The sequence below is a fragment of the Sinohyriopsis cumingii genome, unplaced genomic scaffold, assembly GCF_028554795.1.
Source record: "Sinohyriopsis cumingii isolate HCF-2022 unplaced genomic scaffold, ASM2855479v2 utg003239l, whole genome shotgun sequence".
In the NCBI taxonomy this organism is placed as follows: domain Eukaryota; kingdom Metazoa; phylum Mollusca; class Bivalvia; order Unionida; family Unionidae; genus Sinohyriopsis; species Sinohyriopsis cumingii.
This window is the reverse complement of record NW_028316431.1, coordinates 145,383-289,387: the sequence shown is the minus strand read 5'-3', so window position 1 is coordinate 289,387 and position 144,005 is coordinate 145,383. Positions and strand designations below refer to the sequence as shown.

Genomic DNA, 144,005 nt, shown 5'->3' with positions numbered 1-144,005 from the left:
ATTTTGTTATGTTGGCATGCTAAAGACACAATACAAAAACAGTCAGAACGCTGATTTTGTTATACTGGCCTGCTAAAGACACAATACAAAAAACAGTCAGAACGCTGATTAGGTGAACGACAATGAAGAGTGTTCAACGGCATCCCGACATAAACTTATTTCGTATGATGCACATATATTTCAATGACAAGCGCACCTTAGAGGAGAGACAGGGCAGTAAACTTAAGGTGAAAGAAATATATTTTGGAGGGTTTTGGATAAAGTTTCGTTTGCCTCATATGATTCATTATGACGCTTCGATGGTTACGTCTGCAACACGCTGGCTGGTTCCATTTGATGTCCAGGTAAAGTACAGATTGAGGAAAAATAGGTTTTTTAATGATTTTCATTTTTATTTGAAACCCCTAAATATTGTTTCTTTCTTCCTTTATTATACATTAAATAAAGCGTTATAAAGCGTAGCTTGATTAGTGTGCGATATGCTAGCTTGACCATTTGATCTGAAAATTTAAGTATTGCTTCGATTGTGCGCCAAAGTGCAGGGCCTGGCATTCTTGTGACATCTTTGACCATTTCTGGAACACATTTCTTTAATCCAAACAACTTGCACACAAACAGTGTCGATAGTTTTATGGAAATTAAAGGTGCTAATCTGACAATCGGCTTGGTCATATTATAGGAAGAGAAAAGAGGATGTTTCTGGTAACCTTTTGTTCTGTTTCGACAAACGTGTTTCTGGTGAATATGGCCAGTATTATGGAATAATCAGAAGGTATAAAAATAAATTGCACACGATGATTAAGCTATCAGGTTTCCATGGTAAATACTTAGTGTGAAATAGCTGCACCTGGTTACCTGATTTAGTTTAATTGCGTATAACTGTTGATACCAAATGACATACAAGCAACAGTAGATCGCAATAAACCCCACGTCGACATAATATGTCGCTGAATGCTTCGTAGCGCTTAATTACTTAGCGAGTTTTAATGTCAGACAATATCGATTTCGAAAATTTCCTTAGTTGATCATGTCTATGTAAATCCTTAATATTTTATATCATGAAGTACCATAAAACAGTGTGAATAAAATGTATTGTGGCACCAAAATTGCGTGTTCAAATGCTCCTAACAATTTACAAATCAGATGATGCTGATATATTATGACAGCATAAAAGCTACATGGAAATGAAGATTGACTGGAATTTACATATGTTCAATTACCAGACTGAAGACATTCTTCAGCATTTTAGACGATCAGCTAAACTGTATGACATATATGCTCAACAACGTTTGTGATAATGTCTGATGCTAACTGGAGAAGATTCTAGATCTCTACACAGTTGATGTAAAACATAATATCGCGTTTAAAGATACTGTCATGTTGCTGAAATTGTAGTATATGTTTACACATTGTTTTGTAAAATAAATTGTGATTGATTTAGCGATACCCCAGGCTTTTGTATCTGCTTTATTATTTAACTATTTATTGACATATATCCAAGATCAAGTCTTTTCTGTTAGGTTTGCCGGGAAGATTACTCATATATAACTGCTTATTGTTCTGTTGGATGTAAATATTAAACTGAAGGTTCATGTCTTTAGGTTAGATCATGTACCATCCCTTTTGGGGTTTGAGCAAATGGCTATGTGGGTAGGGCGCTGGAACATCACAGCGAGGCGACATATACTCATAAAACGGTTTCGATGCCTGTCTCCAACGACTCTTAACTCCAAAACAGTGGTATTGAACAGAAGTATCTGTTTACGGTTGTTATTGTTAAGTCGCATTTATTTACCTCTGATCATACGACATGTAATATTCACACGGCCTGACACGATATTCCTCCTGTGCGCCATTATCACAGTAATTCATCGGTATCCATGTATGCTATATAGCTAGTTAAAAACGATGTCGAAACTGGGTATCGTTAATGTAATCATAATTGTTCTGTAGTAATAGAATAGACGTACATATCTGCATGATTAATCAATCGTCATTCGTTTCTTTGATATTTCGAAGCAGATTTATCTCGTCTGTGCTCATGTTGTAGCTGATTCATGCTTATCGCTTTTAGACTTGTTTTCTGTATTACTACAAGGCTTTTACACCACTATAGTCTGTAGTATTGTTAAAAAGATGATTGGGTAATAAATGGTTCAGTGCGATTGTTGTGGATAGCACCCGAAGTGGGAACAGAGATTTACGTCGTTTTTATACGTCTAATATTAAACCCATGCAGGTGATGGCCGTACGGTAAAACAGAGAGACTATGATAGCAACGATTCAGTGTCATTTGTTACGTGTTTAGGCTCGAATAAACACAGAAAGAGTAAAAACAACAAGCTTTTCAAAATTTTATAAATAATTTATTTTCCTGGAAAATTCTGTAAAAATGAAAAAAAGTAGAAGAACTTACGGTTTCAAGAATCAAATCCAAAAATAATCTGAGAAAATCCACGAATTAAATTGCAAAAGTCCTAGTAATAAATGTTCTAATAATTTCAAGTTCGAATCCTGGTGGAAAATCCAAGATGGATGACGTATGCTGTAGTCAGTATTGTGCTTATCTACATTTCCTTGTAGAAATACAAACAATGGCACTCCGGTGTTGGAAATCCAAATTAAATTTGTAATCAATGTATTTCCAAAATTTCTGTGTGAGCACTCCTCAAAATAAAGAATTAATCCTTTTGAAATCCAAATGATCTGAAGATAATTAACTCAAAATCTGGCAACAACAAAGAAAATAACTTGATGCCAAGTGTAAAAGCCCAAAAACTGAGAAATCTCTCCCAAAACAAAGGTTGTATTGTATCATAAGACGCAGATTTGAAATTCCCCCAAGTTGCGAAATCAGGAGGGGGTCACGTGATCATGTTTATATCACGTACACAGAGCATGGCCTTGATTAGACCAATAATTTTCTCTAAGAAATAAAAAAATAAAAAAGCTGTTTACATCTGAAATGTAATCCCGTTTATCTGAGCTTGGTTGGTTAATTATTTACCACAGTTTCTTTATTTTTTGCCTTCTTTCTCTATTTTGACCAAAGGCTTCAATATATTGGCGCACTGAGACATTTTTCGTGTCGTTACATTTACTCGCACATTATGCACACAAACTCTAAACAGCATTAACTGCAAATGTAACTCAATTAATTTGTTTCTTACATAATGTATTATCAATATTTTCACGCATTTAACATGATAATTAATCCTTGACCCCAACTGATCTTACAACAAAGAGATATTAAGGTGAACGAGAGTACAAAATCTGGCCTATACGATTAAAAGAGTTTTGATTCAGTATTATAATCATTTGCTGTTGCAACCATAAATTCAACATTAGAGCGCAGGGAATATATGTTTAAAGGTTGAAACAAATCTCGTAAACAGAAATAATAAATGTATATGCATATGTGTTTTCTTTCGGTATTCGTTGAGAGAAACGTGTCGATTTATACATACCTGCGAAAGTACCTTCACAGGAACGAGTCCACGTTTATTAACAGCTGTTAATAAAATACATAGCTATTTTCCTCTGAAAAGCATTGGATAGTAAAATCTTGGGAATAACTCACAGGTAGGAATCCCAGTCTTAAATTATATAGCATAAAGAAGCCCATTCAACACATATGATACAAACAACAAACAAGTTACCTTTATACGTTACAAGATGAAAATTTAAGAGTCACTCACAGCATTGTGAATTAAATCCCAATTAACCCTAAGTGTTCTATCACAAAATTATAGAATGTTCCGAATAAATTCCTATAACCGTGAAAGTCCTGATGTTCCAATAGTCTTGAATATCGTTATGTACCACAGTGATACAATCCAGAATATCTTTGAAGGATTTTTCAATAATAATATCAAAGTAGTGTTTTAGTCCAAAAGTCTATCAGCACTTTGGAATGCAATGACTAATTTAAATATTTCATTCCTCTCAAATTAAATCTGAAGACAACTGCAAACTCTAATTATACAGATTCCCAAGGAGTTATATAAAACAAGAATCAATAACTGTTTACCAAATCCCCTTCATATACAAATAACCGCTTGACCTAAAACCAAAGAGATTGTTCTGAAGAAATCAATCATTTTGATGGAAAATTACACTGAATAGTAAGCAAATTCTCTTCAAGAACATTCTAAGTGCAAACATATTGTTAGGCACTGAACTCAGATTTTAGTAAATATATTCTATACTAATTGATCCATGACGAAAGTCAGGTAGGCAAAAACTCCATTTTCACAACACTCAATCGTAGACAAAACTTAAGCACACAATATAGATTGTTATGTATATTAAACTTAATTGATTGTTTGTTAATTTTAATGTTTTTTAATTTCATTACTTGTTATTGTAATGTAACAATGTATGCTGGATTTGACCTTTTCCAAAACTGAGTTCATTTCTGCTTGACCTGACTGACGTTTTCATTTTAATTTTGTGTAAACGACTAATGCATAGCTAAATTATTCTCTCTGTGTATGGACTTAATATCAGGATCATTATTAATAGGAAAAGTAAATGTATTTATTTGGGTCAAAGTTTGGGAATTTCCTGAGTGTAATCCAGGTTATGGCTTTGATTTCGAAAACATCAGGATCATTCTAGGAGGTTATTTTCCATTAGGTAATAGTTTCATTTAGAAAATGCTAATTGTGACCTAATGTCATGTAGAGAACTATATAATATCTTATTGTGAGGACTTGGTCATCGTGCTTTAACATCTAGCACTTTCAAGTTGTATATCATCTGTTGCGACAAGTAGTTTTGGTCTGGAATCTTCTTTGTTCACATTATTGAATTCAAGTGATTATTTCCTCTGGAAATACTCTTACCTGTTTGGGCTCTTTCAAACAGGAACAAGAAAAGAGTGAAGACAACAAGCTTTGTAAAATTTAACAAATAATTTATTTCCCTAGAAATTACGGAATCAAATCCAAAACTAATCCAATAATTAAAAAATAGAAGTCCTAGTAATAAAAAGTCCTAATGAAACAGAGTTCGAATCCCGATGAAATCGAAAATGGAAGGCGATAACGTATGCTGCGGTCAGCGTCGTACTGATGTGTAAACAGTTCTTTGTTAAATCACATAAATAATATTCCAATTTGAATTCTGTATAAATTTCTAAAACTGTCTTTGTCCAAGAGTTAATTTAAAGCACAAGTATTTCCAGGGAAAATAATCTCTTGTAATCCAAATAATTTGAAGAAAAATAAAATAGTCCAAAATCTGGTCACAACATAAAGCACTTTAACTTCTCAAATGTTAAGGTACTAATGACTATTCTTTCTCAAAATATCAATAATAAATCTAGCTACAATGCAAAACAGATGCCCGAATGTAGGTCAACTCTCTGGAAAAACCAGAATTTGAAACAATTGCTACCTGTTACTTGTTACGTACTTCTAGTATGGCCTTGATATCACCTTATGAATCATACTCTGAGAAAGAATTGAAAAATTAAAAAAAGTTTGCTACAAACTATCACTGGTTCTGAATCAAGGTCAGGAACTAGGTCAGCGTTAGATATAATATTTATATTATTAGTTGTTTATAACTAAATTAAATTTCTGGACAATGTCAAATCCAGTAAATAAAATTACATTACAATACCATGTAATGGAACTTTTAAAAAAATTAAAACTAACAAACAAACAATTAAATTAAATCATATATAAATTAAATCAAAAATACATAACAATGCAAAAGTGTTTTGACAAAATTCTTGGATAGAGACATTCACTGGAATTTTTGCTGAATTTAAACCTGGAATAATATTACTGTGATTCAACAAAAGACTGTTGACACATCAATAACACATCACCGCCTTCATTTGTTTGGAATTTTTCAGGATTTCTGCTGAATTTTATTCAAGACTTTAAATTATTAGGACTACTATCTCTAATTCTTGGATTATTTTGGGATTTAATTCGCAATACCATAAGTTCTTTTTTCTCATTTTCATTTTGTATTCTAGGGAAATAAATTATGTGTTAACTTTGACAAAGCTTGCTGTCTTTGACTCTTTTCTGGTTTTTATTTTAAGATCATAGACTGGTAACAATACATACGGATCACCCATTTACTTGTTAGCTCAACTCTCTGAGGAAGAGGAAATCCTATTGGATTATACCTGTTATCTGAGCCAAACAAGTTCAGATACAGTTGCTCTGTATTTCGACGATTTTTATCTAGTTGGAGACGAATTTACAAGACCTGTCCCAGGGGATGGGAATACAACTTCTAACTCTGTGCATATCTATGTATTTGTTGTAAACCTTTAGTCATGAGTCTCAGTTAATTTGTACACTGTCTTCATACTTTGATATTTAGTCATGAGTCTCATTTAATTAGTACACTGTCTTCATACTTTGATATTTAGTCATGAGTCTCAGTTAATTAGTACACTGTCTTCATATTTTGATATTTAGTCATGAGTCTCAGTTAATTTGTACACTGTCTTCATACTTTGATATTTAGTCATGAGTCTCAGCTAATTAGTACACTATCTTCATACTTTGATATTTGGAATAAAGAAATTTGTTCAGCGGATGTATCTTGTCAATTAAAAACCCATCTTCACACACATAGTTTTGGGGGGTGTATGGGGGTGTTTTTAGTTGGGTTGTCTTTGTGTCTTTAGCCAATGACCAGATAGTGTTGTTTCCAGCCTGTATAACTACTGTTATATCGATAATTACTTCATGAATTATATCCTGACGAGTGCTACACCCGCATCATACAAATAGGTCGCGCTGACCCATACTTCACACGTCAGTTACATAGGTTCAATTTCAAATAATGTTTATAACAGAATGCTATGCTTTACCGTCTGATCTTCAAATTTTGCGTTTAGCACGTGACTTCACGGATTTTACACATCTTTTTACATACCGGGACTTTTGAAACGTGGTGATTTGATGCATCCTAATCTCAAACGTAGCCTCTGGGTAAAGTTTATGCTGTGGTCAGTGTCGTACTGATGTGTAAACAGTTCTTTGTTAAATCACATAAAATAATATTCCAATTTGAATTCTGTATATATTTCTGAAACTGTCTTTGTCCAAGAATTAATTTAGAGCACAAGTATTTCCAGGGAAATAAAATTTCTTGTAATCCAAATAATTTGAAGAAAAATAAAATAATTAGCCCAAAATCTGGTCACAACATAAAGCACTTTGACTTCTCAAATGTTAAGGCACTGATGAGTATTCTTTCTCAAAACATCAATAATAAATCTAGCTGTTATGCAAAACAGATGCCCGGACGTGGGCCAATCCTCTGGAAAAACCAGAGTTTAAAACAATTGCTACATGTTATTTGTATGATCAGTCTAAATGACTATGCGAATCACTAATAGAACGACACCCTTGCAACAAACGAAGTTTACGATGTCCTGTGCTTTACCCTCTGATCTTCGATTCACGGGTTGTATATATCTTCTACATATAATGTTATACCGGGACCTTTGAAACGTGATGATTTGATGCATCCTAATCTCAAAAGTAGTTAAGTGGGATACCCTAGGGACAATGGGACTTAGCATTAAAAAGACCCCTGGGACACTCTAGGGACAATGGAAATTTAACATGGAGAAAAATCGTGGGTCACTCTAGGGACAATGGGAATTTAACATAGAGTTTGGGTCTGTCTAGGGACAAGGGAAATTAACATGGGAATAGAGTTTGGGTTTGTCTAGGGACAAGGGGAATTGAATATGGGATTTTTTTTTTTTTTTGTTTTTTTTTTTTTTTAAAAAGTTTTTTTTAAATTTAAATTTAAATTTAAATTTAGAAAAGGGGTAGGCAATGGATAGGTTATCTCTTTTCGAGAAATATGGCTGGCCCTGAAAAGGGCCTTTGGGTTTATGTTAATATTAATATTAACATAGATGGCATCTGTCACATCTTCTTCTTCTTCTTCTTCTTAAACTCCTTCTAACTACCGGTCCATACACAAGTACCCTCTTGAGACATCCTTGTCTTTCTATGTAAACTCTCCTCATCCATTGACTAGTATCTGTCCTATCAACAACAGTCCACTTGGACCTGACATACATGAGCATGTCCGTCCTAAACATCATGGAAGACACAAGGGTGGATGACTCAACTGTGGTCCACATCTTGAAGCGACGAGAATAGGTGAATCAATGCAGTGAACTGTGCTTATTTATAGGTACAGGAAGGATTGAAACGGATTGAATTCATTCACCAATCCGAACACGCGTTACAAAATTCAGTCAGCTCGCATCCAATCCGAAGAGAGCAGTCTGTGACGTCACGTGGTCTATATAGATTCGTTAGCGCTTGTGTGCAGTCAATCTATGCGACAGTGATTCAACATGAAGGAAACTCAGAAAACGATCCATTGGGGTGCACCAGCAGGGGAGACTGCCGAAGGGAACCCGGACTTACTTTCAGAAGAGGTACACTGGGATTTTGTGGATTTTCTTACCTCGCAAGAATTTGTTCCAGAACCTTCGTTACCTTCTTCATTACCGCAAGTGGAGAATTTTAGACAGAGACAGAAAGAAGAATTGGAGAAATTTATGCAACGACAAAAGGAAGCGGAACAAGCTTTTCTACTACAGCAACAGCAACAGCAACAAGAAGAGGTAAGAAAAAAACAACAGCAACAACAGCAAGAAGAAGTAGCAGCAAAGAAACAAGAGGGTGAAAATCAAACGGCTACGGTACTGTTGGACATTTTAGCGGAGTTAAGAAGTCTGAAACAAATGTATCAGACTTCTTTATCACGACCGAAGAGAATACGACCTTCCCGAGCTAAACACGCCAACCCTGTGACTAAGCCTGTCGTACCACCCTTAGTGATTTCAACCCAATCATCAGAAGTAGACCTTGGCCGTGGCAAAGGCTTAAGGCAGTTAAAGTTGATTGGTTAAACTCACCCCTACACCAAAATAAAAAGGCCCTTTTCAGGGCCACCCACATTTCTCGAAAAGAAATACAATTTCAATTTGCCAATAACTCAAAAATAAACCCCACCCATTTTACCCTTATAGTACGTGTCTGTGTATGAGTGCGTGAGTGTAGCTTCTTATTTTAAAATCAAAACTCAAAGACACTTACCTTATATCATTCATGTATTCTTTTATCCATTTTTTTTACAATCCAATTCACAATTCACCACAGAACACTTTAATTAAAAGTTCATTGACTTCTTCTTTCTCCTTGTTTGGTCTCTCTGTTTTTTGAATTTCTTCACCGTTTTTACCTCATTTTCTTCCCTTCTTCTTTTCTTCTCCTGTTTCTTTGTCTTCACCTGTCTTCTTTCTTCCTCTTCTTCCTCTGAAGAATCCCTCTCTTCTTCCGAAGAATCCCTCTCTTCTTCTGAAGAATCCTTCTTTTCTTCTAACTCCTCTTGTTTCTTTTTTGGGCAATCTGGAGACCAATGTCCTTTATCTTTACAATAATAACAGGTATCTTGACTTTTGTCTCTTTAAGTCCCTGTTTTTGTTCTTTTTTCACGGTCTGGACACTCTGAAGACCAATGCCCTTTCTTCTGACAGATATAGCAAGTATCTTGACTTTTATCTCGAAAGGAAGGAGAGTAGTCCGTCGGCTGGTCTGAAGAGAATTTTCTAATGACCCCTCGCAAAGCTCTGACGAAACGTTCCATCTGGGTAGTCTCTTCCATCGTTGTGCTCGGCTTGAGAGTGAAATGAATAGTGAAAGGACAAGACACACACCCTTTTTATATACGCTGGTTTGCCAAGACTATAAATTAGTCTGTGGTGTTTAAACTTGAGTCATTTGACGTTTTGCACTCAAGATGAAACGATCCCATTCATTCGAGAAGAAAGAAGAAGAAGAAAGTAAGTGGCAGAAACGTGATCTATCGCCTCGTACCAGGGCTGAAATCTTGGCACAAATTCATGCCAGTGATTTTGAAGAGGACATGAGTGAACCAGAATCCGAACCCTCTAAACCAAGTTCACCACCCTTAGTCAACCCTGAAAAGTACTATTCCATTCGAGAGACGGAAAAGCGCTCCTCTAGAAAATTTAGAACCACGGCTTACACCTACACGGTGAAGTTTAAAGATTTCAAGTCCGACGTACCCTTGGAGAAAGCAGAAGGGTTTATCACCGAGATGTGGGATTCTTTGCTCACCTCACTCAAGCGACAATGTCAACCCAAAGAAGACGATCGCTTGACACTATCCATAGATCACGACGGTTTGAAATCCCCTGTTTGGATCGAGTTTAGCAGACCCGCAGAACTAACCCCTTCCAAAATCATGGACAAGATTCAACACGTACAACAATCTAATGACCAGTTTGACATCACCGATGGTAAAGCCACACTGAAAATGGCTCACGTCTCTCTTCCTCAAGGGACAGGACGCAAAAAGATGTTATTGGTGGACGACCTTCGCAACACCAAAACAAGTCTCGTCCGAATTAACAACCCTCAAGACCAGATGTGCTTAGCCCGTGCCATCGTGGTGGGACGAACCTATGCCAACAAGAACGACACGGTAGAATGGAAAAGAACCTGGGAGAACATTCGAAAATCCAACCGAACCAAACAACGAAACGAAGCAGAACTCCTGTTGCAACAAGCTGGCCTGTCCAAAGACACACCCTGTGGCATTCCTGAGATGCAAAAATTGCAAGATGCCCTAGCTCCACGTTACACCTTGAAAGTGCACCCTCAAGAAATGCGCGGGTCTCTGTTGTTTCGAGGCCAAGACTTTAAGGACGGAAAATACATTCATGTCTATCATCACGATGACCATTTCCATACCATTACCAGTATCACTGGATTCCTGGGATACGGTTATTATTGTGAGAAATGTGATTATGGTTATAACAATCGAGAGCAACACAAGCATTGTGGATTTAAATGCCCAGGATGTTTGGCCTCTCCACCCTGTCTGAGCGAAGAACCAGTGCCTTGTTCAACTTGTCTGCGTACGTTTGTCAGCCCTGCCTGTTACCAGCATTATCTGAAGACGCAAGGTTCACAGCAGAAATGTGCTTGTCAACTCTTGAGATTGTGCCCAACCTGTGGACAAGGCATACTTACCAACAATGCCAAGGCACACGTATGTCGAGGAAAGAAAAAATGTCACATTTGTCACCACATCGTGGACTTGGAACACGAATGCTACGTGCAAAAATACCAACCCCCACCAGAGAAAGAGGACGGTCACAAGAAGAAAGGCAATTTCATCTTTTTCGATTTCGAATGCATGCAAGAGACTGGCATTCACATCCCTAATTTCTGCGTGGCTCATCGAGCGTGCGAGAAGTGCATTCAAGAACCTATCTTCAGTCATTGCCCTCACTACAGCAAGATTCCTGGAGGGCGTGAAAAAATCTTTCGGGGACCAAACACGTTAGCCGATTTTGCCCAATGGGTCTTAGACCCCATCGACAAGACGTGGAGCCAAGAGGACATCGAACGTTACGGAGATTGTCATCGTCATGCCACGGTGATGGCTCACAATTTCTCAGGATACGATGGACAGTTTTTTTTGAGGTACTATACGGAACATGGCACCGAACGTCCTAAAGTGATTTTGAACGGAGCCAAAATCATGTTCATGCAAGTGGGACAAGTACACTTTAAAGATTCGATGAGTTACTTGGCCATGCCTTTGAGCCGAATGCCTAAAACGTTTGGAATGACAGAAATGGCTAAAGGGTACTTTCCACACTTTTTCAATACGGAAGCCAATCAACATGCTATTCTACCCCATTTGCCTGAGGCTCACTATTACGACCCCGACAACATGCGTACCGAACAACGAGAAGCTTTCTACGCTTGGTACCAAGCTCACGCCTCGGACCCCTTCGACTTTCAGGAAGAAATGTTAAAGTATTGTCGTTCCGACGTGGACATTTTACGGCGTTGCTGTGGAAAATTTCGAGAACTGTTCATGGAACACGGAGGGGTCGATCCTTTGAAAGAAGCTTGCACCATTGCCAAAGCGTGTTCCTTAGTGTACAGCCAACGATTCATGCCTGAAAACACCGTGGCTGTCATCAGTCCTCAAACGACCCACTATGTCAAGCGTCAATACTCGGTCAAAGCCCTACGTTGGTTACATTACTTGTGCGACAAGGAAGACAAATGGATTCAGCATGCCCGCAACGGAGGAGGCGAAAAGACCATCGGAACGTATTCGGTCGATGGCTGGGACTTAGAAAACCCCAAGATCGTGTACGAGTTTAACGGTTGCTTATTTCACGGATGTCCCGTCTGTTACCCTGACCGTGGCACTAAAAATCAGTTTTTGCAACGAACCATGGAAGACTTGTACCAGGACACTTGTCAGCGACGCCTAAAGTTAGAACAGCAAGGATACCAAGTGGTGGAAATGTGGGAACACGAGTACGATCACCGTTTGAAAACCGATCCCGAGTTTAAACGCCTCGTGGAAAGTTACCAGTTCATGGACCCGCTGAACCCGAGGGATAGTTTGTACGGAGGAAGGACCAATGCCACCTGTTTGCTGTACCAAGCCGACGAAGAGAAAGGAGAAGAAATCAAATACTTGGACGTGTGTTCGCTGTATCCCTACGTGTGCAAATATTGTCGCTTTCCTGTAGGGCACCCGCAATTGTTCACGGAACACATCGACCTGAAAAACATTCGACAATACGAAGGCTTGATCAAGTGTAAAGTTTTGCCTCCCACGAACCTATACCATCCCGTCTTACCTCACCATTGTCAAGGCAAACTGATGTTTCCATTGTGCCGTACTTGTGTCGAAACGTGCAACCAGGACCAACCTTGCCATCACAGCCAGGAAGAACGTGCCTTGACGGGGACCTGGGTGAGCGTGGAATTGCTCAAAGCTCTGGACATGGGATACCAACTGTTAGAAGTGTACGAAATTTGCCACTTTCCCAAGACACAACAGTACCACAAGGGTGACCCTACTCAGAAAGGCATTTTCGCCGATTACGTGGATGCCTTTTTGAAACTGAAACAAGAAGCCAGCGGCTATCCTTCCTGGTGTCACACTCCCGAAGACCAAATACAATTCAAAAAGAAATACTATGCACAAGAAGGCATCTCTTTAGACCACATCGAAAAAAACGAAGGCAGGCGATCGTTTGCCAAAGTGATGTTAAATTGCTTGTGGGGTAAAATGGCACAACGACCGTGTTTACCCAAGACGGAATATTTGACAGAACCTTCCCGCTACTTCCAGATGATTCACGACAAAAACCAAATACATGAAACACGTGGACGTCGTTCGAGAGGATTTGATCTTGGTCAATTACGAAGAAGATCTGGACTTTGTACAAGACGACCCTTTTGGAAATGTCATCATTGCGGCTTACGTGACAGCTCATGCTCGCTTAAAATTGTACGAAGCTTTAGAACTGTTAGAAGAACGCGTCCTGTACTTTGACACGGACAGTTGCATTTACATCCATCACCCGATTCAACAGCACCCTGACATCGAAGGAGACCGTTTAGGAGCCTGGACAGACGAGCATCCCGACGACAAGATTCTAAGTTTCGTCAGTGGTGGTCCCAAAAATTACGGCTACGAATACCGGGACAAACAAGGAGAAGGGCACACGACGTGCAAAGTGAAAGGACTGACTCTGAATCATCGTACCAGTCGAGTGGTCAACTTTGGGGTATTGAAAGAAGCCTTGCAATCGAGAGAGGATGGAAACTTTAAAGTGACCACCTATCAACCGAACAAGATTGTACGTTTACCCACTCACCACATCGTCAGTCGACCCTTGGAAAAAGTCTATCAAATTGTATACCAGAAGCGAGTGCGACTTCCCAATCACTTCACCTTACCGTACGGTCACGTCGGTATTGGTCTGTATATGAAAAGGAACCCTAGGCAAGATCGATAGTTCATTGTTCATTGAAGTAACTTACCATGTCGTTGACGAAGAAGAAACCAGATTGGTTAGGAGTCAAATGTTGGACATCACCGAGACCAGGGTTTTGAGGCTTGGACACAAGAGGTGGCCCAGTATGCACGAGAGTTATTCAAGGAAAAAAGTTACTTTTCAACCTGTGTTAGTGACGGTGCCAGAAGAACCCGTCACCCAGGACAGGACTATCGTGGACAGGCCTGAAAGACCCTTTCGGGAGGACACTTGTGTGACCTTACCCCTACTATAGAACTGGTTAGAACTTTACCCAAAACATGTTGTACAGACACTTGTGTTTATTCCACGTTCATGGTTATCATGTGCCTTTTATTCTTGTACTTAAGCCTTTGGCTTTTATGCATTTTTGTCTTTCGTATTCATGTTTGAAACATTCAATAAACGTGTTCTGAAAAAGTATATAAACTCTTGTCTTGTTTGTTTTTTCGTGTCACAAGTGACATTTCTCACACCATGGCTGCCTCTGCTGTCTCTGCTCCCTCTTCCTCTACTGTCAAAGTCATCGACGAACACTTAGATCGTGCCAGTTGGGAGGCTTTGTATCTTCGCCATCCCTTTAACATGCTCATTGCTGGACCTAGCGGTTCAGGCAAAACCGAATTTGTCAAACGTTTGATCGAACATAAACATCATTTGATCGATCGACCCCCTCAACGAATCGTGTGGTGTTACAAAGAGTGGCAATCGGCGTACAGCCTCTTGCGAGAAAGTCAAGGCGATTCCATCGTGTTTGTGGAAGGCATTCCTAAAGAAGACGACGGCATCGTCTCTGACTCCCGTCTAACCCATTTGGTCATTTTCGACGACATGTTAGGAGAAGACGAAGAAGAAATTAAACTGTGGTTCACGCGCAAAGGGCATCACCGTAATGCCAGTGTCGTTTACATCACCCAAAATTTGTTTCAACAAAGTAAAGCCCATCGCACCATTACTCTCAATGCGCATTACGTGGTCTTGTTTAAAAGCCCTCGAGATAAATCGCAAGTGCAAGTCTTAGCCAAACAGTTAGGAACGCCTTGGCTGACTCAGGCGTACGACGATGCCACTCAAACTCCACACGCCTATTTACTCGTCGATTTGAAACCTACGACTCCCGAGGATTTGCGATTTCGTACCCACTTGTTTCACCACTGGTGCCAAGACGGAGGGCCTGTCCTGTACACGTCTCCGTCCTCGACTTCATTTCACTACCCATAAAAAAATCTATAAAAACCTCAGACCCTTTTTTCGTCTGTCTCACTCTCAGTGCGAACATGACGTCCCTTCAGTCGCATCTTCCCGTCAAATTGATTCGTGCCTTGTATGGCATCAGTCGAGAAAAAGATCCACAAACACGAGCTCGTGTCTTAGAAGCTAGTCTCAAAGAAGTCTTACGATGGTTCACGGTGACAGCACGTCAATTACTCCAAGGAATCATTCAGATTCCTCATCAAACCAAACGCTTTTTCGATCGAAACAAAGTCGCTTTGGTCCAACTGGCCGATCCCCGCATCGACACTCAAACCAAAAAACAAATCATTTTGAAACCTGGAGGGAGCGGTACTCTAGGAGGGGTCATCATTCGCTCACTCTTAAGATGGAATCCTAATGCCCCCAAAGTTATCCCCAAGACAAAAGTCCAACGAAGCCCCAAGAAGAAAAAGACCAGGTCCCCAAGGAGAACTTCTCCAGTGGCAGGACCCTCCTCTGACCAGACACCACCCCGGAAAAAGAAAAGAAGCCCCCAGAAAAAGAAAAGTCCACAGAAAACTAGTGGCAAGAGAGGCACTTCGGCCAGGACGCAACCTTACACTCGCAAACCACGACCTGCCACGGCGGTGACTGCGTCTCCGGCAGCTTCACGTTTGTCCACTTCTCCGTTAATGACACCCAGAACTGAAGAGTACTTGGAGACGTTGATCACACCAAGAACTTCTCCGTTGATGACCCCCAAAAGAACTTCCCCAGTGGCAGGACCTTCCAATTTAGTGGCAGTGGCTGCTGCTCACAAAGTACCTTCTCCCAAAATCAAAGTTCAAGAAAGATCGGGCATGTTACAAAGTTTGCTGGATTTGTCCAAGCAAGAACTGGCTCGATTTAGTCCGTTACGTACCCCTGCACGACGTGTCATGCCTGTCCTCAAACTAATACGACGTAAAGACAATCAGTGGCGACGCGTTCCAGTATAAAAAAGGCCTGTGACCAAGTCGGGTATCAGTGTTTTTTTTGGTGCTCCTGAAGACTCAAAGATGTCACCCTCCAGAAAACCCCAAGGAAAGAAAAGGAAAGGACTGCCACCACGTTTAGCCAAACATGGGGACATGTTATCTGTCCTGTCCAAAGCTTCTCCACCCCTACGAAAAAAACTCATTCAAACAGCCTCCAAAGAGGTCATCGATACCGTGTGCGAATGTTGTTTGAACGTTTTGAAAGGCACGATCCCTTTGTCCAAACACCAGAAACAATGCTTAGGCAAACATCGTCACGTTCTTCGCCAAATGGTTCAAAAGAAAATTCCCATTCGTCAAAAAAAGAAGATGTTAGTGCAACGTGGAGGTATTTTACCTCTCTTGTTAGGCCCCATACTGAAAGGAGTCTTGGGAACCATGTTGGGAGGACTGGTGGGAGCAAGATAAAAAGGCCTCGGAAGTTCCAAGATCTCAGAATCGACCCCTGACAACCCCATGGAAGGACTAAAACTAGCTTTAGTACCTTACAAACGATGGATGGAATACCATCGGTGGCAAGAACAACACACCCCGCATTTACCTCCCAATCCCCATTTGAGCGAGATGTCCCAGTTACAACACGAATTGCAGTCCTTGATGGATCGCCAAGATTTGTCCGAAACAGAAAAATCGCAAAAGTACGGTCAACTCTTGCAACGACTGCAACTCTTTCACCAGAAAGCTTTAGACGAAACAGCTCTACCCACTCTGAAAGATTTTAAGACCTTGATGAAAAGTCCAGCACCATCACCAGTACCAGTAACAGTACCACCAGTACCCGTGACCAAGACAGAAAAAGGAGAAGAAGAGGAAGGGTTTCAAACTCCACCAGAAAAAGTACGCAAGTTAACAACACCACCTACCTCCAGAATTGGATGGATTAAAAAGATGATGGCCACCCCTTCTTCCTCACAAGAGAAAAAGAAAGTGAAGACAGAAGTGAAGACAGAAGTGAAACAAGAACCGATATCCCCCGCTCAGACATCCTTCTCCTCTTCGACACCTATTGCTGGCCGCACACGCAAAGCATTGCAATCCAAGAAAATACCCCAAGAGAAAAAGAGTAGCCTCCTCCAAGAGTGGGTGTCTTATTAACACACCAACCAACACATCAAAAATGGAAAAGTCTTAGCCAGCATTTACTACGATCCCTCGCATCCTGCAGGTTACGCAGGAGTTCAAAAATTGTATCGTGCTGCCAAAACGCGACTGAAAAGTCTCCGTTTACCTCAAGTGCAACGATGGTTACAAGAACAAGCTACCTACACTTTACACAAACCCATTCGACGCAAGTTTGCCAGAAGTCGCACCCGAGTGGAAGGCATCGATCATCAATGGCAAGCCGATTTAGCCGATGTCTCTCATTTGGCCAGCTACAATCGTGGCTACAAATATTTGTTTTGTGTCATCGACGTCTTTTCCAAATTTGCCTGGGTCGTGCCCTTGACTTCCAAATCGAGCAGCGAGTTAGTACGAGCCCTGCAACGGGTGTTGAAACAAAGCGGTCGTCACCCTCTTCGATGGCAAACGGACAAAGGCACCGAATTTCTGAACCAAGCTTTCCAAAAAGAATTAAAGAAACGTGACATTCATTTTTTTACCACCGAGAATCCCGAAACCAAAGCCAGCATCGTGGAACGTTTTCAACGCACTTTGAAAGAACGCATGTGGAAATATTTTACGCATCACCACACTCTGAAGTACATCGACATCTTACCGCACCTGGTGCAAGCGTACAACCAATCTTACCATCGAAGCATCGGACGTGCCCCGCAAGACGTGACTCCCGACAACGAAGTGTTGGTGTTTGAGCGTCTGTTTGGTACGTCCCCGACGAGGGCTGTCCCCGAGAAAAGTGGAATGTTGGCCGTAGGAGATTGGGTGCGCATTGGCAAAACCAAACGCACTTTCGACAAAGGTTACTTACCTAACTGGACGACCGAATTGTTTCGCGTCACTGGACGAGTGCATGGCCGTCATCCTGCCGTCTATAAATTGGAAGACATGAACGGAGAAGTGCTCAAAGGAACGTTTTATTTGCCCGAGTTACAACGTGTCACCAAAAAAGAAGACGACGTGTACGACATCGAAAGCATTCTCGAACGCAGAACCCGTAAAGTGGGCAAACGACGTGTCAAAGAAGTCAAAGTACGTTGGAAAGGATATCCACCCAGTTTCGATTCTTGGATCGACGCTTCGCAAGTCATCGACTATAAAAAGAAGTGACCATCATGCCCTTTCACACAGCAGACGCAGCTACGTCGACCACTCCTCCTTCACCTAGTTCTTCTGTGCAAGATTTACAAAAACAACCCTTGTGGGTGTGGTGTGGAGAACGTGTGCCTAAAACGCAAATCATCTTTTTCTGCCAAATCTTCGTGGTGTATTATGTCATCGGGGCAGCCATCGCCAATTTGAGTTTGCAACAAGGAGACAAACAATTGTGGACCATTTTATTGAGCAGTTGCATCGGTTACCTGCTTCCCAATCCCTCCCTGAAATTCACCTCGAACGGGAACCCCGGGAACCTTGTGTCCAGTGCCAGTGCCAGTCACCACTTCAACCACAACCAGAACCCCATTTTAGACGGAGACACGCCTCTGACGTCCAGTAATATCCCCTCGGACAGCCACAGAACTCTGGAATTGTGAGTCACCAAAACCAATTTTACTTAACCTTACCCAGTGACAGTTCCATGGAGGTATTTCCCAAGAACACGTTGTGCTGTTACACGGCCAAATTACCTCAAGCCATCCAGTTAGATCACGAAGCCCATTGGGAAGTGGCTTTAGTAGAAATGATTCACCCGACCCAAGTCCTCAATGTCCTTCCCAATCAAAATTTTTTTGATGTGGAAGTTCATGACGAGCAAATGCAACAGTGGATGGATAGCAATGTCAAATATGACAAGAAAACCCGTACACAAAATCAAAAGTACACCACCTATCACTTGTTCATTCCCCCAGGCTATTATTTTAGTGGTCAACATTTGGTCAGCACCATAACCTCCAGGTTTAATGTCGTGTTTCTGAAAGCTTTGGAGCATGTCAACAAAAGTGTCACCATGGAGTACCACAAAACAGCTCGTCGCTTCTTGATGAAATTTGAACGGAGTAAAATCATGTCCATTTTATTTTGTCCTGAATTGTTTGACATGTTGGGCGGAGACATGGACATGAGAAAGACCATGATCAAGAAAAACGAATTACCCATCGTTTACGACAACGAGTCTTTTAGCAAGTTATTTCGTGCCCCGGTAGAACTGAACCAAGGACTGAATTTGATGTTTGTGTACTCCGATGTGGTGGAGTATAACGTGGTGGGACACACCTCCGTACCGTTACTGCGTGTCATTCCTTTCAAAGTAGATTCTGCCACGGGCGCTGACGAGGAAGGTGGAAACACTTACCACGTACACCGCGAATTTGTACATCCTCACTATTTGCCTGTCAGTAAGTCGTATTTGGACACGGTCAACATTGCTATAAAAGGAGATCTGGGACAAAATATTCCATTCACCAAAGGAAAAGTCACGGTGAAACTCCATTTTCGAAAACGGTTCTCTCACGACTCGTAAGTAAGTCATGTATCCAGTGTACCGAGGGGTTGCTCGACAACGAGGACACGGCTTAGGAGACATGTTAAAATCGGCCTTTCGTTCGGTGGCCCCGGTGTTGAAACCGATGGTGACACGCGGATTGCACGCCTTGAAAGATGCGGCACTGACGCAAGGCAAAGAATTTCTCCAAAATGTCATCATCGACAAACAAAACCCTAGAGAAGCCTTCATGAGGGCAGGCAAAAATGTCTTGCTGCAAACGGGCAAAGACATTTTAGGCCAACGAGAAACACCTATAAATGCCCTGCACGCTACCGAGTCAGGCATTCAGCAAGGACAAGGCAGAAAGAGACGACGAAGAAAACACCCTTTCACCAGACTTCAAGCGAGAAAGGCCAAGAAAAGAAGAACCGTTCGAGACTTAGACGTTTTCGATTATTGAGAAAAGAGACAAAAAAATGATGCACCGAGAATCTTGCGCTTGTTCCAAGACGGAACTGGACCTGTTTGCCATGCCCCCCACGATGATGACGATGCAAGAATCCCAGTGGGTGGAATTTCACCCCGTCTCCTCACTGACCGATTCCGCTCCCATCGAGTTTGAAATCAAAGGACAGCCCGAAGATTACATCGATCTGAATAGCAGTTACTTGTACCTGAAAGTCAAAATTCTAGATAAGACTGGAGGTGCTATAGACGATGAAGCAGTAGCTCCCGTCAACAATTTCATGCATTCCTTGTTCAGTGGAGTGGACTTGTACTTGAATAACAAACTGGTCAGTAGCAGCATGGATACTTACCCTTATCGTGCCTACCTGGAAAATCTCTTGACGTACGGAATAGATGCCAAGAACACTCATCTCAATGCCTGTGTGGTATGGGAAGCTGACGAACCTACCAAGTTTGAAATATTGGAAACTGATGAAAAGAAAGACAACAATGATGGATTTGTAGAACGAAGAAAGAGAATCGCGGGAGCCGACAAAAGTTTAGAACTGATGGATCGTTTGCATTTGGACATGTGGTTGCAAGAAAAGTATTTGCTGAACGGGGTGGATGTCCGTCTGAGACTGAATCGTAGCAGTGCCGCTTTCCATTTGATGGCTGATAGTGACGGTTACAAAACCAAAATCCTAGAAGCCAGACTCTACGTACGCCGTGTGGAAGTGTTACCTAAAGTGGGAAACGACATCAGTCAGACGTTGAGCAGAACGACCGCCAAGTATCCCATACGACGCGTGGAAGTGAAAACCTTCACCATTCCCAAGGGACAGCGATCCATGATCGAAGATCATCTGTTCCAAGGACAGTTACCCAAACGTTTGATCGTTGGTATCGTCGAGAATACAGCCTTCAACGGAGCTGCCGAAAAAAATCCTTTCTACTTTCAACACTTTGGCGTGTCCAAAATCGAAGTCAGTCGCGATGGCAAGACCTTGTGTACCCGACCTTTCGAACCTGACTTTACCAAGAAGAATTACTTGAGATCGTACTTGTCCCTGTACGAAGCCACCGGACAGTTAGGAACCAATACCAGTCACGGTATTACGTACGAGGATTATGCAGGAGGCTACGCTTTGTGGGCTTTCGATTTCACTCCAGACCAAGGCAGCGACGAGGGACATTTCCACCCAATAAAATCCGGCCAGATTCGTGTGGAAATTCAGTTTAAAGACCGAGACCCTGATGAAACGGTGAACGTCATCCTGTATGCAGAATTCGATAATACCATAGAAATCAACAGTTTGAGAGAAGTCATCCTAGATTACTAGAAACCATGGAAGACTGTTTTCCCTCTTTACCTAGTGGAGAAACTTTTAGTGTTGCATTGTTGTTAAAAAATGTTAGAGTTGTTGTTGTTTAGTGTTAAGTGATTTTTGAATAAAAAATGTTGTGTTTTGAAAAAATTGTTTGATGCTATATTGTTGGATTATTGTTAAAAATGTTAGAGTTGTTGTTTAGTGTTAGGTGATTTTTGAATAAAAAATGTTGTGTTTTGAAAAAAATGCCTTTGTCTTTTGTTTAGCTATAAGAATGTTGGATTGATGCTCTTTCATTTCTTACTATCCCTCTCATGACACTCACTAAACGTTGCGACTCAAAAACCGTGTGGGGGATGTTTTCCTTCACGTCCGCGCTTTGACTTTAAGAACCGGGTTGTTTCCAGTCTAACCATCCATTGTCGACTCATCCTCCTAAGAAGATGTGCTCCAAACTAGCTAAACTCAACGAAGCCTACGTGAATTTGCATAGGGTCAGACACATTCTGATACCGAAGCCAGAAGAAATAGAGAATGTGAGAATGTTAAAAATCACTGAAGACCTGATAGAAGAGCTCTTCAGAGAAGAAATGAACAGGGAAAAAGAAGAATGGACAGAGAAGTACAGACTTCAGAGACAGCAGCAACAGCAGCAACAACAACAACAACAACAGCAGCAACCTGAAGCTGACAGAGGCTTTGTCGATTGTCGTATCGACACCAAAGAGTTCTTCTTTTCTTTCCGAAGAAGCAGACCTATCGCCAGAAAGTCTATCCTCAGAGGACATCGCATTCTTAGAAACTAAAAAAAGAATGCCATAGCAAACAAAAACAGCCCTTTTCAGGGCTACCCCAATACTCTAGAAAAGAAATAACGATCGATTTGCCAATGTGTGTAGGTAGAGTAGTGTGAAAATAAACACTAACTCTTTTTTAAAAAATGTGAGGGTATGTGTTTGTGTGTTAGTAAGTGCTTAAGTAAGTTGGTATGAATAGTAGATTAAAATCATGTTTTTTTGGTGTTTGAGGTGTATATTTGGAGTTAGATTGGATTGCTTTGCGTATGTGGATAGTCTAATGAAGTGATTTATAAAAAATTTTAAAATAGTGATGGGTAGCATAAAAAAGTGAGTGAGTGTTTCTTTTAGGTCCGCGCGTTGTTGTTTTTGGTCATGATGTAGGTAACATCAATTTTATGTTTTTTAGGGGATGTTTTCCTTCACGTCCGCGCATTCACTATAAATTGAAACTCGCTGGGCAGTCTAGCTACCCTTGTTGATTGATCAACACCAAAAATGAACACGAGACTGTCTAAACTGTTGGAACTTCATGTGCATCTGGAATATGCCAGGCGCCTGTTGAATGAACTGGCCGCGGAAGCCATTGTGGAGGAGGGAAGGATAAGAGAGGAGGAGGAAAGAAGAAAAAAAGAAGAGGAGGAGAGAAGATATAAAGAAGAAGAAGAAGAGGAAAGAAGATACAAAGAGGTGGAGAGAAGAAACAAAGAAGAGGAGGAGGAGAAGGAAAAGAAGAGAAGAAGAATAAATTTCAGAATCCCAGAGAGCGAAAATTGGGATTCTGAAGCGACATATCCTGCCTCTGCTCTCTCCCCCAAAAAAGTAAAAAGTAACTGGGGGATAAGATGTGTATGTGGCGCCAGGCCTGGAAGGTGCCACCATTAACCAGGTGTCCATGAAGTTCCAAAGAAACAGCCCTTTTCAGGGCTACCCAATACTCTAGAAAAGAAATAACCATCAATTTGCCAATGTGTAGGTAGAGTAGTGTGAATATAAACACTAACTCTTTTCTAAGATAGTGTGAGGGTATGTGTTTGTGTGTTGGTGCTTGTAAGAGCTAAGGTATGTTAGTGTGAATAGTAGATTATGGGTTTCTTTATTGTTTCTTAGCGTATGTGGAGAGTATAGTTTGGGTTTTGTAACCGCTCACGTACGATTGTGTGGATAGTAGATTATGGATTTTGTTTATTGTTTCTTAGCGTATGTGGAGAGAATAGTTTGGGTTTTGTAACCGCTCACGTACGATTGTGTGGATAGTAGATTATGGATTTGTTTATTGTTTCTTAGCGTATGTGTTTGTGTGTTTGTGTTTGTGTGTTTGTGTTTGTACCCGCTCACGTACGATTGTGTGGATAGTAGATTATGGATTTGTTTATCGTTTCTTAGCGTATGTGTTTGTGTGTTTGTGTTTGTGTGTTTGTGTTTGTGTGTTTGTGTTTGTGTGTTTGTGTTTGTACCCGCTCACGTACGATTGTGTGGATAGTAGATTATGGATTTGTTTATTGTTTCTTAGCGTATGTGTTTGTGTATTTGTGTTTGTGTGTTTGTGTTTGTGTGTTTGTGTTTGTACCCGCTCATTGAGTCATCCACCCTTGTGTCTTCCATGATGTTTAGGACGGACATGCTCATGTATGTCAGGTCCAAGTGGACTGTTGTTGATAGGACAGATACTAGTCAATGGATGAGGAGAGTTTACATAGAAAGACAAGGATGTCTCAAGAGGGTACTTGTGTATGGACCGGTAGTTAGAAGGAGTTTAAGAAGAAGAAGAAGAAGATGTGACAGATGCCATCTATGTTAATATTAATATTAACATAAACCCAAAGGCCCTTTTCAGGGCCAGCCATATTTCTCGAAAAGAGATAGCCTTTCCATTGCCTACCCCTTTTCTAAATTTAAATTTAAATTTAAATTTAAAAAAAAAACTTTTTTTTAAAAAAAAAAAAAAAAAAAAAATCCCAAATTCAATTCCCCTTGTCCCTAGACAAACCCAAACTCTATTCCCATGTTAATTTCCCTTGTCCCTAGACAGACCCAAACTCTATGTTAAATTCCCATTGTCCCTAGAGTGACCCACGATTTTTCTCCATGTTAAATTTCCATTGTCCCTAGAGTGTCCCAGGGGTCTTTTTAATGCTAAGTCCCATTGTCCCTAGGGTATCCCACTTAACTACTCTCAAACGTTGCCTCTGGTAAAAGTTTATGCTTTAATTGTTTATGTATCATTTATTAAACTAGATGAAAGCATACATTTTTCTTAGCAACGCACTCATATAAAAAAGTCTTCATGACATACATTTCACATCTGACAGCCTTGAATAAAAGTTTTGCGGTTTTTTGTTTGTTTGTTTGTTTGGGTTTTTTTGTTTCGATTTTTGTTTCTTTTTGGAGGGTATGCTATGCAGATTTACTTGCATAAATTTCGGTTTCATTTTAATGCTCATTCCACTGACACTATTTAAGCTATTATCATCAAAATTGACTACGAGATTCATACTACACTCGTACCAAAAAAAGCACTCATCGACACCTATATTTCTTCGTTTAGCGGTTTTGTTATTCTTCTGACTTAAGTTCATGTACACTTTTAATTTAGACTTTTTGAAATTTATCTGAAGGTTATTTATTGGTGCTACGTTTGTTCAAATCATTAAACTTGACAATCCACCTCTGTTGGTGGGTATTACTGCCAAAGAAGGTCATTGTGACCTCTATTTGCACTGGATATGTATTTATGTGCAGCTCATGACCAAATAAATTATTCCATTCTATATACATACTAACCCTGCCAGAAGGCATTCTGGCCAATGCGGATGGAAGTTTAAATAAATTCAGTGGTGAACTTTCCTTATTAGTGACTTTCTATTACACTGGACAACAAATTTTTACAAAAGTCATGTTACTGAAATAAAATTAGTCAATTCTTATCAATTTTTATGTGCTGAACACGAATATGACAGTCAAATTGCAAAATTGGCTCTAGTTTTTTTGTAATCTGCAAGAAATTAATGTTTACATAACGAAATGCATTCCAATAGTAAAAGGTCAACTGTAATAGCCTACCTATAAAAAATCAAGTCATTGACTACATCTTAGATTTCTTCGCCTGTCTCTTGTACAGCTGTTCGGGAGCATCTCTGAGGAGTGTCCAGCAGTAGTCAGCCAGCATTGTAGTGGACCATTTTCCCTGGTATCTTTGTTCCATTGTTGCGATATCTTGATGAAAACGTTCGCCGTGTTCATCACTAACAATACCACAGTTGCTAGGAAAGAAATCCAAATGGGAATGAAGGAAGTGAATCTTTAGAGACATATTGCAGCCAAGTTTCTTATACTTCATCAACATGTCTTCTACTAGTTCCTTATAGTTTTCTGCCCTAACATTTCCGAGGAAGTTTGTAGAAACTAGGCGAAAAGCATTCCATGCTTGTTTCGCGTCACCTTCCAGCAAGTTGTTGAACCGGTCATCTTTGAAAAGCTCTCGAATCTGAGGACCCACAAAAACTCCCTCTTTAATCTTTGCTTCGCTGAGTCGAGGGAATTTTTCATGCAGGTATCGGAATGCTGGCAAAGTCCGGTCAATGGCTTTCACGAAGTTCTTCATCAAACCTAGTTTGATGTGAAGGGGTGGTAGCAAGATTTTCTGAGCCTCAACCAGAGCTGGGTGTTGGATATTCTTCTCTCCAATGGCTACATTCTGCCTGTGAGTCCATTCCTTCCTCATGTAGTGCATTTCCCTTGCTTGGCTATCCCACTCGCATAAGAAACACATGTATTTTGTATATCCTTGCTGCAGTCCCATTAAAAGGGCAACTACCTTCAAATCACCACAGAGGTGCCAGCTGTACTTGTTATACTCAATGGAATTCAGTAGCTGCCTTAAGTTATCGTATGTCTCTTTCATGTGGACAGCATACGCTACTGGAATAGATGGAAGAATGTTTCCATTGTGCAAAAGCACAGCCTTGAGACTCAGTTTCGAAGAGTCCACAAATAGTCTCCATTCTTGTGGGTCATGAGTGATTTTTAAAGCATTCATGAGGCCCTCAATATCGGAACAGAATATCAGATTACTTTCCTTTCTGAAGAAAGGCTCCAATTGCTGGTGGCGCTTTCGATATGCAGTAATTGTGACATCTTCTTCTAGAAGATTCCATTGTTGGAGTCTTGATCCTAGCAATTCTGCCTTGTTCTTTGATAAGTCCAAATCACGAATCAGGTCATTTAGTTCTTCCTGTGTTATTCTGTGTGGGGTTGATGATGCACCACAGTGAAAATCTGGATCACTGCATGCTGATGGACCAGGAGAAGAACAGGTCGACTCACCTTTGTCTTCGTCAGATGAATCAAGAGAATATTCTGCTGGAGGTTCTGGAATAGGAAGTCCCTCACCATGTGGAACTGGTCTCAATGCAGACGGAATGTTTGGGTAGACTATTCTCGACTTCTTTCGCTTCGTTATTCCGCCGGAAAGAGGAGGAACCAAGCAGAAGTAACAGTCATTTAGGTGGTTGCTTGGCTCTCTCCACACCATTGGGACTGCAAACGGCATTGATGACCTTTTGCAATTCAACCACTGTGAAAGCTGTGTTGTACATGTAGCACAGCATATATGCGGAGCCCAAGGCTTGTCTTGGTCACCAACCTTGCATCCGAAGTAAAGATGATATGCCTTCTTCACTTGAGAATTGATACTTTTCTTCTGGTTGGCAAATGTCACTTCCCCACAAATATAGCAAAAATTGTCCGTGGTATTAACACACTTTCGAGGCATTACTGTTCTTTATTGTACGTAAATGGATAAAATAATAAGTTTTATGTAACAGTAGCTTGAACTGTCTCGCACAACGTCTAAAATATTTTAAATGCTGAACCTATCTGATTGGGCTTTATATAGTACACTGCTTACGTCAGCTTCAGCAGCCGCCTGGCATTAGTATAATAGGCCTACACATGTATAGTACACTGCTGACGTCAACTTACTTCAGCAGCCGCATGGCATTAGTATTGCATTGCATCAGAAAATGATGCAATCAACTGTGGATGATGTGAGCATGATGGTATTATGCAATGTTACATCATTATTCCGGATGTTGCTGCAGTCCTACTGGAGAAATTTACACAGTGAAACATAGAAAATGAGGTATATGAATATCTTCAAAACGAGAGCCAATACAAATTTTTCACGGTTATATTCGTGTTCGGCACACCAAAATACTACAGATTAGGGCCTTTTCAAGTCAGTAATGATTTCACTGTTGACCAGTGTTATCTATCTAGATAGCGTACCCTCAGCATGTCAGTTTTGTTATACATGCTATAGCGCTTATAAATTAAATGAATGGACCGCAAAATGCAAGATTGTCTTTTTTAGACTTCAGCTGTAGTGGCAAATCAAGGTAATTGTTGTTGCATGAACAGTGTTTTCGACTAGCTGTTACTCTAGGACCAGACAAAGCCCATGACTTTTAGCAAGTACAGTCTGGGTTCAGAAGAATAAAAATAGCTTCTGGACAAGATTTTGAAGAACGTTGATCTTAGAAACATAATAACACAAAAACAACATTATGTCATGGCTTAATATACTTATTATGGTTTTACTACATTTATATCATAAAAAGGGTTGCTTTACGTATGTTATGACCCGTAATATCATGTATGTGTGTGTGTGTGTGTGTGTGTGTGTGTGTGTGTGTGCGTGCGTGCCTGCGTGCGTGCATGTATGTATGTATGCAACAATCGAGTTCTGATCAACTGATTTTCCAAAAGCTTTAAAAAAATATATTTTCAAAGTCAATCAAGTTTTCTTGATAATAACAGTTTTACAAAAATACCATTTCATGATTGTTAAAATAACGCAACAAAAGCTAAACGTGATTCTCCTTGACTTAAGGTTGTATCAGTGTATATTCTAATGTATGAATGCTGAAGCAAATACGAAACAAGTCTCTTGGAGACATAGATTGATCTTGGTTAACTAAGCAGACCAAAACGGTACAAACACCGACTGACCGACCTATAACTAACATGATATTATGACATGAACGATAACCACAAGCTGTAAATTTGTATGCACCGTATAAAGAAGCATACCAGCAGGAAGCAAACACTTGGAGATACCAACCTATGACCTAAGTGTAGATACATACATAAACACGCATGGGCTTCAAAACTCATTCATATATGCATAGGTAGATAGATCGATGCCTGAGGAAATACACGCACACATCGATACACTGTCTGGTAAATGGAATAAGTCTTAATAGCACGATACAAAGAAATGATGTACCTCCAAGCAATGGAATAAGTGTTAATAGCACGATACAAAGAAATGATGTACCTCCAAGCAGTCCTTTTTGAAAGCATGGTTCAAATTATTCATACTTTTATTCTATGTTGAAGATTGTGTATTGAGTGGTACGAATACCATAAAAAATCGAAATATAAAACTACTACACCAGTTAAATTTTAGATTATTTTGAAAATCATAATTGATGAAACGAGCCATATTTTTGAGTATCACAAATAAGTCTCAAAGTTTAAATATAATGGATCAGTCATCTTTGTGAATATTGTTCAGTTATAAATAGTTGGAATAGTCATTTTGTCGAAACAACCAGCTTTCGACTTGCATGATGTCATCCTAGTACACAGAAACAGGGTTGAACATACATATTGACATAATTTACTCATAGTAGTATGACTGTACAAATAGCAATATGACTGTACTCCTATTAATATGATTGTACATAGTGTTAAGGACTGTACGCAGCGTAATATGAGTGTACACATGGTAATATGACTTTATACATTGTGATACGACTGTAAACATGGTGACATGACTGTACACTTGGTAACATGAGTGTACACATGGTAATATGACTGTACACAGAGTAATATGACTTATACACTGGACATGACTGTATACATGGTAATATGACTGAACACATGGTGATATGACTGTACACATCGTAACATGACTGTACACATGGTAACATGACTGTGCACATGGTAATCTGTATGTACCCATAGTAATATGACTGTACACATAGTAATATGACTTTATACATTGTGATATGACTGTACACATTATGATATGACTGTACACATGGTGATATGACTGTACACATGGCAATATGGTTGTACACATGGTAAAAAGGCTGTACACATGGCAATATGACTGTACACATTGTAATATGACTGTACACATGGTAATATGACTGTACACATGGTGATATGACTATACGCATGGTGATATGACTGTGCACATGGCAATATGACTGTACACATAGTAATATGACTGTACACATAGCAATATGACTTTATACATTGTGATATGACTATACACATGGTGATATGACTGTACACATGATAATATGATTGTACACATAGTAATATGACTGTCCACATAGTAATATGACTGTACGCACAAAATAGTAACGTAAAATACCTGCAAAATAGCTGTTCAATGTCATAATCATACCTCTTTACTAATTAAGGTTGAAATTCATGTTAAAATAATTTCAGTAATATCGAAATATCTCCTTTATTACTTGATATGTCCTCAGTAAAAAAGGTGACGTAAAAATATAAACTCCTTGAAATACGTCTTATAACCGAACACAATTTAAACAGAATCGAAGCAAAAAGATATTCAGTTCGTAAATCTTTCAATGTGTACATATTTTTCATTGGTAACAAGCAATATTTGTATGAATTTTCTTAATGATATTGTGTTACATTTGAAGAAGATTTAAATTCAACATTTTGTTATGCAAAAGTAAAGCTAACATTAGCAAAACTACTTCAAATAGGACCCTCTAACGAAAGACAGCTTGCACTGTATATACAAGTTATAAAAGAACTATGCTGCAAATTTGTTAAACAGACACTCATACAAAATAGAAATAATTAGCACGAAATTTGGACAAGAAATAGGCGAAAACGCACATTGATAATTGTTCGCTGCATTTTATAATTTTATACAGTGGTATTGGATGTTCTCATAGAAATGGGGATGAACATGTTATCGTTTTCTAAATCTCAATGTTACTCGGACAAATGTATGTCAACATACAAGTCTCATACTTTGTGTGAGTCCTTTTCTTACTTCTTCCACAAATTGTTTAGTATCGTCCATTGTTTTTGCCTCAAATTGAGCAATGACCATATGACGTGGAAAAAATGGTTGAATGTAAAGTAATTTTTTATTCAAGCTGCTACATAATGACGTTCTTTTAATTATTTTTAAATCTCCAGGATTTTTTGATTATTTCCTTTGAGGAAGGAAGGTATCACGGTGAACTTTTCCAGGAAGATAGAAACCTTTTTAATTACAAGGGTCTAATAGAAATAAATACGTTTGCATTAGTATAGCAGAGAAACTTTCGTGTACCATATCAATTAATTTCGTTGAGATAGCAATCCGCCGGAAGTAACTACAGTTCATCTAAAATATAAATAGGTTGTCAATAAAGGAATGAGTTAATAATGTTTCCATTTTAGCGCCATTCATCTTGTGTTTGGGTATAGCGTTAAAGTAGCAAAGCCGTATGATGATGGGAAACGTAGTCTCTTAAATACTTTACCAATATTTATAGATTATTGCATTTGTATGGGAAAATTTGAACGACTTTTTCGGCTGGAAATACTGCACGACCTTGTGAGTGCAGTATATCCATCCGTCAAAACGAGTTCATATTTTCCGATACAAATTCAGTACCTTTTTTATTATATGCTCAATTTCTAATTCTACCTACGGCTTAATTATATAAAAAATACATTAACAAGAAACAAAGTAACTGACTGTATGATTTATTCCAAACTTAATTCACAAGCGCAGATTCATCTTTACACAACAACAACATTATTAACGCGCACATAACTCCTCCCAGATAAATTTTAACTTAGTCGCGCGCTACTCATAACTTTCGAAAGAAACCGCGATTTGGTCTACTTAAAGTTGAAATTTGGAGTCATATTGTGAATAATGCGCACTGCAATAACTTTTCCATTTGATCTGGAATGAATAGATATTTGGTATTTTTGTTGATTCTACGAAATTTCGTGATTATGGACTGAATTTATCTGTGACAATTCTACATGAAATACATCAGATTGAAGCAGCAAGAGAGAAACGTAATGACATCTGCAAGTGCGTTTCTGTTATGTCATGATTGTTTGAAATCATAATGTGGGGAAAATATGAAGTCTTGCAATTATCAAAAAGGAGCTATGGAATTTAATGTTTATTTCATTTTGAGTGCAGTAATTGCACATGGAATATAGTCGAACTTACAGTACAATTTCGAAATGTGTAATCAAGCTTGAGAACCCATGACATGACTCATGTAAATCGGATTTGCAGAACTAAGAAAGTATATTTTGAGGAAATTCAGGATGTAAAACTGAAAGTATATGTTTGCCATTCTTATTACCAGCTAAAGGAGACAGTTTATGCCTCGCCACTTGCATGTTATTTGTAGGTATCCATCAATTTTATGAAATCTGGCGTCTGTCACCCCACGAAACCGAACCATTGCATCAAAAACGTTAACGCGGAATGTAGCAAAGCAGCTGGTATGTGGCAGTCCACGAAACATCTGCTTTAGTTCATTCAGAAACAAATTTAATCAACCAAAACGTAAACCGCCTACTACGTGAGTGTACATGATTTGTTTGCAAATCAAAAGTGTTGACGTCTGCGTCCATTGTTTGTTTACAGTAGAGAGTAGTTCCTTTATGAGTGCAATATGAAGTTGCACGCGAGTTCAATATCGTAAAATACTGAACGATTCTGACAACGAAAAGTTAACGGAGAAAAGAAATGAGCATTTAATAATATGTCGTTTCAGCTAACAAAACCTTACATAGTGCTGTAATCGTTTTCAAGAAACTATATCAGAGATAGATCGTATATAAACGTCTCGGACTAGGTTGAGAACGACAGTTTTTCTCTAGACCTAAAAAGTAAAAGAAATACATTATGTAGTTATGTATTCTAAAACTTTCATCTTAATAACACATCGAACTGGTCATTTGACTTATTAACCATAAATACTAGTTTAAATGTGTTGTTCAATAGCAACCGCCTACGCCACTAGGCAAACTTGACTGAATTATCGTAAAGACAGGTACGGTTAATGTTTATGGCGTGTTGTTGTTGTTGTTGATGTTGGGTTTAATGCCATTTTTCAGCACACGATAGGCATTCCAGTATTAATGCATAGATCCTAAATGACTAGTGAAGCTCCGCCCCCTTAGAGACTGTTACTGCGAACCCCAAGCTTCCCATTAAAATGGCTGAAATCATCACAGAATACAGGCACCATGTCAGATTCTCTCTCGCGTATTCCCGATAATATTTCACTTAAATACCTTCCTGATCAAGAGAAGCTTTCCAGTAAAGTGTTGCAGAAGGGTTTGAACTACTTTACGCAAGGATATATACACGAAATCAAAGTTTTGGAGTTTGAAAATAAGATTTCGCGTAGAAGCGAGATGCTGGCCATCTATGAAGAAGAACCAGCCTCCGCACCGTCTGCACATCGAAATTACGGAGGAAAAGTGTGAAGATGCATACTGTTCATGTAAAGCTGGGTAAGATTTAATGTTTTGTATTTCTTATGAGCTATGTTTAATGTTTGAACTGTTTAATACCCTGAAATAATGGCAACTGTTATAGTATAAGTCGTGCAGGTCATGTAGGCGTTCGGTACCGACTATTTAATGTGTTATTTTTTACAATTTGATTGCACATACATTAAAATGGCGAGCATTCACTTTATCTGGATCCTCATACATCCATTTTTTTTTAGAATGTCATTATATACACACTGTTCGAGAAGAACATTCGGCAAAAACAAATGTTAAATTACGTAAATGGATATATTTGGATGAGGTCAACCTAAAGGTGTTAGCGTGCTGTAATCTCACAACGAAAGCTGCAGCTGTTGATAATAAAAATCGTAGTATCATGTTAGCTGTTGATTTCACCAAAGGTCCTTTTCTCTTCACCCAGTTTATTACCTGGCCACCTTTGTAAATTTCCACAGTGATCAATAATTTTAGTCAAAAGTTATCCATACACGACGTCACGTAATTTGGGCGGAATATTTTGTACCCCGGCCCCGTGATAAAAACTCAGCCCCCTCGTTAGATGTCACAATGCTTTGACACTCCCAACCAATAAAAATTGTCAAAATCAATATTGGTTTGAAATCCCTTTGCATTTGAAAAACATCACGACACTGCATTCTAAATTATTTATCTGGTAGATGGCGCTGGTGTTGGTTTTGTGACATCACCAATAGCATTCTTTTAACTAATTAATGTGTATGATATCTGATAAATATATATGTATTGTTGCAGGGTCAGTGGGCATTGCTCCCATGTAGTAGGGCTAATTAAGTCCCTACAGGGTTTCAAACTACATAACTTCACCACTGTTCCTGACCAGTTGAGCAGCACAAGCTTACCTCAGCAATGGCATGTGCCAAGGGGATCGAAAATAAAACCAGTGCCACTTAACCATGTTGTGGTTGCTAGAATAACAGAGAGTAGGAAAAGAAAGCCAGTGGTTTGCCAGACAGATATAAACAAAAAGTATGAATTTAAAATACAAATAATTTACCAACAGAAATACTTGTTTAAAATCTGGTTGTAGATGGAACATAGAGTTAACTATTTATTACTTCCAGATTAAAATAAACATGACAAACAATATAGCTTTAATAATTTGTTTTTATTCATCATGCTGATACAACATACTTGAATTGATATGTAATAGAAAAATATTCATGTAAATCTACAATATAAGGTCATCAAATTGAATAAGTAATAAGGTGTGCATTTAAAATATGTGCAAAAATTATAGATGAAGTAAACAAAAAAACAACATTGTTTAACACGATTATTTCATTACATTTCTTTTTACATTTAGAGTACCGAAATTGGATGAAAAGGACATGTCTCATCTCTCTAGTCTGAAGGGAACACAGTGCAGAATTGCACCAAACATTCCTAAATTATCAACACCTCTAGGAGACGTGCAGATCGGGTCAATATTATCGTATCAGGTACTATCCAATCATAGTATATTCAGTGTTCATCCTTAACAAAAACATCTTGAAAAAGTGTTAGAAGACAACACACTGTCCATATTTTGTTGGCCTTTTGAAACAAAGATGTAGGAATACAATGTGATAAAAGTTTGTATGTTTTAACTTTACATATGAGACGTTCTATATGTACCCTTTGTTTGGCAATTTTGTTAGTCAAAAGTGTCTCGGAAGCTGTAATTTGCCTACTTGCCGATGCGAATGGTGGAATGTTTATTTTCAAACCAAGTTCACTTATTTCTTTTGCAATGTTAAAACCTTTGTCTACCATTATGGCATCTCCTTCTTTAATATAACCAATTGATTTTAGTGTTTTAAGCATATCATAAAAACCAGATTGTTCTGTGATAGATTTATCTGAAATTGATCCTGTAAATAATTCTGAAACAAACATTACACAACCATAAGGATCACAACCTATCAACCCCTTTAGAGTTGTTGCAGATTTATAATCACTATATAACTGGCTCTGTAGGCAAAGTGCACTTGGAATTTGAGTTTTAATTTCAGTTCCATCTATAATAATAATGGTAGTGGGAAAATCTTTCCTATATTCAGATAGCATGTTTTTTATTATAGTATCTCTATGTGGCCAAACTGAAAGCTGGCCAAGTTTTAAATACATAAGATCGAGCCATGTGTTAAACACAACACTAGCTGACTGTGCAGAGAGTCCAAACCATGTGGCCAAATCTTTTAAACCAAAACCATGCCTAAGCCTACATATTGTTAAAAACAGTCCATCTTCCTGGATAAGGCTTTTTGTATCCCTTCGTCCTGGTCCATATTTGACTGGACACTCTATAGGGGCTAGAAAGGCCAATAGAGCTAAAAACCTTATGTATGTGATTCCTGTATAGTATTTAAACAAATTTTTCAATGTGTTTTCTTTATACTTCACAATTGCTACACTCAATGTTTGTTTCTTGGCAATTATTTTCTTCAGATGTTGAATTTCTTTATCTTTTGATGACACTTCAGGTTGAAGCTCTTGTATCTTTTTTGAACTATTTGACAATTTGAGCCTTAGATCCTGATTCTCAGCTGCAACTGCTAACATATTCATTGCTGATATCCCTGAAAAAAATAAGAAAAGTATTTATTTTCTTCATTTCAGACAAAGTACCTGAGGGAAACTACACAAATAACTCAGGACTGTGGTAATACATCTGTGACAAGGGCTTCTCCAGTCTGTTTACCAAATGAGTTCAAACCACTCAATGAGAACACAAAGTGCATAAATCCATGTGACACTGAGGTACAGACAAGAAATCAGGCCTTGTCGGATCACTGGTTTCATGAGAGAAAAGACAGACTTACATCATCTAATTTTGGAAAAGTAATATCAAGGAAATCTAAACCCAGTGAAAAGTTTATTAACAGTTTTTTTTTTCAAAAAATGACGTGAAAGCCAAAGCTCTTGAATACGGTAAAAGACATGAGAAAACTGCTAAAGAAAAGTATCTTGAATTGTATCCGTCTAGGCATTTCCATGAGTGTGGCTTTGTTGTTAATAATGACTTTTCATTTTTGGGTGCCTCGCCTGATGGGAAACTGTGTGACAATGGAGTATGTGGAATTGTGGAAATTAAATGCCCCTTCTCTGCTAGAAAAATGACCATTGAAAAGGCATGCAGTGATATACTAGATTTCTATTTACAGAAGGATGAACATGTATCATTAAAGAAGACACACAGTTACTATGCACAGATTCAAGGCCAGCTTATGGTTATAGGTTGTGAATTTTGTGAATTCATTGTTTACACACAGGAGGATATGTATGTGGAAAGAATTAAACCAGACATTCCATTTATGACTTCAATGTTACAAAAGTTATCTGAATTTTACAGAGATTATGCAATTCCACATCTGCAATCCTCAGAATAAAATGCTTACATGGGTTTTCAGTCTGTGTAGACACCCCTGACTCACAATTCATATATGGACTGTTCAATCTGTAAGAAATAAATAGTTATGCACAATGATGTTAGTCAACAAGTAGTTTTCATATATATATATATATATATATATATATATATATATATATATATATATATATATATGTACCAGGGGTAAGTATGTATTTTTTAATTGATTGTGAAGTATAAGCAATATAATTGAAACACTTTTCAAAGAGTATCAGTTCATTAACTTGCTAGCTTTGCATATTTACTTTACGATTAATGTCTGAATTTATTCTGAAATTAAACTTGTTAAATTTCATATGTAAAAGATTAATAAAGCTAGACATATTCTGTGAGTTACTTGGCACTTACGTGGTCATGTTTTCTTCCAAATGCAGGCATTTGCATTTATGTTGACTGGTTTCATTTTGTTGTGAAGAAGCTCTCTTCACTGGAAGTTTTCTTGCTGGCATAGTACGTGAACCATCAGCTTGAATGGGGTCTGGGTAATTCTCATTTGGTCCATTTCCTCCAACAAAGTGCTGAAAAATATGTATATTTACAAAACAATGCATTATACAACAATCAAAAAAGCAAATCAGATTTGACATTTTATATTAATATCAGCAAAGAAACATTTTATATCTTTATTTTAATTTAGATGTATGGACAATGTAGTCTGAAATAAAGAATTTTTATTCTTATTTATAACCTAGTCATAACATAAATATATGCTCCATTATACATGCTCTGACAATAACCCATGGTATTAATCTGTTGTTAATTCCTTCAATACAAGATAAAAATATCAAGAGGGCTGGTTTGGGATAAATGTATACTTATAATTAAAGCACTAGTATTACAGGGTGACATGGATGCCCGAGTGGTCAAAGACTATCACCTTTACTGGTTACTGCCATCTCACATACGTCCACATTGGTTCCGATTTTGGGCTTGGCCAATGTGGGTATGTAAAAAAGCTTTTTAGTAGCTTCCCGTGAGTATCCGGTTCTTCCCGGGGTTTTCTTCCACGTGATAAACCTGCCCGCCATGAATAGCATATGACGTACTGAAAAAATGTAGTTAACCCATGATAACAACAATTACATAAACCAGCTTTACGAAATGTGTATTAGATATTTTTTCTATTTAACATTACTTTCTAGAATACTACATATACTTATTTACTATAGTGAAATCTAAACTGAATTACCTTTGAGCAAACGGCCTTGTGTTGGTTTACTCTGGAGATATTAAGCTGTTCGTGCGGTCGACCACACGCTTTGATCCATCGTTTCACCTTTTCCAAATCACGTTTCGGAGTTGGAAAACGAATAAAACGGCCTCCTTCCAACCTTTCCGGATATCTCTCATCTGCATTGCATGTTCCCCATGCACATCGAAGCACCATTTTGCCAATATATCCCAAAAATCACGAAAGTCTGTAAAGCAGCTGTATTCTCACCACACGTTTGTTTGTGGGTAAAACATGGCGGATGTTACCGTAGCACCGGACGCTCTTATCCGATTGGTCAATATATGTGGATTTGATTGACAGGTCGGATCTATGCATGGTGGAGGAAGAACCCGGGAAAACCCCGGGAAGAACCACCGACCCACGAGAAGCTACTGACAAGCTTTCTCACATACCCACATTGGCCGAATCCTAGACTCGAACCCACGCAGACAGAGGTGAAATGGTAGTGATCCGTAACGGACAGCGCTTTAGACCACTCGGCCACTCGGGGCCCCTGTTTATGGCGTGTCGTAATATTAGTAATGTCTCATAATGTTGATTTTCTTTCTGGACATTAGTTGCCGTTTGGAGCCTCCTATTGCATGTTCTTTCAACACTAATTTCGCCATACCTTTCACTTCCGTTGGTCATGTATTCATTATTTTGAAACACACTCTTGGAATAACCGATAAAAGTCGTTTATAGCTTTCGCATGAAACAGCAGAATCATGGCTGTTTTAATCGAGTGTGTGTGTGTGTGTGTGTGTGTGTGTGTGTGTGTGTGTGTGAAATGAATTTGTCTATGTACCGAATAATACATTGAACAATTAGTTAATGTAACAGAAGATCAGATTCACATCAGGCAGTTTTATCCCTAGATCTTGATGTGATTCCTTTTTACCTCTGTTCAAGACCGCTCCTGTGGCCTAGTGGTTAGAGCATCCGCCTCGGATGCATGAGTTCGTGGGTTCGATCCCCGGCCGAGTCATACCAAAGACTTATAAATTTGGTACTAACATCTGCCTCGCTTGGCGCTCAGCATTAATATCATACAGGTTAGAGAATATCCACTCGTGTGTAGCAGACACACTCGCATGACGACCTAGTAATTAATTCTCATGTATCTACACAGTCATTCCGGATTCCTATGAAAGGAATCAAGGTATATATAATTAATTGTAGAGGATTATTAATATACACCAGACAGAACGGAAAGTGCTATCCCTGAATTCTATAGAAGGATGATTGCAAATAGTAGGCAGAATTAATATTTTAATACAAATAATACTAGCATACAGGTTAGAGAACTTTTAATTCCTACTCTACGGAGATTCGAACCCTTGTCTCTTAATTACTAGGTCATGTTGATTCTACTGAAAGTCGTAGTAGTGCTTTAAGTCACACCGCCCTACGTGTTCCTGAAATGACGTGATATGGCCTAAGAACGATAATTTATTAACGATTCAAGGAGCAGATACAAAAAGGACTTGACGTGAACCAGGTGTGGTTGTTGGTTCCGCTTTCTTTCTGCTACTTAGTTTAAGATAATATAAGAAACAGCTTTAGAAGTGAACAAGGAAAGAAGCTATTATAAAAATCACGAGTGTAAGATAGTCCATTATTCATCAAAATGTGATAATTGCACACACATTTCTCCGCAATATGTACGTGCATATATCGAACGATTTTTTGGACACCACTTGCTAGTATATACCACGATTCTTGAGTTACAGCCGGCTGAAGCCCCCTTTAGACGAGCTGTACAGCATGTATCCTTTAGACGATCTGTAAAGTATGTACCCTTTAGACTGTCTGTAAAGCATGTACCCTTTAGACGATCTGTAAAAGTATGTACCTTTTAGACAATCTGTACTGCATGTATCCTTTAGACGATCTGTAAAAGTATGTATCCTTTTGTCGATCTGTACAGCATGTCCTGTGTAAATTTCGAAATAACCGGACTGCATCATAAAATAATCGGGTGTACCATCAGTATCAAACTACCAATCAAATGTTTTCATTGCTCGTCAGAAGTATTTGGTCGTTTGACCAATGTACATATGGCGGAATGTTAAGCGATTGTCACTTAATCGCTATCATGGTTCAACAAAAACGCACTACATTACAAAACGAGGGACTAACTGACAGTTTTCTGGGCAAAATGTGTTACAATATAATGTTGGCTGGACGTGTTGTTTCCGGCCTTGTAAATGATATAGTTTACTTGTTTGTGGTATTAATGTCTTTTTGCAGTTGCAATTTTGATCGGATTTGTAAGTAAAATATATAGCAGAATGAAAATCCTTTAATTGGCATTGTCGTTACTTTAACAAGGTATAATGTATCAATTCATGCAATCATTTGAATCATTACAAGTGTTGTTGTTGTTGTTGTAGGGTTTAACGCCATTTTTCAGCACACGATAGGCTATACATGGCGGCCAGTATTAGTGGTGGAGGAAGAACCCGGGAAAACCCCGGAAAGAACCACCGACCCACGAGAAGCTACCGGCAAGCTTTCTCACATACCCACATTAGCCGAATCCGAGACTCGAACCCACGCAGACAGAGGTGAGATGGCAATGATCCGTAACGGACAGCGCTTTAGACCACTCGGCCACTCGGGGCCCCGAATCGTTACAAGTGAGTTCTTTGTTTATTTCATGGGTCAAATAGGTTTCATGACGTTTCGAACATCCACAATTTGTCTTCGCTTTTCATTTAAAGGATCCTATCGTTTCGCTACGGACTTTAATCAGCCTTCTGAATATTATAATTTTCTATGTGGTCATTAATGCTAGAGATAAATTCTGGTTTAAAAGATTAAGGGTGATTTCTTTAAATTGTTATTATATCCAACCATACAAACCACTAATGAAAAATAACCGTCATCGGTCAAAATATTGCTATCTCTTAAAACAAGCATCTCAGATATGGTGCCCGACTTTCATAGAAATGCACCAATGTTTGCCAGTAACACCAGCATCCAAAGCCAAATTTTTTCCCCGTATAATGGCATCTCTTATAAGCATTCATGTCCATTATATTTGCTACAATTAAACCCTTTAAATAGATGCTATAATCCAGTGCTGTCTAACCTATTTGACACCATGGGCCTCTGAAATTTTTTCTTGAAGCCGAGGGCTGCAGCAGAAAACTTAAAAGCAGCGACTATAAACATTATTCACAACTGTTTATCATTATTAGGATTTATTGTAATAATGTATGTATGCTTTGTAATAGTTCAGCGCACAAACGTATAGCAATGAAAGTTTAATTTTATTTATTTGCGGCTGATATTCAGTAACTGCTGCCCCCATTAGATGTTCGTCAATCAAAGGGTTTCGTTTCTTTTACTTGATATAGGTCATTGCAAAAATTACAGCTTCACAGACCTAGGTACTTCCAAACATTGTCAATATTTTTTACATCATTACGATATGTGTGGAAATTCATCAGAAGAAACATATGTAATTCAGAACTCAGTTGGCGGCGTATCCTTGTGTTTGTCACGAAGAGCCATATTATGTTGCATTTCAATTATTTCAAGCTGCAATGCACCTTCATCTCCTCCCAGTAACTGCATCTGTGTGGCTACGATAGAAATATCACATGTGAATGGATTTTCAACAAAAAGTAGCAGAGGAGTCAAACTGCGAATGTCTTTGAAACGAGCAGATAATTACGATTTTAACTTTCTATTTACTTGAACTTGTCATAATTTTATTTTTGGAAGTATCATCAAGATTTCTCTACATATAAATCAGTTATGTTAGGTAAGATTCATCGATTGCATTTTGGACACTAATTTATAGATGCAATTCTCGCGCTCTTGAAAGACAGCTGCAGAGTAAGAAAAGAATTATGACTTTTCGTGATGACATTAAATTAAAGATGGTGTATTTTTTCAGTATATATATTTTTCTGACTTTATTTATCCAGTCATTAAATCATCAATTTACCACCTGCATTGGAAAAGTGTTGTGGTGAGTTATTTAATTACCTTGACGAATGCACAGTTCGCTCTCCCCGATAAGGCAGACAAGTCTAATGATTTTATTGGAAACTTGGGTCCGACAATAGTTAAACCGATTCAGAGTAAGCTATCATAATACATAATTTTATCTGTCTAAATTGTAATTAGATGTATAAATAGTTTCTCTGTGTATCAATCTCCCCGTGAATGACACCGGTAGCAAATTACAATTTTTGGTTCGCAATGAAAAATAATGTTTATAATAAATTGAAAATGGATTTTACAAAAGCAGGCAACCTTTCTGATTAAATGGTCAATTTCTTCAAACGAGATATGAAATTACAAAATGACGCAGTTGGCAAAGGCTTATTTAAATAATTACATCTCATAATCTATGTACATGTATTCGGATGTCATATCTGGAATCTCATTTGCGGTGGGGTTTGAAGATGAAATTGAAACTTTCTCATCAAACACTTATACTTTATCACACGTTGAAAAGCTTAGAGTTTTTTTCAAGACTTACATTCAACTTTTCTGTCAGATAATATGCAGGGCCGGCGCTACCGTATAGGCAAACTAGGCAGCCGCCTAGGGCACTGATTTCAAGGGAGCGCATTTTTTAAAAAAATGTATTGTTTATAAATTTTGAAATTGGTTGGGGAGGGGGGCCAGAATCTAACCTTGCCTAGGGCGCCAGATAGTCTGGCTGGGTCTGGCGCCGGCCCTGATGATATGCATGCTATAGAAAGACTACTATAAGGTGTCCCACAAACAACAATTATCTGATTCATATCTCTCTTTCACACACGCACCCACACATATATACACACGCGAACAATCACACGTATATATACACAAGTATAAAGTGGTTATGTTTACTTGCCTTTGGATGTACATTACGTTAATACAATAGAGAATGTCAGTTAAAAATAAATTCCAAATTACAAAATTGTGTTTCAGGTATTAGCTTTTTAAAATTATTTTTGGGGAGTTGAACCAGTCTAATTATCTCAACAATATATACCCGTGTAGGTTCGATCTCTAGTGTCATCTTCAACAACTGACCTCCTTGTATGTTGTTTGGACTCTGGTGACCCATCCAAGCACAATCACATTTAACTATAGTCTTGTGCGCATCTAATATAATTGGAGACTGAGTTTGTCTTTTTCTTTGTGGGGTGTTCTTGATTGAATATAATGATTGTGCGGTTACCACCGCCTCGGGTAAGACATTTAAAGAATCAATAATTATAATCGAAAATCAGTTTTCCTTCTCCTAACCCCTGATTTCTGGGCGACCTGCTTTTAGAACTACTTCAAAACACTTATCTGTGCCATTTATAACTTGCAAAACCTGGATAATATGCTTCCTTCTCTATAAATTGTTTTTTTTTAACCCAGTATTAGTAATCTTACAATGTAGGTCTAGTTCAATAAGAAGCTTTGTTGTTCCTCTCTGAAGTTTGAACTTCATCAATATCATTCTTGCAGAATATTCAGTATCCACGGCTTTATGAAACAATGGTAGCAAGATATCTTTATGAAACAATAGCAGTACTACATCTTTATGAAACAATGGCAATACGTATATTTGCTCATGTATATAAAAGATCGTTTAATAGATCCACACAAAATAATTGTTTTCTTTGCACAAATTGCTATGTAGCTTTTTGGCCAATTTTACACAGAGATACCCTTTTACCATTAATCTCATTAACCTTTTGTTCGTTGTAGATTTTGTTAGATCTCCTTGCAGCTGGATTCCATATCCATAACCTCGTATTTTAATGCAAAATTTCAACTACCATTTAGTAAACCATTGGTATATTCTGTTCCTTTAATTTCAGTAAGTTTTAGCAATCCGACTCAACACAATTGCTCTCATTTTTATTTTTGCTCTATCTCTCATGCCCCTCTCTTATATTTTTCTACTGTTCTCCCATTGTTTATCTTTTTGCCCTTTATTCTGACTATATTGACCATCCCGTTCAATCCAACTAATTTTATTTATGAAATTCTGATCAACAACTCTCACCACTTAAAACCTAGTAATTGTCACTAAAACAAATCGAATCTGGATATATTTGCTGACTCCAATAACTCTTAATAATATAAGACTAAGAGCATACGTAATAGATCACTTTTCACCAGTTCTGGAAATTATTATTTGTTATCAATACTAAAGTCATCTTTGGTTGCAATTTAACCTAAGATTCTTTGCTGTTTCTATATCAGGTTCGTCTCTCACTAGATGCACCAAAATTATAATCTTTTACTTAATCAAAGAAATTATTTTTAGGATAGTTTTACGCTTTAAATTGGACCCATTAATATCTCCGTACTGCCATAGTATTTTGCCGATGATCTTGACTCTCTCTGAGGTGATGATAGAGTTGTTAATGATGGTAGTAGCTGTTGTTGCTATGTGATGTTTCTGATGTTGAATAGGGATCTATTATATGATCCTCAGAAATGCTTGTCCAAACACCTCTCTTCATTCAGATATTATATTTAAGGGACAGTCAATCACCCGGGCCAACACGTAACGCGGACAAGTGTGATTTACAGCATTTGTAATTACATGCATCTATTGAGCCCCAATACCATCGAACGTTTGTATCCAAAGATGCATCTTTGTCCGTTATATATTGGTAATCGCCACATAGGGCCAGCTGCATTTCTTCTGCATTGTGTTTTCTTTTAAACGCTCATTTGACACTAGTCGAGGGTACGTAACTCGGGCTATTCTTTTGATCTGACAACAGTTACCCTCGTAATGGGGTTTACAATTCACAATTTCCTAAGGACCAGCCATTTATATTTCCTGGTATTGTGAGACGGGGCGCGTGGGATTTTTTGAGGGGTGGGTGGGGAAGAGGCGGAAATCAGACTCTCAAACAGCTCAAGTAAACTAATCTTCCGCTTATACTAAGGTGAGAAAATTATTACATCTGTTATTATAGTTGCAAAATAAAATTAACGATTTCGAAGTAAAAATTAAAGAAAAATATTCTGATCCGAAAGAAAATCCCACCACCAACACAGGAAAAATGGTTGGTCCCTTAGTACGTTATTAGTTCAAGTGTGTAAATTTGTATATTAGTTTAAGCAGTTTCCGAGCGCTCTTGACTAGTCAACCATCATAAATTGTACCTGGTATGAAGTAAATAAATAGGTGTTCCTCGGTGAGATTAGACAGGTCGACATAGGTAAATCGGAATAAGTAAACGGCGCAGAGTTAGTTTTAAGCACCTTAAGAACAAGGTCTTTCTCCGACAGATATAGGAATGCCGTCCGCCGCTGTCAACACAATGGTAAGCACATTTTATCTTCGTATCTTGACATGCCAAATTCTATACTCGTATAGGGTTTCAGTAATGATTCATCTCCGTTTCCTCTTCGCCCTATGTACATAATATTTTATTATGCAAGTCACGTATTACCACAATAGGTAAACTTGTAGCTTGTACAGAGATGGTTTTGTGAGTGGAAATACTCAGCAAAATGTAGAGAGAAGAACAACAAGCTGGCAAAATCAATCTGACCCCTATGTTTTATACACAGGATTCGCCTTGGGTTCAAAACCGTAATTTATTCGTGTACAGCTACTTTTTGAAACATCCCATGTATAAAATAGCATACAAGTGTGTTGTTAATTAGACAAATGTCAAGGTCAACCCGAATTGTTAATACATACATCCCATTCTACAGTGTAGTAATAAAACATGGCATACGAACAATTGAAGTGACATTTACCTCGATACAATCAAGTTGTACGGTTTCCATTTTATTATTTCGTAAGAAATGTAGGTACCTTTTGTTTAAAAAATTATCTATTATAGTCTGTGATCTCCAACTGCTTGTTTCCTCAGAAAGTTTGCTTAAAGTGAGATTGAAATGCCTTTTAAACAATATATGCTGGGTTTTTCTGTCTGTTGTTTTCTTGATTTTTTATTGGGCTGGGTTCTATATTTTTGTTTATTGGGGTTTTTTAACTTAAAGAATACTGTAACTGTAAGTAATCTTTATTTTTAGCATTATTAAATAAATGTCAAAATACACATGATGTCCAGGTATGTCAGAAACGTTTCGTAAATGCAAATACTATTATGTAAAGTAAAAATCACGTTTATATCACGCGGCTTTAAAACAAAACTTCATCTATTTTTAGCACCTCTGACCCCGAAGTCCAAGGTGTCATATTACCGTGTATCAAACCTGTGAACTTTTTACCTTTCCGATTTTCATTGGAAAGGTATCTACCTCGCATACCCTTGTTTCGTGACTAAATGTTAAACTATTGCTCTGCTCGACGCTTGACGGAAATATGTCGGGAATCACCGGCATTAATATAAGGTACTATGGTGCTGTGCACGCCTCGAATAGAGAAGCTGGAGCCTAGAGTCACAAAGAAATGCATTGCTATTAATATCGAATTACATACAAATTGTGTCCCTAACTTGCTAGCGTGTACTAGAGGATATTTTCATGCAAACTCATTAGCAGATTTGAGCCAATAATTCACTCAGCAAATAAATATATCTGCATGGCCGACCAGCTGGCACCTGATCCCAGAAAATTCGAGCAAATTTTGTTTTTATGGGAAAGACAAATCCAGCTGAATCATGACTAATATAGAAACCAACAGAAAACCAACCTTTTGATATTTTTAAAGTGCTCTATAATATTGTCAATGAACTTAAAGTATTTTATTTGAAATATCAAACATCCATTAACAAAAACTATGTCTTTCAGTATGACAGAAAATGACGTCAGTAAAGGAATAATTTAAATCTGTCTCTTCCTTCTTACGATGCCGAGATCTTAGTGACCTGCGATAATTTATAATCAGATTCATGCAATCGGATACATTCTTAGAATTGAATACTCTTATAATTGGATACATCCTCAAAATGTAATACTATTAGGATTGGATTCATTCTTAGGATTAAATATTTTTTAATCGGATACATTCTAAAATTTGAATTCTGAGGTACCTCTTCAGATAGTCCCACATGTAAGACCTTGACGCTGATATTTATGTAATCCTACATGTAAGACCTTGACGCTGATATTTATGTGGTCCCACATGTAAGACCTTGTCGCTGATATTTATGTAGTCCCACATGTAAGACCTTGACGCTGATATTTATGTAGTCCCACATGTAAGACCTTGACGCTGATATTTATGTAGTCCTACATGTAAGACCTTGACGCTGATATTTATGTAGTCCTACATGTAAGACCTTGACGCTGATATTTATGTAGTCCTACATGTAAGACCTTGAAGCTGATATTTATGTAGTCCTACATGCAAGACCTTGAAGCTGATATTTATGTAGTCCCACATGTAAGACCTTGACGCTGATATTTATGTAGTCCTATATGTAAGACCTTGACGCTGATATTTATGTTGTGGGCGTCGAGGTCTTACAGCCTAACTAACGGCGCTGTGTAGCATGTTTTGATGTCGACTAACATCGTTACGAAAGTTAAATTTTCAGGAATATTTCACACAACTGACTACTAAAATAACGACGCTTTTCTACAAAGTAAAGTCATGTTCCTGAAACTTTGATTACTCATTCCGATGTCAACGACATTGGAACACGCTACATAAAGCCGTTATTTGGATAGTAAGACATAGCACTAAAACAAAAACAACATGTGCTATATCTTACATTGTAGGACTACTCTTCAGAGATCTGCACTTTTGCATTGAGTTGAAAATCTCTCAAGAACGTATGTCCAAGCGATTGGATGGCGCAGAAATGTTCCATCCCTATTACCAGTTCACGAAAACGACGGCAAAAGGCGTGAGGTCAAAGAAAGCCTCGTCTCAACAGTCTGGAAGAGCATACTGTTCTGTTGACAGCCTAATCGCGTTGGTATAAAGGGTTTTGAGCTGCCAATGCTGCCCCACGGTAACCCGTTTGCCGAATGGAGGATTCCTTATACTGACTTTTATAAACCGGCATGTTCGTCAGACGTAACAAAATATGTGGAATGAAAAATCCTCAAACAAATTTAAGAACGCTAAACCCACTATTAAATAGTGGCATTCCTAGTATAGAACAAATCTCAGTGATGAAGTGGTATTGTGCTGATCTTGTATTGGACACAAACAAACCGCAGAGATGAGGTGGTATTGTGCTGATCTCGTATTGGACACAAATCGCAGAGATGATGTGGTATTGTGCTATCTCGTATTGGACACAAATCGCAGAGATGAGGTGGTATTGTGCTGATCTCGTATTGGACACAAACAAATCGCAGAGATGAGGTGGTATTGTGCTAATCTCGTATTGGACACAAACACATCTGACTCATGCATAGCTCTTGCAGGGTGAACCTTGACCAGAGTGCATTCCCTGCCAGAGATCTCTGATTGTGGAACACATTCTTGTGGAGTGTGTCGACTCCACCGTTTGAAACACACCATTTGATCTGAACTGCAAGGAGAAACTGTTTGAAAATGTACCGCGCGAGAAAATCTTCAAATTAACTGATTGAAGGACTGCGATTTATATAACAAATTTTACTATTTTGTTCAAGGATTTTATGTGTTACTTCATCTTTAATTTTCTTTAATTTTTAAAACTCGTTTACGTTTTTATATTTTATCTTCTTGTACTTCATGTTTACGCTATTTGGAAGGGTTTATCTTCCTAAATGATTGCGTAATCTATTTTATATACATTTTTTCAAATTTGCCTTTTGTTGGCACTATATGGTCACTATGGTACTGAGGTACCGTTAACAACACTACATACATACATACATACATACATACATACATACATACATACATACATACTTGCATACATACATACATATATACATACGTACGTACATACATACATACTTACATAAATACATACGTACGTACATACATACATATATACATACGTACGTACATACATGCATATACATACATACGTACGTACATACATACATACGTACATACATACATACATACATACATACATGCATGCATGCATACATACATACATACATACGTACATACATACATACACACACATGCATACGTACATACATACATACGTACATACATACATACATACGTCAGTCAGTCAGTCATACATACGTACATACATATATACATCCATACATACATACTTGCATACTTGCATACATACATACATACGTACGTACGTACATACATACATACATACTTACATAAATACATACATTCGTACGTACATACATACATATATACATACGTACGTACCCACATACATACATACATACATACATACATACATACATACATACATAGTACATGAATCAATGGACATGAAACAAATCCAATGGTGTAGGATGACCTCGTTTTTATGTATATATGAATTTCCAGATTGACGAGAAATTTCTTAGCATTTTGTCACAAATTATTTTCCGGATGTGGAATGCTAGATTAGTGATCAACATCAAATACTATTGTTTGTGTATTTTATTTCCTGGATGCTTGCTAAAGAGTTTTATAGCAAATGCCGACATATTATTTTATATGCGACATTTGAATAGGACTACGGTTTATACCGACTTTTTACCAAGATCTAAGAAGCATCTCCCTTACAACAATGAATTTGTCAGTACGTACAAGACACTTATAACTACTGAAAATAAACAAAACCAGGATTAATCCTTTAGAAAAGTATCAATGAGGACACGGGGGAATGGGGAAATATTACACGAAACATAAACTCAAACAAAATAAGACATTTTTCTGTTCTTTCACGCTTTTAACTGGATACAAATGCGAAGGTATGTGCTACGAATGAACCAACAGAAAATTATGTTGAATGTTCGCCTGTACATAATCTAAAAACATGGCATAACCAGTTCAGCAAGAAATGGTGGTCATTACAACCACTGTTTACTTGGGCGGGGGGGGGGGGTAGCATAAGTGACAATATGAATGCGCATATGAAAATGCATGACTATCTGTGCAACAGTGTCTAGGAAACTGAGTTACAAACGATAAAGGGTGTCTGGTGGTGGTGTTGCTATGTTGTTTTGTTCAGTGCAAGATAGCTATAAATAGCGGCCAGTAAAACTGGTGGAGGAAGAACTCGGAAAAACACCTTGAAGAACTACCTACCCACGGAAAGCAATTGGCAAGCTTTCTAACATATTCACATTGACCGAGCCCAAGACTCGAACCCACACGGATATAGGTGTGATGACAATGATCGGCAAAGGCGAGCACATTAGACCACTCGGCCACCCAGGGCCCTAAAGGGTGTCCGGCGCAATTTACTAAAACATTTATGTATTGTTGTATATCTAAATACAGAGTCGTTGGGAGGGGAGAGAGAGAGAGAGAGAGAGACGTACATTTTCATTCTGTGCTTCTTCAAGTTTCACCCCTAACGTGAACTGCTAACATTGATAATGGAAAATTTACACAAATCATGTAAATGGGCCGACCCCATAAAGTCGCAGGTGTATTTGAGCAGACACTATAAAATTCATGTCTGATTGAAAAATGATGTCCATAAAGCAGACAAGATATCTTTGAAGCAAATTATTGTTAGTTTCCTTTTAGAGCATGGATGGGGATGACGGCTATTTTTTACCTTTTTGCGATCCCCCTGTTCTCCCTACCATGCATGCACAGGAAACAAAGGGTACATGATACCATCGATAAAACAGAGTTTTGTCGTGTACACTGTATTTTGTCTTCGCAGAGAGACGGGTAAAGTATTCAGCTACCACAATGTAAATTTGCCTTGCATCTGACGTAGACAGAGAGATTATTGTGAGCAAAAATTTAAATACAAGAAGACGTAATGAGACAACGTCAAAAAGAAAGGTAAATAAGGAAATAGAAGAGAAAAACGCGCTGAATAGAAACCTCACGCACACACAAAGATGGTGAGCAAATAATAATCATGCAAAGATATTTGTTTCCATCATTTGGCCTAAAATAAATACATTATAAGACGGTGAGTAATAGATCCATTTCAAAGTTTTAAGACTGTGATAAGTGGAGATAGCCTGAATGATCGGAACAGTTTAACTATTTGTTGCGTATATTTTGAACGATGAAAGAAAAGGTAATTCGAAGTTTCAGACTCAAAGCCAGAAGAGTGTGGCTGGTCTTTTGATTCCGAATCAAGTACATCACTTTTGAAATTACTACAGTTGTACATGAGCTTACTTACTAATGTTCAGGTTTCTATCAATTGCTCCAAAAGTTTGCTTAACCAGTATCGTCTCATTTCTTACATTATCCCAAAGATGGACATTGGCGGAAAGCAGATGGAAGTGTATTGCTACATTTAATTGTGAATTTATTGAAAACTGAAGCAAAATGTTCGAGCCTTTACGGTTTAAGAGTTATCAAATCATTATTTTAAATAGAGTCATTTGATATGTCCCCTGCCACAAGTTAAAAGAATTTCTTGTAGATATATAGTTGCCACGTTATTTACAGTTTTATTATTTACATCACTGAACATCACGGTTGGCGTTTACCATGTCAAATTTGATCGGCTTTACCTAGGCCCGCATCTTACACGCTGTCATTGCTCTCGTGAAACGTGTGCTGTATCGTCCAGCAAACATGGATCACAGTGACCTCCTTTCACGCCAGGGTAACTATATCTTTGTTTCGTTTAGGGTCCTATCCCCAACATTACTGCCTATATCGACATGAACCTTGGTATGTATATGCACTAATTCAAAAGAGTACTAACAACTGTAGCAAAACGTTTGATCATCGTGACATACTTTCCCATGCCCCATTTATCATATTGATTGGGGTGGGGATTTCTGTGCTGTTTTCTTTTAATGTCAATTAACCGCTGACGTAAATGTATGTATTGTTGTGAAACATTATTTATGTCGATATGATTTTCTTAGTTAACCCATAATTACTTACTGGATAATGGCGTAAAGCAAATGAAATATGTAAGGAATTTACTTGGTGGTTTAATTACTTTTTTCAGTATGTCAGATAACAAATACACGTGTTTTACTATTTTGAGCTAGATTGTGTCAGTCTATATGAAACTGATTTACATATATTTCATTCTCGCACCAATATTCAGGAGTTGGAATGTTACGACAACCCATCGTTTAGCGATCGTGACAGGAAAGAAGTTGGACTAGACGACATTAGCAAGCCGGTGGATCAGCCCATCGGTGAGATAACATTTGGGAATCGAAAAAAAGACATTTCCTCGGCCCCTGAGATGGCACTCGAAGACAAAATTAAGCTCGGATGTCTGATCGGCTTGCCAACCATATTCTTTATATTAGCTATCATTCTCACAGCTACATACAACTGACAGTAAGTCACTTACCCTCCTCCACAAACATATATCCCTCCCTCTCTCTCTCTCTCTCCTTGAGAAACTCGCTCACCATTTGTATCCTTTCTTTCTTTCTTTTTTAAAAGTAGTTTCTAACTCATAATATACCTGGTCACAGCGATGACGTGTTAATCGAAGACCCTTCATTGCAAAACTGCATAGGATTATCCTCGAGGCAATTTCACCTCTCAACTTCAACAACCCCCCCCCCCCCACTCTCTCTCTCTCTCTCATGGTTTTGAAAAATACAATCAATTTCTTAATCCTCAGAATATAGTCATCAAGGACTCGGGTTGATGCTTTAAATCAATGCAGTTTAGATAAATAAACAAACTGGAATAATAGCAGCAATTCTTTAACGCTGTAGAAACTGATAAACGCGTTGCAGGGTTGGAAAATTACCACCGATAATACTCTTTTCCTTCCTTCTTCTTTTCTTCCTCCCTTTCTGTCATCATCATCATCATTTCGTTTTTTGTTTTCTTCTTTTGTGAGTCACACTTTATATCCAAGTTATTATATATGTTTACATATTGCGCACAGCATACTGAATACATGGACAATGACCAGCTTCATGTTGAAATAATTTCGCATTATTTTCAGATAGGCGTCACGTCCGCGATGGCTGTATATGTGAAGATGCATCTCAGCTCAGACGTGTCCCCCACTGAAGAATGCTGATCAAACGCCAAGAATTTGAAAATGAAATGGCAATGTGTACATAAGTAAAATATTAATGAACATTGCCATTTCATTAGGATATGTCTCTTTCCACATTACACCCATCACATTGCATACGGTATCGCCAGCAATAATAACTCTGTGCAATTTGTAGTGTTCTAAAGTTGCTTGTTTTCATAAATCTTTTTTTCTAGGGTGGGCGAGTAAAACTTCAACGGAGGTGACTTATTTTTTTGTGGGGGGAGGGGGGCAAACATATAGTGGTCAGCTATTTTTAAAGTAAAACTATTTCCCAGGTTTTCTTCATCGGTTATACTATTTAAAAATGACCTCGTATGTATTAGATATTATTTTTTTTAAAAACGTTTAACTCCCTTTATTTTCTTGTTTGATTGATGAGTATTTTGGGTTATATACTATACGGCTTGGCCTTGCTTCAGATGTGAACCTCTTAAAAGAATGCTAGCTCCGCCAGGTCATTTTCACTTCCTGGACTTTAGAGGTAAATTGTAAAAACAAAAAGAGCCAATAATTTTCTTTTACATTTTATATATTTGGTAATTCATTCACTGCACTTTCAGAAGCTGGTACTAGCTAGTCTGGCAATTTTAATTTTCCTTATTTTAATAACTGCTGAAGATAAGCACATAAAAGCAGTCATTTTGGTCAGCTGTGTGCTTAGATCATGTACGATTTTCATAAGTACAATATCCAGTTAAAATTTAACCACAGTACATGAAAGTAATATATATGTTTGCCAAAATTATTTCCAATGTGCATGATGCAAATGCAAACAACTTCACCTTACACATTTCACTCTCTCAGAAGATCATAATATATGTAGAGTGCCCCCATTTATGTCCAAGTTTTTTTCTGGTATGTAATGGAAAAGTCCAAAGATGTTATAATTGACTCATCACACTCATTTCCATCTGCTATTTCTGTGAGATGAGAATATGCCTTCAATGTATGTCTGCACAGTAAATTACATACATATCTTTTGTTCGTCGGATATTCTGCTGTAGAAAAAGACACCCCACTCAATTCTGCACACTGGTTATTTCTAGGATTGGATTCCTTGTAGGACTGACCGAAAAATTTTGAATTATAATTACAGTTTGACGCATTTGCGACTTCTCGGTGAATACTTCTTTTTTAAAAAACCGAAGCGGTCCGAACGTCATCATACATTTGTGGTATGAGGCACTAACATCGAAGCCATGGCTGGACAGCGTGAAACGACGTATTTCCAAAACTTAAAAAACGTGACAATGAAAGCACTCCAGTAAGCATGGAAAATTTTGTTTTGCAAAAGCAAATAATAACACATCCGACGCAGAATTTGACTTAATTCACTTTACAATCAAGACATATATTAGACTGACCAGAGCAATTCATCATAACAAAGTAATGGGGCCACATGTTGGAAACTCTTGCTAGACTCTTAACATGCGTAGCTGGGTGACATAGGAATAATACACAAACTTGTACTGTATTTTGCCACTTGCATCTGAGTGGTAAAAAAGTCCAATATTTTCGCAGACATAGCCTCGACATGGTCAATGCAATTTGGTTCTCTGTATGGATAATACAAATTCAAGTATCCCCATACAAAGCAAACATTCCTATTTTTGTTTGATTATGTACATTTCACTTGTTACTCAGACGTGTATATTGTCCTGGTTTTCTATAAACTTCTATGCTTCAGATTTGTTTTGTTTGTGTTTTATCATCCTCTGACAAAGAGCTCTAAGGATTGAAGCTGTTTTGTAACTGCCACTTCCAACTATTGTCCCGCCAGCAATATAAGCATAATTTTACATTTTGTTGCTGTTGGCATGAATGTTAACCTATTGCAGGTAGCTCAGTTTTGTCAGGATAATTGATGGGTGCACTCATCGTGGAGGGTTCTCTTCACCATGAGCAAAACTAGGTTTTTAAACCAAGAGAAAATGTTAATTTTTTTAAAAAATTTCAGTTCAGTTTTTCTGACTGTTATCGGTAATGAAACTTTATGGATCTATCCAATATTGAAGGATACTAGGATACCATCTGCCAGAAGTAGGTCATGATGTCTAGGCCACTGTTAAGTACCTTTTATACTCAAGCAATGTCGTTAAGGTTTTTGCATTTAGCTTCGTTTCTCTGACACCGTTGAATGTAATCATGAAACTTCATCCTGGAGGTTACTAACCACCACAAGCAAAAGCAACTGTAATTTGCTGTTCAAGCTACAGTGATTATGTTCAAATTTTGCATTTAACTTAAGTTTCTCTAATACTGCTGTATGTATGGTATATGAAACATAACATCTTGGAGGGTACTAGTCACTATGGGCAAAGTTGGTTATAGTGACCTACTTTTCATGTTCTAATGACTACATTTTTTTAATTTAGCTCTATTACTTGGACTGTATTGTGTGTACAGCCAATGAATTGATGTATATTTATCTTAGGAATATTTTAATCATCTCTTTCTCTCGTCAGTGATGTAGTTTTTCTTACTCCAGTGACTATGCAAAGACTTTGGATTACAATGACCAAAATTACTATTTTCTTTTTTAAAAAAATCAGCAACTGGATAAAGTAGCCTGATTATGGTATGATGGCCTGCAAATACTTCAAAAACTTATATTTATATGGTTTAGTGACCCACATGTAAAAGGAAACAATTATGAAGTTCTGCAATAAAAGTTTACCAGAAAATTACCTATCCTAGTTTCTGACCTTACCAGACCCTATGCCCTAGGTAAGTATCAACAGATTCCCTGTAATTGTTAATACAATCGACAAGGAATAGGTTTACAAATGAAGAATGCAGAACCAAAAGTTGTTAAAAATGTATTTATGAGTAAATATGAATCCAACATAGAAGTGCATTTTAGAGTAGCCAACAATAACCAGACTGATATGCAGTTGATGTAAATGCAACAACAGCTTTCAAAACCAGATTCTACACAACTGAGCCAGTCTGGCCTGGACTAACTGTTTCTTTGTCTCATTCAATTAGACCTCTTGTGTAGCTCCACGATAGTGCCACTATATGATGGACTGTGTCAATACTAATAACTGTAATGCCACCATATGATGGACTGGGTCAATACTAATAACTGTCATGCCACTATATGATGGACTGGGTCAATACTAATAACTGTCATGCCACTATATGATGGACTGGGTCAATACTAATAACTGTCATGCCACTATATGATGGACTGGGTCAATACTAATAACTGTCATGCCACCATATGATGGACTGGGTCAATACTAATAACTGTCATGCCACCATATGATGGACTGGGTCAATACTAATAACTGTCATGCCACTATATGATGGACTGGGTCAATACTAATAACTGTCATGCCACCATATGATGGACTGGGTCAATACTAATAACTGTCATGCCACCATATGATGGACTGGGTCAATACTAATAACTGTCATGCCACCATATGATGGACTGGGTCAATACTAATAACTATCATGCCACCATATGATGGACTGGGTCAATACTAATAACTGTCATGCCACCATATGATGGACTGGGTCAATACTAATAACTGTCATGCCACCATATGATGGACTGGGTCAATACTAATAACTGTCCTGCCATCATATGATGGACTGGGTCAATACTAATAACTGTCGTGCCACCATATGATGGACTGGGTCAATACTAACAACTGTCATGCCACCATATGATGGACTGGGTCAATACTAATAACTGTAATGCTGAAAACAAAGCTTACCAAACATCTGGTAAAGCACTCCTAACCACATATATGGGTAACTGCATATTTTTGTTTATGACATGGACAGAGCAAATAAAATATGTGTAGGTAATTCAAGTTACTGCTTCTTCATAAAAATCTTGCATATTATCAGACTGTGACACTAACTCTAAGTATGTAAGAGATGCCCAATTTGGAATCAATACATTCTACCACCTTTAATTACATTATAAACATGTTCACAATTATTGCTTATGCACAATAGTGCTTACTTTATGGTATGGATGGTGTATTTTCTGAACAGAATAAAAGAGGAAAAGAATCAGGAGACACATATTAGCAATAATTAATGATACAGACTGTTACCAGACTCACAACTGGCTGATATCTCTGTAAGTCGGGTAAGAATCTTGTGATGTTTTACCCCAACCCCTTGTATTATACATGTATTTATAAGTCTGTAAGTGGAGCCAGGTAAGCTTTGTTTTTCCAAGTGCCTAAGTTGGCTAATCCTCTTACGTAACCCAGTCTTTGTTTGAGCTCTTGAGTGGAAATCTGGCGGGAATCTTTGTACATGGGAACACGTGACGTAGACAACTTCAAAGAGCCGGAAGCCGACAATGGTAGGCTGGACAGTACATGGGGACACACAGACTGACATTTTTATGATTGACAGTTCGATCAAATGACCAGAGTCCGTCGCCATCCAATCGGGATGCGTTGTAGGTGGGACTTGATTCGAGAAGCTGGAATAAGACTTGTACAAGCCTGAAATTCGTCAGTTGGTGTTTAAGAGTCGCAGTGACACACACTCCGTTAGCCATTCGTAAAAATTGGCGGAATTTAGGAAATTCATGAAATAGCTTCGATCAGGAAGCTTTCGGGGGACGAAAGAATCTCAGAGAATTTCGGGGGACGAAAGAATTTCAGAGAATTTCGGGGGACGAGAGAAGTTCAGAGAATTTCGGGTGACGGTGAGAGATACCGAGTGAATTTCGGGTGACCTCAAGGGATACCGTCAAGGGTTCCGGATACTAGAAGAGGAACCGGAAGTCAAGATAACGGCAAGGAACAAGGATAATAGAAGAGGAAGCGGAAGTGGAGATCACGAAAGGAGAGAAAGACAAGGGAACGAAGAGATTTAGATGAGTAGCACTCAAGAAGGGAAAAATCTCCTCACACTGTGAACTCAAATGATGATCAAAGGGATCATTGGGTGAAAGAGAGACATTGATTACTTTAAATTCTTTTAAATTTCATTTATTAAATTGTTATTGTTTAAATTTCATCTTTGTATTTCTTTTAATTTAACTGTAGGCATTGCTGACTGGGGGCTCGTAGCCATAAATATATTTAGTCAATAAATAATATAGTGTCCAGAATTAACCTTCTGAATAAGGACCAGGGGAACTTCTCATAATTCGTTAAAGTCTATAAGAAGAACCCCACCCCTAGACAACCACTACACCCCCACAGTGGGCGCTTCGTCCGGGATATGAATTAGACATATATATTATTTTGGGACTTAAAGTTATTGGTAGAAGTATTAGTGAACAGTGTGAGATATTTTCCATTCTTTGTATTTGAAATTTTGTGATTTTCTCATCTTGTATTTTTATTGTCATATGTGCAGGCTTTGTAGATCTTCCATTCATAGCAGTACGTGTGAAGCAGATATCGAACAAATATCTTACCTGAACGAAACTAGTTGTTGTCGACAGGTAAGTATTTAAACTGGTATTACAAATATCTGTATATTGTTTGAATTTTGAGACAAGGTATCACTTTACATTAGTATAATGGCTACCGAACGACAAATGATAAAGGAATACCGCGCCATGGGGTCGGAAGATCTTGGATACGAGGGAGATCGCCTGGCAACCTTTGTAGAAGAAAGGATCAAGGAATGGAAGGCCGAAAAAGCAGCGGAAAGAGAAGCCCAGAGAGAACTAGCCAAGATAGCAGCGGACCAAGAGTTAGCCAAGATAGCCGCGGACCGAGAAGCCCAGAGAGAACTAGCCAAGATAGCAGCGGACCGAGAAGCCCAGAGAGAACTAGCCAAGATAGCAGCGGACCAAGAGTTAGCCAAGATAGCAGCGGACCGAGACGCCCAGAAAGAGCTGGAGCTAGCCAGACTCGCTCACACTCTGGAGATGGAAAAGGTCAGAGTTGAAGCTAGGACCAACGGACGGGACGACGCCAGTACAAGCTCTGGAACAACCGGCCGACCTTTCATCGACCACCGGATAGTCCAGATCAACATGTCACGCTTCAATGATAGGGAGGAGGCTATTGACGATTTTCTCGTCCAGTTTGAGAAACTCGCACGCGCTCATCAGGTCCCTGAACAGCACTGGGCCATTAATGTCTCAGCCTTTTTGCAAGGTGCAGCTCGGGAAGTCTACCACGGCTTAACTGCAGAAGAGGCTGATGACTACACTGCCCTCAAGAAGGCGCTTCTCTGCCATTATCGGCTGACCGCCGAGACTTACCGGAAACTTTTCCGGGACTCGGTGAAAAAGGTAACAGAGACCCACTCTCAATTCCACAACCGTGTTCGAGGTTTATTTGAGAAGTGGATGAAAATGGCCGAAGTCGAACGCACGTACGAAGGGCTACGCGAGGTAATACTCAAGGAACATGTCCTGGGTACTTACCGTCGCGAGTTGACAGTTTTCTTAGCAGAAAGAGAACACCGGACGCTCGAAGAGATCGCTAACATGGCGGAGCGATACGAGCAGGCGCACTCGAAGAGTGGAGGTTCCGGGGTTGCTGACCGACCCCGACCCTCTGAGTCGCGTCGTATGGGGGAGGTTGAGCCGGCTGTCCGTAACCGTCAGGGCGACGGGAAGGTCGGAGGGGCACCTACAGGTAGGGCTGCCGCCTATCGACCTGGACAGGCCTCACCCACGAAACCAGGACTTGCAAGTCGGCGAGGGCCGCCGACATGTTTTAATTGCAAGCGCCTGGGGCATTTTGCCAGGGACTGTCCCAAGGGCAGGCAGACCCAGGTGAATGTCGTAGCTAAGAAGGAATGTGTGCCGGAAGCGAGTCGCAACCCAGCCAACCTTGCGGCCGCAACTGTCAATGGTGAAGGCGCCACCATCTTGTATGACACTGGGTGCAGCGTCCCCGCGCTTGTCGACAAGAAATATGTCAAGCCGGAGGACTATACAGGGGAGGTAATAGAAGTTCAGTACGCGAACTGCGCGCGTGACTCATTACCAGTAGCTGTCATTGACCTCGATTCACCATACGTGAAGGGGAAAATTGAAGCTGCTTGCTTGGAGGGGCTATCACATGACGTCATATTGGGTTGCCGTTATGTGTTACCCCAGCCGAACCCCGAAACCTGCACACCTATGCCAGTGAGTGCTGTTGAAACCAGGGCCATGAGTCGACAGCCGAAACAAAAGCCAATCCAAGTTACATCGACACCGGTTAGTAATGTTATTCCAGCGGAGTTAAGGAAGCTGCAACAGGAGGACGCAACTCTGGCGCAGTTGCACAAACACGCAGAAGCGGGAACAGAAAGGGAAACTCCGAACGGCGCGGTGAAGTTTGTCTACAAGAAGGGAATCTTGTATCGCCACGCCAGGAAACACAACGAACACTTCAAGCAAGTCGTCGTGCCAAAGGAAAAGCGTTGCGAAGTACTGAAACTTGCACACGAGAGTCTCATGGGTGGACACATGGGAATTGCTAAGACGCGTGACCGTCTTGTAAAAGAGTTTTACTGGCCAGGGGTCCAGGGAGACGTAAAACGGTTCTGTCTCTCCTGTGACAAATGCCAGAGAATGGCACCGAAAACGGATCAGCGACCCATCCCTTTGGGGAGTACGCCCCTTATCGATGAACCATTTAGACGTGTTCCCATGGATTTAATCGGACCGATAAAACCCGCGTCTGCGCACGGAAATCGATATATTTTAACGGTTGTCGATTATGCTACACGCTATCCGGAGGCCGTTGCGTTGCGTAACATTGACACGGAAACCGTCGCGGAAGCTCTGTTTGCGATCTGGTCAAGAGTCGGAGTGCCCGACGAGATCTTGACCGATCAAGGAACACAATTTATGAGTCGTGTGATGGCGGAGGTGAATCGTCTCATGTCGATTAAACACCTCACGACTACACCGTATCACCCCCAATGTAACGGATTGGTCGAACGGTTTAATGGGACCTTGAAAAACACGCTCAAGAAATTGTGCGAAGGCCGCCCCAAGGATTGGGACCGGTATATTCCGGCCATGCTTTTTGCATGCCGGGAAGTACCGCAAGCGAGTTTGGGGTTCTCTCCCTTTGAACTCTTGTACGGGAGAACCGTACGCGGCCCAATCGCCGTACTGAGACAGCTGTGGACAGACGACCACGCTGTAGAGGAAGTACGCACTACCTACCAGTACGTCGCGGACTTGCGCAACAAACTGGAAGAGGTTTGTTCTCTCGCGCAAGAAAATCTCAAACGAGCTAAGGCGCAACAGGCGAAAAATTACAATAAGCGCGCAAAACCACGTCAGTTTGAGGTAGGGGACAAAGTGTTGTTGTTGTTGCCCCAGGAACACAACAAGTTGCAAGTTTCCTGGAGGGGTCCATACGTCGTCACCAAGAAGGTCGGAGGTCAAACCTACCGGATACAGCTACCGACGAAAGAGAAATTGTACCATGCCAATTTGCTCAAGAGGTACCGGGAAAGGGAGACCGCCAGCGATTTTGTTGTCGCAGCGATAGTCACCGAGGATATCGAAGGCGATACGGAAGGTGCTAACACTGTCCCGAGCTGTCCATTAACGAGGGCCGAGACTCCGTCGGACGTGGAGTGTGACCCCATGTTAACTGAAGGGCAGCGGAACGAGATAGAGACCTTGCTGGCCGGATATTCCGACGTGCTAACAGAAAAACCCGGGAGGACGACGCTTGTCGAGTTCGGGTTAAAGATGGTGGACGACCGACCAGTTCAGCGTAAACCCTACCCCTTGCCCCACGCGAAACGACAAGTTGTAAGGGAAGAAATCGAGCAGATGATTGCTCTGGGAGTAATCGAACCTGCCGACTCTCCGTACAGCTCACCAGTAGTCTTAGTGCAGAAGAAGGACGGCACCCATCGGTTCTGCGTCGACTACCGGAAGCTGAATCAGGTGACAGAATTTCAAGTTGAAATGCTACCTGACCCCGAACATATCTTCGCTTCGGTCTCGAAAGCGAAATATTTTTCCAAACTGGATTTGTCCAAGGGGTATTGGCAAATTCCGGTAAGGAAAGAAGACCGACCGAAGCTTGCTTTTGCTACTCCCGACGGGACATACCAATGGTTGGTGATGCCGTTCGGGGTACAAAACGCGCCCAGCGTCTTTACCAGAATGATGCGGAAGTTGTTGGAGCCCTTGCGCGATAGGGGTGTCCACAACTTCATGGATGACCTCTTGTTAGCTACAGAGACATGGGGTGAACACCTCGCTCTGTTAGCTGACGTTTTGGAGCGGCTACGTCAGGAGGGCTTGACAGCCCGCCCTTCCAAATGTCACCTTGGTTTCAGGACATTAGACTATTTAGGACATACCCTGAGCCAAGGCACGCTGTCTCCAGAGAAGTCGAAGGTGGAGCAGTTGAGAAACGCCGCACGCCCCACCACGAAAACGGAAGTGAGGTCATTCCTGGGACTGGCCGGATATTACCGGAGGTATGTCGCTAATTTCAGCGCGATTGCGGGCCCGTTGTCTGACCTAACCAAGAAACGGACCCCGAGTAAGTTCGTTTGGACAGATGCGTGTGAGCACGCATTCCAAACGCTAAAGGATAGACTTACATCCGACGCAGTTGTTCGTCTACCGGACTTGGATAAAGAATTCGTTCTGCGCACCGATGCATGCGACACGGGACTGGGAGCAGTACTGCTCCAGGAGCATGACAAGACGCTTTTTCCTGTCGCATACGGCAGCCGGAAGTTGTCTGCTGCCGAGAAGAATTACTCAGTATCGGAGAGGGAATGTCTCGGAATCGTGTTCGGCATATCACGGTTCGAGCGATACCTATATGGACGTAAGTTCATATTGGAGACCGACCACCAACCACTCGCCTATCTGGCGCAGGCAAAGTTGTCCAATGGTCGATTGATGCGATGGTCGCTGTTTTTACAGCAGTACCAGATGCAGATCAGATACGTGAAAGGATCTGAAAACGTAGGCGCAGATTTCATGAGTAGAAGCGCCGAAATGATATAGATCATTTGTTATATTTTCGTGTTCATACTCAGTTTAGCATTTAGTTCATTTTGCTGATTTTGTTCTTTATATCGTGTAACACTTTTGCTTTTTTAGTTTGAGTGAATAAAATCCTGATTTTATTCTCAAGCGTGGGGGGATGTGATGTTTTACCCCAACCCCTTGTATTATACATGTATTTATAAGTCTGTAAGTGGAGCCAGGTAAGCTTTGTTTTTCCAAGTGCCTAAGTTGGCTAATCCTCTTACGTAACCCAGTCTTTGTTTGAGCTCTTGAGTGGAAATCTGGCGGGAATCTTTGTACATGGGAACACGTGACGTAGACAACTTCAAAGAGCCGGAAGCCGACAATGGTAGGCTGGACAGTACATGGGGACACACAGACTGACATTTTTATGATTGACAGTTCGATCAAATGACCAGAGTCCGTCGCCATCCAATCGGGATGCGTTGTAGGTGGGACTTGATTCGAGAAGCTGGAATAAGACTTGTACAAGCCTGAAATTCGTCAGTTGGTGTTTAAGAGTCGCAGTGACACACACTCCGTAAAGCCATTCGTAAAAATTGGCGGAATTTAGGAAATTCATGAAATAGCTTCGATCAGGAAGCTTTCGGGGGACGAAAGAATCTCAGAGAATTTCGGGGGACGAAAGAATTTCAGAGAATTTCGGGGGACGAGAGAAGTTCAGAGAATTTCGGGTGACGGTGAGAGATACCGAGTGAATTTCGGGTGACCTCAAGGGATACCGTCAAGGGTTCCGGATACTAGAAGAGGAACCGGAAGTCAAGATAACGGCAAGGAACAAGGATAATAGAAGAGGAAGCGGAAGTGGAGATCACGAAAGGAGAGAAAGACAAGGGAACGAAGAGATTTAGATGAGTAGCACTCAAGAAGGGAAAAATCTCCTCACACTGTGAACTCAAATGATGATCAAAGGGATCATTGGGTGAAAGAGAGACATTGATTACTTTAAATTCTTTTAAATTTCATTTATTAAATTGTTATTGTTTAAATTTCATCTTTGTATTTCTTTTAATTTAACTGTAGGCATTGCTGACTGGGGGCTCGTAGCCATAAATATATTTAGTCAATAAATAATATAGTGTCCAGAATTAACCTTCTGAATAAGGACCAGGGGAACTTCTCATAATTCGTTAAAGTCTATAAGAAGAACCCCACCCCTAGACAACCACTACACCCCCACAAATCTGGCTAAATGAGATTAACTGGTTGTGAAACTAAACTAAAAACTGATCCACCATGCTGTGGAAGGAGGCATTTCTTTAGTGTACTACTTGTTAGGGTTCATCATAGCACTGTTCATTACACCAAAGATTTTGGAGCAATGACCTCAAAGAAGCACAGCAAACTAAACACTAATCAACTCTAACTACAGGTAGTACATAAATGATTATGGTAATTGATAATGGGTAAGAATAATTAAAACAATCAAAGCATTCCTGCAAAATGTGTCACCGTGCCAAGTAAGTAAAAATGTGGAGTAAGCACATTACCAAATGAATTGTGTTAGTTGTTGTTGTAGGGTTTAATGCCATTTTTCAGCACATAACAGGCTGTACATGGTGGCCAGTATTAATGGTGGAGGAAGAACCCGGGAAAACCCCGGAAAGAACCACCGACCCACGTGAAGCTACTGGCAAGCTTTCTCACATACCCACATTGGCTTAATCCGACACTCGAACCCACGCAGACAGAGGTGAGACGGCAGTGATCTGTAATGGAGAACGCTTTAGACCACTCGGCCACTCGGGGCCCCTTTAATTGTGTTAGTGTTCTAGTTATAATTATTTATCCAGAGTATATATCCAAAGAGGTTTAGGAAAAGTAAGCAAATGGAAAAGCTTTAACCAAAACCTTAATGCAAATTTCTATGAATGTGATCTTGACTGCAAGACCATAAGCACACATACGCATATTGTTGGATGGTTTTATTTGACATGTATGAAGAGAATCCATTGAGGGGTTTTGGAAATAATATGCAAATGAGAAACTTTAACCAAAACTTTGAGTGATCATCTCACTTCTCACAAGCCTGGGCTTGACAATAAACTGCCACAAAACAAAAACTTTTTTAAGTTTTTAAAAACTTCACTCAAACTGACTCGAGTCCAAGACATTTTAAAGTTATACTGAAATGGCCCTTATAAACATGCACAAAATGTGATCACACCATAAAACTGACCTTGTAACCCCAAAAATCAACAGACCTCTTTCTTACCCAAGTCTAAGATGTCAAGAAACTTGGCAAAAGTACATTGTCAAGTGTAAGCCAACCATAAGGTTTACTGCAGGTCTGTAATGTAGATCTAAAATTGCTTCTTCCTTAAAAGCCATCCACAATGATTGGCCTACCAGGTCTGTGATGTCACTGTGTGGAAACCATTTTCTTTCTTTCAGTCACTGTGAACTTGGCCTTAGATCTCCAACCCCAAATTCAGGAAGTTACTTCATTAACCTAGTATAAGCCACCACAAAATTTTATAATGGTAGATGGTACAATACTAAAGGTATTTTGAAGGAACGAATAGGGTGATGAAAAACATAATAGGCATACAGACAGATAGACAGATGGACAGATGTCATAAGGTACACTCTGCTTTTTGGCATGCATGTTAAAAAAAGAAAAGAAAAGAAAATGAAAAGAAAAGATAAATGGTTTAATATAAATCAGTATTTAAGCCATTGATTCCTTCAGCAAAAATATATTATTTTCTCAATCTCAATCTAATGATATTAAAAAAAGTCATAATGAAATGCAGAGATATCTGAAATTATCATTATACACATCATATAATTCTAGTATTCATGAATATAATGACAGATTGCACATTGAAAAGAAATAAACGATTACCTGCAGAGTGTTCCTAAGTAGATTAAAAATAATTTAATTCAGGGATAAAATATTTTATAACCAAGAGATTTAATACCAAACTGAATGTACATCTCGTGGGTCAATTTTGATGCATCAAAATAATTAACTTTAAAAATATATAAAATGATAAATATACAAAAGAAAACAAAAATAAAAATGAAAGAAAGTAAGGCCTGTTGAAAAACACTGATATACAGTCTGAAGTAGAGTTTCCATTACCAGTCAATTGGAAATAAGCTTTTATGTGTGGTGGCATTTGTGAATGATCAAAAGAAAATCTCAAGCATAAGATCAAGCTCACAAGTTTTTCAGTTTCCAGATATTTTTCTGATAGTTGACTAATTTTCACTTTGCTATTTATCAACATTATAAATCATACCAATTCTGAAATAGCAGACTTCTATTTCTCATAGAACAAGTCCCTTGATTGTTCACTATAAACAGGTTTAACTTTGACTGATTGTTATCAAAGGATATCTTAAAATTTTAGATATTTGTATAAAGTTAATGGAATGTAAAGTCAATAAAACTATATTAAACTGGACCCTCTCTAAACAGATGTGCCATTTATTTTGGTCTAATAATACCATTGTATATACAGAACACCTATATAAATCAGGCAAAATGTTATTTTCCGCACTGTTTCAATACCGACACAACCTGAACAGTTTCCCGTTTTACCATTGTCATGAGGTAAGAAGATTTATTAATTACATTTCCTTCAGTGAGTTATACACAAATTTTTGGTTAGTGTGAACGATAATATTGTCATATTAACCTTTAGCAATTCTGTCATTTCTAGATATTAATTAGCAAGACAAAATATAAGTGAGTTACCTTTGTGCAATAAAAGTATAAATTTAACAGACAGCGATGTGTAAACATACTGCAATCGCTATCGAGTGTCACTGTATTATTTCAGCATGAGGGTATTTTCAAACCACAACTAATAAAAATCACTATCAACCAAAAAATACAGACAGAATATCAATCTCAGTGTTTATTAAAAATAACATGTATCATTTGTATAACCAAGAAAGTCATCCAAACCAGGATGCTTTCCATCAAATTTGGTCAAATTCTATTTATCAGTTTCTGAGAAAAGGTTGCTTAAAGTTTTGTTTTTACTCTTAGTATGGCTTCCATGTCTGAAGGTGGATCAGCACCATCCAAACAAATTTTAATGACTTTCATGCCAGACTGCTTTCTATCAAATTTGGTCAAATTCTAAAAAGTTATTTTTGAGAAGATGTCATTAACGATTTCATTTTTTTGTTTGTTATGCAAACAAATCTGAGGTTCACTCCAGAATGCTTTCTTTCAAATTTTGTCATATTCTGTTGTGCAGTTTTTTGGGCATATTGTAAATAGCAATTCAGAATGGACAATGCATGACCAACTAAAGATGACAGATAATGGACCATACCACTTACATTTACAGCCAGGATAACTAAAAATAAATGAATTACAAATACAAAAAATAGTAAGCTCTGAGGACTATGCAGTTAAAATGAACATGAAAGCAAAGAAATGCAATATCTCATTTTACTAAATTAGTCTAAGAAAAATTATGTGTTTTTCTTTTATAGCTAATGTGAGGTAAATCTGAAATATAATAATCACAATAGCCTGAGCTCATCTATCATGTCAACAGAGATCAAAAACAAATCAGTAGAACAAATATTTGATGATTACTGCAAACTTCTGTATTCTCAATAGAGTAGTGACTGAAATGGGCAGGTGAGTTAACTTACATATTACATAATACTACAGCCTGCTCTCCCATACCACAGCAACATCTACACACACTGAAGAAATATAGCTGGACAGTGCGATGAAACAGAATTGCTGGAGTAGGTAACTTTATACAAATTAAAGTGAAAACAACAACGAATTTTATTTATTAACTTTAAAAAATGTTAATCATACAAAAATCTAAACTTGTTTACTTGTGCATGACTAGTTACACTGTGAATTCTTTTTTTTTCCTTCATATATATTGCATTTTTTTGGGACTTTGTGAGCAATGATAATGTCACAGATACTTAAATATTATTGCTCACTGGGTCTTTAAATTCAAGATTTGTAACTACCACAAAATCCACGAAAATCTGTTACCTCACAAAAAATACTAAATTCTCAGTAGCTGATACTTTAGCTATAGTAAATTTAGTTAAAGGTTTTGCAGTTTATATAAGGATATAGATGATATAGTACTTAACAATACAAGTTCTGCAATGGTGACTATATTGCACAACCTTCTATAACTATTTTACAATAAAACATCAATTATTTGGACCCATGGAGGAACAAACATTTGTCCAGATAGTGGGTCATACAGATGATCAAATAATGGTCAAAGGACAGAACTGTATGCAGGACTGTATATGTACCAGTAATTCAATTATGTATTAACGTTTTTGTAGAAGCTGGTATATTTAAAATCTGAAAAAAGCTGAAACAACATGAATATGAAGATACTTTAATCAAATATGAAACATGGATTATTTTCATATCTGTGCCAGTAGATGATTCAATCTTGTAATCCATTAAGTCACCAATGATCGCTGATCGATAGTTAATTACAGAGGCCTGGACTTCAGCTTGCATCTGATTGGACCTTAATCAGTCGTTACTCAGGCCTGAAGAGCTCTGGATTTGCGCATGACAATTTACAAACTGTCACTGCAGCACTCACTGGCCAACAATCAGGCGTAAGAATTAACTTTGTTTGTATCTCAATCTCTCCTTCCCTCTCTCCTAATTACCTTCATTTTTAGTTTAAAAACCAATTAATGTATGCATAATATAAATATGATCAACAGTGTTTGTTTCTGATTTGTTACTAGACCTGGATATCATAAGCAATTCTGTATCTCTGAACATACCACGATATATGTACCACTGTATATCACAATTATATTGGGGACAAAATTTCAGAGGGTGGGGCCAGATACATTTTTAAATTTTTGTCTGTCAAAAGCTGGAAAACTATTTTGCTCTGATTTATAGCTAAATAACACCATATTATATCCATTATTTGCAAAAATTGAATTATCTTGCAATAACAAAAAATAAATAGCTCATGAAAATCATTATAAAAAAAACACTTCCCAAAAATTAAATTATAAGTACCTTATGTGTATGTCAATTGTTGTATAAAATGTAATCTTAAGACTAACTAAAGTGGGGTGCTTAAGCTTACACTATAGCTGACATCTTGTAAAAGATATTGTGCTGATATTAGAGAGCTTGTTGATACAAATGTGAAGTTCTAACATTGCAGTCTACAGTTTACTAGTTACACTACTGATAAAACCAGCAAGGAAACACCCAGACAAGATATTTATCAGAGATGGCCAGTAAACATCCAGTAAAAGTACAATACACATCCTCAAAAGAGAAAATATTTATTTGACTTAGAAAATTAATCGGAATTCAAAAGAGAAAATAAGTGCTTCCTGGAAAATCTTAGAATGATTCAGTCTTACAAAGGAATGTATGTACTTAAAAATCATAAATATCTAAAGTCAGACTTGACCTGAATATCTTTCACGACCAGCCATTTGGCCACCATGCTGCCATATGTAACATGTGTCAAACATGTAATTAAATATAATTATATTTTGCAATATTCAAAATTAATTTGTGAAAAATACAACAGTCATGTAAAATTAAATAATTTTATAATTAAATTTGTCAAAAGATTGCTCTGGAATTACTATTGACTCCCTTCTGACAGAAACAACCAACATACCATTACAGTGAAAAATTACCATGTATGTACCACAGTATAAAATGCTGCAGTAAACCAGTATACAACGCACATCTGTGACCCTATTCTATGTTGGCATCATGACTAGCAAATAAATTTCATGTATAGATCCATGACATTGTAAAAAGTAACAGCTTCTGGGGACACTGTAGTAGTATTTACAAGTGAATAGTCCAGATAGTCAAGGTAATAAACATGGACAGGTCAGCAGCAATCATTTTCATAACCATTTAAAGATATTTCCTCTAAAGTATTGTAGATCCTTTATGCTTCCTTCCCTCAAAAAATGTTGGCACTTGCGGCAAAGGATTTGATATATCCAGAGAATGGGCACTACTCCAATGGTTTCTTCCTGAAAAAGATTTAAAAAAAGCTTATTTCTTGCACACCTGTAAATGTAATGTGCTTTCCAACCAGATGAAGGTAAAAATCTGAAGCAAATAAAATGCTGTTAGATATTACAACACGACTGTGACATCAAGATTCTTCCTCTGATGATGACTAAAATTACTGCTGTTTTTCAACAAATAATTCCAAAGTATGTTAGAGAACCAGTCTTCTGCTTGAGGCTTTGAGCTCATCAATTGTGATTTTAATGTCAACAATGTTTTATGGGCTATGCTGACACTTTGCTGGTAAAACGACAGTAAAACCACCACTGACATCCTGAAATGAAGACTTTTGTCAACTAAATATGGCACAGAACAACATTAGCAGTCTCAAATCACCTGATACAGGACTATTATCCTGTAAATATAGTACGGACCAACATTAACATCCTAAAAATCATCAAATACAAGACTATGGCCCATGGTGCCAAGTGGTCTAAAACGCCCACCATTACCAACTCATCTCTGCCCACGTGGGTATGATTCTCAGGCTTAGCCTGCGTGGGTATGTTAGAAAGCTTGCCAATAGCTTACTGTGAGTTGGCAGTTCTTCCCTGGGCTTTCCTGGTCTCTTCCTCCCTTAGCTGTACTGGCTGCCATGTATAGCCTATCATGTGCTGAAAAATGGTCTTATGATAACAACTACAACAAAATACAAGACTATTAATTATCTGCTAAATATAACATAGAATAACAGGAACATATTCAAATCACAAATATAAGATTCTTAAATATAGCTCAGACCATCAACATCCTCAAATCCCCAATAGAATCCTCTAAATGTAACATAAAACAAGGCTCAGTCCTTAAACAGGGCATGGTTCAAAAATTTCATTATACAAAACTACATCCTAAATACTGCATGGCACAAGTCCTCAAATACAATAATATCCGCTAAATGTAGTGAGGACCAAATTTCAAGGTAACATTTGCTTTTGTACTGAAGACTAAAGCTGTCATCTGTTGATAATAACCCAGGACATCATTAGACCCCCATCTAATTTCCTTAATTTCTATTTATAGTAACTGTACATGAAACAGTTCCAAGAAAATAGATGTGTTTTTTGAATGCGAAACCACATGTCACAGATTCATTATATTTTGATAAACAAATATATAGTGGACCAATCTAAATTGAAAAAAGTTATGACAGATATTAAGAGAAACAGGCTTTATCGATGTGAATCATGGATGTTATATGACTAAACAATGTTAGAGGGGAGGGATTTTTTAAAACCGAAAAACATGTTGCATCTGGGAAAGGACAAATCAATAGCACTTGCCAAATTCTGAAAGAAGAATTTAACAGTGATGTAATACAGCGTTCATCATTTGTAGACTTCACAACCATTCATGACCATTCAGCGAAAGTTAGACATGTAGACTAGTTAAAGTGAATGTTACGCATAAATAATTTATCATATTAACCAACTCTAGGCTCTAATACTAACTTCTAACCCAAATGGACTTCACCAATTTGTGACAACAATTTTAACTACAGATCAAGTTAGTAGCAAAGATAAATGTATGTTTTTCACACAGTTTCCTGTAATATATAGGTTGCTCTTTTTATGCTTAGATTACGATTTTTTGCCACTTTTATGAGCAATAATTACGCTTATACCTCTCTTGCAGGGTTAGCATGTATGAATCTACCAAAATGCAGTTCAGGTTCACATTTAATACAATTTCCCTCTGATCAGGTTCCCAGGTAACCAATCGCTAGGATCAATGAGTACCAGGCAGAAGTTTCCTAAAATACTGACAGCTTTACTGAAGACATTTGACATTTTGCAATTATCACCGATAACTACTTACATACATCAAAGTTATTTCTTTGCAAATGTAGATAGGCATATGTACATTCCGCTTAACTGCTCAGGATAAAAACAAAAAATAACTTGAAACAAAACTGCCTATGGCAGTATAGTTTGATTGCAAAGGTGTACTAATTCTTATGATGTATCCCATGTATAATGTTACATCACTCGGCTGCAATTTAGTCAATGTAGATCAAAGATGTACGAAATGTAAGTCGAAGCAACTTAGTTCTAACTGAAAGGTGTATTACTTCTCATGATTCATCTGTACATGTTTCATGACTTGTAAGGAGTAGTGTAAAAGTTATACACAAAGCTTAATGCAGTCAATGAAGTATGAAATAAAAGACATGGTACCTATTCTGAGCTAAGGACTTGGCATTCTGTAGAGGTCACCCAAAATAACTTAACAATGAAACATAGGTCACAGTGACCAAGTTTTCATTGATGGCTATAGTATTCCACATGAAGCATTTACATACCATTTCATGTGACTTATACATGCAACAGTATCTCAGAAACTGACCTAAATGCAAGCCCTAACCTCAGTGTTGATGACAGACAGACAGACATTAATCGATCAGGCAGAATTACTTGGCAATCTGGCTTTTAAGTATGTAATAAAGGAATATTAGTAACAAACACCATCAAGAAAAACTTGTGTACTTACTTCTCATCTTCTAGCTCTTTATCTCTCTTCCTCTCTCTGGCTGACCTATTTAGCTTGCCACCTACAACAGAATTGCCAAAAGTGAATTTTTCTGAGCAAAAGGGGTAAAACAAAGTGTTTCCTATATAAATTTATTTCATTTCTCTATTTATATCTGATAACAAAGAGACTGGCTGTGTCAAAAACGATCAATATATGTGTATATATACACAGGGGTCATGCTACCAGGCAAAGTCGCCTAAAAATTGTAAACTTTTTAAACAACTTTGCATTGTGATTATTTTTAGAGGCACATTGTCTGACCATACTTTTTTAGATGCCCCCTCGTCTAAGCCAGGTTAGTTCTATGCAGTGTTGTAGCAAAAAGTATTCATCAAGCCGTCATTAGCTAGGCCTAGTTTTGATATCAAATACACTGACAAACAAACGCTTGAACATTCACAGGCATGTATCTTGCTAGCTGATTGACCATTAACCCTTTCTCAAGTAATTTAGCAACTATCAGTCCCTAATTTCTGCATGTTATCCTTTAATGATAAAAGCATACAAACTTGTGTTTCGGAACTTTTACAAAAGTATGTAAATAGCAATTTGTGTTTTAAGAACAGAATCGGTGATCTGGATATTTTAACTGCCTCTTGTACACTATTTTGTCATAAAATTAGTTTGAAACTATAAGTGAACCAGTAATGGGGAAATATATCGCTGTGTGTGGGAAGTACCAGTTTAATAGAGTGACTCTTTTCATAAATCATCATGCAGATATATTCATAAAAATATACAATTCACAGAAAGCAAAGCCTTGGTATTATGTTATTTAAGATTTAACTTTAAAATGGAATTATGAAGGTCAGAAATATATGGGACAATGCTATGATGTGGAATTCACAAGAAGCACTGTAAGGTCAAAGTTGTTTTCTGTTCTGACTTGACTCGTATTTGTGAAAATACAGAAAAAAGCAGCAAAGCAAATGCTATTTAACCAATGCCTAAAATTACTACAAGTACGTACAAGTATGTAGACAAACAAATAAACCAAAAATCTGCAATCCTATCAATGGATTGTTGAAATGAAGCTATACAAAGTGAGTGGTAACATTACGAAAAAACCTCTTCTAAAAATAGATGCACTCATATGTCTGTGTTGATTCGGTTGGAAAGAAGGGTTTAGTTCATATACCAACTATAAAGAAGCCATGTTTTTAATTTTCTGTATTGTAATGGCTGAATAGTTATGGTAATGTTTTATCCGAAACAAAGAAATTATGACGAACAGTATAATCTGAAGATAGATGTGCACTGGCCCTCATATACATGGCATAGGGGTTGTTTCAAACGCTTTTAGAAATCTTTCAAGTGCCATTGTTATGAACTTTTAGAAAGTATTTTTTTTAAATTGATTAACGGTAGTTGATTAAGCATTTTTACTAACTTGCAATTACAATAAAATAATATGGTTACTCATTTAAAAATTGTTACAATTTAGTTTCTATTATTCTCTTTTCAAGTCATATGGCCAAAATAAATGCAAAAATGTTCTACTTGAAAATAAAGTATTGCTTAAATTCAATGTTAAATGCAAATATGAACACTGGGAAATAGAGTGAATAATTCAACTAAGAGAACACATTATATATATATATATATATATATATATATATATATATATATATATATATATATATATATATATATATATATATATATATATATATATATATATATTGTTTTTGCTTCGTGTCCACTTCTCCCTGTTGAGCTCTCACTTCTACCTGGTCTGTCCAAAAGGAGAAGTCACATCTCAATTCAAGTCTAGCTTGACCCATATATATATATATATATATATATATATATATATATATATATATATATGTCTGCATCATCAATATCAAGCTGCCTTTACAATTTGCCTTAAGTTTCAATATAAATTAAAGAAGTTATTATGTGGAAATAAAAGTGGGTGGGTCTGACAATCAAGTCTATAACTCTGCTGAATAATGAATATCACTGAGAGTCAAATTCAGCATAGGTCTCAAAAAAATCATGCTGCCTACCAAAATTTGGATGAAATCTAATAGTAATCATCAGGGAAATTATTGTTCAAATACAAAGTGGATGGATCTGACAATCTAGGATTAAAAGATGATACAGAATGCTGACAAATGAATTTAGCCAATGTCTCACTAACACCAAGCAGCATGCCAAATTTATCAGAAATCAATAATAATTATGGAAGTTATTGTACACAAACAAATGGAGTCGAGTAAGTCAATCAGGGGGAGATAACTACACCGTGGTCTCATTAATATCAAGCAACATAAATCATTTGGCTCAAGTAAAAAAATATTCAATGGATCTATTGTGAGAAAAGGAACAATGGTAAGACTGACATCTAGGGACCATAACTCTGTTAAATTATGATGCAGAAAACTGACAATCCAAACAAGTCAAGGTGAGATATCAAGCTGCATATCAAATCTGGATAAAATCATAAAAAAATTAAGGACGTTATTGTGCAGAAACAAAAGTGATAATTTAATTCCATATGACAACAACATAAAATACCAACAGCCAAGATCTCGTACAAACCGCATACAAAATTTAACTGAAGCAGTTTTTGTGCAGAAATGCAAGAGGAAGGGTCTGATAATCAAGGGCTATAACTCTGCTAAAATAACACAGAAAGATGACAACATCTCATCCAAAGGTATCAGCCCTATCAAGCTGAATACCAAATGTGGCAGAAATCTTATAATGATTAATTGAGTTTTTGTTAAAAGTAAAACATATGGAAGGAAGGCTAGACAGACATTCCCCAATTTGAAGCCATCCTATCATTTCTAAAAGCAGGGAAACAAATCAGGCCTTCACATCAAGCCGAAGCAATACACACTGCTGCAAAACAAGTGATATTTATGTTGATGAGTAAATGTAGCCGCATAATGATTCAACCAAAATATGAACAAAATCTAACAAGGTGTTTAAGAAATAAAAGCAAATGAAAAAAAAATCAAAACCTTAATACAAAATTTTCTGATTTTGCCCTCCATCCAAAAGGTCAAAGAGGTGAACACATATGACACAGAATGATTTGTACTGGTGAACAACAGGACTGATGTTGTAAGGCTAACTATGATATACGATTATCTAGGCTACCAGTAACTTACCCCTAGCAGCATCAGCCAGATACAATAGGACTGATGCTGTAAGGGTAAGTATGATTTATGATTATCTAGAATACCAGTAATTTACCCCTAGCAGCATCAGCCAGGTACAATAGGACTGATGCTGTAAGGGTAAGTATGATTTATGATTATCTAGAATACAAGTAACTTACCTCTAGCAGCATCAGCCAGGTACAATAGGACTGCAGCTATAAGGGCCACTGCAAAAGAGAAACAAATAAAATAACATAAGCTGATGCATGTACCTATTTTTTTCTTCATTGTACCTTTTAGTCATACATGAATATGCCTCTAGGAGATCTAGATCCACATATCATATTAAGTTATGTGTTTAATGCACATGGTTCGATACGTTCATATGCCAGTTTATACATGTGCATCCCAAATGGAAATGGATTCAGCAATACCTTAATTGATGTATAACTTCTGTATAATAGTTATCCAAACTTTAACAAGTGGGACAAAGAAAAGTCTTCCTCTTGACCCATGGACCCACCCAAGAATATAACCAAGGGTCAAAAGGTGGTATAGGAAAGTATGGGATCCTATGAGTATGCAATGCCATAATTCTCCAAGTGTGAAGTGAACTGGATGACAGTTTATTAAAAAAAAAAATAAGCAAATTTTTTTTTAACCAACTGTGTAATGGTATCTTATATGACCAAAACATGTTTAATAGTCGTATATTTAGGCACTATAGTTGACTCTGGAGATAATCCACCCATGGGACTTAATCATCAGGACCTTTGCTAAAGACATGTGCTCCTAAACTAAATTTACCGTGCACTGTCTTTTCAACAGACTGATTCTGACCCTGACCTTTCACCTTTAGACCCTCAAATCATTTTCTTTCTTACCCTCATTGCAAGACATCCATAAAGTTTGTTCACTGGCCCATTTTCTTTGAGACACAATGACCATGAAATCTGATTTGTTGACCACAAACTCAATAGAGTACTTCCTTAACTTAAGTGAAAGTCATCCACTTACTTTAATCAAGGTACCTGGTCTAAAGATAAAATTATTATGGGAAGACAGAGACTTTTTTCTTTTAGTCACAGTGACCTTTGCTTTAACTGACCCCAAAATGAATAGGTTTCTTTCTTATCCAAAGTATGAGCATCCACAAAACCTAGATGAAGTTTAATGGTCAAGAGTTTAATTTTTCTGCCTAAACAATTTTTCAATTTTCATCCAGTGACCTTGATCTTTGACTTTTTGATTGCTCAAATTAATAAGCTTCTAACATTGAACAAGTGCAAGACATTCACAATGTTTAGTCTAGATATGTGATGTAGAGTGATAGGTATTGTGCAGCAACTTATTTTCTTCTTTTAGTGACCTTCGCCATTGACCTTTAGAAACCAGAATCAACAGGCTTTTTCCTTAGCCCAAGTGAAAGACTTCCACAAATGCTACTGTACAGAAACCATTTTTATTCTCTCAGTCAGTGACCTTGACCTTCTGACTCGAAAATCAATTGGCTTCTTCACTGCTCCATATGCAAACTATATATGATATTTGGTAAATGACAGCCAATGGAGAACTTGGTCATTGTGCAGAAATGAAATAGGGAACTGACTGATGACCAAACAGATATCAAAGCATGCCATGCTCTGCATTATGGCCAACATATGAAAAAAGTGTTGTACATATTGGTCCCTGTAGCCCTGTGTAGGTACATGACCCAGGGACATAATACATAAAAGCAGGAAAAGACCTATGTGGCCATGTTACATTCCTAATACAAAACAAATTGGATAAATGAAGACTGAAATAATGTTTAGAAGAAAAATGTTAATCAAATTCTTTCCTCCAAGAAAACCTCCCCCTTCACCATGTATCTCCATCCAGAGAGATAAATAAATAGTTAGCTGAATATGGTCAGCATGTGGTCATTCTATATTCCAAACATGAAACAAACTAGCAAAGGGGCCCTGAAAATGTAATTGATGAAAAAGCTGTACCTGAAACTTTTAACCAAAATGCTTCCACAACATAATTATTAACAACAATATATTCCAAAATAAGAATTTAACTGATGTGATTTCCTATACCAGTTTGGAGGCTGAAATTCGATTCCATTATTAATTCCAAAAAATATAAAATTATTCCAATTTGAATGAAAAAAATTCCAAATTATAATTTTATTTATTTTAAAAAATGTGTGCTTTACCATACCAACTTTGGCAGAAAAATTACAATAAGTGTTCCAGCAATATAATGAGTCAAAGAATCTTAGGTAACTAATTATTTAAATGGTCAAGAATATTTCATCTGTAAACTTTGGTAAATTAACCATAGAAAACATGTTCCAAATTTCCAATTTGGTCTTTCACATGCAAATATTCCTAACAAGAGGGATCCTGTGCATTATTTGAATATTTTGAAATGCTAGAAAAGTCCATGAAGAGGATAACTATAAACAATAGGGCAATTACTATGAAAAGTAGTCAATAAGGCAATTACAGTGTGACCCCGCTATAACACACTAGTTGAGAGCCATAGAACCTGAGTTATAAACCAAACTGTATTATAAGCAACCAGGTCAGTTAGCTGAAGAAAATAATGCATGTACCCACAAAAAAATTGCAGGGGAAGGAGAGTTAGGTAACTGTTGTTGTTGTTGTAAGGTTTAACACCATTTTTCAGCACACGATAGGCTATACATGGCGGCCAGTATTAATGGTGAAGGAAGAACCTGGGAAAACCCCCGGAAAGAACCACCAACCCACGAGAAGCTACTGGAAAGTTTTCTCACATACCCACATTGGCTGAATCCGAGATTCGAACCCATGCAGACAGGTGAGATGGCAGTGATCCGTAACAGAAAGCACTTTAGACCACATGGCCACTGGGGGCCCCAGGTTAGGTAATAAATGCGGGCGCAAAGATATGCTTCATTGGCACAGTTACCATCTTAAATTGATGCATATTAAATGAGAAATACACCTGTAGTGAAAACAGATAATATTTTACTTTACTCAGAGAACCACGCATTGGTACATGTACGTGTATGATATTTATATATGCATGTCTAATGTATAGCATGAATAGAGTATCTACACATTGTACTCACCCGTGAATCCACAATACAAATAATTCCATCGAAAATATGCACACACAGAGATTTAAATATTCAATAATTTTGTCACAGGTCATATACGTCTGAATAGCACAATCATATAATGAATGATGAAGCACATTTACTTTTCAGTACGTACCAAGGCAGTGAAAGTTAGTTTGCATTTTAAGCCACCGCTGGTGTCATTCATAAGCATAAACATTTTTCCTGCTAAAAGGAAACTTTCACGGAACAGTAAACATGTTTCAGTCATGTTGGGAAATGAAACAATCCATCAGATTTCATTGCTTTTATTTAAGTTTCGTACTGACTTCCTGTGAAGAAAGGTTCTTTGTTTTTATTGAAGACTGTAGTCGGCTTTCTTTGATGAAGGGTGCATGTGTTATTAAAGTCACCGTTAAAGGACAGCTTTGGAGAACCAAACAAATGCCCATTTCATATTGTAGTATGTTTTCATAACAATCGATGCATCAAAGGCAATCTGTTTTCTTTGAAATTTCAGCAAACTATTTGATAGGGGTACATTTTTAAAAGGAACTGGCTGTCGTTTCGACAACTAGCTATTGTTCCTCCCTGCCTATTGAATAGACCAGATCTTGTTTTGGTTGTTTTTTTTGACATTTGTGGTAGTGGAGTGGTGCTGCCTTCCATGCATGCATCAGAAATTAAAAAAGGGTCAACGAACGATAGAGATGCATGTGTTCTGGTCTGATGACAGGGATCACTACAAAAAAAGTGAGTGTTCTGAAGGATTTAATTTTGAGTGAAAAGAGGAATTTTACTTAACATCCACACATAAATGTCAGTCTATGTAAATATATTAATTACTAGTGAGCAGCCGAAAATCCGCCAAAAGATAGATTATAAGATAATGCCTCGTCAGGTTAATCTCTGATACCAGAAATGTCAAAAACAAAAAAGCTGATATCTAACAACATACAGTATTCAAGCTAGATGTCAACATAAGTGGATTATGATATAACAATGCACTGTTAAGATGGTTTCTCAATACAGTCCTACCCGTTTATGTCGACCGAGGAAATATTGTCGCCATATGCGAATGTCGAGATAAGTGTTTGGGGGGGGGGGGGGGGTCTGAAAAAAACGATACAAGTTAAATTCGCCAGTAATGGGTGACCTGTCGTCAGTGAGTGGCATTTACACTTTGAGAAAACAAACAATGGAAATTTTGAGTACATGAAGACAAAACCAGTGTGAAATACACTTGTATATTGACAAATTACATTTTGGTTATCTTTGTGTAATAAAATCCACAATAAAATGTTGCATCAGTCACATCCTGATATGAAAAACATTCACTCTGATATTCAATGTCAGCATTAGCACATGGTTGCATAGTTGTTATTTACATGCTTCAACTACATGTACTTAAATTGGCTTAGATTTTGGTCAGTCTGTTCCCATCTTATTGAGGCTACCAAGGGGATGGGGCTATTCACAGGGAAATGAAAACCTGTCAACAAGTTGGTTTAAACAGTACATGTATTTAGTTACAGAAGTCATCATGAAAAGTACACAAAAGCGAACAAGAAATAAGCGGCTGATATGAATACACATGCTAATGAGGTATTAAAAGAAAATGATTCTTACAGTACAATACTGTAACAATGTCAGCTCAACTGGTATACATTTCTCCCTGTTTAGCTCTCACTTCTCCCTACATATAATTCTCTCAAAATACAAATACATGTAGCAGTAAAAGAGCTGAATGACAAATACATATACATGTAATTGAGATTATTATCTATAGCATAATCAATGCATAAAATTACAATAAAATTTAATTTATTTATCAGGGACCAAACAAAAGCCTGCTTTTTTATCCGACCGCGACATTAAAGCCTGGTGGCAAGACCAACTAATTGTTGAATAAAGTACAAGTTGGAACTGGCCACTTGCTGACATAAATGATTAAGCAGGAAAATTAAAGCCTGGCAACATGATCATCTAATTGTTGAACAAAGTACAGGTCAGAACTGGCAGCTGATCAACATAAATGATTAGAAAACAAAGGATTTGTTCAAGCTGGGACCAAGGGCTTCTGTCGCCAATTTTTGGTAGTAATAGTAGACCAAAGGACCGAGACTTTGCTTTTTTGTCGAAATAGGCGGCTTGTCGATATAAGTGGGTAGGACTGTATGGACTAAGAATTTGTTTATGTAACAATATATAAATTTCAGTGCATTGTATATCAAGTTTGCTGCTTCCTTTTTTGGGGTCTCTGAATTTCTCCACTCCAAGCCAATGATTGTATACACAAGTTTAAACACCCAACAATGTCACCACTAAAAAAAAAAAAGCCAGATGGTATATTCTGCCGTTAATAAGGAGAAAAAAAATCATAAATTGCATACTATTTTTGGTACATTTAAGAAAAAACTATTTTTTCGTGTAAGAGAAAAATACATATAAAATTTCAGGAGTCATGCCATGATTGTCTTGTATTATTCATACATGATCTCTTCCCCAAAATGATAATAAACCTTGTACATTTTTTTTCCTCATACTTTTAAGAAAGAATTTTTTTCATGTTCAAGAAAAACACAGGTATATGAAATTTCGGAAGCCACAATACAACCATGTTATATCCGAATTTGTGTTACAACGGAGCATAATATATATAGTGGGGTTACACTGTACTATGAAAGGCAGTCAATAGGGTAATTTCTATGGAAATTAGTCAACAGGGCAATTACTATGAAAAGTAATCAATATGGCAATTGCTATGAAAAGTAGTCAACAGAGCAATTACTATGAAAAGTAGTCAATAGAGCAATTACTATGAAAAGTAATCAATATGGCAATTGCCATGAAAAGTAGTCAACAGAGCAATTACTATGAAAAATAGTCAATAGAGCAATTACTATGAAAAGTAGTCAACAGGCAATTGCTATGAAAAGTAGTCAATAGAGCAATTACTATGAAAAGTAGTCAACAGGACAATTGCTATGAAGAAAAGTAATCAACAGAGCAATTACTATGAAAAGTAGTCAACAGGGCAATTGCTATGAAAAGTAATCAATATGGTAATTACTAGAAAAAGTATTAAACAGGGCAATTGCTATGAAAAGCAGTCAACTGAGCAATTGCTATGAAAAGTAGTCAACTGGGCAATTGCTATGAAATGTCCCCAATCTGCTGTATTGGCTGGGCCAGTAAGTTCAGTTGAAATGATGATGGAAATCTCATACAAAAGCTAAGTGTCAGGACCATGGGTCACTGAACAACAAGTGCTGGAGGAACCTTAAACCTCCATCACCCCTCTTTCACACATGTTCTCCAACACACATATATACATACACTTACACAAGCATCCACACCCACCCACACATAACAATGCAGCAGTGTTGGAAGAGACATAATAAAAACATTATTTTCTTATCTTCAATGTATTCAAGAAAAAATTGACCAATGCATGTGATTAGATCATGTAGATGATAACAAGAAACATAGGAAGGTAAATGAAAGTCTTCAGAATTTAAATTAGAAATCTATATTCCTCAGTACAAACCAATACAATTTCAAATTTCGAAATCTATATTTCTCAGTACAAAACAAACACAATTTCAAACTAGAAACCTATATTCCTCAGTACAAACAAATACAATTCCAAATTAGAAATCTATATTTCTCAGTACAAAACAAATACAACAATTCCAAATTAGAAATCTGTATTCCTCAGTACAAACCAATACAATTCTAAATTAGAAATCTATATTCCTCAGTACAAACCAATACAATTCCAAATTAGAAATCTATATTTCTCAGTACAAAACAAATACAATTTCAAACTAGAAACCTATATTCCTCAGTACAAACAAACACAATTCCAAATTAAAAATCTATATTTCTCAGTGCAAAACAAATATAATTTCAAATTAGAAATCTATATTCCTCAGTACAAACAAATACAATTCCAAATTAGAAATCTATATTCCTCAGTGTAAAACAAATACAATTCCAAATTAGAAATCTATATTCCTCAGTGTAAAACAAATACAATTCCAAATTAGAAATCTATATTCCTCAGTGTAAAAAAAATACAATTCCAAATTAGAAATCTATATTCCTCAGTGTAAAATAAATACAATTCCAAATTAGAAATCTATATTCCTCAGTGTAAAACAAATACAATTCCAAATTAGAAATCTATATTCCTCAATACAAACCAATACAATTCCAAATTAGAAATCTATATTCCTCAGTACAAACAAATACAATTCCAAATCAGAAATCTATATTCCTCAGTACAAACCAATACAATTCCAAATTAGAAATTTATATCCCTCAGTGTAAAACAAATAAAATTCCAAATTAGAAATCTATATTCCTCAGTGTAAAATAAATAAAATTCCAAATTAGAAATCTATATTCCTCAGTACAAACAAATACAATTCCAAATTAGAAATCTATATTCCTCAGTGTAAAATAAATAAAATTCCAAATTAGAAATCTATATTCCTCAGTACAAAACAAATACAATTTCAAATACAACAATTCAAATTCAGACTGCCATAGAACATACTCTTTCCTAAGTAAAATAAAACACTGTATTTGCTGCAAGTTTGTTGTCCAAAAATTTGAAGACAATAATTGTTTAAAACTGAAAACAATATACAGAAATATGCAATACTTGGGATATATATATATATATATATATATATATATATAGTTTAATTTCTAAGTTAACAAAAATTAAGGGTTTACTTGGGTAACCTTAATAGCATGAGAACTAAAAAAATCTGGTTGGTAAGCAGGGTTGTTCCGCCACAACATCCCTTGTGTAGTCCAACACTTTCTTCTCTGTTTTTACACTTGTTATTTTAATTGTTTTTTAGGTGTAGACCATGAAAAGAGTATCATTCTCTCCTCACCCAGTCATCAGCATCGTTGTAAAAACAAAACTTGTACATCTCAATGATGCATTTAACAGCCTTTTTGTATGCATACATATACACATAATTTTCAGCATCAATTTATAATACAATAAAACTGAAAAATAAACAGCTTTGGATTTTAAAATAAAAATTCATGGCAACTTACAACATAACCAAGCAAGGAAGAAGACTTCCAGAATGAGGTATCCACTTGAATCCACTATTATCCCTGCCACTAAGGATATGACCGCTAGGCCTAAATTCTGAATGGCTTGCATACTGGAAAGAGAGATTTAAATAATGAATAATCCAAGTAAAAATTGTTTCAGTAGACTTTTTTTTATTCCTTCTTTCTCTTGCAACAGAGATTTTATAAGACATTCAATTTAACACAGTTTTAGCAAACAGCTACCTTCACAATTTAGTGGAATTTGTTGACTTGAAAAACTGTGTTTTATTTCAAATACTGTCTCTCAGTGTGACACTAAAATCATCGAAGGTAAAGGCACAAAGAACTATTAATTCAGTCTAAAGATGAAAATGTTATTGCATCCTTTAACACACACACACACATATATATATATATATATATAACATGGTAATTTTGTATTAAAATCACAAAGACAGCATTTCATAATAAACTGCTTATAATCCCTCCAGATGAAAAATAAGACATTTATTAAGAAGTGGTATGTCACAAACAAATGCAAAATTATGCTTGCTTTCAATAAATTTACAATGTATTTTTACTAAAACTTTCAAACTTACATGCCATAGGCAGTTCCAAGTTGATGATTGGGCACCATCAGGGAGGCCACAGGCCAAAGTGCACTGGCTAGAACTGAGTAGGCAAGACCCATAATGCTCTGAAATAAAAACAATCTCTACACTGATGTTTGTCTGACAATGGCAACAACCTAAACATATTGAACTAGTGTAAAAGAATCAATTCATAGCGATCTACTTTCTCTTTGGGACAGGGCACAATTATGTTGTTGTTAAATTTAACCTGGACATTACAAACCATCTTTTGTAAAGGGAACTGCATATCCCTAATCATTTTTGAATACCTAACTGGTAGTTTGGGTTACCATAGCAACATACTAGGGAGACTAGTATATTCCTTTTCCTATTCCAGGCTTTGTTTCAAATAAATAAAGAATACACTGGTCATGGCCTATAAGCCTATCCCAGAACTTTGGTAATCTGGTGTTGTACCAAGTCACATGGCTCTATATTCAGCTGTACTTGACAAATTGTCACTTTATTTAAGCAGAAAAAATGTCAACATGCCGTTAATCTAGGGTGTGGATGGATGGATGGACAAACACTTGTATCTCAAAATAACTGCTATGTTAAGGTTACATCAGAACATGCTCGACAAAACAATATATTTGATCATCATTTGGACTCAAATCACCATTTTCTTTTCAATTAAATATTTCACACATTTAGAGTTCATTCTGAATATTTTCAACATGGGACAATTTTTTGGTCTTAAATGTGCAAGCATACCATCCAAACAAAGAGTTTTGAAAGGACCTATACTTTGATTAAAAAATTTCCCAAAGCAAACCAACAGTATTACTTACCATTGCAACATATGGATTTACAAAGGTAAAAGCCAGGAGTGCATGACAACCAAGAGTAACAAGTGTTCCTAGGATGACCCAGAATATATTCTTGCCTGTCCTGTCAATTACAAATCCAAAGAAAGGGGAGGCTACTGCTGATATAATGTACACCAAACTGAAACAGAAAAGATCATATTATAACCATGACATTAATTTGTAACATATTTTATACACATTTCCCTCATCCTTTTATATATATATATAAACATCTGTTGGCAATATCTCAAAATCTGCCTTAAATGGGAATTTGCACCTTTGGATCTCAATTTGGTTGCCTTGACAAAGGTTTGGAGTTGGGGTAGGGGTAGGTTCAAGGTCCAGAACCTTTGATATTTTTCTTTTCATACATCTAAACTACATATGCATTGGTATTTAATATCCTTTTCCTTATTCTCCTAACTCCCCAAGCTGATTTGAAGATACGGAATACTCTGTTATCTATATTTATTTACATAAGAATAATGTTTTAAGGGTCTTTTGTAAAATATGGGGGGGGGGGTTCAGAGTAAAGATAAAATGAAATGGTGCAATATTTTCTCTGTTTAACTTCAATGTTAGCATGACCAATCATGGTTCTTAGGTGCTAAAGATGTACTTATTGGTAAAGAAGGACAGTAATTCTTTATTAATTGTTCAGATAAAGATGGTGACTATAACAAAACAATTCTCTTGGAAGTAGACATGTGGACAATTAAATTAATTTTGATATGTTGATTGACATAATAGCATTGGTAACTTTGACATTACTCCAGTTCCATACGATTTATGTCAAAATACCAAAATATACCTGATCTTTTTAAGAGTGCTGAATGACAAGGAACAGAAATGCCATTGTTGTAAGCAACGAATCTATTTAAAAATTTTATGTTGAAATTACCTTAAAAGAGGGAATATGAATATCAGGTGACTTATCAGGTATGAAGTTATTCCCTTGTAGACCAATTCAACGTTCCATAGTTTAAATTCACCTTGGTTTTCTTATGGGGGGGGGGGGTCACAAATTTTTGTCAGACTTGTAGGTAAACAATCTAATATTCAAGTAATAACTTTTAAGTTGATAATTCAGAAAGAATATTATATTTTGTTTGTTCAGTTATTCATTTCAGCTCTAGTTGTTGTTGTTGTTATAGGGTTTAATACCATTTTTCAGCACAATATAGGCTATACATGGCAGCCAGTATAAATGGTGGACGAAGAACATGGGAAAACCCCGGAAAGAACCACCGACCCACAGAAGCTACTGGCAAGTTTTCTCATGTACCCACACTGGCTGAGCCCAAGATTCAAACTAATGCAGACAGAGGTGAGATGTCAGTGATCCATAATGGTGAATGCTTTAGACCACTCGGGGCCCCTTCAGCTCTTGTAAAACCAACCCTGAAAAGCAACTTTTGGGTAACTACCTAACACCTAGCCTGGTTATCATACAATTTAATCTGAACTTAAAGCTTCAAGTTTTGTGTCAGCCAATCAAAAATGACTTTACTTCTGAAATGTCATTTTGGACTGGATAAAGGTTAAAACTCACTTGCAAGCTTAGCTGCAGAATTTATGATTTCCAGGTCAGATTATTATTGTGCAGATAATTTTGCTACAAAATGTAATAACCTCTTCTAGGAAACCACCTTTCTTGAATGACCATTTTTTCTTCATAGAAGGGATGGTCTCCTGGCCTGCCTACCCTAGCAAGACCTTCTCAGAAAGTCAGTCAATTTTTTTTCATTAAGTTGGACAGGTTTCAGTAAGAAGTAACAAAACATCATGTACTACAACTGTCAAGCTGGAAATCATGCATTAAAAAATCCAGAAGTGTCATTCAAGACTGATGCAGCAACAGTTGTGTTCAACTCAAAAATTTGTAAAGCTTACTTGAACCTTAAATACCTCCAGTACAGTTTCATAAAATGCAACTCAATGGCTTCTTGATATCTCTCAACTTCATGTAATCCTCAATAACAAAAACTTATGTGGGCTGCAATGGTAATCATCCTCCCTGCCACATGACATATCAATATGAGGTTCACTCCAGACTTTTTCCTTTTTACTATTCTGAACTATGAATAACTGTATTGTCCCTTTTGTCCCTACATGTTGCTAAAGACAAAATAATCAACAGCTTGATCATGTCAATGTTTTGAATCACAAAATCCATGCAGTTTAAAGCGTCTGAGGTACTTCAGTACAGTTAGTCTGGTTCCTTAACAAATTCCACTGTAACTAATATGAAACCCAGATCTGAATCAAACACAGACAAGCCAGTATTCAGATTTTACCACAAACAATTGTATTTCTGTAATTTGTGCTTTTATTCTGTAAGTCCATATTTTAAGGATATTTTCCATTAGACTTACAGCAAAATTGTAAGGGTTGGCATGTCTGGGTCTTGCCATGATGGGTTTTATTTTATTATGCTAATACATACAAAAACAGCAAATGAGATCTACCTCTTCAAATCCTAACCACATGCATTGCTCTTTGTTTACTAATGTGTTTATTTTCCCCACTGACATGTTAGCACACAGCACACTTTTGAATAATCTGCCCAAAAACCACTTCTTTAAAAACTACCCAAATCATCAGATAAACCTATCTGGTTTTTACATATAATTTGTTTTTACATTCAAATTTTGCAATAAGAGATGGAACCATAACAAACATAAGAACTTGTATTTTACTTTTAGCCCTAAGTACATCCAGTATACGGAACCTTTGTATTCATCTAATCATACAAAATCATCATAACAATTATCACCCTTGCTTAATCAGTGTAGACGATGAGGACAGAATGAGAACTGATTGATGGACAGTTGGACATAACTGATAACAATATACAGTGACACCATAATACTGATAAAGGGAGGCTTAATACATTCCCTTTTATACTGAGATAATTTCAATGCCAAAAATACATCTACCCCCAAAATGGGATCCATGTTATATGAGGGACTCCACAATACTGTGGTGGTTTATTCTGAGGTAAGGACAGTGTCAAAACTACATTTACCCCTAAAATGGGACCAATGTTCACACTCATGTCATATGAGGGACTGCACTATACTGATGTAGGTAGTGTCAAAATTACATTTACCTCTAAAATGTGATCCATACCCACAATCAAGATAATGAGGGACTGTGCTATATGGGGGCACTTTATAATGAGGGACCAACATGTCCAAAAAGTAGATATATTTTCAACTTTGGTCATATTCAGCAACCACACACATGTAATAAGAAAAATTTATGAAACTCTACCTACCTGTTGACATTGTTAGCTAGTGCTGGTGAGAAACCAAATTTCATTTCAAAGAACACTCTGCAAAGGAATAAATGAATTTTTAATAAAATGTTTACCTTACAGTAAAACTGCAGATTATCAGACACTGACACTGCAGTCAAAAAACTTACTAACACATTCTGACATGATCAGCTACTTTGAGGCATGTGTGTGTGTGACTTGGATTTTTAAAGTAGTTTTAACAATTTTTCCAGTCATATCGCTATGATGTCTGCAATGTGGCAGTTTATAGTGATGTCTAGCACTGGGGCATCATGCCGCAGACATGTAGCATGATGTCCCACCCACTCACATTATCCTGACACCAGGCTGTCCAGTCCTAACACTAACCTCTTAATGCTGAGCGCCAAGTGAGGCAGCTGTTAGTATCATTTCTGTAAGTCTTTGGTATGACTCAGCCGGGGATCGAACCCACGACCTCCCACATCCGAGGCAGACGCTCTAACCACTAGGCCACATATCCTTATTTCATATGTATATTTTTTGTTATGAATTTGCAAGTATTGGAATGTTGCCAATTTTATGACTAGTCCTATAAAAGTTTTAGTACCCGACTGAAAAATCTAGGATAGGATCAACTGTTCTGTTAGCAATATTTTGAATTTTCCTTCCTTCCCTCACATCCACTGCAAAAATCCAATGGACCTGTTTTGACAATACCTGAAAATCATGCTCTCGGGTTATCTCGCAATTCCAAAACATGGATCTTACTGCTGGGAGATTTACAAACAATCAACATGTCAGAAGGTGAGGAGCATATATATTACTGTCTAGAGGATATACCTGTCAAACAACTAAAAGAAATCTTAAACCCAAACAACAATAGTGGACAAAGGGCAATGCTAGTAACATGCACCTACACCCTAATTTGCAGGAAAAGGATGCCTCAAGTTAAAAAAATAAGTGAAAGTGTGGTGTTGACATCCAACATTTCACAATCTGTTAAGGCTCTCTGAAAATGTTCGTTGGACTGGAATTTTTATAAAAAATATCAGCAATGAATTTCCATCAGATTTATGACTATTTAGAAGTGATCAAAGTAACACATTTTGAAAAAAGAAATTGCATTTGCATTTTTTACTGAAAGGGATGTCACTGAGATTAAAGTTTCAAGGAACAAAGACCTTCCTTGTTTATGTGAAAAGTGATTGCATCTATGAAATATAAACTATCTAAACTATAGAATAATGTTATTTTAAAATAAAATCTCAAAACTAAAGAATAATTTTATTTAAAATAAAATACCCAAACAAATGAAAACTGTTATCTGTTATTTAAAATGAAAAAACCTAAACTATAAATTTAAAAAAAAAATTAAATAGGAAAATCATGAATTAATGTTATTTTTTATTAAAATACCAAACTACAGAATGATGTTATGTTAAATAAAATACCAAACTATAAGGATAATGTTATTTTAATTAAAATACCAAATTACAGAATAATGTTACTTTAATCATAATGCCAACAAAAAAAATATGTTATTTTCAATCAAAATTGTTTAGATAATTGTCAGACTTATTTCCAGGATTCTGAAAACCAATTTATGTAGACATTTTCTGGGTTTGAAACTAACACTAGCCCATTATTTAGAGTCTAGTCGATTTTCCTTCAGACTACAATTTTACACCGGTATTAGTTTTAAAGGACTAAGAAAAATGTTATTTTAAATTTCAATTCAACAGAAAGGGTGAGGACAGTGGCTGCCTTCTAAATCTACAAGGATAGTGACTATTTTTAAACTGATTATAGTTACAGTTTATTTAAACTACACACTTATAAACATGCTTTGATAGCTAAACTGGATATACATCTAAACATGATTTGACAATATTATTAAATCTTTTTAAAAAACTTGCTTAAATTGATTTAGTGCACATTAAGATAAAATAACTCCTAAAACAATTTTTTTTTATATATAAAATCAATATTCTAAGAGAAATTTTTCATTTGCTTGGCTGTGTGTGCATTTGCTTTATTTTAAAAAATAACATATTGGGTATTAGGTTTATTATTATTATTATTTTTATTATTGCTCATATTTCTTTATCAGCACTCTAAGTACATATCAATGATATAATAATTCTGATTTTCCAAAGTCGATCTCTACTTCCAAGTCAATATAAAGAACATTCACCCAGCATTGATAGTCTCATTTTGATTTTTAGCACTGGATATCAGGAATGGCAACTCATCCAAAATGTGTATTGTGAAAGGGTTCCATTATTATTGCTTGGACTACACAAAAATGTACAACTAAGACTTGTATTTCTTCTTCCTATTCACTGACAAACCCTGAGAGCAATGTGAATAAACTGTGTAGATAATAATAGGAGATTAAAACATGGCAGATTCTTTCTTCATGTTTTAATTTGTGCTTACGACTAAGCCTGCATTTTCTTGTGAATTATAATAAATTATATGAAACAATACATGTAGTGTTTGTTTTCAAGCTCTTCCTTGCATTTAAAGCATGATTAGTTTGCTGTTTGACTTAAGGAGTAGCCTGATACCATCAAGTGTACATTACATAGCATAGGGTCTGGATTTTTCATTTGCCTTATAGTTTTGTTTTTCTAGATGGCACAAAGATAAACAGAAAGATTTGCCATCCAAACATAAATTGTACCATGGTAATATACTACACTCTGATTAGTACTAATTAAAATAACAAGCTTCTATTACAAGTAAAACTAAATGCTATACACATTTTTTTAAAATGGAGCTGAATAAATATGGTGATATATTATCTTAGGTTCTTTTTTTTCTTAAATATACTTCTGTAACAAAAATGAATATTATAATTATGATGTCTGTGTTATGTGTATCTATACTGTGTCTTTAACTTTTGGCCCATGACTGTAGACTGCAATGATCTATAAATAGATTATTTATTTATTTTCATGTTCTATATATTGAACCTTCTGACAAGTTAGGGTAATTTCCCATTGGATTTTTGAGTCAGGTGGGTTGTGTTGAGGGATAAGTCAGGTGGTTTGTGTTGTGGGATTAGTCACATAGGAGGTATTTTGACTTTAATAGAGTTGCAATAGAGTCATGGAGATATATATAAAGAGAGAATTGATTCATTCCCAGTTCCTATTTTCCTGTGTTCTTGTTTTACTACTGTTGGGTCTAGGGACTTATGCTATGTAAAAAAAACCAAAGTAAAAACAAACAAAAAACTTTCAATTTTTCAAAATATAAATTTATTTCCCAAAAATATAAACTCCAACAAAGTGAAAGAATTAAAAATAACTTAGTGTATGAACTCATAGAATATTATTCTAAATTGTACAATCAATTTCACAGTAATCAGGAAACTATCCAATGGTATTCCAAATGAAGGTTTTAATGTGCTTAAGTGCTAGCACCACTGAAGAAACAGTTCTCATATCCAAAAGCTTTTACTTCAATGGTAATCCAATAAAAGTAGAATATAAGTCCTTGAATGTTTCATGTAATCTACAGAATAATAAAATATTCAAGTCCTTGAACAATTTCAAAATAGTTCAGCAAGTGCTGTCCATTCTGAATGTATGTTTTCTTCTCTGCAATTTCAACAAACAAATTATAAATAAATCTAACTTCCTCTCATGACTCTTATAAAAGTTGAATATAAATTGAACAATCCTGACACAGCCGCATAATTCTCTTATACAGTCACTGTATGTGTATCAAATTAAAAAAATCTGAATCACTAACAGATACCCAAACATTTAAATTATACCGTGAAATACTTAACAATCGTCTTCTGACCTTCTCTAATTATTGAACCAATCAACAAGGGCATGCATGATAACTCTACAGTAAAATACATTTCTAGTATCATGTGATCTTTTTGTGACCTCCATTCAAACTAATGCGTGGCATACTTGACCAAAATAGTTGTTGATTTTGACGTGGCAACTGGCCTTGATTTATGAATGAAAATTTCACAAAATATTGTACATGTACTTTCACAATAATATAAACAAGCCACTAAATTAAAGAATTAAAATATAAATGTCAAAAACTCAAAATGAGTTAAATAAATGCTATATTATAAATTAATATATATTACAGATATCCATAACAATATCAGTCTGCAGATGTATTTAATGTTGTGTTTAGATATAATCTGACAGAAGTCATTTGTTTGGATTATTCATTGGAAGTATAAAAGTGCTCATTTACTTTGGACTAAAATATTATTATGGGATTATTGTGAATTCATTTAAAGGAGTTTTGGACAATGCCATTGTGAAACATCAAGACTGTTGGCACTTTAGCATATTCAAGGATACTGGTACATCAGCACATATGAGACCTGAATTTATTCAGAACATTTTTCTTCTATACTTGTCATAAACCTTTTAGGATTATTTTGGATTTAATTCATAATGCTAAATTCTTATATTTTCACTTTATGGCTTCAAGATATCAATTATTTGTTAAGTTTTACAAAACTTGTTGGTTTAGCTTCTTTCTGTTACTAAGTTTAAAACCATAGAGTCACAACAGTAAAATTGTTAAAGTTGATGTTGTGGATTTAAAGCCATTTTTCAGCATATGACAGACTATATATGGCAGGCCAAAACAAAACGGATACCAGATAAATAAAAAGCAAATTGTTTAAATTAATATTTTCTTTTAGTTCTCATGTATTGATCAAACTGAGATGGTTAACATTAAAGCAGTACTTACAATCCAAGTCCAATGAATGGGAACACTGCCACATAATATGCAACGCATATGACTGAAAGCAACCAGAAAGTGATGGGAAAATCCTTTACGTCTCGAAATTTGATAGCATCCTCTGAAAATAGGGCAGATATTGAGTTTTTCTTGGAATTAATATATAAATATGAGATTCATTAAAATATTAAATATTAAATGAGTTTTGTTTGCACTCATTACTTTCTCTCTTATTCACTCAATACTGCAGGTACATTAGACAAAACGGAGCTGTGGTGGCACAGTGGTTAGAGTGCTGGACTCAAGACCGAAAGGGTCCTAGTTCAATTCCTACTATTTGACCAGCCTGGATCAGCTACAATGACGTATCCCTGGGCAAGGCAGTTACTCCAATTGCCTCAGCACTAAACAGATTTTTATTACTGTGACATAAAGCATAATATTTTTTATTAATGATTTTTAAAAAACAAAACAGAAAGACAAACAGAAATTATTACAAAGAGTGTCCAGTTAATGATGACAATTTCTTTTTTCAAATTTCAACCATAAAGTTAAACTATCCACAATGAAACCATTCTCTAAAATAACCAAAGACCCTAGTATGCACACAGCAACTTAACTTCATGAAAAAAGCTACTGTACCAATTATAAAGATAAACAAAAAAGTTTTCTGTTTATTCACTTCAAGGTATCACCCACGTTTCTTTAAACACAGTGCAATTGGGTCTAGTTTTATAAACTGTTTTCATATCAAAATCACTTCCCATTAAAAAACTGAAAATCCACCCCTCCCCCCAATAAGAAAATGGTTGAGCTGGAATTCTTCATCTGTGTGAAAATCCAGGATAAATCAATGCCATTGCACACCTTAAGGACCAACAAATATTATTCTTACATTGGGATTTATTCATTATATGTCTAAGTACCGGTATACTGAATTCATCATGAAAAAAAATTTAAAGTGAAGGAAATTTCTCCTTAATAATACTGTTAAATTACAAATGTGGAACGCAAAGTAATTTCAGATTTAATTTGTTGTGCACTGACGTGACAACACTAGTTCCTCAAGTGAGGGTGCCACATTAAGTTTTGGTTTGGAGCTTTACAGCACAGCAACACAAGTAGGTTATTTAGTGGCAAGGCAGTTGGAGTAAAATGCCCTGCTCAAGGATACACTACAGTATCTGACCCAGGCTGGTTTGAGTGGCTGGTGTGGAACCCACACATTTCAGTCATGAGTGGAAAACTAACCACTGATCCAATGCAGGTCCCACACCAAATTAAGTAATGTCACATTTAAATTGATGCCACTTATTGTGACAAAATCCTGATGTCACAATTCAACTGATGCCCTTTATTGTGACAAAATCCTGATATCACATTTAAATTGATGCCCCTTATTGTGACAAAATCCTGATGTCACATTTAAATTGATGCCCCTTATTGTGACAAAATCCTGATGTCACATTTAAATTGATACCCCTTATTGTGACAAAATCCTGATGTCACATTTAAATTGATGCCCCTTATTGTGACAAAATCCTGATGTCATATTTAAATTGATGCCCCTTATTGTGACAAAATCCTGATGTCACATTTAAATTGATGCCCCTTATTGTGACAAAATGCTGATCAGTTATCACACCATTCACATGCTGGCAGAAGCCTGGTTAATTTTCACTTTAAATCACAATCTGAGATGATGATTGCCAACCAGGGAAATTAGGTACCAACAGATAAAAAAAAAAAAGTGTGATTAGGGACACTTATTGCTGCAAAGAAAAATTCCATGTGGACCATAGAAGAATGACAGAGTCTTTTAGAAACATTATAAAACAAGACTATATGTACAGTTATATAACTGTATTCTTTGCATTCTTTTAATTGTCCTCCAAAATGATTCTGGCTCTTTTCAGCTTTCTGTACTGTTCTGATTATAATTGCACGTTATATGTCGGAAAGTGATCTTATGTCACAAATTACCAGAAACACTGGAAAGGACTGAAATCCCTCGATATCCTGGAAACTGATAATATATTAAGAAATTACCAGAAAAGACTTAAAAGGATCAAAATACTCACATATGGCTTCAATTTATGCCAAATTGGGGTGGGGTGAGGTGGTATTAATTTCTTTTTATAGGAAAAATTGTCAGTTTTGTCACTGGTGGCATGATTAGTGAACAGGCTTACCATTATTTGAATTGTCATCATTCACAGGATCAAATAATGAGGTCTATTAATGCAAATTATCACAAAAACTGACCATATTTCCTATTATGAGACTTGAGACAGGTTGAATTATCATCATTCACTTGTTCAAGTAATAAGGTCTACTAATGCAAATTGTTACATTAATAACCACATTTCATATTATGAGAATTAAGACAGGTTGAATTGTCATCATTCATTGGATCAAATAATAAAGTCTGCTAATGCAAACAGTTGCATCAACTGACCATATATTAGGAGACTTAGACTGCAAATAATAAAGTACCTGATGATACAGTGGCTCTTTTGAGAATTCTGTCAGCTCTTTTATCAAAATAACCTAGAACCAAGGCACATATAAGGGAAAGAATACATGTGACACCACCTGCAATACACAAAATTAAAAAAAAGTCATTAATGTGAATATTATTAAGAAAATTACAACGGAAATTGTTTCAGTATAAAGGTAAAAAACCATGTTTTGACAATACATGGACATTATGAGTAACCTTCTGAAAGAATTAAAAACACATAAGAAACTGTCTTGAAGAAAAGTAGGCATTGAAAGGAAATGAATTAGAAATGGATACTAATCTGTCTTGAAGACTGTTGTTGTTGTAGGGTTTAACGCCATTTTTCAACACATGATTGGCTATACATGGCGGCCAGTATTAATGGTGGAGGAAGAACCCGGGAAAACCCCGGAAAGAACCACTGACCCACAAGAAGCTACTGGCAAGCTTTCTCATATACCCACATTGGCTGAATCCAAGACTCGAACCCACGCAGACAGAGGTGAGATGGCAGTGATCCATAACGGAGAGCGCGTTAGACCACTCGGGGCCCCCCTGTCTTAAAGAAATGCATGCAATAAAAGGAAATGAATGATAAACATATAGGAAACTGTCTTGAAGAAATGTAGGAATTAAAAGGAAATAATTTAAAAATCAATAGGAAAATGTCTTGTAGAAATGCAGGAATTAAAAGAAAATGAATTAAAAACATATAGGAAACTGTCTTGAAGAAATGTAGGAGTTAAAAGGAAATAGTTTAAAAATCAATATGAAAATGTATTGTAGAAATGTAGGAATTAAAAAAAAATTAATTTTAAAAAGTGCTTGCTTGAATCAATATCATCCAAAACATAATCATTAAAAAATGTCAATAATATGAAATGGCTATCCAATGAAATTTTCACATCAAAGGATAATTACCTACTCATATAGCAACTGAATCTTCCACTTTAAAACAAATACAACCTGACAGACATCGCTCCTCTATGCTAAAAAATTAAATGAGCTAAACCCATACATGCCAACCCCTGGCGAGGAAAATGTGTAATCCAGGTGGACAAAAAGAGTAATCTGAGCAGAAAAATAGTAATCCACATATAACATGATAAAAATTCAATGAGCATATGTACCAAATGATTTATTTACCTCTTCAAGTCTTTTAACATCAATTACTGCTTCAAATTTTCTTATATAGCACGCTGAGTTTTAAAAAGCAATAGTCTCTCATACTGCATTTCAAAACACTTTGTACCAGCTGAGATTATGTTTTGCACACAAGTAGAGAATCAAGTGCTGGGTTACAGAGTCTGGATCTGAATTCAGTTTTATTTTTATTAACAATACTGAACAATCTCACAGTCAGCATTAGAATGGTAAAGAACCAATATTCCTTTCACAACCTTATTTCTTTTAGCTGGGGAATAAGGTGCCAGTGCACATTAATTATGTCTGCATGAAGTAGAATGGTAGAATGCCAACTTAATACTTCAGGGGTTTTCTTTCTAATTTATCAGCAGCCTTTCCAGCAGCAAGGTGCATCATATGACAGGGACAACCTGATATATACCCTGATTGAGACATTTTTCAAAATATAGAATGGAACTCCTCTATGAATTCCAGTCATCACTGATGCATTATCAGTTGAAAACCATAAAGAGTTCTGCCAACTTATGTTTATTCAAAGCATTATAAAGCAAATAAAAAATGTTTTCTCCAGTGGAATCTACTGTTAATTCTGATAATCAAAGAAGAGCACTCTGACTTTGGCTTTTTTTCAATGTCAAATTCTCTTACACAGACTGGGTACAACATTTTGTCATCATAATCACTGCTCCTGTCAGCTGCAATACTGAACAGCCCAATTTTCATGGCTTCTGCAATTTTAAGCGAATTATCTTCTGCTAAACACCTAACAATATTAGATGATTTTGTTCTTGCAGATGCATATTTTCTGCTATTTTGGAATCAGGAAACATCCATCTGACAAAGGACCACTCTCGCCTTCTACTGCTCTAGTCATGTTCTGTTAAGAACTCGGTAAATAACACCTCTGCATTTATTAGTTCTGCCTTAAAAAAGAAGTTACAAGTTACCAAGATAGTATTGGAGTTTGTAAACCGAGCTAATTCAAGGTTTCTTTGTTTTACCATCATGACCAATATTAAAACCCTCTCCACACAGTCAGCAGTAGGCATGAAGCTGCCCTAAAAGGGAACGCTGCATTGTGTAATTCATGTATTTATCTTTGAGTCAGTTTTTCGTCTTTTTCTAATCTATATGTGAAATTATTTGAAAAACATTTTTTGCTCTAACAGATGCATTTACTAGAATAAATCTCACTTGGCTTTTAGCACCAAATACCTACAGACTAGTTCTGTATCACAACAAAGAATCTTGAAGCAAAGATTAAAAATTAGAAAACCAGTCTGTTCTCTAACTAAGCCATACAGCTGATATAAATAGAAACCGAGGTAAAAAGTTTGAAAGTAACACCAGCATATTTCTTAGAAATAGGGCAGATGTTATAAATATAACATAATACTGTTAGGAAAGTGCATGCAAGGTTACGGACTCTTATGTCATAGTTACATAGCAGCCGTCTTTTCTAGAATATGGTCTGAAAGATTAATGGAACGTTAATAAAAGTAAGAAAACAAATTAATTTTTTTTGGGAGGGGGATATACCGAAAACCCGAAATCCGAATACGTTTAAGAGTAAGGCATAATTTAGTGGAAAAAAACCTAATGATTATGCCAAAAGCGTAATGGTTGGCATGTAAGTAAACTGTATGCTGCAAAAAATTACAATTCATTGCTTCACTGAAATAATTCACTTTGATGTTTGAAGAATATGTCCCATGATACTTAAGCAACAAGGTGTTTACTCTCCAACAGAAACCAATATACAGATCTGTATTGAGGTAAATACAATTTCACATGATCATGGTAATTAGGTTACAGTGACCTACTACAGGTATGGTTGAGTTATATAGTTGGTGACATAGGGTCCAATATATCATGGGTGTAACAAACTGATGGCTGAGAATACTAAGAGTTGACTTATTCTTGATATGTTTGGATTATTCACATTCATGTTTTCACACTGTAATTTTCATGACTATAGGTATAACAGGGTCTAAGAAACTATAGCTGTAATAAGCTACTAACTGAAAATACAAATCACTCAATCATGAAAATTTGTTAACAGTGATCTAGTATGACTCAGTTACTCTAGCGAAGACTGACACACATACCATATTTTGCAAGTGTATTTGAAATAGTGTTCAAGATACTGATGGTTTAATGAACGAATGGAAATATAAGATGAAAATTAGGTTCTAGCAAACTAACCATGGAATGGCTGACCTAATCTCCATGAGATATATCCAAACACAAATTTTCATTGCATAATATACAAGTGTATGTGAAATAGGGTTCAATATAGTCAGGGCATAATGAAGAAATTAACAAGCAATTAAATGAACCAACCTGCAAACATGAACTTAAAAAATGAACACATTAATGAGCAAAACACTACATATTCTCCCAACTTCAATGGCAAGGGGTTAACAAAGCATGCAACTCACCTACAAACAAAACCACACCCAGGCACTTGTAACCATGGAACGTCTGGCTGACATAAGTATAGATTGGCTGCATAACATTCATGTTAACAGTGCTGCCCTGAAAAAGAAATTAAACCGAAGGTGTTTATTTATCCCTGCAAAAGCAAGCAGTAAATAAGAAGAACTTATTAAGCTTAGATACCATCTTATCTTCTTTACCTATGTATAGAAATACCCTGCAACGAAATGTTTTGACCCGGATCTGACATAAAATAATGCATCAGCAGTTCAGGCTTTGCTTCAAATAATAATCAGAACACACTGCAGTATATTTTCTGATCTGTTTGTCATCTGCATTATGTAATAAAAACAGTATATCTGGGTTGATACTGTCTGCAATAAGATATACATTATGTGATAACAACAGCAGATCTAGGTCGATACTGTTTGAAGAAAAATGTGCATTATGTCACAATTACACCAGATATGGGTCAATACTATTTTACGGCAAGATATACAATATGTGATAGTGGTAGCAGATCTGGGTCGATACTGTTTTATGGAAAGATATGCAATATGTGATAATAACAGATCTGGGTCAATACTGTTTTATGGCAAGATATACATTATGTGATAATAGCAGATCTGGGTCGATACTGTTTTACGGCAAGATATACAATATGTGATAATAGCAGATCTGGGTCGATACTGTTTTACGGCAAGATATACATTATGTGATAATGGTAGCAGATCTGGGTCAATACTGTTTTATGGAAAGATATACAATATGTGATAATAACAGATCTGGGTCAATACTGTTTTATGACAAGATATACAACATGTGATAATGGTAGCAGATCTGGGTCGATACTGTTTTATGGCAAGATATACATTATGTGATAATGATAGCAGATCTGGGTCGATACTGTTTTATGGCAAGATATACATTATGTGATAATGACAGCAGATTTGGGTCGATACTGTTTTACGGCAAGATATACAATATGAGATAATAGCAGATCTGGGTTGAAACTGTTTTTATGGCAAGATATACAATATGTGATAATGATAGCAGATCTGGGTCGATACTGTTTTACGGCAAGATATAAAATATGTGATAATAGCAGATCTGGGTCAATACTGTTTTATGGCAAGATATACAATATGTGATAATGATAGCAGATCTGGGTCGATACTGTTTTACAGCAAGATATAAATATATGTGATAATAGCAGATCTGGGTCGATACTGTTTTATGGCAAGATATACAATATGTAATAATGATAGCAGATCTGGGTCAATACTGTTTGCAGGAAGATGATCGTTAACCTGGCCAAAATATGGTCATATCCAGCAGCATCATGCCAACATAGCTTTTGTAATAATATCTTTTAATGCACCAAGCTGACACTACAGGCAAGATATCCAATTGTGAGAAAGAGTGTCTTATCTAATAATGCACCATTTTGCCACTACAGATGAGATGTCCAATTGTGCGAAAGTGGCCGTACCCAGTGATAAAATCCTTTTAGCTCCTTATGCTTACTCTGTGCTAGATTGTAAATATTTCAAACCATGTGTTTGAGCTTTAATTTTAAAGTAAAACCCACCATGGGAGATCACAGCTGTAGAAGACAACCTGTGTTGAGAAATCCACTACTATGGAACACCATCTGTCTAGACAGACAGGATTCTTTGCAAGCAAATTCCAATTCATTTGGCATATAGTGTGAAAACCTCTTTTGAGAGAACCTCTTTTGAAGACCACTTATTGCTGGCAGAAAGATTGTTTCTCAATGCAGTTTTTAATGAAACAGATAAAAGGTGAGACCAAACTAAAACACGCAAAAGCTAGAAAAGTACCACTTTTGTGTCTCTCTTTCCTGTCGTGTTCATTTTTCTATTGATAAATTGGCCTACATTTGTACTCTCATCTATCAAGTTTGTTTTTCAACTGGAAACATAGAAATATAGTAAAAAGAATTTTAAGAGTAATTTTACGATACTTTTTAACTTGCACATTGACTTGACTTTCCTCTATTTGAAAATCCTCTATAAAACCTTACTCATCAAAGCCTTATGTATTAAGGTGACACCGACAGTCCTCTATAATAACTTACTTATCAAAGCCTTATGTATTAAGGTGACACCGACAGTCCTCTATAATAACTTACTTATCAAAGCCTTATGTATTAAGATGATACTGACAGTTCTCTATAATAACTTACTTATCAAATCCTTATGCATTAAGATCATACTCTGACAGTCCTCAGTAATACCTTACTTAACAAAGCCTTATGTATTAAGATGACACTGACAGTCTTCTATAATACCTTACTCATCAAAGGCTTATGTATTAAGATGACACTGACAGTCTTCTATAATACCTTACTCATCAAAGGCTTATGTATTAAGATGACACTGACAGTCTTCTATAATACCTTACTCATCAAAGGCTTATATATTAAGATGACACTGACAGTCTTCTATAATATCTTACTTATCAAATCCTTATGTATTAAGATCATACTCTGACAGTCCTCAGTAATTCCTTACTTAACAAAGCCTTATGTATTAAGATGACACTGACAGTCCTCTATAATACTTTACTTATCAATGTCTTATGTATTAAGATGACACTCCGACAGACCTCTACAATACCTTAATTATCAAATCCTTATGTCTTAAGAAGACACTGACAGTCTACTATAATACATTACTTATCAAAGCCTTATGTATTAAGATGACACACTGACAATCCTCTATAATACCTTACTTATCAAAGCCTTATGTATTAAGATGACATAGACAGTCCTCTGTAATAAATTACTTATCAAAGCCTTATGTATTAAGATGACATAGACAGTCCTCTATAATAAATTACTTATCAAAGCCTTATGTATTAAGATGACATAGACAGTCCTCTATAATAAATTACTTATCAAAGCCTTATGTATTAAGATGACATAGACAGTCCTCTATAATAAATTACTTATCAAAGCTTTATGTATTAAGATGACATAGACAGTCCTCTATAATAAATTACTTATCAAAGCCTTATGTATTAAGATGACACTGTCAGTCCTCTATAATACCTTACTTATCAAAATCTTATATACTAAGATGACACTCTGAAAATTATCTCCATGGATTTTAAAAAAGGATCTAAGATATTTTGGTACATTCCATCTGTCAGTAGTATTAGCTACATTATCCTTGGTGTAACCATCTGTCAGTAATGTTAGTTACATTATCCCTGGCATAACCATTTGTCAGGAATATTACATCATCCTTGGCGCAGCCATCTGTCAGTAACATTATCCCTGGAGTAACCATGTGCCAGTAATGTTAGTTCCATTATACTTGGAATAGCCATCTGTCAGTAATGTTAGTTACACTACCCATGGAGTAACCATCTGTCAGTAACATTATCCCTTGGAAAAAACATCTGTCAGTAATATTAGTTGCATTATCCTTAGAGTAACCATCTACCAGTAATGTTAGTTACATTATCCTTGAAGTAACCATCTGTTAATAATGTTAGTTATTTTATCCTTGAAGTAACCATCTTCAACGGTGGTGATATCCTTGGCTTCCAACCCGGGGGGGGGGCCTTAGAATGTTTCAAAGATCAGATAGCAACAATTTAAATTACAATTACATTTTTAAATATTTTCTGACCAAACTTTATGTATGTATGCTTAGCAGGATGTTGCATCATATATGCAACAGATTTTGCATCATCTTCCTTGGATCACTGTATGAGGATGATTCTGGGATTGAATGGGGATGGAGATGGTAGGGGGTGTAATAGGCACCAAAAAGATTTGAGATGGAGAGTTAATGCAGTTGCTTTTGTTCATAAACTTACAAGGCTATGTGCTCATCATTATTGAAATATGCTTACTTACAGGATTTTGGCACTTACCACTCTTGAGAAGCTGAGTTGTAGACCAAAAACCATGTTTAGCTCTCTCCCTTGGAACCATTTCACGGCATAAGTGTTTTGGGCAACTGCTAGGGACTCTCCTCCAATTCTGAAATAACAAGAAATAGGGAATATATATATATATATATATATATATATATATATATATATACATATATCTGATGGTCCATCACCAACTGGTGTGGTGTGGAACCTGCCAATTGAACAGGCAAGCAAAGGTGGCTCTGCCATATTCAAAATGTAATGGGCTGAGATGGTAAGTGTTGTGGTGAAATGGAAAGGGTGGCTGGATATGTATAACAATAAGTGCTGCCAGCATGGCATGAATGATCAGCAAGTTGTGCTGTGCTGGGAACTATCATGAAAGCATGTTTCTGGAGGAGGCAACTTATTGATGCATATGGCTGGCACAATGGTAGGATGTCATGTTCCCTCAAAAGAGACAACAGCCTCTACCTTCTATTTGCTTTGAAGACATCAATATATACCCACTCTTCTTTTAAAAAAAAAAAAAGTCCTCTAAATTAAATACTAACATCTTTTAAACCAGACCATGAATTTAAAATTTGATGAAGTCAATGGATCCACAATATCAGGATTTACTTTTCTTTGTAAGAAACAAAATAGAAAACTCTTGTCCAGCTTCTCTTAGGAAGAACAGTTTCAATATAATGAGCACATATTATGTTGTAGGAACTTTGACATGACTGCTTGAGCTGAGATTGACTAAAAAAGGTTTGAAATTAGTTTTGAAAGAATTGTCATTTTGATCTCAATTTGTTGTCAGGCATTTCAACATATTAAACTATGGCTATACAGAAAAGCAGTAAGGAGAGGAATATATTACCAAACATTTGATCAAGGAGTTGCAAAGGTACTTGAATTTTTTAACTAGTTCAAGTAAAACTGACTGAATTTAGGTCATAAAATAATAATTTCAGTTAGATTGGTAATGAATGTGACTCCTCTTGTGGAAAACATTTCAATTTTGTATATACTTTAGTGCAAAATATAGACTTATTGGCAAAACAATTTTCACATTTTTCTCATCCCTATATTTTCAAATGTGAAAAATATATCCTTCTATTTTCACATGTGCAAATATAAGATTTCCCACTATGCCATGTGATGCTTGATTGTGTCTGCCCACAAAGTTGTACATGCAGCAACAAAAAGGAGTGCCTTGTTGAGCTAAAACAAATAAATAGAAACTGCCTTACATTTCAGACATGGAAATTAATCTTTGAAAAAGAAAAATGACCAGACACCATTTGCATATCTCTGAAATTATTTCCACGTACTTCCTTGACAACAATGCAAACCCACTGTGATGCATTGCTGAATCTGACTTGCATTGTTTTCAGATAAGGTCAAATAGTTTACAAAATGATGAATAAGTAATTTACTACAACAGGTCAGCCCAATCGTACCAAATTCTCAAGTCATGTATATGGCAATGAAAGTAAAGTGAATTTATGAAAAGGGGGTGGGGGTGAATGTGTTGTGCCAAATAGTGAGTTGAATCCTCTAAACTTCAATACTGGAGCAATTTTGCTACTCAATTAAAAACAAAATTCTTTTCCTTTTCTTGTAGTACCATAAACAATATATTTTAACTCGTGGCTTTGCCCCTCATTATAATATGATGTTTTTGGTACCAAACTATGAAATACACCCAGTATTAACATCGCCTACATATATTACTATTAGAAACAATGGAAAAGACGATATACAAACCCAAAGACAAATCTTCCAAGACACATCAACCAGTACACATTCAGAACTCCTCCCAGTGCAAATATTATCTGAAAATAACAATTTAATTTACTATAAAGCAAGTTAACATTTCAGCAAAAAGCCCAAATTCATGAACTGAAATTCTTATGTCATGTGTTTAGGCTCAAATAAACAGTAACACAAGAAAGAGTGAAAAGAACAAGCTTTAAAAAAATACAATAATTTATTTCCCTGAAAACATTCTCTAAAAATAAAAAAAAATATGAACTTATGGTTTTAAAGAATCAAATCCAAAATAATCCAAGAATAAAATTTTTGAAGTCCTAATAACAAAATGTTCAACTGATTTCAAGTTCGAATCCTGATGAAGAATCCAAGATGGAAAACGATGACATATGGTGAAATCAGTAATGTTGAATTCTACAGTTCCTTGTAGAAACAAGAATTATCACTCCAGTTTTGGAAATTTAAATAAAATTCTTATTAGAACTGTCTTTGATTAAGAATCTCACATAAGCACACATATTTTCCAGAAAAGTAATTTGAAATAACTCCAAAGAGCACAACATACAACTTCCAGTTTAACATCCCAGCGTCTACTAAGAATAATTCTCCAAAACATAGGTTATATCGTATTCTAAACGTAAACAGGGGGTCATGTAATCACGTCTTGGAAGCTTATAGAAATTAGTACTTGTTAAAGGTCACGTACACCCAGTGTGACCCTGACAAAAGCCAATCATTTTACTCTAAAAAATAAAATACATAAAAAATTGTTTTCATCTTAAACACGAAGTCCCATCATGACCCTGACAACAACCAATCATTTTAAAATAAATTAGAACTTGTTTACGTGGTTGCTAAAAAATTGAAAAAGGTCAGGATTTAGATCAACACCTGGCATTTATAAAACAAACAGTCAAGGTCAAACTATTTTCTGAAAAATCATCTCCAAACAATAATTTTACATTACAATAGCATGTAATAAAAAAAATAAAAATTTAAAACTGACAAACAATTAAATTGAAAAAAAAATATATTAAATCAGATACAAGTAAATCAAATATACGTAACAAAATCAACAATTTCAATGCTTAACAAAGTAACCACTTGTTTGCCATCAGTCTTGTGATGTGATGTGATGTGATTTGGATTTTTAACATAGCATTAACAATGTTTCAGTCATATGTCAATGATGTCCACAATGTGGCAGTTTATAGTGATGTCTAGCACTTGGGCATCATGCCGCAGACATGTAGCATGATGTCCCACCCAGACACATTATCCTGACACCAGGTTGACTAGTCCTAACACTTACCTCTTAATGCTGAAAGCCAAGCGAGGCAGCCGTTAGTACCATTTTTTATAAGTCTTTGGTATGACTTGGCTGGGGATCGAACCCACGACCTCCCGCATCCGAGGCGGGCGCTCTAACCACTAGGCCATCAGGGCGGTGTTTCTGTTGTCTCTTCCTTGGATAACTTATGTTTTCTAATCAGTCAGCAAGTAAACGTGCCTCTTATAGTTTGGTCAACATATGGCATTAAACAGTGCTAGACTGATGAGACGGCATGAAGCGGGACTACTATGCATGACTGACAGCCAAGTAGGTATGAAATCTTTTGTAAACATTAATATCTGGCAGGAATAACAACTTACAAAATACATCACAGTAATCACACTTCCTTACTAACAGCAATATAACACCTTCAATAACAACAGATGACATAATCGGCATAGGTATCGCAAACAGAGCCTCAATGGATGTTTTATTTCACATACTAATACACTGACTTATCAGATTTATATAAACAGGAAAATATAAAATAATAAAAGTATCTAGGAATTCAATCTACCTGTCCAGCAGTAACAAAGAAACTGAAGACAATTGCTCCTAATCGGACACCAAGCATTCGGTCAATCAGAAACCCACCAAAAAAACAGAGGATGACATTTGGCCAGGAGTACCAGGAATAAAATGCCATGAACTGGCTCTCAGAAAGGCCAAGGTCACGAATCATGTTATCCTGAAGAGCAGCTGGGTTGTCGTAGCAGAAATAGCTCCCTGAAAGATGAAAAATCGAGAATAACTTTACTTTCTGTCATATTTCTACTCTTACTGTTTTATACACCATAAAAATCATATAGTGCTTGTCCTTCAAATTTTGGTACCCAGAAGTTTTCTTATACATTAATACTGTTTATACTCCCTAATACATAGATTAAAATTGCAAAAACAAAGATCCTGATCTGCATCATAATGCCCCTGCAAAGCAGGGTCTATGCTGTTTTTCTACCAACTACTAATAAAAAACAAGCATTATGTGAGGGCAGATCTGGGCCTGTGCAGTTTGCAGTTGGGGTCATCTTATAATCGAGTACATACAGTACCATTCAAATCTAAAGAAACTAAAATAAATGCTACAGTAAATTCTGTCTGAAGGGACTGTCTATCCTGACAATAAAAATAGACTCTCATGTTGAATCTCAAGACAGGTGGTCTCTCAAAACAGGTCTGTACAAAAAGAAGTAGAATTTCTTCACTATTTAAAGAAAATAACCAATCACTGTACATATATTCTATTCTTTATTAATAGAGCTATCTAAAATATTGAATGCACTCATCTGAAAACAAAATTATCTAGCAATAAAGATATGCTTCTATCAGTAAACATGGATCATATTTATATTTAAAGATCACATGACATTGTATTAGCAAATAAAATCAGTTCTAATTTGCTTCTTGTCCTTTATAACACCCTAAAAATATTTTTACAAAGGTTAAATCCATTATTTTGTAAGTGGTTACCTCTTTTCCACTTCTTTCAAAAACACTAATTATTTTCTCCAGTTCTAAAATTTGTCTCTTTTTAGTTGGAGGTTCTGATAGTTATTATGGTGTTAGGTGATAACATTATCAGTGCTCAGTTGTAATATTGACTGTAAGGACTGTTTTGACCAGACATTGGGAAGTATGAAAGCTCTATATTATGTACATTGTATAAACCAATGAATGAAATAAAAAGGAACAATCATCTCACCCAGAAACAGAATCATTTATTCTGAAACAAAATCTATAGACAATCTAAAGGGATTAACTCAAAAAGTAAGGATGTAATCAGCTGCACCAACTTAAAATAGACGAAGGATTGGTATGTGCGATGTAAGCTACAAACAACAGAAGCCTTTAACACTATCATTCAAATCCAAGGAAATAAAATTCTCACTTACTGGTTTTATAGACAAAGACTTCATTCACACCCAGGCAATACAAACTGACTCCAAAGACAAACAATGTATGCAACCACTACCTTGACTTAGGCACTACAATTTCAGTTTGTGACATGTACATTAGCCTGGTTTATGGTCTATAAGAAATGTCTCTAAATGCTGGACTTGAAAAATTTACAACCCAGTAGCCATTATGTTTGATTTTATTAGAACAGCCTTTGCTATTCAAGAGGTTGCTGCTGCACTACAGGCATAAAATTTCAGAAATCGGTAGCTGGCCCTTTTTGTTTTAGAACAGTGTAAGTGGTCATAGTTGAAAAGGATTAAATAAAGGTTGGTGGTGTTTATCCCTATTTTATGATGCAGTTCTTCATTGCATTTAAAATACGTATTTTGCCAAGACATCGTGGTCATTCATTCGTCATGTTCAGCAGGTGGTTGCGCATGATAGTGCATTTATATAATAAAATCAATCCATGCATTACGACTGTGGTAAAAATGACAACAGACTGCTCATAGCAGAGGTTGCTTGTAGCAGGTTTAACTGTATATCATTTCCAACAGTTAATTATACCCTAAAAAATAGCATATTATATGAAAAATTATAGGCAATACTAATATACTTATTTACATGATAATCAAGTAAGAAAACTTTAACCATATTATGCTTTTATTTCAAATACTCAGAGTTTTAAAAATAATACATTTAAATTTGAATACTTTAATAAAAGAGCAATGGAACACACACTCACATACATACATACATATATATATATATATATATATATATATCGCTCCCTCAATAACTCGTGCACAACGGGGTCCACAAACATAGACCGCACTATAAGCAAGGGGTGAGAAAACCGTGGGGGGGGGGGGCGGCATTAGGGAACTGGGCTGTTTATTGACTGAATCCTCATTTTACAATCACATTGATAATAATTTTTAATAATGCACTTTTACTAATGAAGTTGTTCATTATTCTGTTTAAATAACATTTATTTTCAAAATGTACAACATATGAAAGTTCGTTTCAACTGGTTTCAACAACCATCATGTTTACTCAAAATAAATCTGTGCATTATGTCACTGCTTTTTGTTTTTTTGATGAGTCCAGTTCCTGTAGTGGTGTTTAATATTAGCCTGCCAAACCGGAAGTCCCCAGAGCAGGGAACTAGACTAACTGTTGATACACCACCAAACAAGATTCCTTTTTTTTAAAAACTCGCGACATTTATTTCGTGAGATAATCGTCTATGTTGAAACTCAATTTTTGTATTGCTCAATTAGTACAATACTGATGTTGTGATTTCATTGAAAGTAATAATGAAACTTCTTATCATCCTTGAGGACATCTCTACATGCCAGTTCAAGAATTCTCTGAAACTCACGTGCCCACAATGGTCTGTACTAGTGAAATCAAGCTCTCTTTTTTTTTTTTACGAAGCATTTATTTTGCTTGGCTGCCTTGTTATCTTTGATCAGTTATGAAAAAGTCGGTTAATTTATGGTAGTTTAAGTAGTTCAAGTTACATAAACAATAACATTTATAAGTGTTTGATTGATCGAATAGAGTTCACCTGACATTCGACCGGGGCCGCTAGATGTGAAGTTTATATGATTTTCGTGCCTTTTAACTTTTCTTTTATTCCACCTCCTTTATTTTGATTCGAAAGATATAATTAACTTGATACAAAGGAGGCCAGCTTTTAATTCAGTGCACCAATACAATAAATACTTCCGGAAATCAGTTATCAAAACACGGTCAGCACTTAAATTAGGTTCTCAGAGAAATGCTCACGGACATATCTGTTATGGTAGATTGACGCATTGTACGTTTACTTACAAGAGGACACATTGCATTTATGACAATTACACTTAAAAGGAACTAAAAGATAGAACTAGAAATTTCAATTGATAATTTTTTAAAATCTTATTTGTATTTATTTATTAAAGTACTGCCTCCACTTGGCGTAAGTGACATTTTCATTGATCAAAATTTCCTTTCATATCATTAAATGCGGTGTACAAAGAAAGTCATTTGGAAAGAAAATGTAAAAAAACTGTATGACCTATTTTTAAATTTGATATTTCAGTGTTGATTAAAATTTCCAGGTCCTATCTACTGTTTTAGATGATAAAACGAGCAATACATCAAAGTTTCTGTTACCAAATTTGAGCGCAATGTTCTTCAAGTTCAACAAATAGGGATCAATTTTGGGGCTATTTTCTAGCTTAATAAATGGGATCCATGCCTGACCCTGTGTTATAAGCGGGCTCGCAAGTTATCAGGGCGTGAGTTATCGAGGGAGTGGTATATATATATATATATATATATATATATATATATATATATATATATAAAGGAAATAAGGATTTGTTTATTATGAGAAAGTATTAAAATCTTTAGTTCTGAATTTGTCAAATTAGATTGCTTTGTAGCAACAAGTATTCCATTAATTAAGAAAAACAAGTACAACCTCCATCTCACAAAAGGAGATGCATGATATGCACATTCTACTAGATTTAAAAACGTAACCATGGGGACGCTGCACATGTAACATTCGGGAGGCTGTACCTGTAACCTTGGGAAGGCTGTACCCGTATTATTAGGCAAGAATTATGAAAGTAACAAGCTTTACTCCAAATATTGGTTTCTTCCTCACGTACATTACCCAATACATTAGGAGAATAGGTATGATCTGAGGGAATTACATTACTCTTTCCCAAAGATGGCCCATTCTCTTGTCCTCTGAGGGAATTACATTACTCTTTCCAAAGATGGCCCATTCTCCTGTCCTCTGAGGGAATTACATTACTCTTTCCCAAAGACGACCCATTCTCCTGTCCTCTGAGGGAATTACATTACTCTTTCCCAAAGATGGCCCATTCTCCTGTCCTCTGAGGGAAGTACATTACTCTTTCCCAAAGATGACCCATTCTCTTGTCCTCTGAGGGAATTACATTACTCTTTCCCAAAGACGACCCATTCTCCTGTCCTCTGAGGGAATTACATTACTTTTTCCCAAAGATGGCCCATTCTCCTGTCCTCTGAGGGAATTACATTACTTTTTCCCAAAGATGGCCCATTCTCCTGTCCTCTGAGGGAATTACATTACTTTTTCCCAAAGATGGCCCATTCTCCTGTCCTCTGAGGGAATTACATTACTCTTTCCCAAAGATGGCCCATTCTCCTGTCCTCTGAGGGAATTACATTACTCTTTCCCAAAGATGGCCCATTCTCCTGTCCTGAGGGAATTACATTACTCTTTCCCAAAGACAACCCATTCTCCTGTCCTCTGAGGGAATTACATTACTCTTTCCCAAAGACAGCCCATTCTCCTGTCCTCCAATTACTGTTAAGCAGCTGCAAATCTCTTGAAAGTAACTGGCTACAGAAACCGAAAATATCCCTTTATTTGGTTAGATTTACATACCACTATAAACCAAGTAAACATTAAAATATCTTAACCTCACTGCATTCCTCAGTCCATATTTCAAGTCCAAATTCATTTTTTCACAAACAAATAGTTACATTATATGGTTGTCATTTTCAGTCTGCGTTTCACTTTATTTTTGGAAACATCAGAACTATAGTATCATTGAAACCTTGGCATCAAAGGTGCCAACCAGTATTCCATATACTTCCTGATGGACCACTGTTTACTCAAGGCAAGAAGGTAGTATGTATGGTGGATGACTTCAAAGTAAGAATGCTGACTGATGATAGATTCATTCAAACGTGATGTTGATGTTGTTGTTTTAGGGTTTAACGCCATTTTTCAGCACAAGATAGGCTATACATGGCGGCCAGCATAATTGGTGGAGGAAGAACCCTGGAAAACCCCAGGAAGAACCACCGACCCACGAGAAGCTACTGGCAGACTTTCTCATGTACTAGCGTTAGCCGAGGCTGAGACTCGAACTCACGCAGACAGGTGAGATGGCAGTGATCCGTAACGGTGAGCGTTTTAGACCACTCGGCCACTCGGGGCCCCATGGATAAAAGTAACAAAGACAATAACTTCATTAATGACATAAACTGCTACTGATAGAGCAGAGCTATCAATACAATGCAGATAAATTCTACATGTTTAAAAATTGCCACATTCTCAAATAATCAATGTTAGTTTTTAAGTCCACGGGTAATGCAACAGAGGAAAATTTTCCAGCAAAGTTCGTGCATCATTTTCTTATATTTAAATTAAGATGCTACATTATTCTTATTTAATAAACTTTTGAGGAATTCTGACATATGTCATTATGTCTCATACTACATGTATGATATTACCACGTTTCTGACAACTCCGGCATATACTGACTCATAATAAGTCAAACTGCAAACAACAAAGATCCTAAGCTGCTGTTGTGTGTGTGTGTGTGTGTGTCTTTGATTTGGATTTTTAATGTACCTTTAACAATTTAACAAATTTTCAGTCATATAGCTATGATGTCGGCAGTGTGGTTGTTTATTGTGATGTCTAGCACTGGGGCATCATGCCACAAACATGTCCCTTCCAGTCACATTATCCTGACACCTGGCCGACCAGTGCTAACACTAACCTGTCAATTCTCAATGCTGAGCACTTAGCAAGGCAGCTGTTAGTACCATTTTTTATGTCTTGGTATGTCTTGGTATGACTCTGCCAAGGTTCGAAAATGCAACTGCATGCATTGAGAAGGATGCTCTAACCACTAGGCCATGGAAGCATAATGCGCCTGCAGATCAGGGTCTATATTGTTTGTTTTAATGATTACTCCAAATAAACTGCACAGAACCAGATTGGCACATTATGCGAAGGCAGATCTCAGTCTGTGCAGTTTGCAGTATGACTCGTAAGGAAGTATATATAGTTTTCAATTTGGTAAATTTAATTATACTTGATACTTTTCAAAACTTTTTTTAAAGGACAAATAAAATAACGGATAACTATTTTACATGAATATCTAATGTGTTTGTGATATGATGGGGCTTTCATTTTTTATATGTATACTGCTGTCAGTATGTTGTTCCAAGTGACTTGGGGAAACAGTATGTAAACTAAAGGGAAACTGTGACAAATTAATAATAAGTACAACAACCACTTTTATGAAATATCAATAACAGAAGTATTCTGATGCCTGCTGTAATGAGGCAGGTGTTGGCAGTTATCCAAGAAATTTGAACATGGTAATTTTCTATTACTCACATTTGTCTGTGTATATTGTTATGTATATTTAATTTGTATTGTGTGCTGGCTTTTGTTCATGATTATAAGTTATGTATATCTATATTGTGTGGTTGACCTTGGTCAGTAATTGAGTTTACATCCTACCTGACTCTTGTCTTGTACAACATACTATATTGCTAATATTTGTCTATGATTTTATATTTTAATTTCAGATCATTATTACTTGCAGGTAAACAAGTCTACAATTGCTAATGTTAAGGTCTAGCTTTTGTGGGTTTTTTTAGAACTTACAAATGTTCTACAAGTTGTTTATGAATTTTATGGAAAATGACGATCATCCTGGCTATTTTATTGGTCTTAGCTTTTTCAACGTTTACTTCAGAATTACTCATTCCATATCTTAACATCAGTATAGTGGAGTCAATTTTAGTTGTGTTTCAGTTAATAGGATTTAATTTATTTATTTAAATTATTGGAATAACAGAGTGCTCATTAATACAGTTTTGGTCTAAATCATTATCTAGGATTAATATGAATTCATTCAAGGACATTTTGGATTATATAAATGACGGCACATCAGCACATTCAATAATGAACACCAATGGAATTCATTTGGAATACTCTATACATGTGGACTTGTGATAGACCTTTTAAGACTGTTTGGGATTTAATTCACAATACTGTAATTTCATTGTAAATGTTCACTTTCAATTCAAGAGAAATAAATTATTTTTTTAACTTTAAAAAACTTGTAGGTATTCACTCTTTTCTGTTACTTAGTTCAACACCATAGAGTTGTAACAATATTCCTATAAAGACAGGAAGACCAATGATAAATACCACTATCAATGTTACTACTATAATGTGTGAGGTAAAGATATGAAATTGACACCTTCATGATGGTGTTGAATGTATCTGCATTTTCACCTATTTGTTTACAGTGTCATCTTGCAGTGTGAATGCAACAAAATCAGCTAGAAATGGCAATGGCACACTAAATCTGCAATCAAGTCTATGATGGAGTTCCACCAGACTGATTTACGGCCAAAAAAAACCACTGGTATCCTAATGCACTGGTTTTAAATTAGGTTAGGTAGGTAGGGGTTTTTAACATTGAATATTTATTATAATGATTAGTAAATATAATCTGTTAAGCACTTCAAGCAAAACTGGCGCAATTAGATGCACAAATCAATTTCAGGAACCCTTTTTATATACCATGGGGAATAAAGTGCTAGTGTCAGGAACAAAAACACAGATAGTCAACCAACCGGAAAACACCCATCTTTTGGGCCTGATAGCTTGAGCTGTCAGATATGGCGGGTATCCACCCTTATGTAGTGGACAAATAACCCCTCGCATCCTCCATATCCACACTATTCAGTGGGCAATCCAAAACCTATGCTGAGTTATGAAGCATATAAAAATATAAAAAGTGCTATGGATTTCATTTCAAGTTGGATTCAACTCCCAAACACTTTCTAACATTATTAATAACTCTGTTTCATAAACAATCAGTAATACACAAAGAGGATAACACAGCAATTTACTCAATAACGTTTTCTATTGCAAAGTCCACTGGTTCTTCTTTCTATCACTGGTTCTGTTATATATCAATCATCAAATCAAGTATCCTGTGAGGGATCAATGCAAGCAATAGTATTCATACACTCTCCCATTTGTTTGTACATCCCTACTGATTTTAAAAACAAAAGGCATCATAGATATAAAAAATGCATGAAACTTAATCATTTCATTCATCAATTTATAGTTTCTAACCTGTCACCAGGGCATCCTTAATACTGTCAACTTAGTCACGTTATAAACTAAACGAAAGCACTTAATGTAAACAAGCTGACACATTGCTCACTGTCCTTTTCTGGTTTCTAGAATAGTCCATTTCAGTAAAATCTGTATCACCTGCATTTAATATTTACAATATAGATATTTTAATACTTATAAAAGAAACTGAACAAATAAAATGGAAGAACTCTTGTATATTTGTGTTCACTTACAGAATTGAGATTATCAAAGACAGTGAACTACATCACTTTGTTGCTTTAAAAGATAGAATTGCCCATGCAAATATGATGACCATAAAAAGAAACTCTTGTTTTATTCAAATGCCAACAAGTTGACAATGCTTGGGACCCCACTAGGACAGTCAGGTTAGAAATTACAAATTGATGAATGAAATGACTAAGTTTTGTGCATTTTTTTTATCCTTGATGCCATTTGTTTTTTAAGTTAGTAGTGGGGTACAAAACAAATGTGTATGTGACTTGGATTTTTAACGTAGCTGTAACAATTTTTCAGTCATATCACTACGATGTCTGCAGTGTGGCAGTTTATAGTGATGTCTAGCACTGGGGCATCATGCCGTAGACATGTAGCATAATGTCCCACCCAGTCACATTATCCTGACACTAGGCAAACAAGTCTTAACACTAACTTCTTAATGCTAAGCACCGAGCGAGGCAGCTTTTAGTACCATTTTTGTAAGTCTTTGGTATGACTCGGCCGGGGATCGAACCCACGACCTCCCGCATCCAAGGCTGATGCTCTAACCACTAGGCCATCAGAGCGTTCATACAGACAAATGGCAAAGTGTGCAAATTCTATAGTTTCATAAGACATTGATGAACCACATTAGTGTATTTATGAAATAAGTTTCCTTTGATGAAAGCACATTACCTGGTATACAGTGTATCCTCTAGGGATGTAAGACTGAGAGTAAAAGTCTCCTTGGTGTTAAAATTGGGAGTCAGACTGAGTAAAAAACAAACTTTGGTATCAAAACTGGAAGGTCAAATTAAAAATGTGGGGGTGGTCTCTGAAGTGCAAATGAGGGTAAAAGGAAATACTGGTATAGCATATAAACTTTTTACTCAGTCAGGGATTGAAATCAATCTTTTCAGAACTAGCAAACTTTTGATAAGTGTAATATTCACCACTACAAACATTCTACATTACTAATATTTCAGAATTGTAACTAGCAAAATGCAGGCTTGTTAGCTTCAATTTCATCACCTGATAATTAAGAAATAATTACCATCATAAGCAATTTGCGAATATTAAAGTTAGTTAAAACCCCAAAGTATTAAATTCAATGCAAAGAAGCATTCAAATTAAAAATTGTACTTCATGTTCTGAAAAATATCTAAATTTGATAGTGCCAATTTTACAGAAGAAATGTGTTTAATCTTAACATATATGGTATTAACAAACACAGAAGTTAATCTTGTGAGAAAGAAAGAGAAATATTATGTACAATTTTAATCCAGATAGGTTCTACATTAACCAATATTAAATTTAATGCATTAAACAGGATACAAAAATAATCTACATTTTATAATCTTTATGGACACTTTTTACAAAATAAATATAGGATTTCTACCCAGGGTCTTGTTTGTGTGAACCTCCGATATACAAGTCCCTATTCAAGACTGATTATTTCTTACCTAAGTAAGTTCCAAACTTATATTGTTTCACAGATAAACATGTTAGTCCTACAATACCAACACAACATAATGTGATACATCTTACGTTGTATGACAAATAAACCTGACTGCCGAAGAGAGAGAGAGAGAGAGAGAGAGAGAGGGAGAAACGTTAAATTGCATTTTGCTGCTAATCAGTTATAACATATATGCATCTTAACACTCATCTCTCCCTCTCTGTAGAGATAGCTTTACCAAAACTCAGAAAACACATGATGATGAGGATGAGATATCTGTGGAGGAATCGGTGGGGGTTACAGGCGAGTGATCGACCACACCCTGTAAGTTCCTCTTCCACTTCGGATGCATGTTTCTCTTTAAGTAACGGACTTTTCTCTGTTTGTGTCATGTCTTCCTTCTTTCTTCTTTAACCGGTTAATCAGCTGACATAAGTTGTTGGCCTTCTCAAAATCACAAGGTCTATCTAAAAATAGTACTAGCCAGCAGTATTACTATAGTCCAGAACAAGCGTAAAGTTTAGTGCTCAAGATTAGATTTAAATATATAAAACCTTCAAATTCAATAAAACGAAATCAAATTAATATATATTTGGAATATGTTGAGAATAATCTTAAGACCAGCAACATTAACAAATTTACAAATATTTTAATGTTTTTTCGAGACTATACCACACAGTCAAAGAAAAGACTGGACCATTTCGAAATTTTAGACATAATTATGAGCAGAGACTACATGGCTGGGAACCAGGCTAAGTCATAGACGCGCAGTGCATTAGTCTGGTTCCCTGCTTCATATGCTCTCAGCGTTGCACTCAGCTGAGTGCAACACAGAGAGCATACGGAGCTGGGAATCAGACTAGCTATCCCTTCCATTCAAAATGCCAAAAATATCCCGATCAATGCAATGTTTATTACTAACTACGAAGCTATACACCGTGTATGATACCGTACTGACTGATTCCGTTAATTAGTAACATATCTCCTTTCGAATTATCCACATTTGATACACTGCATACTGTCAAAACTGCTTTCGTCCGAACCAAGTTAAAGATTAATATTATCCTTGTAATTTATAATATAAAAGCAGATCATCCCAAGAACAACTCTCTCTCTCTCTCTCTCTCTCTCTCTCGTGTGTTGTTTTTCTGATTTTAATGAATAAAGCAATACAAAAATATACAAAAATGAAACGGAAAACCAAACAATTCAAACATGACTATAAACATAGATCTATTATAAAACTATTTATTTACGTATTTATTCCCAATCTTTTGAGTAGTATGAAAGTGTTCGTTTACACCACCACCACCCTCACTGATCCCTTTGTGGCCCCTGCCACCCGTCCCACCCTCTACGGTCCCATGACCTTCCTAACCCACATGGGACCCATGCATGTTTATCAATATTAATTTTCCATGTGACCAGACGTAGTTGTATAAAGTACCAATCAACACAGACTGCGAGCCAGCACAATGAATAATTTACTGTACCAGCAATTACGATCAATAACCACGCCTCTGCGTGAAGGTTTTGTTTAAAATTCAGCTTTTACTTTTTGTAATTCGAGCCCTTTCTTATTTGTGGTTGTAACTGTCTGTGATTTTCCATTTTCGCCAGCACAGTTTCAAACACGAACACACTTTTTATTTTATCGTTGATTGCCACCGAGTACAATTTACTGATCGTATTGAGACTGCTCTGTATGGCTGCTAACAATTCGGAATAAGTGCATCCTCGTTAACGCATTCGCATTGAAATTAAGCTGCTAGCACCACCATAGACACCAGTTACTATCGATATAGTTCTGACAATAATTCTGATTGAAGCACCTACCATGGTTGATGTTGCCATGATTGCATTCTCACCAACACCAACGGTCTCTTCCGCAGCTAGACCACAAATAGCATCTATGACCAAACACACGCATTGTATATCACGATCAGTGCGGTTCTCTTGGTAATTTCATCTCGAAGCTGTTATTACGCTTCGATGATTTTTTTTCACGTCGGTAAGTTTGAGGGTCCATGCTAGTTTGTCTATTAATAGCAATAGAAACAACCTACTCTGCAAACTGACAGACTCAACATGGGGCCCTGGTGCTCAGACACTCAAAACAACAGCACTGGCCCTTTATTATTCAACAGTAAAGTCTTGCGCTCCTGTCTGGGCCCGATCGCCTCATACCAAGTTAACTGACATCCAGATCAATACAGCAATGCGCATAATCTCTGGAACACGATATTCTACTCCATTACCATGGCTGCTGGTCCGCGGCAATATTCCTCCTCCACACCTCTGTTGCCAGGAAGCAAACACAAAACTGCTGCATAAGGTTTATGCCAGTGAGAAACTTCCACTTTACATGGACATCACCTCACACTCAGTAGTCCGCTTGGCTTCGAGACATCCAATCTGGTTAGGTCCGTTGCAGGAGGATATGACAGCGTTTTTGGCATGGAGGGTTGAGTGGTCTTCAACAGATGTTGTAAACCACTCCCTTGTAGCTGAGCCATCTCTCTGCCCTCATGGCTTCAACCTTCCAAGACATCTGTTCTGTGGACCACGCAGAACCGTTTCCGGACAGGACAGGGTTTTTGCGCAGTCAGCCTTGCCCGATGTGACCAGGCCACTTACTCTTCCTTTAGCTATGGTCCTCTACAGACCATGTTCCAGGTTGTGAACAACTGTCCTCTGACAAAGTTCCCAGGTGGACTGCAGGCTCTGCACCTTCCTGTTGATGACGCTCTCAAATGATTGGGCATGCACAGCACACGATAGATAAATAAATAAATATTAATAATACAATCGCGTATTTTAATTTATGACTGGCAGATCCTGTCCGGTCTCACGATCACTTGCAGGTGCAATACGCACACGCACTTTCTGCCAATTACTGGACCCCTTTTTCACTGGTATAATTGTCATACAGTTATAAACAAAACAAAACAAAACAAAAAAAAAAAAAAAAATCTGACCCGTAAATACTTAAATCTCCGGCGATTGCGCGTTCTGATGATCTGTTGCCCTTTTCATTCAACTGATTACGCCAGCACATTTTACATCTAACGATCATCTTGGCCGAATAACTGTTACCCGAACAATTGCATCCTTGTTGAAGGACAGTCGGGATCTTTCTCTTTTCATTTCAGTCAAAGTTGGTGTAAAATATATGTTGGTGAGCTTAACTGGGGTGGATACGTCGGTAAATGCCACTTCACCATTGTGGAAACGAGAGGTTTTTCATCCGCTGATGCCGTTTGCAATTAAGAGTTTTCACGTGCTCGTATGATGATTACAAACTGGCCTCGAGTTGGTAGTGGTACATCAGTGTGATTCCAAGGGGCAATTTCTATTTAACAATATTATACGACAGTTCATACGATGGCTTGGTAACACAACTTTGACGCAGATTTTCATCAACAAGTGGAACAAAATTGTTATGGATGTTAACATCCGCTGACATTTAGTCCATCACTCCGTTGGTAAATATTGCAACCACATTACCACGGTCAGATTCCATCACATATATACAGTGATAAAATCGAATCTTAAACACAAACGCCAAAGACGGTTATGTACCCGTCAGGGATAAACGCTAAGTGATTCGAACAGAATTTCATCTTCGGTGACTAACGGTTTTGATAAGGTATATGTGAAAAAAAAATCTACAACATGACCAGATTTATCGATACGTGATATTGTTGACAAAACTCCAGGTGCCGCTTGTTATTTGTGAGCATTACCATTTTACCCCAGCCACCTTTACATGTCGTTATGATACATGTAAGCGACCCACGGTCTACTTTGTAGAAACCTTACACAAAGTCCCCTCTTCTTGCAAGAGGTTTGTGGTTTGGCGGATTCTACCTTCTTTCAAGGTGTCCGCTTAATTTGGTTCTCGTTATCTAGAGGTTGACCGCCCTCGATGTTATTGCCCTGTTAGAGTAAATATAAATATAAGTGGTGAAACTTATAGGTGGAATAGATAGAGATCTGAAGATATATAGAACAGACTAACACGAGCCCCCGTACATGTAAACAATAATTTAATCAATTACATAAAACAACTGTGAGAAGTCATTACATCAGGAATATACTCTGCTTCTAGAAATAAAACTTTCACCGAATTATAAAATACAAATATATATTTAAATAAGGTAGCCGATCTGTTTTACTGATAGAATTAGTTCATCATAGGATCGAGTGAACAATCGAAGCCAATGCCTTGTACGATTGCATAACCTGCTTCTCCGGTTCACTCCACTTATACTGTAGCTGTTCCTTCGACTTCCCTCTGTCTTACCACTTTCGGCCCTCAACTCTGTGCGTAGCACGTATATTCACAGATACCTGGATATAAGGATCATACGTCTCACTATACGTCTCAGAGATAATACGTCACAACATACGTATCAGAATACGTCACAGGAGATATATTCTCCCTTTTAATAAAAATAAATAGAGACAACTTAAATTTTGCTGCTGTTTATGATACAGGGGTTTGCATTATCCCCTCTCGTTATCAGATCTTATTATCGGTGCTAAACAGAAGCCAAGGCTATCAGTCGGCCCCCATGTTCTATAACGACCATAGTTAGTATAATGACTAATTCATCACGCATTAACACCACACGAGGCATAACGGTTCCGAGCCAGCCTCAATTTACACAAGTAAATGAATGAAATACATTAAATGCCTTGCTACGTCATGTTCAGCAAATACACACATTCAAGTCTATACATACATACATAAAATCACGCTTCATGTCTTAACAACGTTAATTTCAGTCAATACACACTCAACCTTAATCATACGTGAAATCTTCTAAATTCGGTGAATTCAAACGGATTCTCGTAACTCATATTAACTAATGTAATGCATGAAATTCTTCGAACCTGATTCTTATGCAAACAAGACGACAGATTCAAACAATTCGTCAAACTTATCTAAATAAGATTAATGTACGACTTCCTATGCATAAACTCGACACAGTTATACTTCATAAAGCAAACTGATATACGAAGGTAGAAAATAGATTCATGCAAATATAAGTAAATAAATTCAGCAAAGCATTATATATGGGCATCAACAAATTACATGAAATTGTCACAAATACCTTTGAGCTTTCAAGCGTTCCTCGCTTCTACTGCCAAATTTGTTCGCCGATTTTTCCTCGACAACAGTCCTCGTGGACAACAGTTTTACGAAAGAATTTCTCCCAAATGTACTCTCGGGGTCTTCTTACACATGTTTTCTCTTGCAGAATAGCTTAGACTGATGTGAATTTCGATGAAGACAATATTTAATGCCCAAAGAGTTTCGTGTGAAAGACGCGCCCTTAATTTAGCGTAACCAATCATAATCAAACGTATCTGCCGCCTTTATCCCGATGCGCCAAAGTCGTGGTCAACTTGACCTTGTAGTTTGAGTAACAGTGCTCTGGAATCTTTCAATTCTGACATTTACACTATGGAATCGAAGTTAGCTTTTGTCTCCACCAGTCTTCTGTTGGCTAAATAAACGAACGCTTAATTAAGAATAATATTCTCCCCTGGAAAAGACATTACCGTTCATGGCATAAATCTAATAAATTGTTCTCTGGCCCAAGATAATGTGTACTTCATAGATCGCCAGAAATTTGTCCCTTCACAATAAACAAGTATGATCTAGAATCGAGCACCTTCAAGATGTGACGTTCAGGTCTATCCAAGCCATTTCCATCAAGATGATCTAAAATAAGATGACTATTTCCTAAAGTTGTTAAGGGAGTATTTTCCCTCCTTCTTTAATTATCATTCCTGCAATTCCGCTCCATGAATATACTACAAGTAGTGGTGAGGGCACGTTTAGGTGCGATTTTTTATTGCAATATTAGCTGTATCAACATAGTCTTTGATAAGGACAACCGAGACGCCGCTGTCTCTTATTCCACCATTGTCAATGATCTCTGCCAGGTTCTTTGCGACAGCACTTTTCAACGTGAAACTAATATCTTGAATGTTTACTTTAGACGTTTTATGTCTGTCAGGTTAATCTTCAAACATCACAAGCTCACATGGATCGACACCAATCACAACACGACTGGTAAACTAAGACAAATCCGCTTTGGTGACAAATCGGCTCCGATTGACGTCAGCACCATGTCGTCGAGCTGCGAAACGCGCAGTGTTGGTGAACACTCTAGAGCACACAATGTTACATTGACATGGTGACCTCATATGGCACGATCCGAGAATTTACTGACAATAAAACAGTGGGAGACGACTGTCATTGACCATGCTTGGATAAATAATTAATAACTTCAACTGGTGGTGTAACTTTATACGAGTCAAACTACAAACGATGTTGAAGTGACACGACGTATACGACCGAATGAGTGCCTGGTCCTGTTGTCAAATCCAGATTGACGATGCCAGTTTCACGCATGCGGGGCACCATCGATGCAAGTTCATTCCGCATTAAAAGGAAAACGTTTGATTGTTTTTTTTTTTCCATCTGCGACCAGGTAATCGAAGACCTTGCCCAAGGGTATTCAACTACTCGTGCCTGGTAATCAATCTGATTAAAAATCTGATATCCGCTGTCCTACGCGCAGATATGACGACGACCGCTTAAGGGTGATGTTCTGGTGTCCTTTGAGATAGCCAATGGAAATACAGCTTTCAGACATGCTTTTCATCAACAGTGCTCTGTCTCCAAACTCGAAGATATAAGAGGTCGTCTAGTTGGTTGAATAAATTAGCGATTGTGGTAATAACATAAGTTACCAGAACATGAACCCTTTGCGGTCGCTCTCAGATCTTCATGTATAACAGCGGAGATCTGATTTTAATCAGATTGGCCTGGTAATCGAAGGCCTTTTACTTTTTTATATGTCCACGAGAGGTTCCTCCTCCAACTACCATTTTTAGTGCTATTCCTGATGACTTTCCGACACCCACTAACACTTCAACTTTCGCAACAATGATGGAAATGTTGCAAGGAATGGAAATATTCGACCGGTCTTGTGCGTTAGCATCAACTTTGACTTGGATAATTGTAATGTTACTGAGGTGCTATTGTGTTTCGCTGCATTAAGCTGAGCGACCTGCGTGTGGGTCCATTCACTGCGACATTTCTAATTAATTCTGCCGAAGAAAGGTTTAGTAAAAATGCCGTTAATGCATACAACTAGATCTTGTACATCTGCATCATTAGCAGTGTTAATGTGTGTTTTAGGTCACCTAATTTGGATATTGTTGAAACTCCACATTACCTGATGTATCCTTGATAAATATCATTGTTCCACCAGCTGTTCTCGTGTAATCATCGCTATATCTGGCAAGTACAATAACTGTTGTGGCCACGACAACGTTGTCCAAAATTGATACGATTTCCATTACATCGAAAGAATAATATGCACTGTTAAACAACACCATAATGTCATTGTTAACAAATCCATCAATGGTATTGGCAGGATAATCGGTACCATCATTCTGTACCAGTTTTCCACCAACCTTCACGAATGTCTCACATGGAAGGTAAAACCTTGAAGTATCTTGCACTTGCAAATCTATTTTTAATTGATTGGGATACCTGTGCGATACGAATAATACTGTAAATCTCTTTTGTTTCGGTCAACTAACACAGGCTTGCCCATATCAAATGCTGTCATTATTATATTTTAAATATCAGTTCGATCTCTAATGTGCAGTTGCATGGTCAATATTTCACAACGCAGACCAACATCGTGACCGTCTTGATCCACAACGGATACACGAATATGTGTCAGCTGATTTTATTATGGCGTGGAAGATACTAAGGTGCTGGGGCGCAATCGATATCGGATCATCTGGTTTCACGGTTGATAAAAACTCAAACAGTATATAACCTGCACAACTAGGTCTGTTGTTTCAGACCTGCTTTTATATCTACCACTGATGGTGTCACAAGTTAAATTGACTTGTGTCGTTGAGAGAATCCTCACAACGTCAGGCGCGATATTATATCCAGTCCATTTAGCCCCTGCACTCCAAATTTGCTTATTTTCTGGAAGATCTTTGGGCCGACCAGAAAATGTTCTCAACGAGACTGTCCAATATTAACTAAATATTGCGGAGATTCAATGGCGCTGACGGGATGATTTTGGGCTCATGTTCACGAATAACAGTGTTGGAGTCGTTGTTAATCAAAAGCCGAAATTCTTTGACGAACCTCATGACTGAGGAAATGTCGTATGCAACTGTAGGAAGTTCCACAACACCCCATTGTGATCCACGACCTGCGGAAACACAAATAAATTGTTCGGGGGCAGACCACCAAACTGGGATCAGATAATAGGCCAACTGTAATACACTCGCAACGATGCTCTTGCGAACTCAAGTTTACGTTATTCCCCGGCAGTCATAGGTGCAGAAAAGTCACCGTGAATTCTGTTTTTGTGGATGAGATTGTAATCTTCGAGGTAACACTCTGGGTTGTGTTTACAACAAACTGATGCATCGCAGCATACATTTCGCGCAAAACAATGAATGCTTCTACCGCCTCAGAACTTATCATTGGTGAACGAACTTCGTTCGTCGTATAAATCATAAATTTCATCAAGTTCAAGCATCAGCCAACGATATGCATTCATATCCATAAGATAACTGGTAAGCAACTGCTAATTAGTCGAAGCAGATTTTATTAATGACTTTAGGTGTATTGTTGCCCGAACAAACTGATTCCACAAGTGTTTCCAGTCGATCTGCAAGATCGTTAAAGTCACACAATCCACCAAGGCCGCTTCCTTGTGTTTGGCTTTTCTTCGAGATCCTCGGTAAATTCTTCGAATGGTCCTTGTTTTGGCTGCGTTTTCTCCGCTACGTTTTAAGCTAACTCTTCGAGGAATGATGTTATATGTCCACCTTTGGGTTGTCGCTTAGGTGCAGGTTTGGTTAAACCCTTTCACTTTTGGCGTTTTGCTGTTTGAAGCACTGGTAATTGTTCATATTCATGTGCAGCTGACATCTCTACCTGTGTTACAGCGATTGATCGAGGTATTCGCGACAAATTACTTTCTTCTGGCAATTTTATTCTGATTGCATCACTGGTTAGGTGTGTATAGTGCCACATATTCTCCCCATAACCTTCTTCAGTTTTTCCATGTGTAAATGCATTAAGCTTTGTTACTAAAAGGTTCCACCGATCAACGATAGCTTGTTTCTTTCCAGGAAACTCCCTAAATACCATTTTAGGCCATTAAACATTTTTGTGTTTATCACGTGTCTTTGATGGCTTATTAATTATCATGTAGTTTTCCCAGTCGGGAGGTCTATTGAGAGCGACATGTACATGATTTGTAAAAATCGCCTGGCGAGCTACCTCTTTAAATGACTGAGGCTGTGTTTTCAACTGCAACTTGTATTCGAGTGGCACGTCTGGTATCTTGGCAGCTGCCTCTTTAATATCTTCATTAATTTCACCGGTGCGTTTGGCTTGCACACAAACGGCTTCTTCAGTTTCACCAACGTCTTCTTTGACTTGCTCAATCGCCTGTGGTACGTTTGGCTATCTTACGAACTGGACCAGCTGTTTCTTCTGTTCCATGTAGCGTTCTCACTTTCTCCATTATTGCTTTGTGGCCTTGTTCATTTCCTCGTCATATAGGGCTATTTCCTTTGTGGGTTTAATCAGCTGCGCAATCTTTATTCAAACTCGGTTGTAGTGTATTCTTGTGACGTCTGTCGCAGTAATATATCAATCAATTTCTGCTGTTCTTGAACATCTTTACGGCGTCGTTTCCCATACTCTTCTATGACATCAGTGACGGATTCTTTTTTATTGTTAATTGGCGCGTCCACACCAGAACAATATTTACCCACGCAATTTCCGGTCAAATCGATGGTGAGAAAACTCTACGAGTCCGAAGTGATCCACTCAAACATTTCACGAAATTTATTCCACGTGTGGTCAGTGGCACATCAGGTCCAATGAATATTTCCAGGACCATGCGCGTCAATGCCACGAAATGTCATCAGCATGTTACAGTTGTCACGGATCACTTGAGGTGCATGTGCGTATCTTCGAGTCAAATAGATAATGTCAGTGTTTTTGTGCGAGCCTTGTGAAATATATTTGCGGGATTAACTTGGTTATCGACCATCACATCATCGTACATAATAAGATTGTTGTTGTTTGTATCCAAATCGTCAATGGTAGGCGTTTCGTCAAAGGTGAAAACATAATCGATGCGGTGTTGATACCGCTTCTCCACTCGTTTTGAACTTCTTTTAAACCTCATAACACGGTTGATCATCAGCCGATGGCACAATCACGTCTAACCTATCCCATGTTAACCACCGTAAAACCGTATTCAATAACAGTTATGATTTTCCTGATCCAAAAAGGCCAATGATTTGTGCACGAACTGAGTATGGAAACACGGTTCCATCATCATGCTGGACGGTTTAGATGTTGCTTGCGCAAAGAAGTCAATGATAGAAAATTTTTTGCTCGCGTCAAAAGCATCTGCTAATTTCCTTTTGCATGAAGCCATTGAATTATTACGATCACGTCTTCATATTGTTTGCGGTGTCGCTCCAAAACACGTACTGAAAATGCAACACAAGTTCATACACGTAATGGTAGACCTTTGTTCGATGTGGTGCAAAAAAAATTTACTTTTATTTTAAAGAAATGCTGGCGGTGGTGATATTGCGACTGCATTAACAAAGTTATTAGGGACACAATGGAGCAAATATCACAGTGAAAAACACCTTCCGGGATACAACTCGATTCTAACAACCAACCAAAGCTTGGCGAAGCACCCATCAACCTCGTTGATGCTATGTGTTACCGACATGGCATAAAGCATCCAATGATATCAGTCCACGTTAACACGACAACATTTAGAGAACGAACTGCAAGATGGGTCGTTAACGGGTGTATGAAAACCAATACTGCACTTGGAGCCCCTGTCTCTTGAGGACAAAGGTCCGCAAATTAAAGGAAATTTATACCTATATAAGCAAACAAACAAAATACACAAAAAGCCTGACATTTTCCAAAATTTACTACAGTCCGCGTGGGTACTTAAGGGGTGAACCGCTATGGAACAGTTAGCCAGAGCAGCGAAGGTCACTAATGGGATTGCTCGAGCATAGTTAACCAAACAAACGCTGTGGCAAATTTACTTACCGGTAGCAAGGAAGATTTCACGTCGTTTGTTCGATGTCCAAACATACCAATGAGGTTCATCAGGCAGATTTGTTATTTCTTCCATATGACCGTGTTCGTGATGGACAAGGTAAATTACGCAAATACAAGTACGCGCTAACTATTGTTGATGTTACCAGCAGATACAAAGAAGCTCAGCAATTGACGTCAAAAGATTCTGTAAGTGTCTCAAACGCAAACGAACGAATTTATGCATGTGGACTTTTCACATTGCCACGATTATTACAATTGGATCCTGGCAATGAATTTTTGGATCTGTTGCCATGATGTTCGCCAAACACCATGTACGAGTAAGTGTGTGATATGTTAATGTACATCGTTACTAAGCAATTTTGGAACGATTTAACCGTAGTGTTGCAGAACTTTTATTCGGTCATCAGCATGCGAATAAATTGTTGATAAGGCTAGAGCGGCATCAGAAATGTGTAATACGTCTGCCATTAATCATAGCAGCATTGAACAATGAAGTCACACACGTGACTAGATTAAAACCAACCAATGCGATTCGACCAAAGACTATCACGATTGCTCAAAAAATGATTTCACAGCCAGGACCGTTAAAACTACTGGGGGGACACGTTTGTTCAGTATTTGGATGCATCTGGAGAATTAAAAGGTGGACAACGTCGTGCTACTGTTACGGTACGGTCCATATATGTGTTTACCATTTCCGAATGGACTGATACTCCAAGGCATCCAACACGTCACCAGTTGGAACCGTCACCTAGTGGAACAAAACCTCCCAGCCAAGCGTGTGTGCGAGAGGAATTCCATGTCATTCCTGCAAATAAGGAACTGCCATCAGGATTTGTGTTAACACGTTAATCAGTATCGGCCATAAATTGGTTCAAACAGCACGATGACCAAACACGTAAGTGGTGATTCCATCATGGACTATCAATCGATTTGCATCAGTTGGGCATTAACTCAATTTGGTGCATCGGTAAAACTTCGGCGATGTTTCTTTGATCGAATTATATTTGCTGTGTGTGCAAATTCACGTCGGTCTCAAAGACATTTTTAGTGCAGTTCGTGATTGAGATTTTTTTCTACAATCACTCGTAAAAAATCTTTAGCTTTCTTTTTATTTTCAGAGGCGTGTGGTCCAACCACAATCGAGTACCTTTTGGGTTGGAGTCCTACATACTCTTCGATTAGTTTACCCTAGCATTCGTCTTTTAATTTACCAACCATCTTTATGTCGATGTCACTAAAGAAGTGACGTTCTTTTGAATGCTCGCTGGTATCAATTTCGTTGACCAAAATTGGGTGTGCCATGTCCGCGTACACGTCATCAATGGTGATAGGCATCAACCACGAGTCAGTGTCGGCATAAAGCATATTGACCCAGTCCTGATAAAACGGTTTGATCTGTCTATAGTAAAACTCATACATGAGCAGCTTCGACAAGTCCGACACAGACGAACCAGCATAGATGGGTTTTGTCCCGTTATTTTGACCAACCATCGAATATTTTTTTCTAGATACAAATGTAAGATCAGCGATGAGCCTTCGAAGTGTGTCTTGCTAACTGTGACGGACAAGATTTTTCGCGGATTCGTTTGCGCAGATTTTCTATGGTTTTCCCAAACACGACATTATTCATGAGCTTTTAAAAGTCATTTCAAAGTCATTGGTGGTCTTACTTCTCAGATCCGCATTCATCTGAATTTATGGGGCCATACAAGCTTGCTGGCGAAATCCAAGTACTTGATACATTTTGGTTACACGCATACCCAATCGCAAGTACAATTGCAGATTTCGCAATAGTAGCACATACTTGTGTTTCGTGCTAATACTTGGTACCAGTTGTGTATTTACGTCGGGACTCATCGACGGTCGTTCACTGATACGGCGACAATTATATACCGGGCACCTACAGCGCTTCTGATGCCAGCGGATAATCATTGTGTGCGTCATGAAAATGTTAAGGATATTCCAGATCGGCATCAAAGTTTGTATATTTAACTAGGTGTATCCATGTGTTTAATTATTTGTATATTTTACTATGTGTATTCATGTGTTTAAATGATTGTATATTTTATTAGGTGTGTTCATGTGTTTAATTGTTTGTATATTTAAATATATGTTTATATGTTTAGGTTAGTGTTTTCGTGTGTTTAATTGTATGTATATTTAACTAGGTATATCATGTTTTTAATTGTTTGAGCAGCAGAGAGGGTGAACAGACCATAGAATTCCGACAAAACAAATAAAACAAACAAATAAAATCATCTCGTAGAAAGGTCAAGATTTTTACAAATGAACTTTTCCTTGAGATGTTTTATTTCTGTAATGACCGATTGTACTAATAAAACCTCAGTTCGAAATAGTAGCTGAAAAAATAAAGTACTCTGCGTGTTTATTTATTTCTTGTTTATTTTTTTGACGACCAACGTTGGTAGGTACCCTCTCTGCTGCTCCCCTTCTGCTGATATTAATTAAATTATTATGTTATAATAAAATGATACATCCAGAATCTCATACTGCAAGAACAGCTCGAGAACGGTTAGAAGCAATTAAAAAATTTCTTCCTGTCAAAGACTCATTTAGAAAAAATCTACAAGCGCAGCAAGAAGCACAAGTTGAGTATGAAGAAGAAACTAAAAAACTATTTAAACCCGTCACTGCAGCTACTGAGAAAGTTACAACTGTCATCAAAGAAGATCTTCTTCCGGTATCAGAAAAAATAGCAAGAAGAACTAAACAGGCAAAGAAGATTTTACGAGACCTTCCAACTGACATAGCTGCAGCTCAACCTCCACCTGTTGGTGAGGAAATACTTGAAGGTATTGGAGAACTTCGTACTGAAGTCGCCGATGTGAGAAAAAAACTTGCATCTAAATCCAAATCAGCAGGAGAAAGCTTAAAATTAATTGCAAGATTTAACGAAGGAGTTGTTGAGGAAATTAGAAATACTGAAAGAGAGAAATTACCTAAGATGATATTAGATAATATATCTGATAAATCTAATTTTTTAAAACCCTTTTATGGAAAAACAAATGATGATGATTTCATTAAATGGATATATCGCGTATATTACAATAAAAAACAAGCTAGAGGTCAAGAATTTAAAAGATTTAATGAAGAAGTAAATAGACTTAGAGGGAGACGCGAACAACTAGGACAAGGAGAGTCCTCCCAGTATCAGCTTCCTCCACCTCTGCAACAAATAGAACAACAGCAATCTTCTTCGCCGCAGCAAAGGTTGAAGTCGGAAATTAAAAGGGCTAAAGAGTCACTTAAATCACCCTCCTCGAAGAAAATTCCTTCACCTTTACGTAAAATTTCTGCACCGGATATAACATTTGCACCGATAGATTCACCACATGGATTTCGAGAAGGTGACTCACCCCCGGCCACCACTGAAGTACTTACTCCGGTAATGCAACCACCAGTATTTAAAACACCTCAAGATGAACCTAAAACAGGATCTGGTTTATGTCCTGATAATATCATCAATGACGTGTCACGGTTAGAAGTTCTCATAGGAGGAAAACGTGCCGGAAATAATTCACCAGAAATAACCAATGAAGCAGCTGATATTTGTCGGCGACTATTTCAAGGTGGTATCATGGATATCGGCGTTTACCGAGAACTTATTGATGAGCTCGTTGATGATTAGTCACCGCGATTAGATAAATGGTAAATAAAATAAGACGATTGTGCATAATAATCATCGCAAACCCGCACAGGTCAGAGCGGTAAACTCACGATTACCAATCTATGGTCTTATTTACGGAAATGGACTTGGTGATGTTATTCAGGGATTATTTACAAGGATAGCTCCAAAAGTAGCACCTGTTGCAAAACAATTATCGATGAAGGCTATTGATATTGTTCGTGATAAAGCTCCTGGTGCAATTGTCAATGTTGCTGGTAAGGCGTTCTCGGCAATCAAAGAAAGACTAGCACGATTATTGCGACGAAAACAACAACCACCGGTGAAACTGGCAAGTACTGAGGTGATGCCCGCAGACGTAAGTAAAATAATAAATCAAGCTGCAAATCAAAAACTAGCGGCGATATCTGAAGAAGCAGAAAAAAATATAACAGCAAATTTAATAGCAGGAAGTGGTCTTCGTCGACGATGATCATCATTTGGAAAAATGATAATTATAATAAAAATGTTCAGGCGCGAATCAGACCCAGTATTTGATATGGAGGCACCTGTCCTTAAGTATGAATCTATACGTGATTATCAATTTTATTCCTATGACGCAAGACTACCAAATCAGCGAGGGAGAATCGAATTACAGGTTCATGATACAAGTAGATATTTCTTGCCCGCTGAGGCGTTTATTGAAGTAGAAGGTAAACTTGTAACGGATGTTGTAGCTAATACGCCATATGCTGCTAATTTGCGTGTTGGTTTTGTCAACAACGGGATTATGGCATTATTTAGTGGCGCCACATACATGATTGATGGAAAAAATATTGAATCAATTCAGAATGATGTCGACGTTGCTACAACAATAATTGGTCTAGCGAGATATTCTGACGACTTTACAAGATCAGCCGGTCCAACAATGATGTTTGCCAAAGATATTACCAACAACGCTGATCATGTTCAGTATACCAAAATACAAGCAGAACGAGATACTGCAGTTGATCCACAGCCAGTTGACTTTGAACACGCAGCCAGACCAGCTGCTGCTTTTGATATTATAAAAAGTGTTAATGCGACTTACAACTTGGTATTTGCAACACGCCGAGCGGCGTTGTCGGGAGATGATAGAAATTTTTCGTGTGCAATTCCATTATCTCACATCTTTGGATTTTGCAGAAATGTTAGAAAAGTCATCTTTGGAGCTAAACACACAATTGTGCTCGTAAGAAAAGGTGATGATAATGATGCAATCTGGCGAGATGCTGGTGTTGTTGCTGTTGGTAAAGTAAATATATCAAAACTTTCATTGTGGATGCCAGTAATAACTCCATCTATTACTGAGGAACAAAAATTACTATCTTTTATGGATCAAGGCGGTAAATCATTGCTATCATGGTTAACAGTAACCACAGATGCTGTTCAAAGCAATATTAATGGTTTATTTACATGGCATATAGCATCACAACAGGGTGTTTCTGCACCACGACATATTTTTATTGCACTGCAAAATATTGACCGGATAAATAATCAAGAACATTCGCATATGATATTTGATAACCTTGGAGTTAATGAAGTTTCCTTACGGATAAATGGACATCAAGAACCAACAGAAAATATACAACTAAATTATGCACAAAATCATGTAGCGCGCATATCATCGTTTAATGTCATTCATGGGACGTGATCAAAATATAGATACCGGTTTGCAAATATCACAATTAGATTTTACAGGTCTATATCCGATTTATTATTTTTCGCTAGAACATCTTGATTTATCCAAACAATCTGTTGTTGATATACACTTTCGAGCTCATGTTACTAACCCACCACCTGGTGGTGCCTTCTACAGAGCGATCGCGGTCGTACTTAGCGACAAGGCCATGTTACTTGAAGGTGGTAGTGGTCGAATGAGGGTCGTTGATGCACCGGTGGAAAATATTTAATCGTGTTATTTAGAAAAATATTATTTATATAAAAATGTCGTATAGTCATGTTAATGTTACTCTGACCCCCGGTCAGGTAAAAAAGCTTCAATCAAAAACCGCCAACAAATGCGGAACTAAAATATCACTAAAACGAGATCATATTAGTGGTGGTCCAAACAAATTATCGTTGACAAATAATCAGATTAAACATTTCAATAAAGCCCTAGAATCAAAAACTGGAGTTCAATTCCATCTCTCCCCGAGCGCCATCAAAGACATGGTTAAAACGGGTGGTATATTCCCACTTCTCGCGGCCATTCCGGCATTAATAGCTGCAGCTGCTCCAGCCGTAGCAAAAGCAGCCGCGTTAGGTGCTGTTGGAACAGCTGCTGGAATGGCACTAAAGAAAGCAACAGGGCAAGGATACAAAAAAAAGGGACGCGGCTTAAGATTGCCAGGATCTCGTTGGGGGAGAGGCCTAAGGCTTCCAGGATCATTTCGTTAGACGTTCCAGCATCAAATTTTGATTTACTTAATGCCGCTAAAAAATTAAAAATATCTGCCTTTAGAGGTGTTTTTATGCGAGATCAATTACCGAAACAACCAAACAAACTCGAAACAGGTATTATTAATCTAGACTCGAATTCAGGACCCGGTACTCATTGGGTATCATACGCGGTTGATCCACGTGGAATCGTTTATTTTGATTCGTACGGGTTAGCTCCACCCGTTGAATTTATCAGGTATGTTGCACCACTTCACGCAGGAACCTCTGGTTATAAAGTTTGGTATTCAACGCTACCCACACAAACAATGACAGATCCGCCAATATGCGGCCGTGAAGTAATTAATGTACTCGACGCTATATCAAAATCATCCAGTCCGCCACATAAAGTCGTGCACGATTATACAAGCAACCGATTTGTTGCGCGTAAGGCGTTTTAAACAACAGGTCTTATTATAATGGTTGACATCTACGGAAGATCTTCTACTAGTAAGAAAATAAAATCGGACGTTGATCTGTCAAAGTATGCGACTAAGGATGACCTTGCTGATATCATGAACCTGGCTGGAGTTGACCCAGATGAAGTTGTTATTTTTCAAGATCGATATGGTAAACTAAAAACCAGCAACATCAGATGGAATGATATAATTCGACGAGTACTCGGTGCAGTTACGGATAATATTCCCGTGTTTACTGACGGTGGTAGAATCAGAGATTCAAGTATGTCACTTAAAACCATCAGAGATGAAATTGCAAAAAGTGTTGCTAATCGCGTGAGAAACACCGGTGACACAATGACAGGTGAACTTAGCATGAACGGGAACAAAATAGTAGCTGTAACAGCTCCAAAATCTGACAACGACGTCGCAAACAAACTATACGTCGACGACGTGGATGGAAAACTATCCACGCTGCGGGCCGAATATGATGTTCACGTAACCGGTTTTACAAGACTTCGAAGAAATTTTTAGAAAACCGATGATGCCATAAATAAGTTCTTTGGAACTCCTCCCATCATCGATATAAAACTTTCTGATATCAAAAGCAACCTAGACACGATCAAACGAACACAGCTAGACATCGTAGCGGGAATTCCTGAGATTATCAATAAAACCAATTTGATTAAAATTCCAGCTGAAATAACTCCCGGGCATATCACAAACATCGTATGCACGGTATCATCGGGATTTGCAACATGGTCAAAACAAAATAATACTATCAAATATACCGCAACAGTCACTGGCGTGTACAGGCTGTCTGTGTTTAGTGCTGCAAAATTTGAAATATTTACAACGTTTCCATGGCGTCATTCCACCGACAGGTTTTCCGGGGTTGTATCTGTTATATTAAATATCGGAACCGAAGAAATATTTATTCTGGAAGCAGCTGATAAGACATTAACCGCAACATCTTACTGGTGGTGTTTGGAATTTGTAGCTGAAGCACATCAATTGGTTACTGCATAAAAATATATATGGACGGTGCACAATACAGATACAATCAAGCGCGTGAATGGCAGGCGGCGCTAAAAGATGAAGTTGATCAATATACAGTAAAAGTAAAAAAATATCGACGACGATTGGTTATCGTTGATGTGATTGTTTATTCAGTATCCGCTGTTGTTGCTGGAACCGGTGTCATATTATCAGCGTTGACAACGATGGCACCAGTAGCTGTAACTATTTGTATTTCAGCAGCAACAACTATTGCAGGTGTGCTTAATATCATCACAAAAAAAATATGTACTTGCACGAACGAAATATTATCCGATTACAAAATAAAATTATATACAGCGACGGTAGCATACTCGAAATTATCCTCGTTGTTATCAGCGAGTCTCAGTGATGGAATTATATCTGATTTCGAATTTTCAATGATGACTAAAATATACGACGAAGGTATCGGTATTAAAGATACAAGTATCAATAATGACAGAATTACTCCAGCAGATCGTGACCAACACAACTCCGCCAAAGATAACGATGATATCGGTAAGTTCAATTAATCCTGAATTTAGTGTTAATTTTCCTACTGCAATTCCAGTAAAAGAAATAGCACTAGCACAATTACGAGTATATTACAGCTGGCCAAATATCAGATCAAAATCATTTAATGGTACACCAGCAAATAATTCGCTTATATTTGCTAACAAGAACAAACCCGATGGAACACCTGACTGGGTTGTTGTTGGAATACCAACTGGCAGTTATGAGGTCGAACAAATCAGTGAGGAATTTGCGCGTAGAATAAAATCAATAACGGGAAAAGAATCAAAAATATCAATTAATGTTCATGAACCCACCCTGTCCTCGACGATTGAAATAAACTCGCCTGATTACGTAGTTGATATTTATAAATCTTCAATCAGATCCGTGCTAGGATGGCCTGAAATTCCCAGGGTGTATGAAGGACCACCAGAACCAACGAGGGGTGATTTTACGTCAAAGACCAGTCTTCGTCATGATATTAAAATGAATTCAGAATGGTTAGATTACATAGAAGTAAAACCAGGATGGAGGGGGAGGGCACCTGTATATGATACTAGAGCTCTTTTTTTATAATCTTAATGAACGTGTTATTGCTTTGAATATTGATTCTATATTTGCTTCAATAAACTTAGACCATGAAATACAGGTAAATAATTTACGTGATAGTTTTCAAGAGTATTTATTTGATTCAACATCTGCGCGCGATAATATTATTAGGTACATAGAAGTTTTAAATTATATAGTTAATTCTTCTGAAGTTATCTATAATAGAATTAGAGATATGGTTCTTAAGTCATCAGGCGATTATAAAAAATCCTTCGCAGCCAAGTACAAAATACCCGAAGCTGACATTGTAACGTTTAAGTTTCCTGATTATAATCCGGATAAATTAAGAAAATCTGTCAGTGATGTCATTGATGAGTTTTTTCCTAAAATACTCCATGCATGGAGAAAACTAGCACCATATCCAACTGTTCTTAGATATGATAATGATCCACATGGCGGCGGAAGACACGTATCTCCGGGAATCGTTAATATAACACCGACGGTCGCGGTCAATCTGGTTTGTGACGTAATCGATGGCAGCTATCAAATAGATCTCGGAAGATCAAATCAAGCTCAACAAGGATACATCCTGTACACGTTCACACCACAAGTTGCCCCTGGAAGTTTAATCGTGCAAGAACCAACTAATCCTGTGTATCTGCGGTGTCACAATAATATGTTAACACGAATCAATTTTAAACTCACAGACCACCTTAATCGCTTAATTGACATACGTGGAGAAGAACTTGTGATAAATCTGTATGTAAAGTCGTAAGACTTTTATCGTAGATCTTTATGTAATGGAGGGTTTTTACACACGAGGATTTCTTAACAGTTAGAAGAACATTTGTAACAGAGATCAGACTCAAATTCGATCAACTTAAAAAAAATAAATAAAAAAATATTTTATTATTACTGGCACAAATTTGTGTTTGGTACAAATTAATCGGCCTAGGCAACTAAAAAAGCTGGTCGATGAAAGTAAAAATTAAAATTTCTATCACAAAAAAAAAATAAGATTTATTAATTTTCCTGATTTTTATTATTTTTTTACTGAAATTGTACGAATTACTTGATTTTGACTACCAACTACCCCGTCAGAAACATAAAAATGCACGAATTACTTGATTTTGACTACCAACTACCCCCTCAGAAACATAAAAATGTACGAATTACTTGATTTTGACTACCAACTACCCCGTCAGAAATAAGAAATTTTATTTATTATAAATTAATTTTATTTATTAATAATATTATTTTTACTGAGATTTTTATTTTTTTTACTAAAATACAACGAAATTGCTCAATTTTCCTAATTTTGACTACCAACTACCCCGTCAGAAATCAAGTAATTCGTACATTTTTCTTTGATTTTGACTACCAACTACCCCGTCAGAATCAAGTAACTCGTGCATTTTTCTTGATTTTAGTAAAAAAAAATAAATCTTCAGTAAATAAATAAATTAATTCAGAAATAAATAATTTGTAAAATTAAGAAATTTGTACAATTTTGTAAATTTGATGGGGTAAATGATAGTCAAATTAAGAAATTTGTACAATTTTATGTTTTTGATGGGGTAAATGGTACTCAAATTAAGAAATTTGTACAATTTTATGTTTTTGATGGGGTAAATGGTAGTCAAAATTAAGAAATTTGTACAATTTTGTTAAATTTCAGTAAAAAAACAAATTAATTCAGTAAATAATAAATCTGAGTACCAAGTAGCTCATCAAAATTATGAATAAATAAATCTGAGTACCAACTAGCCAATCAGAGTTATAAATTGCATAAATCTAAGTACCAACTAACCCATCAAATTCAGAAATAATATTTCTGATCAAAGATCTCAGTCATCTTCATCGGAATTACTACTCTGGATCGTTTCACCAGTAACGAAGTTACTCTGGATCGTTTCACCAGTAACGAAGTTACTCTCTGACATAATTTTTCTTAATTGTCTTATACGAGTACTAATCGTTTTCTTTGCCTCATACTCGTGGGATAATAACGATTTAATTCTTTCTACGGCGGCAGAGAGAGGAACGAACTCCTTCACATGATCATCTTCTACGGTAGCTAGCGACTGAAACATTGCCGCCTGAATCCGCTTCATGAGCTTGTATTCAGATGATAGTGTGTGTCCCCTGGGTTTTACGTTCTTGTAAAATCTCAAAGTCAGAAACTATTTTTTCAGGATTAAGTTCATCAGATATATTAATTCCATCTTTTTTCAATTTTTTAATAGCAACAATTACATCATTGATATTTTCATGGTTCATTATATAATATATAAATCTTTAAAATAAAAAAAAATATCCCTAGAACCCCTATCGAGTGTTTAGCGAGTTTGTCGGGATGTTTCAGGGACAGCACAACATATACAATGAATGAAGAGCTCCTATCGAGTGTATTAGCAAGCTCAGATTATGAATGAAGAGCCCCTATCGAGTGTATTAGCGAGCTCAGATTATGCATTGGACGGCACAAACATATAACTTAACTAAGGAAATGGATATATACAATGAAATGGTTATATACAATGAATGAAGAGCCCCTATCGAGTGTATTAGCGAGCTCAGATTATGCATTGGACGGCACAAACATATAACTTAACTAAGGAAATGGATATATACAATGAAATGGATATATACAATGAAATGGTTATATACAATGAATGAAGAGCCCCTATCGAGTGTATTAGCGAGCTCAGATTATGAATGAAGAGCCCCTATCGAGTGTATTAGCGAGCTCAGATTATGAATGAAGAGCCCCTATCGAGTGTATTAGCGAGCTCAGATTATGCATTGGACGGCACAAACATATAACTTAACTAAGGACAGTACAAACATATACGCTCAGCAAAAATCCCACCCACAATAATTAATCCAGTGGGTGATACGAAAATATGTATCAACCACAAGTCAATATTGTGGTTGAATTTTGCTGAGCGGGGGGTTTTTGCGGTTCCCCCACTATTATAAAAATCGCAATTATGCGCACACCACCGACAAATTGTCAGCCATGGGGGTTCGATCCTGGACCGCGAGCGTCACAGTCCAATACCATACTGATTGAACTATCAAACCTTGTTACGAACATATGTTTCGGAAGTTAATATATATTTAAGCTATATAGCTAAGGAACCAATATTTACACTAAAACAGCGGTTTCTGAAAAATAACAGTTTCTGAATAATAACAGTTTCTGAGTAATAACAGTTTCTGAATATAAAACAGCGGTTTCTGAATAATAACAGTTTCTGAATATAAAACAGCGTTTTTCCTAAGCAGACTGCGAATCAATAATAACAGTGGCATGAACACACCTGCAGATCGATTACCATGACAACGGTTTCTGTTCTGTACCTACACAGCTTCCTTGCGGATCAATAACATTATCATGATTTCTCGTAATGTTGTATGATGGGAAATATTTAAAAACCATAAATAATACTTCTACGAGTAATTATTTACGATATAATTAGTTAAACTGACTAACTACGATCATAAAAAATCAAAATCTACGAAGAAAACTATATATTACAAAGTAATCTCCCTTTTATATAATCAAAATTCAGCAGTGTATGGAGGACCTACTGTGTCATAAATTAAAAAAAATAATTCAATGTGGTGATGATAATTATTGATACTGAAAGGTAATTTTCTGTTTATATTTTTTCGAGAAAGCGGTTTTATATATATTTTCTGCCACTCTTTGTACTGATTGTGGGTGAATATCAAAATATTTCGCAGCAGAAGATATTGAACGAAATATAACTTTTTCGCCAGTTTCTATGTTTGTGGAAATTACCGCCCTCTTTCCGATTGTCTTACATCTTCCTGTATTACCACATGCAGAGTTCACGCTTCAAGTCACAACACGAAGGTTGTGTAGGGAGTTATTTTGAGTATCCCCGTCAATATGATCAATAACAAGACCGTCATTGATCATCCCATTATGACATTCATACGTAAATCTATGACATAGATAATGTTTTCTCTCCCCAGCAGTAAACCTTAGATAACCATGATTATTAATACAATCAACTTGTCTCTTCAACTTGCAGTGTCTGATGATACCATTAATATTTGATTCATAGTTTGTTATGACAGGATGTGGGACAAATATATTTTGCTCCATTATAATAATATTATTCGTTTAAATCATTGTTTGTCTGAAATCTTGATATATAATCCTTCACGGATTTTATAGCGTTTTCACCGCTATTATTTTTTTTGTCATAATATCTTTTAAGTTCTCTGAACCGTTTTCCGCCGCACTTTCCACATAATTCTGTTTTTCCTCGCACTCCAATACCACACCGCAGACATGATATTGGTCCTAGACTTCCTCGTCGTATGTTTTGTAAGTGCATCCAACAAAATTCCTTTCTGCAGGATTTGTTGCATCGATTTACTGAGCCGATCATCAACCATCTGCATTGAGACATTGTATATATATATATATATATATATATATATATATATATATATATATATATATATATATATATATATATATATATATATATAATTTTCTTTATTTAAATATTTGTTTTAATTATATGAACGAGTTTGAGAGATTATCCCAAACTAGGCCTGTTAAATATAAATTCAACCTTGACAGATTATCTTCTGACTTGCCAGTACGAGATTTGGTTGATCCGAAAAATAAAAGTCTGATCTCGAAAATTCACGACGCCAAGAAAGAATTTTACACGGATGGTGCATCTCATACATGGTCAACGTTCAAGATCATACGCCTTGACGGAGTCAAGAAAGCTGACAAAGTCACGGACGCCACAATGAACGACAAGCGAGCGGCAACTATCATTAACTACATCGCTGAATACGAGGGCAATCAAAAATATTTCTTCAGAGTAAAATTTATTGTATTAACAGAAACAGGTAGTTGGATTATCCGTGACAAATATGATCCTGTCCTTGGTAATAATAAAACTGTCATATTAAGTAAAAATTCCAGACCGGGTCTACTGACGGGTATTGACAAACCGTATTATGAGCGAGCGTATCCTGTAACAGCGGTTATTTATGGAATCTATGAGATAAATAAAAAAACCAACGTTGATAAACTAGCGCCGATGAAATTTTCAAGGTTAAATTGTGTAGCCGAACGAGTAATAGAACACTTTACAAACGCGATGCGTGGAAATGGATTAACTGATTTAAGGCGTGAAAAAATAAACTCGTGGGCTGATTCGGTTAAGGATATCGGTGCTACAATAAAAGATGTTGCTGAGTTAGGAAAAATATTAAAATTTCCAATAACCGTAGCAACAATAACGGGAGAAGTACTGTACCAATCGAAATATAAATCGAAAGGAGCTCCAATAAATATTATCGATCATAACGCGCACGCATGGACTAACGCAGTAACAATATTTCCACGTGATCGAACTGTTAGATTTTACTCCCCAGATAATTCTGGGGCAGATAATTCTGATGGAGGCACGTTTGATTTTATCAACGAAATAAGTAAAACCGATCCTGTATCGGTATGGTTATTTAAAAGTAATGAGGAAGGTGAATTTGATCAGTTTGTCAAACCAAACGGTGAAATATATCGCACAGAATCCCTCCATGACGAGATGAAAAATCTCGCGACGTTTTTACAGTGCAAGCACGCGGAAAATACTGAAAAATTACTAACTAATTGTTTTACCGTTCCATCTGTTGCGGCTCATTTCGCCAGAGAACGAAATTCATGGAAACCGACACGATTTGATTTACTCGAGGACGTACACGCAAGTTGCGTCGAATATGGACATGGCGGATTATGGAATACCAAATATAATTACAATGATGTTATTTCGGTTGATATGGTTGCATGTTATCCAGGAAGTTTTCTGGGATACGGAGATTGTTCTGTGTACTTTGAAAGATTTGGTCACCCAACAAACGAGATGACGCGAGTGGCAATTAATGGACCATTACCTGATTTTGATCTGACTGGATTCGCCTGTATTGAATCATTCGAGTTTAACGAAAATCTTCACAAGATTTGTTATGTTTGGTTTGGTAGACATTTTTGTGAAAAACGTTGGGCACCTATAGTTTTGTTACGATATATGCTAGATTGTATGATACTGACATCGTTGGTGGTCAGTGAGGCAATTATATCATATCATGCACAGACCAAAGTTTGGTTGCCCATGTCAGATTCTGAAGTTATCAGCGAGTTTAAGGAAAAATGTCCTGATGTTTCCGAAGATGATATTCCTAATAAACTCAAAACCGCAAAAGATCTCGGTAGAAAAATTATAGGTAAATTTACTCAAGGTGGTGCATATGATTATAAAAGACATCACGCACGATTAATTTTAGATGATGCCGAGTACGATTTTATAATCGCTGACACAACAGCGAAAAATATATTTGTAAATCGAGAAGGTGTTTATTTATCCGACGGAACAAAATTAGGTACGATCGTTAGTTACATAAATGACGTATCCCCGCAATATACTCATCTAAGATCTTCCATGTTGGCTTATGTTTCTATAAATTTATTATCGATGATTAATAGATTTCCTGAGACCGCAGTCAGAGTCGCAACGGATTCGTTTTATATTTCAAGTAAATATTTAGAACCTGTTATGAAATTTACAAGTAATGATGAACGATGGGGTTCGTGGAGAATAAAAAAGGAACTATTACACAATTATACAGAATCAGCAGATGTTCCAATGAGAGATTTTTATCGTAGGGGTAATAAAATATCAGAAATGTCGAAAGCACCATCGTTGAGTGATCCAATAACCAGATATAAGACAGTATATCTCAATGGACCTGGTGGATGCGGCAAAATAACTCGAACGATTAATGTTTTTAGAAATTCAGATATGATCGTGCTGACACCCACACATAGACTTGCACGTGAGATGAAACAGCGGCAAGTACAATCGTGTACGTATCATAGTTTCTTTCGGTGGCGCGGAGATACATGGACTCCTGAACGGATGGGAGAAAAATATATACCTAAAATAATTATTTGGGATGAGATATGCACGGTCTCATTGGATACATTAAAAACGTTTCTTGATTGGTTGTTGACGAAAAATACCGCTATAATAATGTGTGGCGATCATGGTCAACCGCCGCCTTTTGTTGGACCATCTCCACATGATTGGTTAAAAAATTTCGTTGATTATTACGAAGAAATAGATGATGATCATAGAGCTCTTGATGCAAATTTGAAGGAGTTTAAAAAATTAATCAGATTACAATCAAACAAAATTCAGTGTGAAATAATACGTGGAGTGATCTCAGAGACCTCAATGAGTGATTGTTTGAATTTATGGAGACCCACCGATTTGATCGTAGCAAGTAGAAAAATAATCAGAGACGCTTTACAACAGCAGTTATTTCAGCTGCATAAAGAAAAATATTCAGAATTACCCGTACCGTTGTGTTATAGACCATCAGATACACGAAAACAGAATATTAATGTTGATATTCCAGGACCCTTGACAGAGTCAAGGAAACAGAATCTCGTATTAAATGATATTGTCGCCGTTGATATCAGTGTGGTCGAAGATGCAATACACGCTGACAAATCTCCATGGGTGTTGGGATACGCTATGACGATCCACTCGTCTCAGGGATTAACTATTTCTGATACACGAGTCTGGATTGTAGACGATCGCATCGAGTGGTCAAATTTAGTTTATTTAGCGGTATCGAGGGTCAGAAATATATCTCAATTACGTAGAATTATAATTCCTGAAATCGTTGATAAATTTAACATCATCGATGATGATATAATAAGAAAAAAATTAATCGGATACAAACAATCTGATAAAAAAATAAACACGACTTTGATCTTGATG

General features: G+C 36.9%; 3 protein-coding genes and 1 long non-coding RNA gene across 4 annotated transcripts; 2 read left to right on the top strand and 2 right to left on the bottom strand.

Annotated features, from left to right (window-relative positions):
• The first annotated feature begins 32,465 nt into the window (after positions 1–32,465).
• Positions 32,466–35,899, top strand: LOC149769844 (uncharacterized). The gene is made up of 4 exons (XM_089949756.1): positions 32,466–32,837; positions 33,609–33,842; positions 34,180–34,315; positions 35,475–35,899. The coding sequence occupies exons 1-4, from the start codon at positions 32,752–32,754 to the stop codon at positions 35,763–35,765; spliced, it is 747 nt and encodes a 248-aa protein (XP_089805882.1). The 5' UTR covers positions 32,466–32,751; the 3' UTR covers positions 35,766–35,899.
• On the bottom strand, positions 33,963–37,811 carry LOC149769843 (uncharacterized). The gene is made up of 4 exons (XM_089949755.1): positions 37,475–37,811; positions 36,634–36,803; positions 36,254–36,312; positions 33,963–35,434 (listed from the first exon to the last, which is right to left on the bottom strand). Exons 1-4 carry the CDS (start codon positions 37,670–37,672, stop codon positions 34,338–34,340), a joined length of 1,524 nt encoding a protein of 507 aa, XP_089805881.1. The 5' UTR covers positions 37,673–37,811; the 3' UTR covers positions 33,963–34,337.
• A 6,686-nt stretch (positions 37,812–44,497) lies between these two features.
• LOC149769842 (uncharacterized) lies at positions 44,498–54,204 on the top strand. Its single transcript, XR_016419052.1, has 3 exons — positions 44,498–44,790; positions 51,553–51,794; positions 52,420–54,204. It is a non-coding gene; the product is annotated as an uncharacterized LOC149769842 (long non-coding RNA).
• Positions 54,205–65,106: 10,902 nt separating this feature from the next.
• Positions 65,107–116,872, bottom strand: LOC149769841 (lysosomal dipeptide transporter MFSD1-like). The gene is made up of 14 exons (XM_089949759.1): positions 116,623–116,872; positions 106,382–106,590; positions 104,526–104,593; positions 102,768–102,876; positions 98,861–98,957; positions 95,267–95,365; positions 92,780–92,891; positions 88,055–88,111; positions 84,757–84,913; positions 83,933–84,030; positions 83,331–83,443; positions 75,334–75,381; positions 71,997–72,057; positions 65,107–69,469 (listed from the first exon to the last, which is right to left on the bottom strand). Exons 1-14 carry the CDS (start codon positions 116,774–116,776, stop codon positions 69,451–69,453), a joined length of 1,401 nt encoding a protein of 466 aa, XP_089805885.1. The 5' UTR covers positions 116,777–116,872; the 3' UTR covers positions 65,107–69,450.
• Positions 116,873–144,005: the final 27,133 nt, after the last annotated feature.

Excerpts from the sequence above, each read along its gene's own strand:
- LOC149769844 (XM_089949756.1), top strand. The coding sequence starts at position 32,752 with ATGAAGAAGAACCAGCCTCCGCACCGTCTGCACATCGAAATTACGGAG. Across the intron at positions 32,838-33,608 it reads TACTGTTCATGTAAAGCTGG|GGTCAGTGGGCATTGCTCCC; the intron begins GTAAGATTTAAT and ends GTATTGTTGCAG. Across the intron at positions 34,316-35,474 it reads GGTCAATATTATCGTATCAG|ACAAAGTACCTGAGGGAAAC; the intron begins GTACTATCCAAT and ends TCTTCATTTCAG.
- LOC149769841 (XM_089949759.1), bottom strand. The coding sequence starts at position 116,776 with ATGACACAAACAGAGAAAAGTCCGTTACTTAAAGAGAAACATGCATCC. Across the intron at positions 106,591-116,622 it reads CATGTGTTTTCTGAGTTTTG|GGAGCTATTTCTGCTACGAC; the intron begins GTAAAGCTATCT and ends TTCATCTTTCAG. Across the intron at positions 88,112-92,779 it reads CCATTCATTGGACTTGGATT|AGTGTTCTTTGAAATGAAAT; the intron begins GTAAGTACTGCT and ends ATTCCTTTGCAG.
- LOC149769843 (XM_089949755.1), bottom strand. The coding sequence starts at position 37,672 with ATGGTGCTTCGATGTGCATGGGGAACATGCAATGCAGATGAGAGATAT. Across the intron at positions 36,313-36,633 it reads TTGGAAGAAAACATGACCAC|ATTGAACAGTCCATATATGA; the intron begins GTAAGTGCCAAG and ends TATTTCTTACAG. Across the intron at positions 35,435-36,253 it reads TACACAGACTGAAAACCCAT|GGATATCAGCAATGAATATG; the intron begins GTAAGCATTTTA and ends TATTTTTTTCAG.